Below are 127,239 nucleotides of genomic sequence, written 5' to 3'. Positions count from 1 at the left end.
CTGGAGGTAGGCCTGTGTGTGGTGGGGTCGCCAGGCGCAGAGCTGGGGGAGGCGGCCTACAGCAGACAGCTAGGTCCACCACCCCGTCCCGGCCCCATTCCTTCCCAAGTCCTCCAGACACAGCTCTAGATCTGGGTCCCCATCTCAGGCATTGGCTCACCGAGGGAAGGCAGACACCATGGGCTCCGAGGGGGCTTGACTCCTGTTCCTGCTGAACTGAGCCAGTCTGCACAAATCAACTGTGTTTCAGCTCAGTAGGCACGGGAGGCAGAGCCCAGGGAGGCCCTGGCAATAGGACAGGCAGGAGAGGGCAAGGCGGTGGGGAGAAGCTGCAGAGCTGGAGGAGGTGAGGGCCCGGGGGGCGGAACTTAGCCACTGTGAACATGACTTGGAGCAGACCCTGCTCACAAGCAGCTAAGCCCTGCTCCCCAGGCCAGATGCCGGTGGTGGTGGGCCTCTCTGCCATCCCATCCCCGAGCAGCATCCTTGGTGGCAGTGGCGATGGCCCCAGAGGCAGGGCTCAGGGTCGGTTGGAAATCCCTGGCAATGTGATTTGTGACAGGCAGCAAATCCCATCCCCAGGAACCCCAGCCGGCCATGGCACAGGGTTGGGGGGGGCACTGGGCGGAGCCAGTGGCTGGCACCTGGTGGGGAGAGAGCAAAGGAGGTAATGAGATTTGAGGACATGTGCCCTCCAGGTCCTGACTGGGGCTGTCCTCTGAAGCCTTCCAGGGACACCCTCTTCCCATGTGAACCAGCAGCTAAAGGGAGAGCTGGACCACCAAGCTGGATACTCCCTACCCAGTCATGCCTTCTGTCTCAGGCCTGGAAAGGAAGAGATGCCAAAAGGGTCCCTTTGGGCCAGGGAGGCTACAGGGACTCCTAGAACCAAGTCTCCATGCCCTCCCACTGCCCTGTTCCCACCCCCACCCCCCATCACCACCACTGAGCCCTGGGCAGGCTAAATGGGGCCATGGAGAGAGGAAGCCGAGGGGGTGGCGGGAAGGCGGTTGAGGAAGTGATCTCACCCCAGCTGGCGCCACTTCCTAGAAGACTGAAGGGCAGGAGGAAACCACCAGGGCCTCCCCCCGTGGTCCCGTCTCCTCGGTAGCCAGGCCTCAGCCCGCACCCCACCGGAGTGGATGCTGACAGTGGGTGCCCAGCTCTCCATGCTGGGCACATACACCCCCAGAGCACCAGACCGGCTCAAGGTGTAAGCGGTTTCCCAAATGCTCACCAAGCCTGTTTCATCATCTGTACGATGGAGCCAAGGACCTCTATCTCATTGCACAGTGAGGTTTCACCAACATTGTATATGTCCTTCAGTAAGTGCCCTACACCAGGACCACCGACACAATTTGTGGGGCTCAGTGCAAAATGAAGACAGGGGTCCTCATTCAGAAATTAAGAATTTCAAGACAGCGACAACAGAGCATCAAAACCAAGCTCCAGGTCCTTTGCCAGGCAGGGGTGGGGCATGAAACCAGCCCTGTGTTCAGCAAACGGGGCTCTGTAACTAACAGACCCCAACGTTGGAGCCAGGCCAGCCAGATTTGAACCCCAGCTCTGCAGCTTCCTAGCTGGGTGACTGGGCGAGTCACTCAACCTCTCTGGGCTTCCGTTTCTACATCTGCAAAGCAGGGAAACTATGGTTGTAAGGATCCCATGAGTGTTGCACGTAATTAGGACAGGGCTACAAGGTCATCATGAACCAGGCAGAAACAGGAAGGATGATGGAAATGAGGACACTGCACACAGGTAGGACCCCAGCACCCACATCTGGTGGCACCCACCACTGGGAGAAAGGTGGAGAGGACGTCCTGGTCTGCCCCCAGCCCCCCCATACAGACACACAGACACTGGCCACCCACTTTCCCATCAGGCCCTAGCCCAGCCCTGTCTCCTCAGGGTCTGGGGGGCACCAACCAGGAGCAGACTAGGCCCTGAAGGGCGGCCGGCCTCCCTGGGCCTCCTCCGGAAGTGAGACAGCACAATCGTGTCCCAGGGACGAGAACGGGAAGGGCGGCCATTTGGCCAGGCCCGTTTCCTGTGGGGTTTCCCCTGCACAGTGCCCCGGGCCAGGGCCAAGGCCACTCCCCATCCTCGCAGTCACAAAAGGCCTGGATCTTGCGTGGAGGGGGCACTATCACACAGGTGCCCAGGAGCCAGGGCTCCTGTTCCCAGTGGCTTGCCTCCCAGGTTCACAGGAGATGGTGTCCAGGGAGGGCTAAGCTCCTGGCAGATGAAGGTGTGGGGGGAGGGTGGGCCCTGGGTGGGGGGAGCAGAGCAGGCCCCAGGCTGCAGATGGATGCACGTGTGCCTGAGAATGCGCTGCAGACAGGGCGTGCAGGCATGAGACACACAGGCACGCATCTTGTCACCCCCCCACCCCATGTTCCAAGAATGAATATGGGCCGCTTCCGCCGGGGGCGCCACCACCACCACCGCCCCCAAGCCTGGTCCCCAAATACTTTCCACCCTCTCAGAGCAGCTGGGATCGGAAAATACCAAAGGCTACAGGCCCCGCCCTGCCCGCCGCCACCGCCCGCCCTCCTAGCCTGTCACTAACGCTTTGCCTAATGGGCCCAGACTCTCCGCAGAGGCTCCCTGGCTGGGGCCCCTGAGCCAGCCGCCAACCTGGGCCGCCCAGCCAAGGGCCGCCTGACCACCAGCCCCCCTTACCCCAATCCCAATGCCGTGACCATAACAACCCTCCCGACGGACAGCCTTCAGAGGCTGGCACCAGGGTGGAAGAAGGCAGGGCACTGGCAAGTGGGTGGGCCCTGCTGCCCACCCGGGGCTGGGGGAAGGGGGCGGGCTCAGGAAGGGGTGAGTAAGTGAGGACTGAATCACTTGTTATAAATAGGGGAACCATGCAAGTCACATCCCAGCCCCCATTGCGTCCAGCCACACCACACCACATTGCAACCCCTGCCTTAAAACTTCACAGCTCCTTAGACTAGTCACAGAATTCCTAGGGGCCCCTAACATCCATGCTGTGAGCCCTTAACTGAGGGGTACACCCTGCCACCATGTCCAACTCTGCCTTATCCTCAGATAGGTCCATCTCCCAGCCCTGGCATGCCTTTTTGGGGCTGCTGGCCTTGAGGGCAGTCACTGGCTTCTAGGCCCTGTGCTCTTCCCTAGGCACCCTGATAATTGCCAGGCCCAAGACTCAGGGTCCCTGGGCTCCGCAAGGCATTCTTATGGTGGGGGTGATCACAGTCGTAGATTGTGACACCAAACCCAGGCCAGAGGTAGGCCGAGGGGCTTAGCATCTCAGAAGTCAGGTCCCTGGCTTCTCACCACCCAGGCCCCCATACCAGACCACCCAGGCCTGCTCTGCCCAGGGCCACAGCTCAGTGACCACACCCAGGGTGGCGCCAGCTCCAGCACCCTGGGGCAAGGCGCCGCTGGAGCATGACTCAGCCGTGCCCAGCATGGCGGCGTCCTTGTCTGCCCAAGGATTCTCACACACCCACTGCCCTCTGCGTACGTCCTTCCCGGATGACCAGTCTTCCCCAGACACACCTCTGTATCCAGCCAGGACACCCAATGGCAGGATGGACGGTGGCCAAAGTGACCCCAAAGAGATCTGACGGCGAGCGCCTAGACAGAGAGGGGACACATACTTCTCCCCAATTGCTTCTCCAATGCTCCCCATATACAGATGGAGAAACTAAGGCCCAGAGGGACTCAGAGCCAGGACCAAAGTTGCGCAGTAGGTCTAAGGAAAAGCCAGGCCTGATCCTGGCATAGAGTGCATCCAAAATAGGAAAGGGCCAGAGGGAGAGGCACAGGAAGGAGTTTCCTTAAGATGTCCCAGGGTTCCTGGCAGCATATTCTTCTGGAATAGATTCGCCCACCCAGCTTCCAAAGTAAAGGGCAAACTCCAAAAAATGCTTGGAGGTATATCAAAGTTCCACCTGGGTCCATGGCGAGCTAGTCATCCCACTGCACCCATGAGACCAAGTTACCCTGGGACCTCGGATGGGACGGGGGTCTGCCCCATAACTGTGGCCTGCAACTAATCTGGCCTCCACTTGCAACAGGAGGGGGTTGGTACAGGGGTCCCTGAAAGGACCCTAGAGCATCTGCCTCTGTGGGTTCTTTTGGTGAGCAAGGGTCTTCAGAGTCTTGGAAGCCAGGCCTGCACAGACAGGCCTGACCCCCCTGGACACGCCCTATCACGCATGTGCTCCGCGTGCCAGCCCCAGGCCAAGCCAGCAGCTATGTTGGGGGTCCCACTAGGTCCATGGACAAGGTCTGCCAGTTAGGGTCTTAAGGAAGCTCCCAGAGGACATCCTGCAAGGGTGGAGGGCAGTGGGTGCCCCCCTGGGCATTCAGACAGAGCTGGCACCAGGCCCCAGGACGGCAGCATGTGAACACATGCACACGGGCTGGCCCGGGCAGGGTGCGTGGGCGAGCGGACAGGGTGTGTCTCACATCACCTCGCCTTTAAGCCCCGGCACCTGTCGGGTACTGCCCTCCAGCTCAGGCTGGCATGGGCATGGCTGCCAGAGGACACCCCTCAGGCCAGGGGTCCCACACCTTCCCCTCAGCCACCTTCATATACCACTCATCATGGAGTTGATTGGGACTGGAGCAGAGATGGGGCAGGTGACAGAGAGTCAACTGCTCCTCCAAGGCATTCAGGAAGCTACTAGGTCTGGGCCTGTCTGGGCTTCATAGGAAAGTCAGTGTAGGCTTTGGTGGCAGTCAAGTCCAGTGCTGGGGTCAGAGATCATCCTGGGGCTAGGATGGACAGGGTCTGGGTTTAGTCTGGGCCTTTCACCCTCCTCTTGTAGCCCAAGGGCACAGGGACCCCTAAATGCACAGGGCTGGGAGTCAGCCCTGTAGGAATCTCCTATACCTGGCCCCTTCCTATGCAACCTTGAAGGAGCTCTTCTCTTCCGGGCCAGGAGGAGCCAAGAGGTAGGAGAAGGGTCCCCAAGTCCTCCCAAACCCAGATGGCACTGCTGAGCCCCTACCCCTCCTCCTCACCCACCGCCGCCACTCACTGACATGTCAAGAACTTGAACCACTGTCCCCCACCTCCATCCACAGAACTCTAGGAGACCCCCACCCACTCTTCCAGCCCCATTCCCACCAATCCCAGGCAGACACCCACAGACACCCGGACACCCACAGATCCATCTCCCCACACCCCAAGCAGGGCACATGCCCTCCCACCCCGCCGCCAACCCCTTGCCCACCTTGACCTGCCCCAGTAGCCTTGGGACCCGCCCTCCCCATAAGCTCGTGGGTCTCCAGGAGCCGAGGGAGTGGCGAGGGGCCCCCAGGAGAGGGTTGAGGCTGGGCCGCCCTTCTCCCGCTCCGTAGGGGGCGCCCCAGGACTCCGCCGCTGCCGCCGCTGCCAGATGCACGGTCTTGGCTGTCCCCTCAGCCCCTGGCGGCGGGGAGTCCTCCCGCTAGTAAAGGGCCGGCGGACCTGCCGGGCGCACCCCCACTCCGCCCACGAGTCCGGCGCGGAAAAGTTGCGGCCGCCAGCGCCACGGCGTCGCCACCTCCCTCTCGGGTCCCTCCCGACTCACCGCGGGGGAGGAGAGCGGCGCTCCCGGCTCGGCCGCCGCCCGGGCCCGGCGGGCGGGCGGAGGGGACGCAGGCGGGCGGCGGGCCCGGGCCCGGCCGGGGGCGATAGCCGACCGCGCTCCATCCCACTCACTGGCCGGCCTGCCGCTGGGCCGAATCGCTTTTAATACCTCCCGGTCTCCTCCCCGGGGCCGGGCAGGGGGCGGGCGCGGGGCGGGGCGGGGCGGGCGCACCGTCATGTGCCCCCAGAGCCGGTCCGCCCCCACTTTCTCTCTCCGGTCCCCCAACTTGGTCCCGTCCCCAACTCAAGCCCCAACTTTTCCCCTCCTTGTCGGGACTCGGCCTTTGCCTCAAACACAATCCAACTTCCCCGTTTGGGTCCGGGACTCCGGGTCCAGCCAGTTTTTTCAGCTAAGGTTCTCCCTGGGGAGAGCAGGCATCCTAATCCCCATCACACCCCCGAACAGCTCGTGGCCTAAGTCCTGCCCTTGCGCAGGAATAGAAACCCAGGAGGCCCGAGGAAGGGAGATGGGGGGTCGGGCACGGTGCCAGACCCAGGACACACTGCTACTGTGGACCCCTCCCTAGGAGAGCAGGGCCTAGGTATTTTGGGAACCTGCCAAACACGAATCCTCACTTCCTCCAATCTCACAGTGCTTTCTTCAGCCTCGGGAAGTCCCACCTTTTATCCCACCCAACTCTCTCCTGCCATGGAAGACTTTCTGACCCCAGTCTAGGTGGTCCCTGCGCCTGGGTGCCTTCCTCTCCCAGGCTTCCCAGCATCCCCACCCCCCACCCACTCAGGGCCTCTGGGAAACTCCCGGCTCCTGCTTTATTACTGGGTGAGAAGCCTTCCCTGGATCTCTCTCTCCTGCCCGGTTTGCGTGTCTGTCCCACCTCATCCTCCCAACCTCCCCTCCACCAAGAGGAACACGGAGGCATTGTTCCCCAGGACGGGGCCCTGCCTTGGGGTCTGGCCCCATGCCCAGGTGGGGGACCGGGAACAAAACGCAGTAAAGGAGGGGCGGGGTGCCCTCTGCTGCCAAGCCAGCCTCCTTGGGCATGCCTCGCCACCACTTTGCCCTCTCCAAGATGGGACCCGGGCAGGTGAGCCCCAGATCACCACCATCATGCTGTGGCAGTGTTCTGGAGCCAGAGGACCCTTCCCAGACTTTTGTGGTTATTGCTTTAGGGGACAGTTTTCCTCCACCCACCCCCAACATTCCCAAAATCATATAATTGTGTCTGGGGCTCATATTTTTCATCACCCACTTCTTGGGCAATAAGAGGCATTCTAGGGGGTGAGGACACAGCAGCAGGACCAGGCAGGGGACTGATGAGGTTGACTGGATGCCTCTGGGTCACCTTGTATTCCAGAATTCCTCCACTACCCCTTATTTCCTCAGTGCGTCTCAGCTAGCTCCCACCTGGATCTTGGTGGGACTGGGGGTAGGATCGGAAGCCACACCTAGCTACTATCCCATGGGGCCCAGCCGTTGGGGGCTCCTGGGTCCTTCTTCTCTGTGGGGCTCAAGGGGCAGGCTAGCCCAGGCTGCAGGATCTGGCAGGTTGGGGCAGGAGGGGGCAGAGCCGCCCGTGGGGCCCCAGGGGAAGATTTGGGGTGGCACAGAATTCCCCAACTCAGGGTGGGGCCCAGAGGGGTGTGGGGCATTCACCACATGGCTTCCTGAGCAGCTACAAACGGGAATGAAGTTCCCAGGGTCTGGTGTCTCCCTGTGGAGACACACACACACACACACACACACACACACACACACGTGCATGCACGTCCGCACATCATTCTATTGTAGAAGTAGAAAGTGATACAGTTACATCGGGGCATCCTCTCCACACTGCCCATCCAGAACACTCCCTTCACACCCCAGAACAAGCCTCCCACTCATAACCCACTCACATTGTTAGCCCAATCAGGCTCAAACTTAGGGGAAACACCTCCTCCATGCTGGCCTCCCAGGATACTTGTGCTAAGGCCCCTGACCTCATATAAGCTGTACTCCTGCACGTAGCTTGGACCACCCTAGCTCATTTTACCGTCCCTCAGCCCAAGCTTGGAGGGTCCTCCTGCTGGCCCCAGCCCTGCCTCCTGGTCCCTCAACATTTGACCCCACACCCTGGCCCTGAGCTGGCCAATTTACCCAGGACAGCAGCCATCAAGGTTGGGAGCTCTCCAAACTGCCAACCAATCGTTTGTCATGACAAGGAGGATGGGGGGACAGGGCCAGGGTAAGGCCAGGTCAAGTCGCACAGGGCACACACACACACACACACACACACACGCCCATTTATTCATTCTTCAAACATTCATTGAGTGTCTGCTGTGTACCAGGCACTGTTCTGGGTACTGGGGACACAGCAGAGAACAGGCCAGAAAAAAGCCCCTTCCCTCATGGGGCTGTCATCTACGGGGGGGGGGGGAAGCACACACAATAAACAGACAGGTATGATGATATACATATATGCATTTGACCCTTGAACAACAACACAGGTTTGAACTGCGAAGGTCCACTTATACATGGATTTTTTTCAATAAATACTGTGAATGTATTTTCTCTTCCTTATGATTTTCTTTTTGTCTAGCTTATTTTATTGTAGGAATACAGTATACAATACATATTACATACAAACTATGTGTTCATAGACTGTTTATGTTATCAGTAAGGTTTCCAGTTAACAATAGGCTGTTAGTTAAGTTTTGGGGGAGTCAAAGTTAAACATGGATTTTTGACTGTGTGGAGGATCAGTGGCCCTGACCCCTACGTTGTTCAAGTATCAGCTGTCGGGTGTTGGGTGGTATGTGCTGGCGGGGAAAAGAAGAGGGCAAAAGAGATGAAGCAAGAGGGGGTAGGGGCCAGATCAGGAAAGGCCACCCTGAAGAGGAGTGACATTTGAACAAAGACTTGTAGGAGGTGAGGGAGGAGATATGCAGACATCTGGAGGAAAAGCTCCAGGTGGAGGGAACAGCCAGTTCATAGGTCCTGAGGCAGGCACTCAACCCCGGTATTTGAGAAACAGCAAGGAGACCAGTGTGATAAGAGTGGGGAGAGGAGCTGAGTAGAAGAACAGAGTTTCAAATCTTTGCTCCCCAACTTTCTAGCTGAATGTCTTTGGCCAATGATCACACCTTTCTGATCCTGTTTCTTTTATCTGTAAAATGGGCCTGAAAATGTGTAGTTTGCCATTGTTCCTAGGCTCTGAGATGAGATGTGCTATGTCTTGGCGCAAGGCCTGGGGTTGGATGTGACTATAGGTACACCAGATGCACAACCCATTAGGCCTGAAATGGGGTGGGGGAGCTAGGTCAAAGGACTCTGATAGACCCAGCCTGGTAGGTCACCCTGGCTCACACGCGCAGGGCCGCCTGCCGGGTCCCATGGCAACACTGCACACAGAGACATCAAACAGGCCCTGCCGAGGAAGTCCCACGTCACTGTGGTTAGGGTGGCTCCTCCCAGCCCGATCCCTGGCTGGATGGCTGGCTGGCTGGCTGGCTGGCAGCTGTGCTCCTCCTTGCCTGTCAGGGCCCCTGGCTCCTGTCGTCCTGGCGACAGGCTGTTATGGACTGAGCAAGAACCCGACCACCTGCCCTCTTACTAGGGCACCAGCCACTCCCCACATCCGGAGAAGGACCTTTCAGGGTGGCCTTAATTCACTGCCACTAACTCTCCCATTCAACATCCCAGACTGGTACAGAGCACCAGGAAAGCACTTGCCTACCCATCTACAGAGGGGCAGAGAAGCCCCAGGGATCTGGGGAGACCCCAGCAAGGTGCCTAAAATCCCAGGGTAGAGTCAGGGTGTTGCTCAGGGGCACAGAGGGGTGAGTCAGACAGGAATAGCCCCCAGGTCTGGCCCAGCCCCCACTGGGGGGCTGACTCACCACCCACCCTGCGCCGGATGACATCAAGGCTTGGTCTGCCACCCCGATTTGGCACCGAGCCAGATGAGGGAGCCCAAGAGGTGTCACATCTGGAGGCCCTCTCCCCAGATGTGAGAGCAGGCAGGATTCCTCCTGGGGGTCTTCCTCCTAATCACATTCCCCCTTTCCAGGGGATTTCGGGCCCCAGCCCCTCTGACGTCACTGGGGTTGCTATAGCAACTGGCCGAAGTTCCCAAATAAAATTACCGCGGGCGGGTTAAGTTTCCTAGGAGGCAGCCGACGGGTAAACAATGGCGGTGGCAGGCGGGGCGGCGAGCGGCAGTCTCCCCCTCCCACCCTCACTCCGCTGGGACCCAGGGGTTCCCAGGGCAAGCAGCAGGGTCCCCCTTCCCGCCCGGGACCGGAGAGCCCCACGAGCATCGTGGGGACTTGAGTACAGCTGGGGGACAGCAAGGCCACCAACGAGATGAGCCGGGGGTGGGGGGAGGGGTACCTGGAAGGGTAGGCTTGGGCGGCGGGAAACAAAGGGGGCACCCGAGGCCTGGGATCCACCCTCCGCACACTCTGCCTCCCCCCGCCCGGGGCTGGCTTCCAGTCCAGCTGTGGCTGCTCCCAGCTGCCTGGCTCCCCACATCTGGCGGGCCGCGCGCTCACTTCCTGTCGCCCAGGCCGCCTGGAGAGAGGTAAAAATAACCCTCCTCCTCCCCCTCCCGGCGGGCGCCTTCGGCGGAGCCTCCCGGCCTGGAGGAGGGCGAGGCCGAGCCGCCGCTGGGGGACCGGAGCCCCCCTGAGGCCGCCTCCCGTTCCTCCCACTGCCTCAATGTCCTGGGAAGAGGGGCGCAAGGGGGTGGCACAAGTCCTAGGCTGTGCTAAGGGGCTGTGGAGTCTATTGCATTAGGAAGGCTCTTTCCTGGGCCTACAGAAACCTATTGAATCAGAGTACCCAAGCCCCATTCCCCACCCTGTGGAGGACGGGTGTGACTGCTCTAACTCGCTGGTGGACAGCAACCAACATGACTTGGGTCCAGTCGGGGGTCACTCACTAACTGTACAGACAAATTGCCAAAACAAAAACAAAAACAAACAAACAACAAAAAAAAAAAACACTCTGGGCCTCAGTTTACCTATCTGTAAAACTCCCAAGTACATTTGCTCAATCCTTGTGAGCTATTTATCTTTTACCCATCCCCTGGAGCCCTGAGACCCTCAGGTACTCTTGCTAGAATACAGGACACCCAGATAAATGTGATTTTTAGATAAGCAACGAATCATTTTTAGTTTGTGTCCCAAGCAGTATTTGGGACATACTTGTACCAAAAAATTTTTACTTGTTCTGTCTGAAAATCAAATTTAACTGAGCCTCTTGTGTTTTTATTTGCTAAATCTTAGCAACTGCATCCCTGAACCACCATCGTCTCTGTCCTGGAAATGCTCTAACAGACAGCTCTCTGGTCCCCTTGCTTCTGGCCTTACCCTTTTCATCCATTCTCCAGACAGAGCCAATTAAATTCACTCACATCCCCTTTCCAACATCCACTAGAGAAAGTTCCTACATGGTCCCCACCTCATTGGCCACAAGGCCCTTTTCGTCAGGGCTCCGTTTTCTCTCCAACCTGTCTTTTCACACCCACCTTAGCGTCCTTCAGACCCTGGGGCACCATCTCCAGGATGCTTTTCTGACCTGCCACTATGACCCATTGTATTTAGACTCTCCAGGAACTGTCCTCTTCTGCCACTCCACTCAACCATTTGAATGATTTATTCAACATTTGAGTAAAATGAACATTTCTTAAATAATGCAGAGATGGTCACTTCCCAGACAGTTGGTCACTTCCCTGATGGAGGCCAGGCTGGGGGGGCACATCTGCCTGCCAGCCCTGCCCTAGTGCTGGTACCTGCTCTTTTCCCTATCTCATAGGGACTGGGGCCCTGGGCTACCGCTCCTGCAGCCCCCTTAGGCGTCCTGTGGGCAGCTGGGTGGTGACTATTAAAGGGTCCTGGGGAGCCCAGAGTGAATAGATGCAGATACTTATAGTCTGGCAGGGGGCATGTCACAGCCTCTGGAGGGCACAGTCTTCAGCTCCTTGTGTCAACAGCCCCCAAGGAGACCACCGGGGCCCCTGCCATACCCTTACATGTCCCATCCAAGCTCCCACGGGGACTTGTTACTTATACCCATGCTGCACACTCCCGCAGATATGACCATCGCCAAGAGGGGGCATGTATCTGACCCAGAGAGGTAAGGGATCCCAAGTCAACCTGTTTGTGTTCAAGTTTGGTGCTCTGCGTCAGCTAGCAAAGAAGTTTGCCTCTCTGTTACTCAGTTTCTCCATCTGTAAACTGGGAATAATACCTATGAAAGGTCAGAGGGCGATTGTGAACATTAAATTAGTTAATATACATAGGTATGACGTGTAGAACAGTTTGGAACAGAATGTACTCATTGCTAGCTCCTTTTAGGGTTAAAAGCAAAAATCCTCCATCACAACTCTTCTGATCCCCCCACCCCAGGTCGGTCCCCTAAATCCCTCTAGTAAAGTGATTTCCACCACGTGGCCACAGCTCTGGCCCAGCTTCTAGGGGTTCCTCTCACCCCATAACGAGGACCCTATGCTATCCCCTGACTTTGGCACCGGCTACCGGAGAACAAGGGGTGGATGTGGTTTGGAGAGAGACACCTCTGTCCTCCTAACTGAACCACAGCTGTCTCCTTCACCCTCATTTCTGTGCCCACCAGGAGGGCAGGCCTTGATCTTGACCTGAGTCCCTAACCTGGGTAAGGCCACCGGGTCACAGAGCCCCTCATCACTCCCACCCAGCTGGAGGCTTGAACCCGGGTCTTCGCTCACAGCCTGGGCACCCCCGACCCCGCTGGCGGCGGTTGCCGGGCAACACGCTATTTGTTGGCGCGGGGGGCGGGGCCGGCTCCCGGTGACTCATAGCTGCGTGATGCCGGTGGGCGCGGCGCCCGGCAGCCTGGCGGGCTGCCCTGCTCCAGCCGCCCCGGCGGCTGGAAGGGCCCGGCGTCGGGGGCGCCCGAGGCCCGTGGGGAAGCGGCAGAACAAGGCCCGGGCTCCCAGGCTCCTTTCGAATCCTGGCCCAACCTCTCCCTCTAGGTCTGTGACTTGTCTTCCCTGCCTCAGTGTGCTCATCAGTGAAATGGGCGCACATTGCAGGATGCAATAATCTTCCATTGGTGCACCAGGCAGCTGACCTTATTACCCAGTAACATTCTCGGCAGCAGCTTCCGCATGCCTGAACTCTGGGTTTGATCTCCTGTGTCTTTGGGCAAATTCCACAATTTCACCGAGCCTCAGTTTCCCCATCTGTTAAGAGGAAATAGCAACAACACCCTGCCTTTCTATGAATCAACAGTGAGACAATGCCTGTCACTGCTTACTACCAAGGGTCTGCCCCCCACGAAGGAGGGGAGGGAGTGTGGGATGTTTTCTCCTAGGTCCCATTCCTATAGGGCAAGGAGGTCAAGGCTGGGCTGGTGCCCCTAGAAATGGGTGCGGGTCACAGGCCCAGGGAAGAGAGACATGAACATGGCAGCAGAGGCCCCGTCCCAAAGCCGGAGCTGGCAGCACCTGCTGCTGGCGAGCTGGTGTGTGGGGGGGTGCTGGGTGTGAGTCATCACCCAGCAATGAAGCCTGAGTCACACAGGGTGGGGTCCCCCGGCAGCCCCCCCAGCTGCTCCCACAAAGGCCCTTTGAAAAGAGTTCCCCAACCCCCACCCCAGTCCTTAGGCCCTCTGCGGGTGGGCTGTGGGGCCAAGGCCCTACTGGGCTGCTCCCAGGAGTCCAGCCTGGGTCCCAGAGGCGCCAGCCTGTTTCCACCATGTCTGTGAAAAGTCACCGTGGGCAGCCAGGCGTCCCCAGAGAGGGGGGCTTCCAGGCAGCCTGAGTCACTTGGGGGACAGCAGAGGGTCACATGCACACAGCGGGCAAATTGAGTCAGGATGTCTAGGAGGGTAGGCAGGCCAGGGCTTTGGAATCAGGCTTCCGAGGCATCTGAGAAAGAGCCATCATTCTTCCCATTCGGGAGCCTGCCACTCCTACAGCGACTGCTGACAGGGAAAAAGGTGCCGGGGGCACAACTGGTCACGTCTCCGCTCCCCAGGCTTCACCACTCCTCCTTGCCTACCCTGGGGCCTTTCCCGAACCTTAACTGTCCGTCTTAAGTTTGGTGTGGGAGGAACAACAGGGTGGGGACTAGGGTGAGGAGAGTAAGGCTGGGCAGAAAAATTTAAGTGGGCACCGAACCACTCATTAATCAAGATTAATGTTTTTTCATAGCAGCTTTATTGAGATAAAATTCACATGTCATACAATTGGCTTATTTAAAGTATACAATGTTTTTAGTATATTCACAGAGTTGTGCAACCATCACCACAATCAATTTTAGAATATTTTCATCACCCCAAAAAGAAACCCTGTACCCACTGGCGGTCGCTCCCCGTAACCCCCCCATTGTCCTCCAGCCCCTGGCACTCCTAATCTACTCTCCGTCTTTATGTATGAATGAACTCATACAATGTGCCTTGTGACTGGTTTCATTCACTTTTCAAGGTTCATTCATGTAGTAGCATGTCTTGCTATTTCATTCCTTTTTATTGCTGAATAATATGTGGCATAGATACACCACATTTTAAAAAATGCATTCATCAGTCAATGGACATTTGAGTTGTTTCCACTTTTGGGCTAATATAAATAATGCTGCTGTGAACATTCATGTACAAGTTTTTGTAGGGAAGACTGAATAATATTTGAATGTGATGTTTTTGAAAATCAAAATTAATGCAAAAGATCCATAATGAATAAAATATCCAAATTTTAGGGCGAGGTGAGTCATATAAAAGCAAAATCAGGTTCTGTCTAGACCTGCACTTTCCAGTGACTTTGTCACTTATCATGTGGCTACTGTGTACCTGAAATGTGGCTAGTCCAAATGGACAGATGTTGTAAGTATAAATGTTTTTTTAAAAATATGTGAAATATCTCGTCGATAATTTTTATCTTGATAACATGTGGAAATAATACTATTTTGGATGTAGTGGGGTAAATCAAATATTAACATTAATTTTACTGGTTGGTTTTTACTTTTTTTAACATGGCTACTAAAAAAATGTAAACATGACACACATGGCGGCTGACATTTCTGGTTCATGATGAACTTTTGGAGAGTGCTGTTGTCCCCTTCCCTCGCATGTACTGTGCAAATGGCTGCCTGATCCCACCACTGACACCAAACTTTTGAGTCAGGCCACCTTTCTCAGTCACCCCTGTCTTCAACTTCTATGTAGTATCTGTCATCTTTGCCCACTTCCTCCTTGGCCTGGGACACTATGTGCTCCTGGTGTCACCCCTCCTCCTCAGTCTTCTTTGTGAACTGGCCTCCCAAATGCTATCCTCCCCACGCATAGCTTTGGCCATCACATATGATGACCCCCTCTCTGAACCTCTACTCCTGGGTGTCCCACAGGTGCCTCTGACTCAGCCTGCCCTAGGGGACACCCAGCTTTTCTCCTTGGTTCCTCAGTCCCCATACATGGTCCTTCTCTAAGACCTGTCAGCGCCACTTCCTGAAGCTGTTCATTCCCCCCTGTCTTCCAGGCTCCTCCCCGCCCTTCTTACCTGGACAGCCACTCATGTCTCCCCACTGGCCCTCTGTTTCCAACTTTGTCCTCTTTGCCGTGTGCATTGCCCAGCGCATGTGACCTCAGACTCATGCTTATAGCCTCTGAATGACTCTGCTGTATCACAATTCAAGCAGTGGCTACACAACTGTATGCATTTGTCAACACTCACAGAACGGTATAAAGGCTGAGTTTTACTCTATGTAAATTATACCTCAATAACAACTAAAAGCAAAAACTTTCCAGATCTTGCCATCTTATTTATATCTAAACCCCTCACTGACCGTCAAGGATTTGCTTGACCTCACCTCCTCCAAAAGCCTCCCCTGATTGTACCCCATCCTCAATGCTGGCCCCCACGCTTCCCCTGTACTCTCTTGTGCTTCTGGCAATTCTGAAAATTCTTCACTGCAATTGGAGAGCTAGCTACATGACTGTACCCCCATCAGACAGTAGCAGGCAGGTCCATGCCTATTTCGTTTCCCAGCATGCCAGGAACATGGTAGTTACCAATACATAGATGCCACAGATATTGTCTGAGGCTCTGCTCACGGTGCTATAATAGTGATCAGGACAAAACTTCCTGCTTAGGAGGAGCTGACATGTGAGTACAGGAGACAGATAAGAAACAAGATACTGTATGCAGTCAAACATATAGTGTGGTCAAAGGCGATAGGGCAATGGAGAAAAATAGAGCAGGATAAAGTAACGGGGTATGACTTTAAATTAAATATGTGGTGGGGGTCTTCACTGAGGAAGTAATATTTGAGCAGAGACCTGAAGGAAATGAGGGAGGCAGCCATGTGAGTATTTGGGGGAAGAGTCCCTGGTGGAGGGAACAGGCAGTGCAAAGGCCCTGGGACTGGACCGTGTGTGCCTGGTGTGTTTGAGGAACAGTGAGAAGAACCATGTGGCGGGAGCAGAGTGAGGGAGGGAGGGAATAGGGGAGGTGAAGGCCAAGAGTAGATGGGCTAGAGGGTGCAAGGCTGTGGGGAGTACTTGAGCTTTTGGTGTGAGTGGGAGCCATGGAAGGTTCTGAGCAGAGGAGGGGCATGAGCCGACTGGTGTGTTCACAGGCACCCTCCGCTGTGTAGGAACAGACTGTGTGAGGTGGAGGCCTGGAGAAAAAGGAGGTGGCAACTGCACTGGTCCAGGAGAGAATCCATGGGGGTTGGACCAGGGTGGGGACACCACAGAAGGTAGGATTCTAGATTCATTTAGGAAGGACAGTAACTGAATTTGTTAATGGATCGCATTTGTTAAGAAAGGTTTTGGCCCCAGCAGCTGAAAGGCTGGAGCTGCCATTTCCGGAGACGGGAAGATGGCTGGAGAAGCAAGGTTTGTGGTTGAAGGAATGAACTTGCAGCCCAGGGCCCCGTATGGCCCTGGAGTGTCCCTGCCCAGACTCCAGTGGAGTGCAGAGGAAGGCGCACTCTGAGCCTTGCCTTCTCAAGGTTTCTCTAGGCTAACTCCTGAGTGTGAAAGCTACACGCTGCTGGACATACACAGGCCCCATGACCAGGCACACCCGCCCATGGTCACAGCCTTGGGGTTGCCTCTGGGGACTGAGGCTCTGGGTTGACAGAGCTGAAAGGGTCTTTTGGTTCACACACAGGCCCAGCCCCCATCTGGGTCCCTGAGGAGAACTCTGACAGGACAGGAGGTAAATGGGGTGGGAACTCTCGTGGAGAGTTTCAAGAAGAGCCGCTGCTGAGTCACAGCCGTGGGTCCCCTATGAGTCAGCATTGGCAAGGGCCCCAGGAACTGGGGGCTGGGGCGAGCAGTTCCCACATGCCGGCCCAAAGGAATCAAGCAGTCGGGGCACTGGGGCTTCCCCCATTGCCCTCCCATCCTGTGCTGGGCTGCGGGGCATATTCAGAGGATTCTGGGGTTGGGGAGACTAACCACTGGGCTGGGCTCCCGAAATGCTCTCTCCTGATCTGACCTAGTTCAGGAATGCTGAGGCTGCCCATCCAGCCAAAGTGTTGCAGCAAGAAGGAGTAGAGCTAGACGTTAAGAGGTACCACGTGCGAGTGTGGTATTTGTGGGGAAGCTCTATTTAAGGAGCTCTCTATTTAAAAAGAGAGCCTTCCTTTTGGGGCTTCTGCATTTAGCAGAGGAGGTTCCAGCTTGGGGAGTCCAGGCAGCGTCCTCAGCTTCTGTGTTGGGACAGTAGTGGGGGGGGACTGAGAGGGAGCTGAGAGACAGCCTGCCCCGACAGCGGGGAGGGCTCTGGAGTCTGCTGCCCCCTGCTGGTGGCCGCGGGAGGCTCAGCGGGCAGGAGAACGGGCTGGAGTGCTTTTTCAGGCCCATCCTAAAGCCAAGGAAACCGGGAAAGGCCTCGCATAGAATCCCAGCTCTGCCGCTTCCAGGCTGTGCCACCTGAACAAGGGCAACCTCTCTCTGAGCCTCGGTTGCCCATCTGTGAAAAGGACAATATTCACTTCGTTGGCGAGCTGGGAAGAGTCCGAGATGATTGGGAGTGAATGAATGAAGTATATTCCAGAGCACTCCCATGCCGCTTTTCAGTTTGAAGAGGAGAGCACAGGAGGGACAACAAAGCTGACCCCACGCAGGAGGCCCCGTTACTATTTTCGTCTGTCTTGCAGCTTCTCCCCAGGGGATTATCCCCCATTTGGCAGGGTGTTAGGTAAGAATAGGGCTGGACCCCAAACTGGGGTCCTGGGGACATCACCCTCCTGGGCCAGCTGGCTAATTCTGGGCTGAGACCTGGAAGCGGGCCGGCTATAGGGAAAGGGGCAACTGAGGCAGGACAATGGTGAGGGGGCCAAAGGAGAGGGTATATGGCCAGGTGGAGCATGACCATGTCCCCACAAAGGTTAAAGCCTGAACTTGGGGCACTTACGGTTTCTCCAACCCCCTCTCAGACGGGCAGGAGATAAGTAAATACACAGAATGAGAAATCTGTCTGCTTAGCCCTGGCCAACGGGAGGACGCCTGGCGCCAGGGTTTGCCTTGAGGTGACCTCCCTTCACCAGCCGGTGGTGCAGGCAGGGGCTGGTGTGTGTGTGTGTGTGTGTGTGTGTGTGTGTGTGTGTGTGTGTGTGTGTGTGTGTGTTGGGGAGCTACAGGGGACTCTGTGTGTGGATCTCTGAAGGGAGCGTCTGCCAGTGTAAGATCCCTGCTGTATGTGTTTCTGTGTACCTGGATTGTGTGTGTGTGTGTGTGTGTGTGTGTGTGTGTGTGTGAGTATGGGAACTCCGTGTAAGTATCTGACTGCTCAGAAGAGTCCCAACTTGGGGTAGCCGGATGGCTCAGTTGGTTAGAGTGTGAACTCTCAAAACACTGTTGCCGATTCAATTCCCACATGGGATGGTGGGCTGTGCCCCCTGCAACTAAGATTGAAAACGGCGACTGGACTTGGAGCTGAGCTGCGCTCTCCACAACTAGACTGAAGGAAGACTTGGAACTGATGGGCCCTGGAGAAACACACTGTCCCCCAATATTCCCCAATTAAAAACAAAAAGAGTCCCAACCTGCGTACAACTTCCTAGTCCACCTGCGTACAGCCTGTGCACCTAGCCCATGTGTGCCTAAGCCAGGTGGTCCCAGGAGGACATGTCTGCTTGAAAGTGTCCCTGTATTTTGTGTGTTCATAAAGACCCCTGTGGCCCTGGGGTTTTGTGGTGTGGGTATGGGTTTATGAATTCCAGGTGCCTCTGCCCTTTGTACAGGAGTGATTGTGTACATATTTGTGTCTGTGAACTTCGTATGTCTGTGTGTGCCCCTAAGCCTGTGGGCCTGGTATGTCTCCAAGGGTGTGTTCCTCTTCTATCTATATATCCATGTGTTGTGTCTATGTGTTATGTGTCCAGGTGTTCCCACAACTGTGTACCTCCTGGGTGGGGAGGGATGGAAGTTCTGTGCGTACCCCTGTGTGTGCTGTGTGTGGCCCTGGGCTTACGTGTGTGTTCTGTGGCCATCCCTGAGAGTCTGTGTGTGTGTGTCAGTATGATCCACATCTGCCCCTGGCCTCCTCTCTCTATATTTCAGTTCTGAGGGCCTTCCTCTTTCCGGGTGTATCCCTGGGTGTTCCTATGTGTGTAGCTTGCTTTTATGGACAACCTCGTGTAACCGGTGCCTCAGTGCCCTTACATGTCCCGCCACGCCCTCCCGTGGGTGTGTGACAGCCCCTTGTTTGTGGTCCGCGTGTCTTTGTACGCGCCTATGCTCCCCCTGCGCTTTTGAGCTTTGCGTGCATCTAGGTCCCTGCGTGTTCCCGCTCATGCCCCCCGGGTCCCCCGCGCGAGACCCAGGAGCTGCGTCTTGGCGCCCGGTGGGCATCCCCGCGTGCGTCCTGGTGCGCCTGGCGGGAGGCCTCGGGGCACACACGGCCGCGGCTGGACCCACCACCCGGCGCGGCGCGGGGAGGAGGGAGGGGGCGGCGGCGGCGGGGAGCGCGGGCACGTCACCGAGACAGACAGGCGGGCGGGCGGGAGGCGGTGGCCGCGGGTTCGAGCCGGCGCCGGAGCCCCGCGGCCCCCTCCCCCTGCCCGCGGCCTGGGGAGCCCTCGCCCAGCCCCGGAGCCGCCGAAATGCAATTTCCCGTGCCAGCGCCTTGGCTCAGGGGGCTTTTCCGGGCGGGTTTTGGAAACAAGAGGGGACACGCGGCGGCGGCCCAAAACGAGGTGAGCGCGGGCGCCGGCGGGCCGGGGACCGCCCGCGGGGAGGGGGAGCGGAGGGGCGGGACGGCGGCGACACCCGGCCGCAGCCCCCTCGCGCACCTGCTGGCGGCTGGGGGGGCGGACGCCCCGGCCTCTGCGGCCCGGCCCTCCATTGTTGCGGCGGCTGGGAAGGGGGGCGGGGAGGCCCCGGCGGCATCTCTGCGTCTCGCCTTCCCGGAGCAGGGGCGCGGGAAGGGCCAGACTCCCCAAAAGAGAGGCCCTCAAGTCCGAGAGCACGGGTCGCGGGGGGGGGGGGGGAGGGCGGACAGAGATGCCCCCGAGGGGTGGGGATGCTTGATGGGGGCGTAGGGACAGCAGCGCCCGGGCCGACTGACACCTGACCGCGGGGAGGCCCCGGGACAGGGCGGCGGCGAGCTTTGTTCTTAGGGCGGCAGAGCAGTGGGGACCTCGGAAATGCAGGGCTGGGAGGGTCTCCGGCCCGGCACGCGCCTTCAGGTGGGCGCCCCCGGCCAAGTTCACGGGCGCGCGGACTTGCGCGGGCCCCGCGGAGACCTATCCCCGCTGGGGCTCCCGCTCCGGTTTGGCTACGGCCGCAGGCCCAGGGCTGCAGCGGCCCTCGCCGGCTCCCCGCCGGCCTGTCATTACGGCCGGCTGCAGGGTATTTACTGGGGCCAAGGTTTGCTAACAGGAACACGCCCTCCAAAACTGGCCATAAAAAGGGAAAACGGCCCTGAATCCCATTCCTGGGGAGCCCTTTAAAAGCGACAGGGAGCCTTTCCCAGGGACCTGCCCTAGAAGGCATGCTGGGGGTGGGGTGGGGGAATGGGGAAGAACCCTCACTGGCTGATGGGAGCTGAGAAGCATTCCCTCACCCCACTACACTTCAGTCCCCCCCATTTCCTTTCCCATCCATTCCCCACCGCCCTGGGCTGCTTACAGATGTATTTACAGAGCCGTAGTTAGATATTCCCAAATTGCTGATGAAGAACCCGAAATACACACACTATACTTGGACATACAGCCTCCCCATTACTCACAATACCTGGAGGAATGCTGATACACACACGCACACACCCATCACCCACAATAACACCGCCACGTGGGCATACACATCACCCACAATGACGTGGGCAACCAGGGCTGACACCCGTGAAAACAGTGCCACACAAAAATGCAGCCACCACTAACAGTGGCCACAGCATAGACACAGCCTTGCATATAACACTGACAGACACATCATTCTCTACTGCACACACAGACAGTCAGACCAGACGTGCACTGTCGGGCACCCACAGGCTGTCACCCAGGGTAACCGTGACAATCACAGATATGTTAAAGTCCATGACACAAGCACAGATAGACACCATTATCCACAAGAACTGGGACATACACATATGGACGTACAAGTGCCTGCCCAGGCAAGGACACCCCCATAGTCACCCAGGCAACCGGACACACACACAGATGGTACAAGACCTATACAGATGCTGCCATCAGGTCCTATTAATCTTGACAGATACACACGTGACACAGCTGCACATGCTGACTCATGGTTGCCCATGGTAAAGCTGACCCTCCTAGACACCCATTCGGACACTGTCACCAACAAACACATGTGAACCCCTCCAATAGTACCTATACCCATAGTCACCTACCCTAACACTTGATAATACACCTGGAATCTACAATAATACCAACACAGAGACAGATACAATAACACGCACAACGACACACAGAAATCCACAGTCACCCTGATGGCCATAAACCTGACACTTGTTTATTGAGCATCTGTTATGTACAGGCACCATTCTATTACTGGGGATAAAAGATACCAAAATCCCTGCCCTCCTAGAGCTGCCATTTTAGTGAACGGGGTTAGGGGGCACCATCATCGGATGGCACAGACTACAGTCACCCACAGTGACACTGATAAATGCGAGACACCCACATACACTGGCTCACACGTTGTCCTGCCATTACCCACAATTAGTCTGACACACACCCAGTCACACTGACATCCACACACAAACAAGCCCATAGGAGTGCCGACACATGAACTGACACACACACACACAGCTGGCATAGAGACAGACTCCCACTATTGCACATACCCACCTCGATTTACAGACACCCACAGACCCCCCCCCCCACCCCGATAGCCTACCTGAGTAGCTTGGACCTCAAGCCCACAACAGCCCACCAGTAACAGGCTCATAGGCAGCTGCTGCCGGCATTTTGCAGACAGAGTCCACCCTGACCCAGACCCAGGGTCACCCTGCACCATGAGCCTCAGCAGAAGTGTCTAAATGTCCCATTAACTGGCACCAGGCTTCTCCACAGCCCCCAACCCTAACCCTGAAGCTGGAGCCTTCTTGCCTCCCCTAGCCCTGGCCCCACATAATTGGTGGGCTGGGGAAGGAAGTCGGGCTCCCAGCCCTCTGACCACCTCCAGGTCTGGGTGGGACAGATGAGCCCCTTGTCTACCCCACATGAAAGTCCTGAGGAGACAGGAAGCCAGGCACTGGCATGAGGAGGGCAGAGCAGGAACCTGGGAAGTCACGCATGTATGGGGGAAATGAGGAGCCCCCTGTGCATCATTCTGGACAGCTTGGGCCATCAGCAGGACCCCACGTAGGGAACCCCATGTGTGCTGTCACCGTATCCCCACAACAGGATCTTTGTCTGCCAGGCCCTGACCACCTCCTCCCCTAGGTCCCCTCTAGGTCCATGCACCGGCATCCACAGACATGTGCACACTGGGATACACGGGGCACTGGTGCAGGAACATGCGCATGGACATGCAGAGACACACAGAGACACATACAGGCTGCCAGACACCCTTGGAAGCTCTGAACCTCTGACCTTGTGCCTTCCCCCACCCCCACCCCTGCGCTGCCCCCCCTTCAACTTGACGGCAGAGCTGCCTCCATCCATCACCCTCTCATCTCTGACCCCCAGACCAGCACCAGCTGCCCTGCCTTCCTAGAGCTCAGGGTGGGGGTAGGCCCTATGTCAGTGTGGCTTCTGGAAGGCTCCCCTCACCTCACTCATTCCCAGCCCCCTGCCCAGACAGACCCTTCCAGCTGGGGCGTGGTGGGAGTGGGGTCCCAGGGATTACCGGTGAGGAAGAGGAATGAGGGCCAAAATAGCCTTGAAGGGCACCTCTGCTTTGCACTGAGGTGGGGGTTTGGGGTGGAAGGAGACAGCTCCACATACCCTGCTGGGCTTCAAAGTCAGATGGAAGCCAAATCGGCCCCCCATTAGGCTTCAGAACATTTGGCGGGAGGAACGGTCAGCTCCCCCCCCCCCCCCCCCCGCAAGAGCCCCGAGTCCAGACAGTGAGACACAGACAGACATGAGGCTGCCCCTCGCCAAGGGCCAGCCCCATATGCCGAGGGGCCTGGCCGACAGACACAGATCAGGTGTAACGGGCCAGCCACCCACAGGCGGACCCAGACAGCCACGGACTGGAGCGCACGCAGGGTGGGAGGCCCACACAAACACATGCCTGAGAGGGGCACAGTCAGACCCAGACAGACACCGAGGGCAAGGGCGGGAAGCCAGCGTAGACCACTGCAGACAAAGGGAGACAGACACCCCCCAGGCAGCCCCGCCCCTCGGCTCGAAGCCCCGCCCGTTCCCCAGCTCCGCCTTCCTGTCTGCCGGGACCAGACACCCCCTGCCCGTTCTTCCAGTTTTGGGGACAACACTTGCAGGGACCTCCCTCCTTGATAGGTCAAAGTCAAAGCCCGCAGGCAAGCAAGCAGAGAGGAGGCACAGAAGGGAAAGAGGTGTCTTTTGGGTCCCTCGATATGGCCAGAATGCCTCGGACCTGATGACCCCCACATTTTAGCCTTATAGTCACCAAGAACAAAGCTTTTGAGAAACCTCCGAGAGTGGTATACCAAACTCTGAGCCTCACCTTCCTCATGGCTAAAACATCATCCTAATAAGGTGATGTATGTGAAGCGTTATTGTTATATTTCCTATTATTACTCTCTCTGCCCTCCCAACCCACCCTCCTTCCGCCAGAGTTTTAGGCATTCTCTTCGTTAGAACCACCATCCCCAAGACAGGAGACCCCACATTCTCCCTCGGGAGGGCTCGGATACCTGTCAGGGGTAGAGGGGAGGAGCCCTGGTCGCCGCCCACCTACCCACCCACCCCAGGGCCCGACTGGGGCCCTTCTGCCCCACGCTGAGTGGGCCGTGGGGGAGGGTGCTTCTCCCACCGCCCCCGGAGCTCCTGACAGGCTGGAGACGTGACTGGACCCCGGCCTGGGGACCAGAGGCCGGGCTTTGGGGAAGAGCTTTATGGGGAAATTTCACGGGGGCGTCTTGCGGGGTTCGGGCAGCGGTTTGGGGACTCCGTAAGGACGCGGTCCGTGGGGGTCTAGGTAGGCGGGCTTTAGAGGAGGACCGTAGGGGGTGGGGCTCTGTGGCTTGGAGCGCTCCTGGGGCTGGCAAAATGTGTGCCAGAAGGGGCAGGCTCAGAGGGCGGGCCCGGGGGCAGGCCTTAGGGGAGCTGGGCTCTTTCAGGACCCAATTAGGGGGCGGGCTTTGTGGGGGTTGAGTTTGTGGGTGGGCTCCATGGGAGTCTATAAGGGTGGGTTTTAGAGAGTGGGTCCTAGGGACGATTTGTGGGTGGGTTTTAAGAGTGCGGGTCTTGGGGAGGGGCGGGTCTCCCGGGGCAGACTTGGGTGGTGTCTCAGAGGCAGGGCTTGGAGGGCTTTGCTGGCTCAAACCCCCTCTGCCAGGGGAGTTCTGGGGTTCATTCAATTTTAGCACACACTTGGGGTCCTTGATCCGCCTTAGGGTTATGCCGAGGGGTTCTTTAGGGCTCCATATTCCCCTGAGTGAAATGGGAGGGGACTGGAAATTGTGTGTGTGTGTGTGACACCATTTTTTAAATTAATTTCAGGTGGGACTGAAAATTTGAAAGACTCTCCCCAGGCCGTCCTCGTGGTCCCTAGACCCAGGTGGAGGCCTCCCCTAAGACTGCGCATGGGGACACCCAAGGGTCCTGGCGCCCAACTCTTCGTGGCCCCTGGAGGGCGGGACGGGGGGGGGGGTTGGGGGGGGTTGGGCTTGTTTTACCGGGAGGAAATGGGGGGCGGGCAGCATCTTGCCAAGGTCGGATCAGCAGCGATTTGACTGCTGCCTGTTTTGAGGTCTGAGGGGAGCGACCTTGCACCTTCACATCACCAAGAGCCTGAGTTCAGATGCCTTGATAACTTGCAGGAGGGTGGCGGGTCACCCCTCTTGTCCTTTTGTTTCTCCCTTGACCAGTGGGCAAGTGGGCCTGCAGGTGGCTGGTGGGCCTGGTGGGGGGGGCACTGCAGGCCCTGCTTTTGCACAATGGAGACACTGATGACTCCCAGGGGTTGTTGTGATTCATAAACCATCCTGGGGCCAGGGAACTTGGTGAAGCTCACAGAAGGTATACATTGTATTTAAATGACTTGTTTATCTCTGTTGCATGGAGCCAGTGGCCTAAGAGCTGTGCCCCCTGGCCTTAGTCTCTTAAACTGACAAATGGGTGTCACCTGCACTTTCCAGGGCCATTTGAAGGTGATTTGAGTAAATGCATGAAGGGACCCCAATATCCAGTACAAGATCAATGTAGCAAAGGCTACATAAATATCTACTGTTACTATTATTTATATTAATCTAGTGCTTTTCCAGGTCCTGGAGCAGACAGTTGCCACCTACTAACTGTTTGCTGACTTAATGACTCCATAGGTCCCTCCCTCCCCTCTCCAGTTCCCTGCCTCCCACCCTCCACTTTGGGACCCACCCCCACCCCCAAGAAGTTGCCAAGGGCTTGGGGGAACATTCAACCTGTCGGTGAGTTTGGGCAGCTCAGGCAAACCATCGACCGTTGAGTGGACCCTGAGGCCTGGAACTGCCATCCACCCAGCGCAACCCCCACCTTCCAAATCTTGGTGGGTGGGGCCAGTCCGACCTGTAGGCCACAGCGAAGGTCACAATCAACATTCATTGTTGTCGGTGGGTTGTGAGGACGGAGGCCAGACCCACCGAGGGATGAATGTCACTGTGGCTGGGCCGCACACAGCCTGAGGGGATTGGGCTGAGGAACAAGACCCATCACGGATTTCCCCCCCAAATTGCTCAGCTTGTACTTTGCCCTGACCCTGGCCTCTCACCCCTTGGGGAGGGCTGGTGTCTGGGATCCTGATGGAAGCTGGATTTGAGGAAGACACCCTGGGGAGGGGGGACTGGGCAGCTGCAAAACCTTTCTGAAAGGGAGTGGTGAGCCCTGCTGGCAGAGGGCTCAATGAGTCTTTCTTTCTTGCAGTAACGAATGGGGTGGGTAGGCAGCGTAGCCACTCTTCTCTGTGTCTAAGCCTTGGGACCAACTTTTTCACTCTCCTTGCCCCGTGCCTGCATACCCCTGCTTTACCTTCAATTTCCCTCCCTCGGTGCCAGCTGATCCCTTCACCTGCATGTCTGTGCCCCACGTGTGATTTCTGGGCACGCTTTACCTTTCTGAGACTAAACTGAGGTTTCATTTGAGGGAGGGGGGATCCCCACTAGATCAACTGGTACCTCTGCTCTCCCCCACCTCCCATCTCACACCCTCTCCACCCAGGAGCCAAGACAGGCTACCTTGCTAGCACCTAGCCGCGGGGGCTCCTAGACTTGGGTCACTGGATGGGAGAGGCAGGCTTTTTTGTTAAGTCTTTGTGAATAAACCTATGGGCAGGTGGCTTCACACCTCATTTTGTTCATCCATTAAGTGGGTTCCACTGAGACAATGGGTGTGAAAAAGCTCTGGAGGCCAGAGCTGAGGGCCTTGGTCCTTGTCCCTCCATCCCGTGAGCCAAGCACCATCCCCTTTCTAGAGACAGCTTTTTTCAGCAGGAAAAAATCAGCAGCTTTTTTCCCTCCCCAAAAGGCCCAGGGGCACTGGCCCCTCCCCCAGCCCAGGGAAAGGAAGAAAGCAGTTACTAGTTACCAGTTACAGCAATGTTTGTCTTGGGGGCAGGCTTCCAACACCCCACACCCCCAAAACCCTGTGGGGCAAGGTGGCAGGCCTTCTCTAAGGAGGAGTGGGGGTAGCCCTTCCAGTGCCCTCTGGGTGGGGTGTGTAGCTCCAAAATGTGGGTACCCCCTGCAGACTATGTTCTGTCACACACACACCCTTGCCCCCACTCAGAGATGCATCTCCTTGGCAGGTGCATTTACAGGGAGCGGCAGCAAGCCCTCCTGTGACAATAAGGAATCTCCCACAGCCTGTTCCTCCCCTTTCACACCCCCTTGGAGGTATAAGGAGGGAACTGACAGCCCAGACTCCTAGGCTCCAGAGAGGGGCAGGGAGGGGCAGGGAGGAAGGAGAGAAGGACTAACTGGGAGCAGGCAAGGTTTCTTCTCTCTGCCCTTGGCACATGTTGCCCAACCATGGGGACCTTTGACCCGTGGACGGATTACCTGGGTTTGGCACGTCTGGTGGGGGCTTTGCGTGGGGAAGAAGAGCCTGAGACCAGGCTGGATCCCCAGCCAGAACCAGCACCAGGACCAGAGGATCAGAGGTCCAGCCAAGAATCCTCACCAGCTCCTGAACGCCTGTGCTCTTTCTGCAAACACAACGGCGAGTCCCGAGCCATCTACCAGTCTCATGTGCTCAAGGACGAGGAAGGCCGGGTGTTGTGCCCCATCCTTCGAGACTACGTGTGCCCTCAGTGTGGTGCCACTCGTGATCGCGCCCACACCCGCCGCTTCTGCCCGCTCACTGGCCAAGGCTACACCTCTGTCTACAGCTATACCACCCGCAACTCCGCTGGCAAGAGGCTGGCCCGGCCTGACAAGGCAAGGACACAGGACTCCAGTCACCACCGAGGAGCAGGAGGAACCAGTGCAGGTGGCTGGGGAAATTGGCTGTGGAGGGAGGGGTTCTGCTTCTATGAAGTGGGATTAGCCCAGTACCCACCTCAGAGGGCTGGGGGGAGAAAATCTGTGTAGAAACCTTAGGACAGTATTCTAGAAGTGTTGCCCAATGTGGGTAAACTGGGGCTTGAGTTTGGTGTGTGGCCTTGGGCAAGGGACTCTCCCTCTCTGAAATGCCGTCCTTTTCCAGGCACAGGTTATGTGGCAGGGAGGCCATGGGGACTAGCAGTAGGATCTGCAGACAGGTACAGCGATGACTTGGACTGTTTGGCACTGAGGAGCTGTGTGGCCTGAGAAAAGTTGCTCAGACTCTCCGAACTCTAGCTTCCTCATTTCTTCACTTGTTTGCCCAATAGTTTGTGTGCCCATTCTGTGCCAAGTACTGGACTGGGCCGGCAGTGGTTAAGTTATATGGGAGAGCAGCAGTTAAAATAAAGGGTGATAGGTGCTGAATGGGGGAATCTAGAGGAAGCACCTGATCCAGATGAGGGGGTCCAGGAGGGCTTCCTGGAGGAAGTTACTTTTGGAAGCCTAAGTCAGTTTGGTGGAGCACTAGAAGTGTGGCCCAGGCATTGGGGCTTATTCAAGAACTTAGGGACAGAGTTTGTATGCTTGTATGGTGGAGGGGGAGGTGTCAGAGATTTGGGGACAGGCCAAGGCTCTATAGGTCCTTGCTGGTCACATTAAAGAGTTTGAACTTGGGCACTAGGGAGCCATGGAAGGGATAAGACCAGGTTTGTGTGCAAAGAGTGTTGGACCACGCCTAAGCAGCTGGCTGTGGGGACGGATTTGAGGGTGTTGGAAGAGCCTGATTTTCCAGGTAGAGGTGTCCAAGGCAGGCAGGAAGGAATGTCAGGTTAGGGGGGGAGCCCAACAAGTTTGTTGTGTGAGGGGCAGCCCAGGATGGCATTTAGGGCTGCAGCTTAGGAGAGAGCTGCAACTGGAGCCTCCCTGAGGTCTTAAATTTGCTCTCTCCTGCACAGCCCACCATGTGGGGTTACCCTGATCTGGCTCATAAAAATGTGGATTTCAATTCTGCAGGTCTGGGTGGGTCCTGAACACCTGCATTTCTAACTGGCTCCCTATGAGGCCGCCATGCTGCCAGGCCACAAACCATGCAGTCTTTGAGTAGCTTGGGCTTAAATAGGAGCAGTTACCATTATAGATGCAAAAGATCTCAGCTCCTCTGGGGTTTTAAAGGACAAATCTCTTTTAGTGACTTTACAGGAAGTCAGCCAACGGAGGAGGTGGGTATGATGGGGAGGTGTCGCTGCCCATTTGGGTGCCAAGGGTAGGTACTGTTTCCCCCATTAGATTGTGAGCTCCTTGAGGGAGGTGACCCTGTAGGAGGGCTCCGACCCTCCCCGGCAGTTGCAAAGTGAACATTTGTTAAAAGAGTGAAAGACTGCCTGCAGGAGGAGATACTAGTATCCCTGGGAGGTTCTGGGAGGTCCAACTTGGAGATGCGGGAAGCTGAGGGGACATAGAGACGACGGTTACAGAATCCTCATTTTTAATTCTGAAGGAGCGGGAAATCTCACCTCCCAGGGTGTGGAGTGAAGGGTGAGGGAACCCTCCCTTGGTACTGAAGGGCTGCACCGTGCAGGTCTCCCTAAGTCTGGGTGTCACAAATCCCGGCTCCCGAGAGCTCTGCAGCCACGAGGGGGCAGCACGGGCAGTCCCCAGTGGGTTTCTGCGTTGTGCGGGGCTCCGGGTCCCTCCTGGAGCCGCCCTCGTGTAGGAATGAGATTGGGGTGCTATTCCACAAGCAGCCTCTAGATGGAGGCAGAGCTCGGCAGCTCTGCAGGTTGAGCTGGTACTTCGGGAAACTGGACTCATCACCTAATACTGTTTTTTTCCTCCCTCCTCTGCTTTCAAAATCCAGGTTCCAAAGGTGCGGGGAAGTCGTCTGGACCTTCGCCCTCTTCCTGCTGTCCCTCCACTTCTGCTTAGGAGGCAGTTGCAGGGAGGATGGGGATGCTGCCTTCTCCTGGGCCTGGGGGCCCTGACTCAATGAAGGCTGGATTTTGGGGAAGACGCCCCTGGCAAGGACCTGCCCTCGGACACTTCCCCAAGCCTGGGGCTGGAGTGAGGGAGCAGGACCTGGGAGCACAGCCGAAAGAGCCCTGTGGTGGTCCTTGGACACCCCTGCCCACCCTCCCCAGCTCTGGGCACCTAGTCAGCGCTCAATAAATCTACGAATGGATCAGCGTCAGACGAGGCTGGTCTTGGGTCATGGTAGCAGAAACATCTCCGGAGGGGCTGGGCACCTCTTTTCTCTCCTGTGTCAGCCACACTTGTTACTCTGACCCCTACTTTCTTGACTGTTGTTCACCCAGTGGCACTGGGGTGAACTGAGATAAGGGAGTGGGTACCACAGGGCAACTGTGGGACTCTGCGGGGTCATTGCCCCTTTCCTGGTACTTCTGGGCTGGACACTCTGCTGCCGGGTTAGCGCAGTAGGCCCTTTCTTTGACGCTTGGTGTCCTCAAATTCCCAGCCGCCCCACATGGAGTAACATGCCAAACGGTTGGGATCCCCCATGCTGGGGGAGGAGCCCTGATTTGAGGGGGAAAGTGGAGAGACAATTACACCACAATGTCCCAGCAACCTGGGGCCTTAGAGTCACATGCCAGGAACTTCAGAGCAAGGGAAGGACTACTGGGGGTGGGGGCAAGGAATGGGGCTGTGTCCTGTGGGGTCCCGTGAAAGCAATTGGGTCTGCTTGGGCAGGAGTGGGAAGGAGATGGAGATCCCTCCCCACCTAGGGATCGGGATCCAGTTCTCCTGCGCGGCTGCGCTCAGAGGAGCCCCCACCCATCTGTCCCCTTTACTGCCAGAGCTTGTTTCCTTGGCCTCCAGAGGGCAGTAGGTATCTATCCCCATTCCTCCCCTAAACCCAGAGCCGCCCTCTGCCTCCAGCCCACACAGGCTCTCAGTGTTGGGTAGCGGCAGGATTTGGACTTTGCAGGTCCCCTTTGCCCTTGAACTGGGACCTGAGGTCACCAAGGAGGGGAGCCTGGGATGGGAGCCTGTCCTTGAAGACAGCCTGCTGCCTAGGCTTGGAGGGGAGACGGGAGCAGAAAGACACAGAGGAGGGCTTCTTAGCAGCCCCCCACGGGTCTTCAAACTGAGTTGGGGACATGACATCCCAGCAACCATCAGCTGTTTCAAACTGCTAATGGCATAAGCGAGAGCTGCCAGGACTCAGCCGAGGGAGCCGGACTAAGTGGCTTGCCCTGATAGTGTCAAGGAAGGAAAGGCAGTGGGGGACCCTGACCCGACTCGCTCTTCTCCTGCATGGGGTCTCTCTGGGTGTAAGAAGGCAGTAGGAGGGGTGCTCTGCCATGGCCCTAGGAGTCTGGGTGCTGGGGGGGGCACAGAACAAGTAATAAAGGGGCAGGTCCAGTCCACATGGTGGTGACCAGTTTGACAGAAGTGTTGTTTTCTGGGCAATGGATTTGACGGCAGTGGCTGGGGCTGCTAGTGGTGCTGCCATGGGGGCGATGGTCAGGCTTGGGGATGAGCTGTGCAGCGCCCACCCTCATACCATGTCTGCATCGTAACAACCCACCAGGACTGCCTCCTCCCAGGCGGAAACCTTGAAGCAGCTTGTCTCAGAGGACAAGCGAGGCCACTGAGCACTGAAAGCAAACTCTCCAGGTGGACATCTTGTGGTCTCACAGACCCAGAGATGGTGTGTGCAGCTCCACGGGCGCACACAGCCATCTGCTCCGCGGGAATCTGACCCACTTGGGAACTTGCAGGGACCCCCTGATTTGTGTCCCAGCAGTAGCTCCTGGCCTTCCCAGGGAGGATTCGAAGTAAAAGGGGAAAGAGGCGATTAGAGAGGTTTGTGGGCAGAACGTCAAGGGATATGAACACTCCAAACACTACAACAGCAGGTCCTGGGGCCTCGCTAGAGAATCATTTAATGGTCTTCCCAGAAGAGATAAAATGGAAATCTGGAGAAAGACAAACATACAAGCAACAAAGGGAGCCCTTTTCTCCTCCAGGAAAGAAATTCTGAACCTGCCATAACCACATTTAAAGGAGCCAAAATTTGCAAACCCAGATAAATATCTGAGCGGTTCTGGGCCCTGCTTTTGGGGCTCCAGCCCGCCTTGTCCAGGTTCCCTCCCCATATAGACTCCAGAGGGAGGCTGTAGACTCAGAGGGGCTGCCAGGGTTTCCCAGGGGAAGCTGACTTCCAGGTTGGCTGAAGGGCAGTTTCCAGGGCCCACTAGGACCCACTGGAGCATCTTGGGGGTAACGAAATACCAGGGGAAGCCTCAGGGATTGCAGGCTTTTCAGGGTCTACTGAGGGACTGTGGCCAGCTGTTTGGCAGGAACATCGGGCACCTCTGGGGGCCAGGGCTCCAAGGAAATACGCACATCCACGGGAGGGGTAGGTCCCCAGCTCCCTGTTTAGAAGCATCTACAAGCCCTTCCAGGATGTCTCCCCATGAGGGACAGTCCCGGCCCCCTTGGATGTGTAGGGCAGGGGGGCTTTCACCACAGGCTTGGCCTTCCAGTAGTTGAGGCGCCTGAAGGCTTCCAGGTCCCGGTGGGTGGTCATGACCAGCCGGCTGCGCAGAAGCAGCACTGAGTGAGCCGGAGCAGGATGCACGTCACACTACTGGTCACACACTCATGCACACTCGTCACACACACTCACAGGTATATGCAGACACGAGCACAGTCAGAAGCAGCCTGTCACAGAGGCGGCTGTGACCGTCCCACCCCTCTTCAGGACCTAACCATTGTGCAAAGGATGGGGAAGCCCTTTGCTGGGTGGCCTGGGCCCCTGGGGGGGCGTACTTTTTGCTGCCCCGTTGGTCCCCCCCCACCCCCGGTGCCCTGTGCCTGCTGTGTGTCCGTGTTCCCTGTGGACCCACACCCAGCCCTTACTTCAGGTTGGAGAGCTCGATGACGAGACCGCGAACAGTGTCCGTTGCGTCCTCCATCCTGGCAGCCTCGCAGGGCGTGAGCCCTTCGGACGTGCTGGCGGGACAGGAAGCCGAGAGACTGACCTCAGCACACAGCCGTGCCAGACACCATCCTGGGGGCTTTCGCGCGGCCTTGAGCTGCCTGCTTTTTCAGATACTCAACCACCACGGGCAGAGGCGCTGAGGCTCTCCTGCCAAAAGCACAGCCAGAATCCAGCCACCTCTCCCCGCTGCAGCTGCCCTCAGGTGCACTGTTGCCACAGGCGCCCTGGCTCCCCAGCTGCTGCCCCTCAGCTTGTCTCCCATGTAGTCTGGGGGGGGGGGTGAAAATGGAAAACTGGCCCACTGCACCCTCTGCCAGGTGCCCAGACGCCATCCCCTCCCTCTTGTCCCTCTCCCCTCCTCCAGACAGACTTAATTCCTTGCGTTCCCCTAAGCACCTCTTAGGGCTCAGGAATGCTCTTTCCCAAACGTCTCCTCCTTGGGGGGGGGAGGAGGAATGGGATTTCCCTGATCAGAGTTAAAATTTAACCCCCCCGCCCAGCCTTTCTTCCCCTGACACTGGGCCGTCTACTTACTTGCTTGTCTTTGTGTCAGTCCACCTGCCCCACCCGACACACACTAGATCAAAGCTCCGCGTTTTGCCCCGTCCCAATGCCCAGGGCAGCGCCTGGAAGAGCTGGCACTGGATGGTGTGCACGTGTTGCAGGACCCACTGTTGTCTAACGTGGGCCTCCCACCAACAGCTCTCCCCAAAGCCTCCCACAGCCCAGGCCTGGCAGCACCTCCTGGGCTGTCACTACAGAATCTGCTGCTGCTCCACCTGCCTCAGTGCCCCCGAGGTGGCTGGCTGGCTCAGGCCTTAGCCTTTCTAGTGTCGCTCACTCAACCACGGGTCACCAACCCCAGGACCTGCCCTGGGCGCTTCCAGATTCCATGTGGGGTTGCATCGGCCCAGTGAGGCCATCAGAGATTGAGACACGAATCTCCCTTCTCTTTGCTTAAACCATAGTGGGACCCCTTTGACTAAACTGCCTCTGGTTCCCGTGCAGGGTGTACAAGCATGTGCGTGTGTGTGTGTACAAGTGGTACATCGGGTACTAGGGACAGAGTACAAGGGCGGGAGGCAAAAGCGCTCCACCTTCTACCTCCGGGCGGGGGATGAAGACGAGGAAGAGAGAAACTCGGCTAAGGGCTGCACCCCTAGCCCCTCCTCCACACGTGTCAGACAGAAACAGAAACTTGGCCATAAATAATTGACAAGCTGCTGCCTCTGCAGAAGCCGGTTCAAGTACGAGGTAACAGGAGAAGACGGTGCGCACCCCCAGCGGGGCTGGGAGAAAGGACAGGAGGTGAAGGAGTGTGACAGGGTCTGGGGCGAGGGGATAGGAACCCCCCCCCCCCACACACACACACACGGGGTGGGTGGAGGGGCAGTGCACTGGTGGCCTGCCCAGGAGCACACGGCCATCAGGAAGTGAGGAGACAGGACGCATCAGAGAGCCTGGAGGGCCCACTGTGTGTCAGAACCGGGACCGCCCAAGATGGTCTTGGCCGATGTACTTAGCCCTGTCAGGGCTGCCTCCCCCGCTGAGGAGATTCAGGGAAAGCTCTGAACACCCTCTCCAGAAAAACGCACATACCACATTCAAACAAACCACAGAACTGGGTGGGGGGCCCCACCCCAGGGCTCTTGGGGAGATAGGCTGGTTTGGGTGCAAATGGCGGGTCACCAATTCTCCACTTGTGTGGAGCCAGGGACACATGCAGTTGGAAAGACGGGACTCAGCTCCCTTACTGGACTGGAGAGCTGGGGCTCCCTCATCACCCTCAATAGCAAACCGGGAGCTGATAGGACTGGGGGGAGGGAGAGCATGGGGGCGCCAGTGCCAGAACAGCCATGCTACCCCCCCCCAGGAACGAAGAGAGCACTTGCACTGACGCAAGGGTCCCTGGGGAGCCTCCCACCCAGCCTACCTGGGCTGGGCCTTGGTAAGGTGGCTTCCATCAGCGAGTGGACTGGTGCCAGCCCAGCAAGGACCCAGGCTGCTCCCTGCAGGAAACTGGAAAGAGAGCACAGACATAAACAGTCTAGCTGGGCGAGCCCTGCACAGGGAATGAAAAGTCATGCAGGGGACGTCTCACTTCCTCTTGGCCACACTGGCAACACCAAAGCGGGCACTCCTGCAGAGGAAAAGTGACACCCAGACCTGCGTTACCAGCCGGGGCTGCTTGTGCCTTCTCCCCTCAGAAACAGTGCTGACAGGCAACCCTGGGCCTGACCCTGGGGTCCTCCCCTGGGCCTGCACCTTCTGACAGACTGATGTGTGTCTGGAGGTGGCTCTGTCCATACTTCTCTGTCCCTGACAACTGTGCTAAGTACTGTCTCTTGCTTGTCTTATAGCGTCCAGAAGGGTAGAGAAGACCCCTAGTGGTGGCCACTGCAGCAAGGTGGGCATCTGGTGTCAAGGAGAAGAGGTTGGCCAGAGAAGCCATGCATTTTATGTCAGAAAATGATTTTGAAAATATATCACAAGGGGAAAATTCACAATTAATAGGGGAGCGAGCCAGATAACCCGGAGGAGCTTAAGTTTCTAAATGTCAACGGTGGTTTAATTTTTGTGGAAAATGTCAAGCTCAATCATGGAGGTGATACACTCGTACATCTCTGAAAGAGGCAAAAAGGCTGAGATGGGGCAGCCTGCCCACGGCCTCTTCTAAGGAGACCGAAGTCCTGGGGTGGGGAGCCTGTTCTAGGTACGTCCTTTCCAAACGGAGCCCCTCTGCCCTGATGGGCATGGGGGGAAGGAGGAGGGTTGAGCTGCACTTGCAAAGGGGTCTCTGAATCCAAAGGAACAGACATGAAGCGATGCCTATAGCCCAGCGGCTCTCACCTGGGGATGACTCTGCCCCCAGGAGACACTTCACAATGTCTTGGTTGTCACACTGGGGGAGGGGGTGCTACTGGCGTCCGACGGGTGGAGCCCAGGCATGCTACAGCACGCCCTACGTGTGCAGGACCACCCCACCACAGAGAACAAACGACCTGGCCCTAGATGCCAGCAGTGCCAGTGGGACACCTGCTGTAGACAACACAGCGTCTCCCAGCATCCGGCTATTTCATGGAGGCGACTCTGACTTAAAACACAGTTCGCTGTCATATATTCACCCAACTCACCCCACTGTTCCTGGCCATGAAGACTGCCCTCCCTCCCACCAGGGTTGCGTAAATGTCACGCCCGATGTGGTCCTCACACTGAATATGCCAGGGCCACTGCTGTAGGCCTGAGGGACCCGCACTCAGCTTTTGAAATGATGCTCCTTCAGCACAGTACAGAGGCTCTGCTGGCTCAGGGTGAGTGTCACACCCCAAGGGAGCTGTTACGAGAGAACACCGCACTTTCCCGGGAGGGGACCTGGGTTTGAAACCTGTCTGCCACTGCTGTGGAACCTGAGTCTCCGAGGGGCCGCCTCCGAAGTGGTGCTCACGGCTGCGGCTGGTGAGGCGGAGGGCCCGTTGGTGGCAGGTAGTACTGCTGCTCTCCATCCATCTGCGCTGTTCCCAAGGGTCCCTGACCACATGGCCTTCCTGCCAAGTACCATCCAGAACCTGCCCATGGGAACCTGCTTGAGCCTGGTTGCCCTGACTTGTTCGGGAACGCCCAGTGTCGAAATCAAACATGCCTGGGCATCGGCTGCCTGGTCAAGGCAGTGCCTACTCCTCTGGGGGCCTGTCAGGTCTGACCACTGGCTCTCTGTCCAGGGACCCCACACTGCGGACTTCTTCATGTTTTCCAAGCACACAGTCACTGGCAGCCTGTCTGGCAACCTGTCCGGAAACGGCTCGCTCCTTTGCCTGCTGGATGCCACCAAATGTCTCAGCTGCTTCACCAGCCTTCTCCCTTAGCCACTGTCCCAAAGACCAGAGACTGGGGGTAACACAGACGGCATTTCTTTCCAAGTGAAGGGTTTGCATTTTTCAAGAAACAAGGCTCCAATGCTCCAATGTCAGCTGTTGCCAGCACCTGAACGCCTACCTATCCAGGTGACGGTGTTCAAACTCCAGGCCTAAACTGCACTGTGACCTACTTCCCATGATCTTGCTTGTCTGGTGAACATGAAACTGGTGGCATGAGGAGCCACAGCCCACACGTGGCAGGGAGGGCCAGGTCTGCAATCACCTCCTGGATGAACACTGTGGAGGGCCAAAAATGGGAAGGCGGTGCAGAGGACACCAGCGTTCGCTCAACCCAGCCACATTCCCCTCCACGCTCAGAACAGATGGCTTTCTTCAACTGGGCACCAGATGAACTCCTGTGCTTGTGTTTTGGGGCTGTGTCACATGAAGACTCTGAAGTGCCCAAATGGTAGTGTATAAGTGCTGCCTAAATGCCTCCTCTGGGAGAGGCAGGCAGGAACAGCGGCATGGAAAACCCCGCGGGGGCAGGGGCCACACCTGATGTGCTCACGCCTGGCACACAGCAGGCTCTCCATAAGCATGCATTGAATGAACTTTTAAAAAGTCATCTCAACAGGGATGGCGGAAGAAATGGGAGCCAACACTGGTAAAGGGAATTGGGCACCACATTCCGGGACAGGACGCCTGAGGCGCAGTCGTAGAATCGGGCCAACCTGGACGCAGACCCAGCCTCCTCCCCTCCAGCTGTGTCACTTCAGGCAGGTGCCCAACCTTCTTCAGCCTCTGCCGAACGCGGTGTGTGGAAAGAGAACCGCCTACCTCCCAGGGCACCCCTGCCAGCACTTAGCCCAGGCTCAGGTGTGCCACCAGCCAGGGATGTGGCGCCTCCCCAGGGAGCAGGGCCGATGCAAGGCGGCCACCGGCCCTGACAGGTCAGTGCCGCAGCCGGCAGCGGCTCATTAGGCAGCTTTCCCACCACCTGTCAGGCAGGCAGGTCCCGGAAGTAAGCAAAGTCCCTACAAATTCCAGCAGAAAAACAAAATTCCATGTATATGTCTGGGACACGCCCCTCATGGAAAGGCAGGTCTTTCCTTTCCGGAAAATCACAGCCTCCACACCCACGGAAGCTGCAAGACTTGGACACCTAGACTCACGTGCTGTATAAGACTGCACACACTCCATCTTCCCCCCACTACTGGACTGTCTGGGAGAGGGCTGGTGGCCACTGGTGCCGGCCCTGGCATGGTCTGGCTGTAACTTGGAGAAGCTCTTACCTGCTCAAGCGGGGTTTCAAAGTCGGGAGCTTCCAGGGCATCCTGTATTTGGCTGTCTGGCAGGAAGTCGAGCTCCATGGCTGGGGACACTCCCCCTGCGGCCTGATCTTCAGAGTCAGGCCTGTTAGGCTGGCCTACCGGGCCTTCAAGAGCGTCTGGGCTGCCCTGGGAGGCCTTGCCGTCCAGGGGAGGGCCAGCCACTGCTTCTCTGTGCACTGGCAGAGCAGACGCTCCAAGGGATAGACTGAGCCCCGCAAGGTCTTGTTCCTGGCTCTGGCTACCTAACTCAGCTGCCTTTTCACCTGAGGGCTGCGACGGCAAAGGCAGTGCACACCAACCTCCCAGCCCTTCTTGATCCGGGCCTGGCACCTGTGTCTCAGCAACACTTGGGCCCATTTCGGAGGCTGCAGGGCTGACACCTCCAGCACCTGCTGTGGGCTCTCGAATTCCATGAGCCAGAGCAGGGCCCCCTGGGACATCATCAGGGGGCTTAGCTTCCCCCGCTGCCTCCCCTCTGTCTCTTACAGTCTCCCCAGCGAGAGGCACGCCTCTGAACAGTGCCCCGCGATGGCCTCCAGCAGGGGCCTCCCCACTGAGAGAGGCAGGCATCGTGGTGTTCGCCTGCCCCCGGGGCCCAGCCATCCCCAGAGCCCTCTGTTTTGGCTTGGTGGTGTCTATGCTCATGTCTGTGAGGACAATGGTCATAAGGGAGGAGCGTTCTGGGCTGCTACAGCTCCCTTCTGCTGCGCAGCCAGCTCTGCTGAGTGTCTGCATGAGGTGACGGGGGCCCTGGGCCACAGATCGGGGCTCTGGGTCCCAAGTGGCCAGGATGCTGTCTCCTTCCTCCTGGTCAGCACCTGCTCCTCCTTGGGCACCTTCCTCCTGTGGGGCTCCTCGGGCTGGCTCCTTCTCTTCAGCATCACTGCTCGGTTGAGGCCCTTTCTGGCCACGAGCACCGGGAACCCCACTCCTCTCTGTGCTTCCATTGTCTGGCAAGTTGGTTCCTTGCTCCAACAGGCGGTGCTGACTGGCCCTCTCTGAGGCCAAGGCCACTGTCCCCCGTGCTGGAGAGGCGTCACTGGAGATCTCAGGCTGAGACTCCGCACTGCTGGACACAAGTGTTACAGGGTTGTGGACGTCGTGCTCAGAGCAGGTGCCACCTGCCTGGGTCTGGTCTCCCGGCTCCCTGGTCTCCCAGACAGTGAGACCTGGGGACTCCTCCCAAGACTGGCTTCCTGCCGGCTGCACACTGGGCTCTGGCAGTGTTTCCTGTGGAGAGAGGAAGACTCAGCCTTGGGCCTTCAACAATCAACTGCTCTAAAGATTTTTCTAGTTGTTACTGCCCCCATACAAAGTCTCAGATGCTGTGCAGAAGACCGAAGGGATCAGTCCACCCTTACCCACGGGGGATACATTCCCAGACCCCCAGGAAATGCCAGAAACTGTAGATAGTGCCAAACCCTGTATATACAGTGGTACCTCAGTTTTCAAATGTAATCCGTTCCGGAAGACTGTTGGAGTTCTGAAACGTTCAAAGACCGAGGCAAGGTTTCCCCATTGAAAATAAATGCAAAATGGATTAATCCGTTCCAGACCTTTAAAATCAACCCCTAAAACTGAAAATTTAGCATGAATTTTACTATCTAATGATACCATAGATCCATACAATTTACAGCATTCGTAAACCGAAATGTTCGTCAACAGAGACGTTCGAAAACCGAGGTATCACTGTACTAAGTTTCATTCCCCTACACATAGGGGAATGCCTTAAATTAGGCATAGTAAGAGATTAACAATCAAAATAGAATTATAATATACTGTGATCAAGTGATATGCATGGCTTTGAGGCTATTATTAAGTAAAATAAAGGTGACCTGAACACACGCATTACTATGCTGCGACGGTCAATCTGACAATGAAGATGGCTACTAAGTGACTCCCGGGCAGCGAGCACGTACAGCGTGGAGACACTGGACAAGGGGAGGATTCACATTCCAGGCAGGACAGTGTGAAATTTCATCACGCTATTTAGAATGGTGTGCAATTTACAATTTATGAATTGTTTATTTCTGGAATTTTCCGTTTAATATTTTCAGACTACAGTTGACCACAGTAACGGAAACCTTGGAAAGCAAAACCGTGGGTAAGGGAGAACTACTGTACCAGTATGGGACAGAGCTTTGTGCCAGGGCTGAAGGGAGAACTGGAAGTGCAGGAATCCTTCCTTCCACCAGTTCCTCCTCCCAGCAGGACCAGGCACGTGGAGGTCAGGGATATAAAACTCAAGGGGGCCTGTGGACCATAGCAGTGTCAACGGCCTGGTGCTGGCGATGGACTATCGTTACGAAAGATGTTACCACAAGGGGAAGCCAGAAGAGGGAACCCAGGGACCTCCCTATGCTGTTTTGTTTTTAAACTGTAGTATAATACACACAACGTAAGATTCACCATTTGAACCATTTTTGAGCGGACAACTCAGTGGCATTAAGCATGTTCACACTGTTGTGCAACCATCACCACCATCCATCTCCAGAGCTCTTTCGTCTTGTACAACGGAAGTTCTGTTCCCATTAAGCACTAACTCCCTGTTCTGCCCCTCCCAGCCCCGGCAACCATTATTCTCCATTGTCTCTATCATTCTGACTACTCTAAGTTCCTCATATATTTGGAATAATAAAATATGTGGTCTTTTGTGACTGGCTTCTTTCACTCAGAATAATGTTTTTAAGGTTCATCCATGTTGTAGCATGAATCAGTATTTCCTTCCTTTTTGAGGCTGAATAATATTCCATTTTGTTTATTCATTCATCCATCAGTGGACACCTGGGTCTATACTGTTTTTGAAACTTCTTATAGGTCTCTAATTATTTCATGATAAAAGGTTAAAAGAGAGGAAGAGAGAAATGAAAATCCCCTAAAGGAGGTGGAAGAAGACCAGAGCAGGCTCAGGGAGAGAGGATGGTTACATCTGGAACACAGAGTATCATCCTGGGCTAGATGGCAGCTTGATCCTACAAGTGCTCAGGCCCAAACCTGCGGAGTCACTGTAGCCCAGCTCTCCCACCTCTAGAGGCACGTATCTGACATTTCCACCAGGCATTTTCTGGTCACCCCCAATGTGACACAACCACACGAGCTCCTGAGCAACCCCTGAAAATCTCCCTGTCTCAACTAATAGCAACTCCATTCTTCAAACTATTCAGGCCCCAAACAACAGAATCAACTCAACATCCCCCTTCTTCTCACACCCGTGCCATCAGCTCTCCCTTCAAACTGGACTGCAGATAAATTCAATACCTAGGTACTAAGGTTTGCAACTCTAGGTACCTACCGACAGCAGCTGCTCCCCTCTTGCTTTTGTAGTTTCAGTGCTGGGGGACCCTCCCCCACAGTCACCTCCCTGCACCGATCAGGGCCGCTTTTCTAGGAGAGCGTCAGGGTCTGCAGTGCAAATGTCAGACCACTGAAGGTCACAGAGTGTCCATACGGCTTCAGTAAAGCCACTGGCAACCTGTCTGCCAAGTGACACGCTGCTTTTCCTGACTGACAGTAAAATGATCACTCCCTTTTTTTAAAATTAAACTTTTTGTGAAATCATTGTACATTCATGTGCAGTTGTGAAAAATAATGTGAAAAGATCCCTTTTGCTCCTTACCTCGTCTGCCCCAGTGGTAACACCTTACATAACAAAAGTACCATATCACAAGCATGCTGACATCCCTAAGGTCTCCGACTTTATTCGGCTCTCCCATTCCTATGTGTATTAAATTCTGTATGGTTCTCACACTCGTGGAGGCGGTGCCTCCACCAACACAGTTAAGATACTGAAAAGATGCCAACACAAAGATTCCTGGCATTGCCATTTGTACCCACACTCGCCTCTATCCCATGTCGGCCATCCCGTCTCCAACCCCAGCCACCATTAGTCTACCCAACATGTCTGATTTTGTCATTTCAATAATGTTCTGTAAATGAAATCCTACAGCATATAACCCTCTGGGATTAGCCTTTCCTACTCCCTCTAACGTCCTGGAGATCCATCCAGGTAGTTGTGTGTGTCACTAGTTTGTTCCTTTTTTATTACTGGATTGTGTTCATGGTTTGGATACATCGTGATTTTTTCAACCATTCTTCACCGTTGAAAGATATTGAAGGTGTTCCCAGTTGGGGGCAATTATAAACACAGTTGCTGGGCACACCCCCACTTCCGTTTTAAGGGGTGCGTTTTGCCAGATATTGTCACCCCCAGAGCTGACGGTGGCAAGGACAAGAAAGGACACTGTAAGATTCCCCCCAAACCCAACTCACAAAAAAGCCTCTGAGTAGCCAAAGGGGTTCAAGGACAGAACACGGGCTTCCTGTCTGAGTTTTACTAACTCTCACGCCATGTGGGCAGAGGGTGCTGAACTTGAGTGCTTCGGTGCAGGCACAGCTGTCCCGAGCAGCTCTCGCAGGCCCGTGAGCTGCCTGCACAGCACCTGCAGTACAGAGACATCTGTCGTGCGAGGCACTCAAAATGGGGGTGTGGAGAGGTGCAGATCTGGCCATTGCCAAAGTTAAACTCCGCTGCCAAGGCTGGGCCAAGAGGCTGCACATTTATGGGGCTCAGCCTGCCGCTTTTAGGGTCTTACCAAACTAAAGGCCCCACTTCCAAGGTCCTCTTCTCTCGTAGCTGCTTGTCTTGTCACTGTCTTCCTGGGTTTTGCAAATTGGGGGACAAACCTCCCAACTGAGTTCTGTGAACCAGATACAAGAACAAAGCAGCAATAAAAATAAGGAGGAATGAAGTCTTGAAAGAAATCAAACACCAAAACCGGTTTCTGTCCCACAGCCGCAAACATGGCCTTTGCCCTCCATCTCCAGGGCACACTCTCACCAGCCCTTGTTGGCTCCGAGGATGCATGGAGGCAGAAACTGCAGCTCAAGGGGGCAGTGTCGTGTGCACAACCGCAAGGCTACAAAACAGGCTCACCTGGGAAGAAGGAAAGGAAATTGACTCCTTTTCTGGTTGTCCAAGGTGCATGGAGGAAGCGCCTGTTTCCTTATCCAGGGAACTGGATGGAGAAAAACAAAACAGGAAGTTCTGTAGTTCTCCAACGTTGTCAATGTGCATAGTGAGACAGAGAAGGAAGTCCAAAGGCAAAGTAGTGCTCAGAATCTCCTGGAAAGAAGGCCCTGGAGCATCTGATGAGAAAGGGTGGGATGGGGGATGGAAGCAGTGCCCTGGGGAACATCTGACTCCAAGAAGGGTGTGGAGTCCCAAATCTAGAACCCAAGCTTCCTGCGCTGGCAGCACTTTACCCTTATAATCCCATTGGCTCCTGAAGTAAGAACAAGAATTCTCATTTGGACTGGCACTGCAGCCCCAACTCTGCAAATTCTAAGGAAGGGAAGTTGCATATATGCGAAACAGTGTCTTGAAAAACGGGTGTGTTTGTAATTGCCAAAAGGTGGAAGCAACTGAGATGGCCTTTAGAGTGGTCAGTAGATAAATAAACCATGGTATATCCAGACAATGGAATATTATTCAATGCTAAAAAGAAATGAGCTATCAAGCCATGAAAAGACATGGAGGAAACTTACACGTGTATTCCTAAAAGAAGTCATTCTGAAAAGGCCACGTACTATATGATTCCAACTATATGACATTCTGGAAAAGGCAAACTATGGAGACAGTAAAAAGATCAGTGGTGGCCAGGGGCAGGGGGAGAGATGAATAGGCTACAATTTCCAGGCCAGTGAAAATACTCTTCAAGAGACAATAGTGATGGATACGTACCATTATACATTTGTCCAAACCCACAGGATATACAAAACCAAGTGTGACTGCTAAGGTGAACTATGGAATTTGGGCGATTACGACGTGTCTATATAGGTTGATCTTTGGTTAAAAAAAAAAAAAAAAAAAAAAAAAACAAACGGGGCCGGCCCGGTGGCTCAGGCGGTTAGAGCTCCGTGCTCCTAACTCCGAAGGCTGCCGGTTCAATTCCCACATGGGCCAGCGGGCTCTCAAACACAAGGTTGCCAGTTCATCTCCCGCAAGGGATGGTGGGCTGTGTCCCCTGTAACTAGAAAACGGCAACTGGACCTGGAGCTGAGCTGCGCCCACGCTGTTCCCCAATAAAGTCCTGTTCCCCTTCCCCAATAAAAACCTTTTTTAAAAAAAAAACGTACCTGGTGAGTGATAATGGGGAGGCTATGTATGTGTGAGGACAAAAAAGTATGTGGGAAATTTCTGTATGTTCTACTTTATTGTAAGCCTAAAACTGCTCTTACAATTTAAATCTTTAAAAAAAAAACACTGGTGAGGTTATGATTATATTTAAATAAATGTGGATGTGTATATTGTAAAAAAAAAATAAAGACAAAAATCTGAAACCAAAATTTTATGATTTCAACTCTGGAAGTAGAACAGGATAAAACATGAAGATATGCTAATGCGTAGGCTTGAATTGTGCCAGGGGAGGTTACGGAGACAGAATAAGTCTATATACTGCTAGCAAGAGTCTGTTAGAAAATTTTATTTGGGATGGGTTGTTCGAGTGGCTTCTGGGTGCTGGCAAGATTTCATTTCTCAACATAAATGTGTTAAGCTTCTCTACTTTATGATTTTTTTCTATTATAGTCTATGCACAGGGTATTTCTTTTCTTTTCTTTTTTTAAAAGATTTTATTGGGGAAGGGGAGCAGGACTTTATTGGGGAACAGTGTGTACTTCCAGGACTTTTTTTCCAAGTCAAGTTGTTTTCCTTTCAGTCTTAGTTGTGGAGGGCGCAGCTCAGCTCCCGGTCCAGTTGCCATTGCTAGTTGCAGGGGGCGCAGCCCACCATCCCTTGCAGGAGTCGAACAGGCAACCTTGTGGTTGAGAGGATGCGCTCCAACCGAGCCATCCGCCGAGGGAGCTCAGCTTAAGGTGCTGCGTTCAATCTTACTTGCAGGGGGCGGAGCCCACCATCCCTTGCGGAACTCGAGTTGAACCGGCAACCTTGTGGTTGAGAGCCCACTGGCCCATGTGGGAATCGAACCGGCTGCCTTCGGAGTTAGGAGCATGGAACTCCAACTGCCTGAGCCACCAGGCCGGCCCCACACAGTATTTCTTAATAAAACATTTTAAAAAAACAAAAACAAAATGGTAGGAACCTACTTCTGTGGCTTCTGACTATTCCTAAGGACACAGATGGCAGGTTGGATAGTGGCTGTAACCCCATCAGTCCTGCTGGCCTGTCCAGGAGTGAGGAGCAGAGTGGCATTATCATGTCTGGGAAAATGGCTTAGGTGTGACACGTGACCCCTCTCTTCACATCACACACAGAACAGGGCTGCCTTAAGTGCTAAGACTTCCAGGACCTGAGATCAGACACATCCCCGCACCCCCTGAAAACGGTTGTCAGACCATATTTTTCACTCAAAAACTTTGGCAGTCCAATCCACGACATCGTCTCTGAAGGCTTCGGGGAACAGGAACCCCCCCCTTCTCCTAACTCACAATATCCCTTTCTCCTCTGCTGTAGTTACAGGTGGTTTAACCCTGTGGACAGACTAAACTATTCTCCAGTTCCTTCTTTTTCCCCACCTGCTTAATTACATTCATTCCTGAAAAAAAAAGGGGGGAACTGGGAAACCATAGTGGTTAAGAGCACAGGAGCAAGACATAGCTAGAACCGCAGCCTGCCTTGCACCAGCTCAGTGACCTTGGGCAAGCCATTTGCTCTCTCAAAGCCTCAGAGTCCTCATCTTTCAAATGGGGATAAAAACTTATTTCACAGTGGTGAGACTGAATGAGCTGGTCTGTGTGAGGTGTTTGTTATTAGCACTCTGCTTACCACATAATGATTCTCTTTTTTGGGTTTTTATTTCACAGACCTACTCCTTCAGTACCTTCTTCGTCAAGAAGGAATGCAAGATAAATATGGATTTGACCAACAGACAGGACAAGCTGCATTCTGTAACTAAGTGACCTTGACAAACTCAAGGTTTTCCTTGCCTGTGACTAAAATATTGACCTTTCTTGATAGAGAGTCCCAGGAGGAAAGCTTTCAGAAGCACAATCCAAAGACTCCGAGTCCCTGGGGGAGAGGCATGGCATTGGATGGGTCATGTTGGTCCCCTCCCTTTTGCATCGTGTTCACTGGGCTGCTGTGCTGTGCCCACTGTCAATGGGGAAGCTTGCTAGAATGTTCTGAGCCACCTACCTGGAGGTCGCCTGTCCTGGTTCCTCCCCACGCTGCTCTACAGAGGGAGCAGGTCCTGACCTGCCTTCTGTCTCTTCAGGGTGACGCAAAAGGCCCAACTCAGAACTCTGGGGGACCCCATGAGAGTCTCTGAGCCTTGGGTTCTTTGGGGGCTTCAGAGGATGGATTCCTTCTCCTGGTTTAGAGACAAAGGCAGAAACAGGGGTAGGGGATGCCAAGAGCATGCAGACAACCAAAGCCGCAGGGCCACTGCTGCAATGCGAGCAGGTTTATTCCAAGGACAGCAAACCCCTGCTCTGACGCTTGCCTGGAGAGCGAGAGATGGGATGGAGTCTCATCGGGGTTCTATCATTTACGTGCCTATGGAATTCAAAGGCTTTTTATCTATGGACTGGTCAATACTGAGTCCGAATCCTGAGATGGCCTGGCCTGGCGTCAAACCACGAGACCACCTGGCCCAACCTACTATCTCTCTGGGGAAGTGGTGAGAGGTGTGTACTGACTTTTTCAGGTCTTAGCTCAAACATCCCCGCAGAGGGGCCATTCCCTGACTTCTCTATAGAGCATCCCCTTTCAAGCCCATGATATTTTATTCACTTCATGGCTTTTCCGCAATTGTCAATGTACTGGGTCATTTGTCTCCCCCACTACAGCCTGTTGCACGCAAGGAAGGGCCTCATCCATCTATCTCACTCTCTGCTGGGGCTCAAGTGCCTACAAGAGCATCTAGTACACTGTCAGAGCTCAATAAATACTTGATAGATGGCTGAATAAACACGTGTAGATCACTTCCCGGGAAACACAGATACAACTTAATTATGTACCAACCACTCTAGTTTTCCATAACGCCTGAAGAATATACATCCTGGGAAAACTGGGACCCAGTGTCATTAAATGCTAAGGAAGTGAAGTCTCAGCTGCCACTTGGTCCCTTGTATTGTGCAATACCTTCCCCGTCACTAAGAGCAATTTAGAGCCTAAAGGTGCTTATTAACATCCATTTGTTGGATGAAGGAAACTCCCTTACGTAGAAATTGCCAATAGTGGCTGGCTTGTGAGACCTCCCCAAATCTGGCCCCAACAGAATCAATGATTCAATGAACAAATAATAAGGGTTGAGTCATGATTTCCATGCCAGACACTGTCCTAAGAACTTGAGTGTGTTATGATAAAACTTCGAGGTAGGGTCCTTCTGTTATACCCATTTTACAGATGATAAAGCTGAGGCATATGCAGCCCCAGGAATCCAGAATGGATTCAGATATCCACCTCCACAGTCCGAGCACTTAAGTGCACTTCAGCATTTGTTGAGCAGCTATTGTGTACCATGCTGCTGACCAGGCAGTGAGGACAAAAGACAAGCCAGATCCAAGTCTGATCTTCCTGGAGTTCCTTATACACCTTGAAAGAAACCCATTGTATAAGCACCCTCCCTTTCCTCCCAACACCACCAATGCTGAGGGTCCTCCCCAGCATTTATTCAGCTGTTTGTGTTCCACTAGACCACAGCGACTTTCCTGTAATTTCTTCTAATTCTGTCAGTTATGGTTCATGTGTGCCCATTCAGAACTTTAACTCACTGCTGTGTATTTAATTAGCTCTCTCCGTGAGAAGCATTTTTCTTTCTCCCTTCACTAGACCTTGAGGGTGTCAAGGGCAGGAACTAAGTCCGCTGCACCCTTTGCTCTTATCCTCAACCTCCCTCCCAGCACCCTCAGGTGCCCACCCCAGCACTGCACCCAGAGTAAGGCTCCAATGAGTTTCTTACACAAACATATTCCCACCTTGTGGTCTGCCAGAAAAGATAAAATATAGCAGCTTCGTTTATTTGGTTTCTTAAGATGCCCAAACACTAGCTTGCTTTGCTAATGGACATTTGTACCAAATAAACAGCAAAAACATCAACAGAGGCAAAGAGCCTCCCATTTCCTTCCTGTGATCTGTCCCCACAGGACTAATTTAAGAAAAACTAAGGCAGAACCTTGTGTTCAACACCAAAGGCCAAAGACATCGGGAGGGAAAGGGCTTCTTTCACCACCTGCCAGAATCGTCTTCCTCTCTCTCCACCCCATCCAGGACACACAGAAACAGCTGTTCTGGGCCAGCCCAGGGGTCTACTGAGCTGGGGAGTCCATTGCCAAGAGAGGCCCCAAATGACTTGCTGTGGGTGGGCCTGGCTGCCCCCAGCTTCCCCCTCCAAGGTCAGATAAATTCCTGTGTCTCCCAGCAGCCTGTTGCTCATCTCTGCACAAAATATTTTCAATCTGTTGATAATTTCTTTTCAGTCCCACGTTTTGGGGAAAAAATGAGGGCTACTCCTTAAGTTCCTTAAGCACTAAGTAAATAAATCATTTATAAACTTTTAAGATGTTTGAGTGACCTTAGACAATAGACACAGTAATGGAGCTATACTATGTAATACTGGGTGTTTTTCTTCTCGAACGAGGAAACTCTGTGTGTATATGGACAAGTAGAGATGGTCACAATACACCATGAAGTGAAAGATGGAAGCGCGTGTCATGTGATGATTCTATTTTCCAACAAAAAACACTACATTTGTGTATACACAGAAAAAGTTCGGAAGAAAGAGTGTACTTAAGTTCATCCTGTTTTTTCATACTGTACTGTATGATTGATCCTCATCCTGTGGCTGTGATGGACGTTACCATTGGGGGAAGCTGGGCGAAGGGGACACGGGACTCTGAACTAGTTTTGCAACTTTCTGTAAGCCCAAAATTACTTCAAAATGAAAAGTTGGTGGCATTTTTTTGTTTTTTTTTTTTAAAGTCTGGAAGGATGATCCTAACAGCAGCATATATTTGTGTACTACTACGTAGAGTCTCTTCTCAGTGCTTTACAAATACTGATCCACATGTGAGCTCTAGGATGCGGTTCTCAACCTTGGCATTACCGATATCTGGGACACTACTGACATTTGGGGTTGGATCATTCTGGGTTGTGGGGGCTGTCCTGTGCATTCTATGATTTTGAGCAGATTCCTGGCCTAGACCCACTAAATGCCAATACCACTGCCCCTACACACACACTCACTATGAAAACCAAAAAGTCTCTAGACATTGCCAAATATCCTCTGGAGGGTAAAATCCTCCCCCCACCAGGTGGAGACCACTGGGAGGTACTCTTATTATCCCCTATTGACAGAAGAGGGAAAGCAGGCACAGAGGAAGTCATCTGCCGTCACACAGTGAGCAGCAGAGCTGGGAGGAACCAGGTCTTTGGTTCCAGAATGAAGCACTTAGCCACACACCAGATGGCCTTGCAGCATGTCAAGCTCCGTTCAGGGGGGGCCACTGAGAGTGGGCCTGCATGGGGGCTACACCCCGCCACGAAGCCTGAGGGCATTCCCTCGGCTGTGGGACGCCACCAGAGGCTGGAGAAAGCTCCACAAAGCTTTCACTTTTTACTCTATACACTTCTCCATAATTTATAGTTCTCTTACCAGCGGGTATTAAATCACGTTTTAAAGGAGCCTGGTGCGATCGTGTTAGCATTTCTGCAATAAATAAGCCCAAATTCCTCCTAAGAGCAGAAGCAACAATAATGAGGTCAACTTGAACATCCAAATACCTGAGGTCCGAAGCTTCTTCCTCTTACTCATTGTATCCCTCCCTTGAGAAATCTGAAAACGAGCGAAATACCATCATTACAAGAAGTCCCTTTCTCTGGGTACAGACCCTAGTGAAATTGGCTGAGGGCAGAAGACCCCAACCCCACTTCAACCCATCTGGCTGCCCGAGGGTCAGTTGGGCCCCAAGAGGATACAGGGTGGGAATCATGGCGACCTTGGGCCATGGCTGGGTAAGAACTCAAACCCCCTCCATGCTGCAGACAGTAAAAAGGGACTTGCGCATCTTCTGCCCAGGATCTGAGAGTGCAGAGGCAGGGCTGGAGCAGGAGTGTCTTCCGTGGGAAGCGTGGGAGACCCTGGCTCTAGCCCGGAAGTTGGGGCAGCCTGTGTGACGCTCCTCCCTCCGGGCTGGGGTTTTTGGGACCCTCCCGGGGACATCCGAGGACTTTTGAGGGAACAACGGGGGCCGTTCAGGGTCATCTGGGGACTTGAGAGGAGCCACCTGGAGTGCTTCAAAAAGTCAGGGGGTCTTTCGGGGGATGCCGCAGGGCCTTGAAAGGAAAGGAGCCACCTCAGAGCAATTCCTTCCAGCCTTGGTGGTGGGAAAAGCCCAAACCGACCTGGGCCACAGAAGTTATTGAAGTCCGTTAGTCCTTATCAGGCACTAGGCAGCTCTGCCTGGAGCTGTTAGGGGATAATGCGGTTAAATTAGCTGCGTGAAATATTTTGGAGAAAATAAAAAACAAGTTGGCCCCTCACGGAGGCTGGGCCGCCCCAGGGTCTGGAGCTGAGGGGCTGGGAAGGCCAGAGGTCCCCGCGCTGCGGTCTGGCTTCCGGTGACCAGGTCCACACTAACCCGACCACCGAAACGTGAGGACTGCCCAGACTCGGACCACTAGGTGAGGCTGCAGCTCGTAGGAGGCCGCAGAACGCAATAAACCCGACACCGCCGCCGCAGCCCTCACACCTGCGCGAGCCCTGCCTCTTTCCCGCTCACTGCGACACCCAACAGCGCGCATGCGCAATGCCAGGATTGCGCTCACACCTGCGCACGCTCCGCCTCTTTCCCGTACCCGAGGTACCTTCCAGCGCCCTGCAGCGCGCATGCGCGCTTGCGTACTGCCTGCCGGGAGTTGTAGTTTCAATGCGGCGGGCCCGGCAAGTCCAGTGGCCTCGCTCCGGTGCCGCCGCCCGCGAGCTACGAGGCGGAAGTAGGGCGGCCTCCCCAGGGACCGAGGACACGGGGTTGGCGGTCGCCGGGCGCCGGCGAGGGGTGCAGGGCTCCGGAAGGGCGCGTGCGCGGCGATAGGGCTCCGGGGAGGAGAAAGGGCAAGGCCCAGTGAGGGGCCGGTGGTCCAGGCATCTTGTCTGGAAAATGCACAAGAAGAAGGGAATCCCAGGACCCCCGGGCCGAGGCGCGGCCGCCGCCCGCCAGGTGAGTCTGTATCCTCCCACTCAACCCCACCCCCGGCCCCGCCGAGGGAACCCCACCCACTCCTGTCACACATTCAAGGGAGGGCTCCACCCCCTAGGGGAACCAGATCTCCACCCCCACGTAAGCCCCGGCCCCCACCCCACCCCCAAGGTAAGGTTCGACCCCCAAAGTGCGGCCTACTGGCCGTGACTCCCCAGCCCTTAGCGCCCGGCCCCAGGTTCAGGGCCACCTGTTGCCGCAGCAACTCCAGTCGGGAAGGAGAAGGCCTCAAGCTGGGCTAGGAAGGACAGTTATTGCTTCCCTGACTTAAGCACACTTTGAACCCTCGGATCAGCCAGGCCAAGTCTTTTTTTATCCCCATTGTACAGATGAAGACACTGAGGCCCAGAGAGGTGATGACACCTGCTCAAGGTCATAGAAATTAACAGCTTGATCAGAGCTAAGTGCAAATCCAGAGTTGCTGCCGTGAGCCCATAGGACAGTGGCGGGACCTCTTCTATGTCCCCCATTTCCTCTGCCCCAGGCACTGTAACAGTTTGATTTTTCACAGCTTTGATGGAAGGAGCTTAGTGCCCAGGTGTTAGAGTCTGGCCAGCCTGAGGTGCTCTCCTGTCCTCTGCACATTGGATACTTGGCCTCACAGCTCTCAGCCTCAGTTTCTTCATCTGTGAAGCAGAGGCCCTAAGAGTCCCTATGTCACAAGACAGTTGTGAAAATTCATTGGGATAGTTTATGGAAAGTGCTAGAACATAGCACTTGATATGTTACTATCATCATCATTACTATTATAAGGAGCCATACATAATTGCCAATATTTTGGCCATTTTTGACCCAAAGAAAGGGCAATTTTGTGTAGTTCAACCTAATATTATCACATCATGATGGGTCATTAATCAGGATAGGATAGGAAGACAGGTCTGTTACATGGCAAAAATTCCACTTTCAAGGTCTCTGTTACTATCAGGGCTTTTATTTGCTCTTGATGCCCCCAACCTTCTTGCATGGCCCCCTCTGCTAAGGATGCTGGGAAGAAAAGCCCAGGTGTGCATAGTGGCTGTGCTTTGAGCAGGGTGTGTGGCCTGCTTTCCCCTGTACTTGGCTAGCCGTGCATCACGGGTGCGGGCTCAGAGCAGGGAGCTGGGTCTCCCTACCTGCCCTTTGTCCCATGTTGATCTATGTCAGAGGGCCTGGCCCATCTTGGGACACCTGTTGCATTTTGGGCCTGTTCCAGCCTTCTGGCACTCCCAGGGAAATGGCTTTCCCCAGGAAGCCTGGGTTCTCTTCATCCTGAGGGGACTCTGGGTCCATCGTGGCTGCCTTAGGCAAGGTGGGGCGCATCCTTTGGTCTGACTGGACCCTTACTGTTCTCGCAGCTGGGCCTGCTGGTTGATCTCTCCTCGGATGGCCTGGTGATTCCCGAGGATGGAGTTAACAATGAGGAACTGGAGGCCGAGTTCTTGGCTTTGGTGGGGGGCCAGCCCCAAGCCCTGGAGAAGCTCAAAGGCAAAGGTAAGACTCAAACCACCCTTAGAACATTTCCTCAGCTCCCGCTATGGGCAGGATTCAGAGCTAGGCGCTGGGGAGATGGGGAAGGAGACAGAAAAGGTCCCAGCCCTCCTGGAATCCACAGTCTGGGTTAAGGTTAAGCGATCAACTCTGGACCCAGAGTGAGGGCTCGAATTCCCACTCCACCTTTTACTGGCTGTGATTTACTGTCCCGGCACCTGTGAGGGCCTCAGTTTCCCCATCTGTAAAATGGGAATAAACCACCCTTACATCCCAGGAGTTAATCTTCTAGTGTTTGTAAAATGCTTCAAACAGGACCTGATTAGTTGTCCAACCTGCTCTCCTATGATCAGGGCTGGGATAGGTAAGCACAGAAGTGACGGGAGACACCTGTGAGCTGGGGCAGGATTTCTGGAGGAGGCACCCATGATGGGTAGTCCCATGTGAAGAATTGGGGAGCACTTATGGGAGGGGTCACAACATATGCAAAGGCCCTGGGAGAAATGGCAGGAGACAGAGGACTCCGCAGTAGTCAAGTGGGGCTGGGGCCCAGAGGGCAAACGGAACCTTTACACTTTTTAGCTAATACAGTTGATCCTCATTATTCACAGATTCTGTATTTGTGAATTCACTTACTGGCTAAAATTTATTTGTAACTCCAAATACATGCAACTCAATACATGCAACTCTTTCGCAGTCCATCTTGGACATGCACAGAGCCATAAAAAGTTTGAGTCACCCAACTTGCCCGGCATCCACGGTGAGAAACGTCCAGGGCCAGAGTTTGAACCCGGACTTGATAAGGAAGGGATGAGGCTGGCAAGGTCGTCTGGTAGCAGGATCACTGCCTGAGAGCAGTGGGGTACCATGGAAGGGCCGGGAGGGGCACCTACTGCCCCACTCCCTGTTACACTATTCTTTGGGGCTGTGGGTGACTGGGACAGGAGGCTGGGGACTCTTGAAGGATCTTGGTCCATGAGGTGCCTCCCCCTGCCACCAGGTCCACTGCCCATGGAGGCCATTGAAAAGATGGCCAGTTTGTGCATGAAAGACCTGGATGAGGATGAGGGGACAGATGAAGAGGATGTGGAGGCTGATGATGGCCTGCTGGTGAGCATCTGGGGGGGCAGGGGGCATTCCAGTGGATGTTGCCCCATCCATTGGGCCCTTACACAGGCCCCCGGCCTTGTGTCCCTGCAGGCCGAATTAAATGAGGTCCTTGGGGAGGAGCAGAAGGCTTTGGAGTCCCACCCTCCTGTGGCCCAGGTATAACTCTCACAGCCCTGCTCCCTACAGCCCAGGGTTCAAGGCCCTCCCTTGCCCTTCTCAGTCTTGTGACCTCAGGCAGGTGACTGGACACCTCAGAGCCCCAGTTCCCTGGTAGGGAAAGGGGACGATAAATTCTACGCCACCAGAGTGGAGGCAACTGGCCCAGGTTTGACATGCCTGGTGTGCAGTAGACTGTCAGGGTGGGCCAAGTTGGGTCACCACCCACCCACACCATTCCCCTGGCCCCTCCTGCAGTCAAAGGCCACAGCCCTCAACCCAGGGGTGGAGGCCACCTTGCAAGAGAGGCTGGCTCTTTACCAGACAGCGATCGAAAGTGCTAAGCAAGCCGGAGACGGCGCCAAGATACGGCGCTATGACCGGGGACTTAAGGTGAGCAGTCAGACGGGAGGGTGCCAGGACCCAATAACCGCACTCAGCTCTGGGCTTTTCCGAAACCCACATTTACACTTTCTCCCAGACACTTGAAAACCTGCTGGCCTCCGTCCGGAAGGGCAATGCCATCGATGAAGAGGACATCCCACCACCTGTTGCCATAGGGAAGGGCCCAGCGGCCACACCCAGCCATACCCCTGTACTTACCCCGCCAGCCTCTGTGAACCTGCTGGCTCCAGAACCCAGGGTCACAGTGGAGGGTCCTCCTCCTACTGTCCCAGCCTCATCCCTGGGCTTGGCTAAGCCCCAGCTGCCGCCAGGTAGGCGAAAGGCAGGGCTGGGCTGACATAGGATGTTGGGAGATGTATTCAGCAGTTGGCCTCTCTGTGGGGGTGCAGGTCCTGTACTGATTGACACCCCTCCCCTTCCCAAGTCAGCACGCCCCTGGACTTCATTATTAATATCTTCTTTTTTGTGGTGGTAAAATATATATATATATAACATAACATTTGCCATTGTAACCATTTTCAGTGTGCATTTGAGTGGCATTTAGTATATTCAATGTTGTGCAACTGTGACCTCCATTTCCCAGACTTTACCCCAAACAGAAACTCTGTCCTCATTAAATACCAATTCCCCATTCCCCTCCCTCAGCCCATAGTAATGTATTTTACTTACAAATATATTTGTCCTTTTGTGTCTTGTGTCTGGCTTTCTACACTTAGCATAACATTGCAACCTGTGTCAGAATTCCATTACTTTTTTTTTTTTTTTAAGATTTTATTGGAGAAGGGGAACAGTGTGTTTTTCCCAGGACCCATCAGCTCTAAGTCAAGTTGTTGTCCTTCAGTCTTAGTTGTGGAGGGCGCAGCTCAGCTCCAAATCCAGTCTCCATTTTCAATCTTTAGTTGCAGAGGGCACAGCCCACCATCCCATGCGGGAATTGAACTGGCAACCTTGTTGTTAGGAGCACTGGCTCTAAACAACTGAGCCTTCCAGCCGCCCACTGGGAGCTCAGCGGCAGCTCAGCTCAAATTGTTGTCTTCAAACTAGTTGCGGAGAGCACAGCTCACTGGCCCACGTGTGAATCGAAGTGGTAACCCCGCTGCTTAGAGCTGGCACTCTAACCAACTGAGCCACCTGGCCGCCCCTCCATTCCTTTTTAGGGCTGAGTAACGTTCCCAGATACAGAGTTTTAAATGAATAATTTTCAAGCTGTCAGCTTGCCTGTCTTTTCTCCTAAAACTCACCTGGCTGGAGGACACATCTACCCAGAGGTTTACCTTCCTAAACTCCCCCTCTTTGGTCACCCTCCTCCCACTGTAGAGTAAGGAGTACCCACCCCTCTCCCTTCTAGAATCTGAACTCTGGGCTCTGCTCCAGGGGCAAACACTACCAGGTGGGAACCAATGAGATGACATAAAAGGCTGGTCTGGGGTTGAGAACGTGGACAAACGGATCTCTAAATCCTTCTGCAGCCAGCCTGGTCTGGAAGCCGTTGTTTTTGGCAAAGTTCAAGAAGGACTGTTGGAAATCGTCACATGAAATTCTTGGCCAAAATCACCCCAAATTTTTCATGCTGGTATTTTTGGCATATAACTTGTCAGGGATACAGAGAATTGTGTGACATCGTAATAATAAGACTCTGTCTCTTCCTATCTGTTAGTGTGAAGCAGGTTTCTCTAGACTATAAAAAAGGAAAAAAGAAAATAGGAAAGAAATAAACAGGGAAATAGCTACATGTTAGGACCCAGCCTCCACCACGCAGTCTTGAGGGGCTGCCCACCCACCCACTTGGCCCCCGCGCTCATGCATGGGAGCCTTCTACTGTTCCCCTTTGGTCTTAGCGTGGGCTGTGGCCATGCAGTTTTGCTCCATCCGCTCTTCCAGAAAGAGGTGCCTTGCTGATAAAATTTTACTTTTGGTATGTAAAAGTTATTTATCAGAAAGCTTGAGATATTTAGGCTTTGCTCAATTATGTACTAAATGTAATTGTTATAATAATTCAACTCGAGAAGAACACTTTTTAACAATGAGGCTTGCAATGACGGGAGATACCATGTTTCCCCCAAAATAAGACCTAGCCAGACCATCAGCTCTAATGCGTCTTTGGAGCAAAAATTAATATAAGACCCGGTCTTATTTTAACATAATATAAGACCGGGTAGAATAGAATAGAATAGAATACTGGGTCTTATATTAATTTTTGCTCCAAAAGATGCATTAGAGCTGATGGTTCAGCTAGATCTTATTTTCAGGGAAACATGGTAAAACCAATCAAATGTCAAGGTGTTTTATGTCCACCTACATACACCTTCTCAGGCAAATTCCCCTAAACATACAGCAGTGGGTCCAGTAGTCAATCTGAAAAAGTACGACGCAGGCCGTTTCCCAGGTGTTTCTAGGATTTGTGGACAGTGGGTAGTGTATTCATTTTGCTTTTTTTTTTCATACCAACAATGGTACTTATTACTTTCAATTTAGAGATACTCCTTCTGAAAATGTATTACGTATATTATTTGAAACTAACTAACATACTGTTTAAAAAGCAGTTTAATCCTCTGTTTCCCAATTTTGCTTATAGACCACATAAATGTATTTTGGTTACAAATGTATGATAGGGTGGTCAAAAAAAGGCTTTCAAGTGCCCACATAGATCATGTTAGGATAAAATTCTGTGGGGGATGTGGATAGAAATAAGAAGAGAAGATGATGTGAAATTCCCAACTGCTAAAAGTGAACCCTGGGAAATATTTTACAAGGAAATGGTATATACTCAAAAGAATTGAAAGCAGGGACACGAAGAGATATTTGTACACCCATGTCCATAGCAGCATTATTCACAGTAACCAAAATGTAGATGCGACCCAGGTGAATGAATGGATAAACAAAATAGTATATTTATGCAATGGAATATTATTCAGCCTTAAAAAGGAAGGACATTCTGACACCTGTCACAGTGTGGATGAGCCTTGAGGATGCTATACGAGATGAAATAAGCCGGTCACAAAAGAACAAATACTGTATGATTTCACTTAACTTGCGGTCCCTAGAGAGTCACATTCATAGACAGAAAGTAGAACGGTGGTGCCAGGGGCTGGGGGCGAGGGGGTAGGTAGTCAGTGTTTAATGGGGACAGAGTTTCAATTTGGGAAGATGAAAAATGTTCTATTTATGGATGATGGTGATGGCTGCACAACAATGTGAATACTACCTAACACCACTAAACTGAACATTAAAAATGGTTAATATGGTGAATTTACTTTATGTATTTTGCCATATTTAAAAAAAATTAAAAGTGAGTATTGGTAGTGAGTATTTCCAATTACCATGGTAGTTAAAATGCATTAGATTTAAAAGAGTGATGTGATGGTTTTCTTTTTCGAATGTTAATATTTGCAAGACACTAGAATGACCACCGTGGCCACTTTTGAAACTTAAGATGAGAAATTTTAGATGTCAATTTAAAAATGCATAAGGGTACATAAAATTTTCCAAAAATTTTTTGGGGGGCAAAACAGCAGAGGCTCCGGAGCTTCCCAAGCCTGAGTTGAGTCCCCACCACACGGTCTTCAGGCTGTGTGACCTTGGGGAGACAGCATCCCCTCTCTGAGCCTTAATTGTTGCATCTATAAAATGGGATTAAGAGCAGTCTCTTTTGTGAGAATAGAAATGGTTTATACACTGTTTCCCCTCCCAGGTCCCTGCAGCACTGGCCCCCTGGCACAGTTGCAGAGCCGCCAACGCGAGTACAAGCTGGCTGCCCTCCATGCCAAGCAGCAGGGAGATACCTCTGCCGCCACCAGATACTTCCGTGTGGCCAAGGTGTGTCTAGACTGATGGACAGCGTTAGACGGAGAGGAAAGGATGCTTCCAGTATTGCATGGTGACAGTGAATATGGGCTGTGGAGTCAGACCTAAATTTGAATCCTGGCATGGTCACTCCCTAGGTCTCATTTGCTGCACCTCTTGAAGCCTCAGTTTATCTATTCTGTGAAATGGACCTAAGTGTTAGAAGAGGCTTGAGCAAGATGGTGCAAAGGAAAGGGCAGAGCTGGGAGTCGTCTGTCACATGGCAGGGCATGGAGGCTCCTCACAGGGTCCTGGCTCCAGCTGCAGCCTCCTCCCCTGATCTCCTTCCTTCCCACAGAGCTTTGATGCTGTCCTGGAGGCCCTGAGCCGGGGGGAGCCTGTGGACCTGTCCCGCTTGCCCCCTCCACCTGGTGAGAACTCCACCTACCCATCCTCCAGGACTTTTGGAGGCTTCCACTGACTTCTTCCTGATGCTGACACCCACTTTGGTCAGGCCTGAGGACTTGCTCAGGCCATACCAGCCTGGGAATGGGGGTGGCCATAAGCATGGCCCTCAATGCACTGGACTTCTCTGTCCCCAGATCAGCTGCCCCCAGACTCACCATCACCACTACCACAGCCTATGACTCCTGCCACGGTGCCCTCCATGCCAGGTAGGCTCCTGGGGCTCTTAATGGGCAGGCTGGGGCAAGACAGTCTCTCTTTCCAAGATTCTTAACCCTGTCCCCCACCCTTGCCTGGCCCAGAGGTTCCCCCACCCCCACGGACTCTCCTGGAGGCCCTGGAGCAGCGAATGGAGCGATACCACGTGGCCGCAGCCCAGGCTAAGACCAAAGGAGACCAGCGGAAGGCTCGTATGCATGAGCGCATTGTCAAGGTGTGTAGGGACCAAGTGGGTGTGTGGGGGCCAAGTGGGTGGGTGGGTGGGCAGCCCCTGAAGACTATGCCCAGGGAGCTCGAACACCTGTGCCCCACAGCAATACCAAGACGCCATACGAGCCCACAAGGCTGGCCGAGCTGTGGATGTGACTGAGCTGCCAGTGCCCCCAGGTAGGCCCTGCCCCTGCCCCACCCCTCCAGCCTCTGGGCCTTTGCAGGTGCTGTTCCTTCTAACTGTACAGGGCCAGGGAGCTGATTGCTACATGTTTAGGAATTCTGTAAGCTACAATAGGTAGCTTTAAATCAGTCACAATGGGAATGTTTCCGCCATGGAAATTGGCAAACACTGAAAATCAGGGGGTTTTATTTGAAGAGGCTGTTGACCAGCCCACTGCTATCTAATCCCTCCATTTCCTCTTTGTTTGACTTCTCCTTCCTACTCATCAGCTCTCAGCTTTACAGATACCTACTCAGTCTCCCATCAGCCCCTGCAGTGGGTGGGAGGTCTCATCTGGGTTGTCAGAGTTTCCTGTGCATCCCCACTGGAAGCAATGATTTCTCTGTACTTTGGTCTCCCGAATGTCCTCCCAGGCCCAGGACCACCCCTTATGCCCAGCAGATCATATTAGAGTTTGGTCAAGGCCTGGGGTTAGGTGAGAGGAGCCAAGAGACAGGAGGGAGATTTGGTCTGGTGTGTCTGCTTTTTCCTGCATTTAAAGTGGGTTCAAAGGCCCAAGGCTCTTTTAGATGGAGAGGAAACCACGTCTCCACCATAATGATGTGGGTCTCTCCCTTCTGACTGGGCCCCAACTGGCCGCACAGGCTTTCCCCCCATCCAGGGCCTGGAGGCCTCAGAGCTCACCCAGCCGAGCCTGGTGGGGGTCCTGGAAACTGCCATGAAGCTGGCCAACCAGGATGAAGGCCCAGAGGATGAAGAGGATGAAGAGCCTAAGAAGGTGTGAGGGGCTGGGGGCAGGGCCTTGGGGTAAGGCAGGAAGTAGCCGTGAAGAAAAGCCTGACAGTTCAGGTCTTGAGCCAGAAAGAACCAGCCTCATGTCCCGGCCCTACCACTTCCTGGCTGTGTGGCCACAGGCAAGTTGTTTTGTTCTCTGAGCCTTAGTCTCCTCATCTGTAAAGTAGGCATACTCATAGTCCCTACCTCCCAGGGCTGTTGCAGAGATTTAATGAGAACACAACTGTATGGGGTGCTCGGTGCTGAGAAAACAGAAACTAAGACGGTCACTGTTGTCAGTGTCAGGCCCTGGCCATTTGAGGAGTGGCCTCATCACAGGTGCTGAGAATGCTCTGACTTCCTTTTCGTCCCTCAGCAGCCCAACAGCCCTGTGGCCCCCATGGCTCAGCCCAAGGCTCCACCGTCAAGGGCACCCCAGCCAGGATCCACCCCAGCAGCCAAAACAGCCCCCAAAGGCACATCCACCAGAGGTAGGTGCCCCCTCCCTGCCCTGGCTGCCGATCGCCTGGCCATAGACTGGGCAGCACCTGCTGATGCCCCTGTGCCCACAGCCCAGCAGCAACTGGCCTTCCTGGAGGGCCGAAAGAAGCAGCTCTTGCAGGCTGCATTGCGAGCCAAGCAGAAGAACGACATGGAGGGTGCCAAGATGCACCTGCGCCAGGCCAAGGGGCTGGAGCCCATGCTGGAGGCCTCACGGAACGGGCTGCCTGTGGACATCACCAAGGTGAACCCCCGAGGCCTGCTGGACCTTCCCAGGCGCTTGCCCATTGGGCTCTGGCCACTTAGCAGCCATGTGACTTGGAGTATATTAGTCAGGGTGCAGGTTGAGCTGCTGTAACAAATAGGCCCCTCCCAAGACTTGATAAACACGACAGATTTTTATGTTTCTTGCATGTAACACTCAGGGCACTCTGGGCTTTGAAACATAAAGCCCTCCAGAGCCCAGGTTCTTTAAGTGGATCACTGATCTGTCTGCATCCTGCCTGTGGGAAGCCGTGAGGGAAAAAGAGAGTGGGCTAAGCAGTTTCCTGTAAAGGAAGTAACATGGAGTAGCCATCACTTCTGCTCGCCTCCCATTGGCCAGAACTGAATAACGTGGCTGCACTGATCTGCAAGGGAGGCTGGAACATGTACTCTCTTGCGGGGCTGCTGTGTGCCCAGCCAGACTTCCACTACTAGGGAAGAGGGTATGGATCAGATTTGCGGGAAACAGTTAACAAGTTCTGCCATTTTGAGCAGGACTACCCACTTCTCTCTGCGTATCACTTTTCCCCTTGGGAAAGAAGAAAGAGCAGGGGCAGAGGACAGAGTGGTGGTCAGGGAAGGCCTCTCCAAGAAGGGGTGGCACTTCTGCAAAGCCCTGGTGGATCTGCTCATTGCTGACAAGCAGACCCCTCCCCATAAGGCTGGTCCTCCTCAGGTGCCACCGGCCCCTGTCAACAAAGATGACTTCGCTCTGGTCCAGCGGCCTGGCCCTGGTCTATCTCAGGAGTCTGCCCGGCGCTATGGTGAACTCACCAAGCTCATAAGGCAGCAGCATGAGGTGAGGGGGTCCCCAGCCCAGGTCAGTAGGCCTCCCCCAGGGTCATGGCCCCCCAAGCCTCCCCTCACTGTCTTCTACCTCCCTAGATGTGCTTGAACCACTCTAACCAGTTCACTCACCTGGGCAACATTGCGGAAACCAGCAAGTAAGTGCCCCATGCCCACCTCTGCCAGATGTGTGCACCCCCAGCCCACCTCTGGGACCAGGGACCTGAGTAGGGCTCTCTTGCTGGCAGATTTGAGAAACTGGCAGAGGACTGTAAGCGGAGCATGGAGACTCTGAAGCAGGCTTTCGCCCGAGGTCTCCCCACGCCCACTGCCCGCTTTGAGCAAAGAACTTTCAGTATCATCAAGTAAGGCCCCAGTGGTCCCTAGCCCAGACACCCCGTTGAGGAGGGATTTGCCCTCCCCAGAAGCTGGCAAAGGACTTGCCTCTGGAGGAGAGTTTGGATGGGTAGGGGGAGTACAGCATGTGTAAGGGTCCTGAGGCAGGCATGCGGTGTGGGTGAAGGATGGTGAGGGAAGGGGCGTTGACAGTGACACGTTTGGAAATGGGGAAGGTCTAGTAAGTGCATCCCGGCCTGCAGGATGGTGGTTGTTGGTCCTGCTCCCCCCTTAAGTCTTCCCACACACTGGGGAGTTGGGATCATTTTTCCCACGTACAGATGAGGTTAGGTACAGTCCCTGGGGTAACCTAGGATAGCCACCTAGGAAAACCCATGCCTGGCTCCCCCACGTCTGCATGGCCTGGCTCTCCATGACTTTCTCTCCACTCGTTGTCCCCACTTTGCTCGCCTCCTGCCACACAGGCCTCTTTCTGGTCCCTTGGATGCACCACGCATGTTCCCACCTAGGGCCTTTGCCCCAGTGGTTTCCCCTCCCCAGGTCTCCACATAGCAGCCCCTTCTTGACATCCACAATCACCTGTGATGTCATCTCCACTGAGACGCCCTCCCTGACCACCCTATCTAAAGCAACCCCTCCTGAGTACACTTCAATATCCCCCTTATTTTAATTCTCTGCAGAGTTGCTTTGTTTTTTTCTGTTTATATGTTTACTGGTCATCTGTCTACTCAGCCAGCTCAGCCTCCATGAGCACAGAGACAGGGTCTCTCTCATTTACTTCTGTTATCCCCAGCCAGGAGGCCACTGGATGGCATACAGTAGGTGCTTAAGTAATGTCAAATGAATAGAAGGCCCCATAGCAGCTAGGGCCCTGGCTGGCACATAGTAGGGGCTCCAGAAACACTGTTAAATGAAGGGAAGGTCCCACAGCAACAAGGCCACTGGCTGGTGCAAAGTAGATACTCAATAAGTATGTGCAGACTGAAGAAAGGGCCCAAAAGTCAGCCAGTGGCAGAGCTGGACAGAGAACTCTAGTTTGTGGAGCCAAGACACCCCCAAAGGCCAGCATGGGGTTTGTTCCCTGCCGCCACCGAGGAAAAAGAAGGTGGGCAGGCAGTGGGGCTGAGGTGCCTCTGTCTCCCCACCTGCCCTCCGGAAGGATCTTCCCCGACCTCAGCAGCAATGACATGCTCCTGTTCATCGTGAAGGGCATCAACTTACCCACGCCCCCAGGTGAGGGGGCACCAGGCAGGGCTCAGGGCTGTGGGGACCACCTCTCTGCCCAGCCCTGACCCTGGTTTGCCCACAGGGCTGTCCCCTGGTGACCTGGATGTCTTCGTTCGCTTCGACTTCCCCTATCCCAATGTGGTATGTGAAGAGCTGGAGGGAGATGGGCTCAAGCCCCGTCAGGCTGGGGATTGGGTCGGGTAGGCGTCCCAGGCCAGGCCCCAGCCCCCGAGCTTTCATGTCTCCTATCTGGTCCCAGGAAGAAGCTCAGAAAGACAAGACCAGCGTGATCAAGAACACAGACTCCCCTGGTGAGACATGGGCAGCAGGTACCCCCATGTCTGCCCCCTACAGAAAGAACAAGAGACCAGAGCCTGACCCCCTCCTTCCTTCCCCGGGCAGAATTCAAGGAGCAGTTCAAACTGTGCATCAACCGTAGCCACCGAGGCTTCCGAAGGGCTATCCAGACCAAAGGCATCAAGTTCGAAGTGGTCCACAAGGGGTGAGCTGGGCAGGGGGTAGGCATTATATGGGCTCAGGGAGAGGGAGCTGCCCTGGGCCGACCATCCTGTCCCCCCTCACACACAGGGGGCTGTTCAAAACTGACCGGGTCCTGGGCACAGCCCAGCTGAAGCTGGATGCCCTGGAGACAGCATGCGAGGTCCGGGAGATCCTTGAGGTGAGAGATGGACATTCATCTGAATGCTCCCATATGGCTATGTCCCTCATTAACATTATTTAAATGCCTCCTGCCCTGAGCCTCTCAAAGGTTGCCTCTGCTGAGCCAGCCCCTTCCCTGGGAGTCTGAGACCTCCCCACTCCCAGCCCTAAATACTCCCAGCATCCTGCTCTATCATGACCACTTGGTGTCTCAGTCACACTCACGGACTTTTGGAAATCATGCTGGTTCTCCCGGAGCCCAGCCCTGGGCCTCCAGCCACTGCCCGCTTTTCAATAGCCTCCCTTCATGCCCCACCAGGTACTGGATGGTCGCCGGCCAACTGGGGGGAGGCTGGAGGTGATGGTCCGGATTCGAGAGCCACTGACAGCCCAGCAATTGGAGACAACGACTGAGAGGTGGCTGGTCATTGACCCTGTGCCAGCAGCTATGCCCACAGTGAGACCCCACCCACCCAGCAGCAACCCCAGGGAGGGAGGCTTGGTTCAAGGGGGCCAAGATTCATAAGGCTGGTTCTGTCCTTTGAAGCAGGTTGCTGGGCCTAAAGGGAAGGCTCCTCCTGTGCCTGCCCCTACGAGGGAGCCAGGAAACAGGTGAGTGGCTGGGTGAGGAAACCTCTCTTCACATCCCAGCCCTTCCTAGACATTTTCCCATCAGGCACAAATTGGAACATGTCCTTTCCCTGCTTCCAGATCTTCTGTGGCTCCCCTTCTCCTGAAGGATCCAGTTTAAACTCCTCAACTTGACTTTTAAGACCTTTTTTGATCTGACCATTGTCAATATACTCAGCCTTCTCTCTCTCCACTTGCTCCTGTTAGTTCATGGCTACATCTAGTTTTCACTGTCCTCTGAGCTTCTCTGCTACAATTCCCTGAGTACCTCTACCTTCACACTTGCTCTCTGCTCCTCTGCCCAACTCTCACTCCTGTGGGTCCCAAATTGGCTGTCGCCTCCTCCAGGAAGTCCTCCTGGACTGCCTGGCATTGCAGTTGCCTGGGTGTACAGCCATCATCACCAGTAGATTGTGGGCATAACAACATGGTGGTGGGCCTGGCTTGTCTCTGGCTCTACCCCAGTGCCAGCGTGTCGAATTAATGGGGTCAAAGATGGGGGATGCTTGCAGTCCCTCATCCCTATCCCCACCCTGTAGATCCACGCGGCCCCTGCATAGCCTCAGTGTGCTGGCCTTCGACCAAGAGCGTCTAGAGCGGAAGGTGGGTACCCACCCACTGGGCTAGTGGGGCAGAATTGGGGGAGCTGCAGGCTCAGGCAGGGCCCTCACAGCCTCCTCTGCACCCCCCAGATCCTGTCCCTCAGGCAGGCACGGCGACCAGTGCCCCCGGAGGTAGCCCAGCAGTACCAAGACATCATGCAACGCAGCCAGTGGCAGAGGACACAGCTGGAGCAGGGGGGCCCAGGCATCCGGAGGGGTAGGGACTCTGGGACAGGCACATGGGGGAGGGGTGGTGGCAGTGGCCCCATCCTGATCGCCGTCTCTCCCTCAGAATACATGGCCCAGCTGGAACGTCAGCTGCAGTTCTACACAGAGGCTGCCCGGCGCCTGGGCAATGATGGCAGCAGGGTGAGCCGGGCAAGGTCCGGGTGGGCACTGGGGGGCCAGGGCCGTCAGGGGCTGCTCACTGACCACCCATTGGACCCCCAGGAAGCTGCAAAGGAGGCACTCTATAGGCGGAACCTGGTTGAGAATGAGGTGAGCAGCTCAGGTGTTGGGGGTGGAGGGTAGGCAGTTGTGGTCGTGGCCCCCCCTGATCCCAGTGGCCTCTTCTACAGCTGCAGCGGCTCCGTAGGTGAGGGGTCGATGGGGTTTGTGGCCCCTGGAGATCGGGGAGCAGGCCCGAGGCCCTGGTGCTGGGAGGAGCTGACACAGCTGCAGTCTCAGACCAGACAAGCAGACAATCAGCAGACAATCAGCTCTGGATGGATGCGTCCCCTGTTGGGCCCACCCAGCCGACCTGGAGCCTCCCTGGCAGTGGGCGTCAGGGAAGGTGCCTGCTCCTTGCCCAGGCCTGGCTTGGTGGGCCTGGGAGAGTCCCGTTTGCACAGCCCAGGGGTATCCAGCCCCTGGCCTGCCCCAGAGGTGGGAGGGTGGCTAGGACCAAGCCCCAAGGGCCCCTGCAAGCACTTTACTTCCTGTCCCTCCCTAGCCTTAACCCTGAAGCCCATCCATACCCCAAAGAAGCCTCTGAGGCCAGCCAGAGCCTGGCTGACTCCCCAGGGGGGTGCTCTGACCCCGCTGGGTCCGAGGGTTGACACATGGAATAAACAGCCAGGGCCACACCCGGCTCACTGGGTCCTGCTCACTCCGTCCTGCCTTTGTTTCTTGCTCTCGGTGGCTGGGCTGGGTCTCCCCTCACACACACCCTCCCTAGGGTTAGTAGAAGGGGAGGTGCCTATAAGAGGAGCGGGCTGTGAAAGACATGTTAGACGCACATGTGAAGTCCCGTACATCTGTCATGGGGTCTGTGACCTGCCTCGGGGCGCCTGCCGCTCTATGCAGCTCTTTAGCTGGTGGCCTTGGGCGTCTCTGGGTTTATATGCGCCCATACGTGGTGGTGTTTGGTGACTCAAATGTGTCTCAGGGCCTAGAAATCCAGTCCTGCTTCTCACTGGCTGCAGGACCTGGGCCAAACTGCCTGACCCACTTAGCATCCTAGAGCCTCAGTTTCCTCTGCTGGACACAGGGATAGTGAGAGCCCCTCCCGCCCCACAAGGTGAAAGGCACCTGGTCAGTGATGAAAGCACTTGAAAGGGTTAGCTTTATTGTTGCTGTCTCCATCTGTGGGCAGTGGTGACATGGCTGGCAGGGCTGGCATAGGCGGTGCACCCTGTGTGTGAGCTGCATGCCTCAGTCCCTCCCTGTGTGTGGAGGCGGTGCCCCAGCTTCCCAGCCATCACGGCTCCGGCGGCCTTGCCCTCAAGGCTTCGGAGAGTCAGCTTGAGGCCCCAGGTGGGTGCTATCTCCTTAGTCCAGGGCCCAGCAGAGCCCCAGGTGTCTGGACTGCTCTGCCGGGCCTCTCAGGCTCAGGGGCCCCATGCCCGGGGCCGACGTGGGGCCATGGGTGGCAGCTGGACCAGGACCTGCTCTGGGTTACCCGTCGTGTCCACCACATGCAGGTGCGGGAGGCCCAGGAAGGCCTCGGGCGCAATGCTGGTCATGTGAAGCCTGTTGGCCCTGGATCAAGAGGTGGGCATGAGGGCAGGGGGTCACAACCATCCTGACCCCCTGGGCCTGCCGGGGTCCCTCACAGTCCACCAGGACCCTCCCCTGCCCACCTGGACCTCCACCCCCCAGCTGTCTTCAGGGCACCTGAGGAAGAGGGCCCGCAGGCCAGGTGTGCTGAGGAAGGCTTCGGGGCCCACATGGCTGATACGGTTGCTCTGCAGGTGCAGCTCCTCCAGGGCCTCGGGCAGGTCGGGGGGCACGAAGGACAGCTCGTTGTGGCTGAGGTCCAGCACCTGGCAGGTGGGCAGAGACAGGCCCTGGGCTGGCTGCTCGGCCAAGCCCCAAACCACTCTCCTCCTGGGCCCTCCTCCCCGCCATGCCCAGCCCAGCCCTTCTGCCCCCTCCCATCGTCCCTCTTCATGGCTGCCAAATTCCTCCCTCAGCAGAGGTAAACTGAGTCCTGTTTGGGTCAGGCCCTGCTGTAGGTGCTGGGGGCACAGATAGGTCCCCGCCTGCTGTGGGAGACGTTGATTCAATTAGTCATTCAAAGGTGGCATTTCGTCTGAGTCCTCATACCCTTCTAACGCTCTTCATCATTTACTTACGATTTGTATCGATTACTTTCTCCCTACGCAGGGTGTTTGTGCCTGGGGCCAGGGCGTCCCCAATGCCTAGAACAGCTCCTGGCACCCACAGGTGCTCTAACCTCTGGAATCATCAGTGGTCAGAAGTAGCTAGAGGCCACGGAGTTCACTGAGGAGGTGGAGGGGTGTCTCAAAGGAGCAGGGGGCGGGGACACATAGCCAAAGGCCTGGAGGCTGATGTGTCTCATCCGTCCCAGGGTCCCCCCACCCCCCAGGGCCTCTGTGATGTCATCTAAGGGCCTCGTGGAAGAGGAGCTGGGCAGGCAGGGGGACGGAGGGGCCGTGGGGGCCTCCTATGGACAGTCACGGTGGCTAACCAGCCCACCCCTGACCTGGAGGGCCTGTAGCTCATGCCAGGTGCCAGGCCCAATGTCGCCCACACGAAGCCGGTTGTGCGCAAGGCTGAGCTCCCGCAGCTGGTCCAGGCCGGCCAGCGGCTCGGGCTCGAGAGCTCGCAGCTGGTTGCGCTGCAGTCGTAGGGTGTGCAGGCCGAGGGGCAGGCCGCTGGGTAGCCGGGTCAGCTGGTTGCCAGTCAGGTCTAGGCTGCGTAGGGCACGCAGTGCGCGGAAGGCCCGGCGGTGCACGCGGGCACTGGCCAGGCGGTTGTAGGCCAGGTTGAGCTCGGCCAGGCCCGGTGTGGAGGTCAGGTCTCGGGCGCCCAGCACGGCCACCCGGTTGTGAGGCAGCACCAGAGAGCGCAGGCGGCGCGGCAGCGCCAGGGGCACACGCTCCAACCCGTTGCCGTAGACGTGCAGCGTGTGCAGGCCCCGCAGAGGCCTAAGCACCCCGGCAGGCAGCCCTGCCGCCCCCAGCGAGTTGTGTTGAAGCAGCAGGTAGCGCAGGCCCCGTGCCCCACGCAGCCGGTCTGCTTCCACCTGACGGATGCGGTTCCGGCCCAGGTGCAGCACAGCCAGGGTGCGGGGCAGGCCGGCGGGCACCGCGGCCAGCTGATTGTGTGACAGGTCCAGGTACTCCAAGCGGTGCAGCTTGCTGGTGAGACAGAAGGTCAGCGTGGGTCTGGGCATTCAGCATAGGGGACCAAGCGGGTCTTGGGGGTGCAGGAGGGCCAAGGGGTGGTCCTGAGAGATGTTAGCTGGAAATTCCAACTTTGGGGTGGTGAGCTGAGAGATCTAGGTGGGAGGTAAACTTGGGATGATCAGGGCAGGTTCCAGCCTGAGGGTTAGATGTGAGGGTGACCAGGACAGAGTTCTGGGCGCAGATCTGCATGTGATAGCTGTGACATTGTATAACAAGATGGCGGTACAGGGTAGTCGGGAGCGAGGAAGGCTGCCAGGTGCTCAGGCAAGCCTGGCACACAGTAGGCACTCACCAAATGAGACTGTGGGCTAGGAGTCACACAGAGGAGAGGGACAGAGAGTGGAGCCCCAGACTCAGAATTCTCATCTCGGACTGCCAACACGAAGCTGTACTTGTCCCATCCCGCCCCAGGCCCCACCTGAAGGTGGTGGCATCCAGGCCACTGTCCGTCAGCTGATTGTGCTGGAGGTAGAGCTCACGGAGGTGGGTTTGGCGGCTCAGGGCTCCTCGGGGCACCTTGGAGATGAGGTTGTTCTGGGAAAGGAGGAGTGAATGACATCAAGGGTCTAGGACAGAGGGCAGCAGGGAGCCACAGAAGGCTCTTGAGGGAGTGACAGGGAGCTGGCTTTAGCAAGGCTGCTCACAGCACTTGTGACCAACTTGTGCAGTGGAAGAGACTTGGAGAAAGATATTTCTAAGATATTTCTGACTGCTGGAATTCTGAGGAGGTGGAGGGGTCCCCCAGGAGAAAGGTTGAAAGGGGTCTGAGGAGGCAACGCCAGGGGGGCCATGAGGCAAAGAAGGGGCACCTGTAGGTGGAGCCGTTCCAGAGAGGGTGGCAGGCTGGGCGGCAGGTAGCTGAGCTGGTTGTTGGAGAGACTGAGGGTGGTGATGGCCTCGGAGCCGTGGAAGGCATCAGGGGGCAGGCCGGCATTGCTCAGCTGGTTGTTGTGGAGGTACACGGACCTAAGGGGAGCCAGGCTCCGGCCACCAGCCTGCCCCCAGGCTCCCCAGCGCCCTCCACTCCCACCCTGCACCCCAGCTCAGGGCTGCCTTCAGTGTGTGTGTGTGTTTCTCCAGACAGAGCATCCAGGACCCTGCCTCCCCCAGACCCCAGGGCAGGCTCATGAGCCCCTCAGACTCCCATGGTGGGCAACGACAGGCCTGGGGGGCCTGGGCTGGGTCAGGGGTTACCTGAGCGCCGGCTTCTCCCCAAAGGTGAGAGGGAAGATCTCTGTCACTTGGTTTGCAGCCAGATCTGCGACTCGCAGGGAACGGGGCAGAAACTGGGGGGCCACTGAGAGCTGTGGGAGCACAACGTACTGGTCCTGGTGGCCCCCTTCCAGCCCTGTGCTGTCCCCTCTGCACTCTGTGCTGTGTGATGCTGGCCAGGCCAGGTCTGGTCTGGGGTGGGGTTCGGGGGGTACCTCACCTTGTTGTGGGCCACGTAGATGTGCTGCAGCTGGGGGAGGGACTCGAAGGCCTCGTCAGGCAGGCCTAGGAGTGGGGCAGGCGGTGAGGGGACCCCAGGCCTGGCCGAGGGTTCGGGACAGGGGCTCTGTGCTCCCAGCTGCCCAGGGCTCCTGGCCAGGGACTGGCAGAGGCTCCTCCAGGCGTCCCCCTCCCTGTCCGCAAAAGCCACAGCGCCCCCCCCATCCCTAGTTTCCATCCTGCTCAGCAAAGGGCAATTCTGGGAACTGCCACAGAGCTGCCCACAGACCCAGCAGGGGGGAGGAAGAGGGCTGCGGGGACCATGCCGGGAGGGGCGGCCTCCTGTTGTCCCCCTCACCCTCAGAGGAGATGAGATTGTTGTGCAGGTTGAGGGTCCGTAGGTCGCTGAGACGTGACAGCTCATTGTAGGGGAGCTCCTGGAGCTGGTTGTTCTGGAGGTTGGAGGGCATTCACACCCCTGACCCTAATGACCCTGACCCTGATTTTCAGCTCCCCATTACCCTAAACAAGAGAGCCCCAACATCCTTATCACCCCCACAGTTGGTCCCAAATGCCCCATTATCCCATAACCAAAAAGACATCAATCCCAACACCCCATCCGCCCCTACCGTTAACGCTTGACACCCATCACCCTCACCCCAAACAACCCCGTAACTGCCAAGACATTGACGCCCACCACCCCATCACGCCCACAATCGACCCCAAGTGTTCTATCACTTAAACTGCAAACAACCCCATAACCACTAAGATGTTGACTCCTGACACCCCCAAATCCTCAGCCTCTCCCACATCCAATATCTATACCCCTACTTCCTCTCACCTCTGATATGCAGACCCAACACTCACCAAACCCAAAACCTGCACACCCAACACCTTACCCATGTGGACTCCACACCCTATCACCCTCCACCCCAGCGCTTTCCACACTCGTGCCCCCTGCATGCACCCTGCACCCCCCCACCCCCCCACCTGCAGGGAGAGGTGCTGAGCGGCCCTGGTAATGTTGTTGGGGAACACCCGCAGGTCCAGGCCATCGCAGTCCACCATGTCGGCCCTGGGGCAGGAGCAGCGCGGGGGGCAGGCCCAGGGCAGGGGCTGTGAGCTCTCCCCCAGGTGGGGGAAGGCGGCGTCCTCCATGCCGGGGGCAGTTGGGGAGCCAGGAAGCAGTAGAAGCAGCAGCAGCAGGCTTAGCTGCTGGGAGTGGAGGGACTGGGTCAGGGTGTCGCCAGGTTGGGCACAGGGTCGCCATGGTCGCCATGGGCACGGAAGCATCCCCTAATGGGGTGTGGGGGTAGGCAGGCCCCACCCTCAGACCCTCCCCCGCCCCACCTCACCATAGCCAGCCCCAATTCTGCCGTCTTGCCTGAATTGCCGACCAGGGCTTCCTAATGGAAACCAGGCGGTCACCTCCTGGAGCCTCTGCCGTGGCTGCCACCGCCCCCCATCTCAGCACAGGCCACCCTCCCTGCAGCCTGCTCCCCCAGGAGCTCAAGAGAGCTGGCCTACCCCCTTCCCCGCCTTTGGGAGGGTGGGTGGGCTTCCGGATGGGGTGGTGAGGACAGTCCAACCCAGCCCGTCCCCTTGATCCCCCACCCCCAGCTCTGCTTGCGTAACCTCAGCCAGCCTGGGCCAGGCCACGGGAGCAAGGAATGTTTGGGGGAAAGCTGAAATTCACCCTGTCTGGTATTTGGGCCAACCGCAGGAGTAGGGGTGGGGGCAGAGGAGTGGGGGATGCTTCAGCCGCAGGAGGGTCCCCAAGGAACTGGGGCTGGTGACGAGGGGTCAGGGCAGGCCTGGGCTTAGCCTGCCAGCCCAGACACTGTCTTGAGGGCTCTCAGCCAGGTCTGCCATCTGGGCCCCTCCCCTTCTCCCCCTACCAGCTGGCCTCACTAGCAGCCAGACTCCCCCCACCCCAAATGGCCACAGCCGCCGCCCAAAAGGAAATTACACGTATGGAGGCACCAGCCTGGCGGTTAAGGATGTGCACTCAGGGCCAGCCTGCTTGGGCTTGAACCTAGGCTCAGCCACCTCCCTGGGCCTCAGTTTCCCATTCTGCAAAGTTAGGGAAAGGTTGTCTCACTTCCAGGGAGGGGTGTGAGGATTAAATGGGATAATGCCTATGAAGTGGGGAGACAGCATCCAACGCATCCCAGCCCTTGATACCAGGGGTGTGCCACCAGGTGAGGAAACCAGCCTCTGCCCCCAGTCTGATCCCTAAGACATGCCACTTACTGGTGAGGTGACTTCAGCTAAGTCATTTTCCTTCCTGAACCTCAGCTTTCCCACACATAAAATGGAGATGACAGAAGACCCTTCCTCAAAGGGCTGTCACGGGGAAAACCCAGGTACCAGATAGAACATTCTAAGAACGGCATCTGCCTCTCACAAGCACTCAGTGGCTGAGGCGGTGGGCTGCTCACAGGTGTGAAGGAGGTTGGGATCTCCCGGAAGCAAAGCTTGAGACAAGGATTGTGTCCGGTTATCTCAGAGAAAGCAGCTGTTAGGGGAGCAGGGAGGTGACGGAAGGAAGGGAGCAGTCCATAATCGATACGTTATTGCTGGGGTTATCCACTTGCCAGTCTCAGGGCTCCAAATTCTGTGTCCCAGAGAACCCTTAGTCCTGGGCAAATTGGGGTGGTTGGTCACTCTTGTTATCAAACAAGTTCCTGCCATAGGCAACAGGGGCTCAGTCCCGCAGGGGAACACCAGGAGATTACGTAACACACACGGTCAGCGTCATCCACCTAAGGGGCAATGGAGCTGTGGTATTGAGCCTGCACCTCCCTCCTTTAGTCACTTGTCGAGGGTTGCCCTTAAGGGGCCTGAATTCCCCAGCACTTGGGTAGAACATGCTCTGGCCCTAAAGAAAGATAGGTACCTGATGGTGACGCCTGAGGGGGCATGTCAGGCCCCAGACAACACCTGCTACAGGACGCTATGGGGTCCAGCCATGGGGGGATGACAATGAGGTACACCAGATGGGTGGGAAGAAGGGAGCAAGATATGGCAGGATGATGGAGAGAAAGGGTATCTGTATTACTATTTCCTCCTCCTTCCACAGAGGAGGAAACTTAGACCTAAAGGTGGTCATTTGTCCATGTTTCCCAGCACTGTGTGGCTTCATGGGGGGTGTCCCTTAGGGTCCCTCAGGGCTGCAACAGGAGACAGGTCTTAGCTTTGGCCAGAAGAGAACTACAGGCCCCACCCCAAGTTCTCCAGGTGAAACTGATGGCTATTAGTTTGAATATTGAGTAGCACAGTAATGGGGCCAGCCCCAGGGAGCTGCTGTACTACTGCACCCATCCTAGCCCCAGGAAAATAGCAATGAGAACCAAGCTGTTTGAGTTTCTGGCAACCCTCCTTCAATTGCAAAGAATGGAGAACCCAAACCAAACTAACTAATGCAAGCAAGAGCATTTATCGACTCATGAATGAAATGTGAGTGAAGGTGTCCTGCAGGCATAGGATCCAGGGGCCCAAATGACATCCTAAGATGGATTCTATCTCTACCTCTCTGTTCTACGGCAGGCCTCTCTGTGTAGTGCCAAGATATCCCTAGCTTTAGTCTAACTGAAAGCCCTAAGCTTGAATCTCATTGGCTTAGCTTTGGTCACATGTCCATCCGGAACCAGTCGTTGTGGCTAGAGGGATGAAATATGCTGATTGGCTAGAAATCTATCCATCACTCCTGTAAATGACCTGCTGGCCTCATCTCCTTTCAACAAAGTCCCCTCCCTCCACCTAGCCCAGCCCAGCATAGCCCTTCTCAGTCCAGCCCTGCCCAACCCAGCCCTGCCCAGCCCAACCCAGCCCAGCCCAGGCCAGCCCAGCCCAGCCCAGGCAAGTCCAGCCCAGCTTAGACCAGCACAGTCCTGTCCTGCCCTGCCTAGCCCTTCCTAGCCCAGTCCAATCTTGCCCTGCCGAGTGCTGCTCTGCCCAGCCCAGAAGGGAGTTCTATAGGGACAGACATGGAGTGTGGTCCACCAATATCAATCCTGGAACAATCAGCACTTAGTACACCTTTTTGGAATGCATGCAGAATTGTGTCTGTACATGTGGGAAGGTTTGCATGGGGAGGGGGTGTTGGTGTTTGTCAGTTTCCCTGAGGCTCTGGTCTCACAGTAGGGAGGACTGTAGAGTCAGAGGAACAAGGGACAGTTGCAGTAACACTGTGTAGCTCGTGCAGCAATCTGGTTCCATTTTGGTGGTGGTGGGATAGAACTGTGGGGCGGATGTGGGAGGGAGCAAGAGGCTGATGGAAAATGTAGTCTTCTAATTAGAACAGTAAAGGCCCTCCTTAATTCAGTAGCAATTAATGACCCCAAGGCCCACCTTGGGCCCGCTCCTCCTCATCCTTTGATGGCATCCAACCTCAAGACACAGTTTAAGGCCCAAGTCCTTAGTCAGCCTTCATCTCGATGATAAACCCCTCAGAATCTGGACCTAATCCATAAAATTATTGATATTTAGTTGGGCATAGGCTTTCTGAAATAAAGAACTACATTTCCCAGTCTTTCTTGCAGCTAGGTGTGGCCATATGACTGTAAGCAGAAGTGGTATGTACAAATTTGAGGAAAAGGGAGTGCCTTTATCCTTCCTACTGTTGGAATGTAGATGTGATGGCTGGAACTCCATCAGCCATCTTGGGCCATGACATCAACTTTGGAATGAAAGACTTGAATAGTAGAGCAACAAGATAGAACCAACTTAGGTCTCTCATACAGTGGAAAGCTGTACCTATATACTGACCAGTGTTTTGATCACCACCCATTTACTCTATTGATGAAGGAGGGATCACATGCCTTAAAAATAGTACAAGATAGGGCCAGCCTGGTGGCTCAGGCTGTTGGAGCTCTGTGCTCCTAACTCCGAAGGCTGCTGGTTTGATTTCCACATGGGCCAGTGTACGCTCAACCACAAGGTTGCCAGTTCAACTTGAGTCCCACAAGGGATGGTGGGCTCTGGCCCCTGCAACTAAGATTGAACATGGCACCTTGAGCTGAGCTACCACTGAGCTCCCAGATGGCTCAGTTTGTTGCAGCGTGTCCTCTTAACCACAAGGTTACCGGTTCGACTCCCGCAAGGGATGGTGGGCTGCGCCCCCTGCAACTAGCAATGGCAACTGGACCTGGAGCTGAGCTGCGCCCTCCACAACTAAGACTGAAAGGACAACAACTTGACTCGGGAAAAAGTCCTGGAAGAACACAATGTTCCCCAATAAAGTCCTGTTCCCCTTCCCCAATAAAATCTTAAAAAAAAATAGTACAAGATGACCAAACACATGAGATCTAACACTAATAGGTGAGATCGACGTCAGTTTATTAGTCACATGTACTCACAACTAAGAGGAGAAGGAGTCCCATATACCACGCAGAGCCACATGGTGACAGTGCATTCAGAGTCAAGAAGCAGGGACTGTGGGAGGCAAGCTTTGTAGTAACAAAAGGATGGGGTGACTTCTGGTTCCCATGGGAGGATGTGATTTGTTTGTTTGAATAATTTCTCAGGCTGGCAGAGAGGTGAAATCCATTAGGTTGAAGACCAGATTGGGTGCAGCTTATAGAGGAGCTAGCCATGTGGAGACATTTTCCTATTGGGTGTGTGCGTGGGGCAGGGAATATCTGACAAAAGTAGGGAAATTCATGGTTGGGGCTTTGGGGCCCTGTAAGGCTCAAAGATGGCAAAACAGCACATGGAATTTTAGGCGTTTCAACACAACCCACTCTAGTCATCTTGAACATGAGAGAAATCTGATCTGCCATCTCTCCTGTTTAAGCCACTGTTTCTCTTTTATTTCTTTTCCCCCCTATTATTTTAAACTGAATTTAATCCTAATGGATACAGGGTATAGCCACAGAAGTGAGAGTGGGGCCACATAATGGATGACGTTAGCAAAGAAGAAAGGACAGAATGACAAGAGAAGGGAAACAAAGAGAGACCCTTGAAGAACGCTGAGGTTTAAGGGGTGGGCAGAAGAGAACAGGTGATGACCATGGAGATAGAGGGTCAGAAAGAGATGAAGAACCTGAGAGTATCTGGTGAAAATGAAAACGCAGGTCCTTGGAATGGTTACTTCTTTATGTCAAATATAAAATTATATTATAAAATTATATGCGGTCAGGGAGGCCGGATGGCTCAGTTGGTTAGAGCGCGAGCTCTGAACAACAGGGTTGCTGGTTCGATTACCACATGGGCCAGTGAGCTGCGCCCTCCGCAACTAGATTGGAGACAATGAGCTGTCGCTAAGCTTCCGGAGGTGCGGCCAGATGGCTCAGTTGGTTAGAGTGCGAGCTCTCAACAAGGTTGCCAGTTCAAGATTGAAAACGGCAACTGGACTTGGGGCTGAGCTGCACCCTCCACAATTAGATTGAAGGACAACTACTTGGAGCTAATGGGCCCTAGAGGAACACACTGTCCCCCAATATTCCCCAATAACATTAAACAAACTTATATGGGGTTATGGGTGCCCAGATTAAACATTATTTCTGGGTGTGTCTGTGAGGGTTTCTAGATGGGATTAGCATTTGGATCAGTGGACTCATGACTCCCCAATGTAGATGGCCATTGTCTAATCCATTAAGGGTCCGAATAAAACAAAAGGTGGAAGAAGGAGGAATTCACTACTTTTTTCTTCTTGCCTACCTGCTTGAGCTGGGACACTGGTCTTCTGCCATTAAACTCGGATATACGCCATCAGCTCTCCTCATTCTCAGTCCTTCGGGCTCAAACTGGAACTACACCACCAGCTTTCCTGGGTCTCCAGCTTGCAGATGGCAGGTTGTGGGACTTCTCATCCTTCATGATCACATGAGCCAATTTGTCATAATAAATCTTTTAAAAATATATACATGTATATATATATATATATATGTGTATATATGTATATATATGTATATATATATATACACACACACAAAGAGGGTGCCAAAAAATGTATACACATTTTAAAAAAGGAAAAAAACTGTATTAAAATTGTAATACTGAATATATACCAATAATAAAAGATGGATACAAGTCACGTGTATACATTTTTTTTGGAACCCCTGGTATAAAAGGATATATATATATATATATATATATATATATATATATATATATATAAAAGGATATATATATATATATTTATATATTTATATATATATATGCTTTTCTGTTGTGATCATGAAATATGGTGAAGGCTGCTGCTGAGTGCCATCCAACAGAAAGTCAGGGATCTTCAATATAGGCAGTGGTGCGTTGAACCTTAGTAACAAGTTTCAACTTGTTCGGTGTCAGGTATGAGCTACGGTTGAGAGAAAGTGTGTTTCAAAGTGTGCCATAAATCATGAATCACGAACAGTGCATTAACAGGAAATGGACAGTTTCATCCTCCATCACGACAACGCTCCATGTCACATATCGCTTCTGGTATGGCAATTTCTGTCAAATAAAAACATTATGGTGTGTCCTGATCCACCATATTCACCAGATCTGGCACCGTACGACTTCTGGCTCTTCCCCAAAGTCAAAACGACCATGAAAAGTAAACATTTTTAATCAATTCAGGACGTCGAGGTAGCCATGACAGCACAATTAAAGATACTCACAAACGAGGACTTCCAGAACTGCTTCAGAAAGTGGCAAGAACGATGAGATAAGTGTGTTTGAAGCGAGGGGGAATATTTTGAGGGGGATTAATGGCAATGTGTCTTTCACTGTAATAAATTTTTTTATTTAAACATTCACCATATTTTTTTATCACACCTCGTATACATACAGATGCTCCTTGACTTATGATGGAATTACATCCCAATAAACCCATTGTAAGTTGAAAATATCGTAAGTTGAAAATGCATTTAATACACCTAACCTACTGAACATCATAGCTTAGCCTAGCCTACCTTAAACATACTCAGCATACTTATATTAGTCTACAGCTGGGCAAAATTATCTCGCTGCTTCTGCCCAGCATCACGAGAGAGTATCATATGGCCTATTACCAGCCAGGAAAAGATCAAAATTCAACACTTGAAGTACAGTTTTTACTGAATGCATATTGCTTTCGCACCATCATGAAGTTGAAAAATCTTATGTTGCACCATTGTAAGACAGAGACCATCTGTATATATCTTATTGGTTCTGTTTCACGTGTATTAATTAGGCAGGCAAGATCATTCTGCATAACAAATAACCCCAAAGGTCAGTGACTAACACCAGAATTGCTCATCTGCAACATACGAATAGGGTCTCTGAGACACATAGTCACTCTGGCACCCAGTCTGACAGAGTCTGCACCATCTTGAACAGCAGCCTGCATGGTCACTGGTGCAGTGGAAGAGACAGAGACTCCCAAGTCAGCTTTTCAATGTTTCCAACAGGAAGTACCACACAACCCTTCTGCTGCCATTTCATTGGCCAGGATTAGTCACATGGTCCTGCCTTAGCACAAAGGATGGAGAAGTGGGGGGATGGGGTTTGGGAGGAGCAAATGGAAGATTTAGAGTATTACTCTCTGTGACACCCAAGGACCAGCAACCTATTCTTGGGAAAAACTCTTACACAGCGTTCAAGAGATATGCACAAGGACATTTTCTGCAGCCTCGTTTATTAGAGTGAAAATTCTCTCTCGCCCTGCATCGCACATTGCTTGCAACTTCGCTTCATGGTCAATGAACATCTGTTGAGTAAGTGAATGAAAAAAATCCCATAAGAGGGGAATAGAATAAAGAACCAGACCTATGGTGCACAAAGGACTCGATCTACACATAGTATTAATTTCCTGGGGCTGTCATAACAATTGACCACAAACTGGGTGGCTTAAAATAGCACAAATATATTCATTTCAGAAGTCCAAATTATTTATTTGGATTTGTGGAGGCTAGAGGTCCAAACTCAAGGTGTTGGCAGAGTTGATGGAGGCGACTTCCTTGACTCTCTTCCAGCTTCTGGTGGCTGCTGGCAATCAGTGCCATTCCTGGGCTTGTGGCTGTGTCACTCCAAACTCTGCCTTGATTTCCACGTGACCTTTTTCTGTGTGTGTGTGTGTGTGTGTGTGTGTGCGCGCATGTGGTCTGTTTCTCCTCTTCTGTCTCTTATAAGGACACTGGCCATTGGATTTAGGGCCCACCTGGCTAATCCAAAATAATCTCACCTCAAGATCTTTAACTTAATTACATTTCCCCCCCAAATAAGGTCATATTCAAATGTTCTGGGGGTTAGGACATCAGCATATCTTTTTGTGGATCACCATTCAAACCACAACATGGATTAATGTGAGTACAGCTAATCTTGTGAGGAAGAAAAAGTTACAGAGAGAGGCTACCAGTTTTGATCATTTTCATAAATTAAAAAAGATATTGGCTGTTTCTGGGGCAAGAACTGGGTAGCTGGGGCTGAGTGTACAGGACAGTGGGGCTTACCACCATATATCCTTGTGTATCTATTGAATAAAACAAAAACTTGATTGAGGTATACATTACATACAACAAAATGAAAATATTTAAAGCATACATGTGTCAAAACTCATCTTTCCCAAACTCCACATGTATGTACCTGCAAAACTATCACCACAGTTATGATAGTAAACATTTCCATCCATCCCCAAAGTGTCCTCGTGCCCCTTTGTCAGTCCTCCTACCATTTCACCCTCAAACCTTAGGCAACCAGCCAGAACAGAACATAGTGGCGTGTCCAAGTGTCTTTATTAGTTGGACATCTATAAAGAAGATTGGTTCCTTTCCCCCCCATTTATTTATTCAATCATTTATTTATACCATATGGTATTTATTTATTTAGGTATTTATTTAATTCTTTGGATCACAATGATCTTTGAAATCTCATATCAGATTCCATCATCTTTTGCTAAAAACCTTCCAGAGGCTTCTCTTTATACTTAAGTGTCTTGCTTACCTACGAGTCCCATACACTCCCTCTTTATCTGTTTCCCAGTCCTTGTCTGTTTTCCTTGCTCATTCCTGCTCTGGCCGAACTGGCTTTTTTGCAGTCTCTCAATCATGCCACCTTCACTCCCCTGAAACCTTTGTTTTTGCTGGAATATTCTTCCTCCTCACCTTCACAGAGCCCCTCTTTGACTGGCCTAAGTAACCTTCTTCGTTCCCCTCGATTGCTAATCCTACCTGGGATTAGATAACAGAAATTTGTTTCCTTGTTTATAGTCTTTCTCGTTCATTGCTATATCTGCTGCACTTAAAACATAGTAGGTGCTCAATAAATGTTTGTTAAATAAATGAAAATGTGAGGAAGAATATGGAGAGCAAGATCCATTCACTTCCTCTCTGATTATAGTCACAACAGCTTGTATCTGAGGTATATATGTGTCAGGTAGTCAGGAGCACTACATCGTAAGCCTCAATTTCATCACGTATAAAATGAAGATACTGTGTTTCCCTGAAAATAAGACCAGGTCTTATATCAATTCTTGCTCCAAAAGACGCATTAGGATTTATGTTCAGGGGATGTCATCCTGAAAAATCATGCTAGGGCTTATTTTCCGGTTAGGTCTTATTTTGGGGGAAACACGGTATAAAAGGATCTAGTTCCAAAACTGTTATGAAGATTTAATGAGCTAACACACGCAGATATGATACTCACAGCAGACAGATTATGATTACTATCATCTGTAAAAATGGGCATAACGGCGACCTACTGCATAGAATTGTAAGCTCAGAACCGTGTCTGGCATGTGTAAAGTGCCATATAAATGATTGACGGCTATCATTACCATCATCCCACCAGGCTGCCCCCCAGCTCATCTGAAAGACGTTTTAATGGAATCTTATCTTTTTTTTTTTTTCCCAAATCCCTTTCCTTGGCCCGGTCCGGTGTCCCTGGGGTGCTCACTACACCTCCGCACCGACATCCCTGGGCTTGGGGATTCAGGCCCTTCTGGAGCTCCTATTGCTCCACCCACGGGCCTGGACCGCCCGCGGTCTCCATGGAAACCCACCAGCCACGGCGGGGCGTGACGCCGTCGGGAAGGACAGGGGCCTCCGCCTATCGGGTCAAAGTCATCTCGGCGTGAGGCTACTGGTGCGTCCTTGAGGGAAGGCGGGAATACGGCCACAGACCGCGTAGGCTGTACCGTCTCTACCAATCAAGGGCCGACATGGCTGTGATGGACAGGCATAGAGGGACGAGGCCCTGAGTGCGGGCTTTCATCCAACCCGCGGGCCGCAGTCCCTGGGAAGGGCCAATGAGGAGGCAGCGGAGGTGGGGCGAAGAGGCCGGTTGCTCCGGAAGTGGAGGGAGGGGGTGAAAATGGCGCCCAGCTCGAAATCGGAGCGGAACAGCGGGGCCGGGAGCGGCGGGGGCGGCCCCGGGGGCGCCGGGGGAAAGCGGGCAGCGGGGCGGCGGCGGGAGCATGTCCTCAAGCAGCTGGAGCGGGTCAAGGTGAGGCCCGGAGTCCGGGAGGAGCGCGCAGCAGGGTGCGGAGAAGGGACGAAGGAGGCGAAGGGAGGGAGGGTGTTCGCGGGGTGAGGGGTTGGGGGCGGAGCCCCGGGGGAGGGGGCGCGGAGGGAGGGGGTTGGGCGGGGCCCCGGGAGAGGTCTTGGGTGGAGGGGTGTTGGGGCGAGGGCTTGGATGCAGGGGCTGGGGGCGGGGCACCGGCGACGGGGCTGGGATGGAGGGGGCCTTAGAGGCCGCTGGAGGAGTAAGGAGAAAGGAGGCGATCCAGGGTCAGACTCATTTTTAAAAACCTTGCTCCTGTGGCCCCTGTGTTACGGAGCCTTCTCGCCCCCGTGGCACAGCTCCTGCTACCGGCTTTGTGCTTCCTCCGCTGGCGTTCTCGCTGTTGGGCTCTAACCACACGGGAGCTGGGAGTTCCTGTACCTGCGTCTGCCTCCCCCATTAAATGGCAGGGAGCTTCCCGGACAGGCCTTGGTCTTCCCCCTTAGACTGGGAGCCACCTGAGCAGGTTTCTTTCTCCCCCATCAGACTAAACTCCCAGTGTGCGGGATCTCTCCCCCGTCAGTTTGGGAGCTCTGGGAGGGCAGAGATGTGGACTGTGGTCAGGTCAGCAGCAGTGGGTCAGGACTGTGTCGCTGTGGTGGGGGAGTGCGCCTTCTCCCTTAGGCTGGGAGCTGCGTGAGGACAGGGCTGTGTCTCCTCCTTTTGACTGAGGCTCCTTGGGCAGGGACAGTCTCCGCCCTCAGCCTGGGAGCTCCTGGGCTGGGCTGTGGCTCCGCCCTTAGCTTGGAAGCTCCCAGGGCAGGGATTGTGTCTCCCTTGTCAGCCTGGGCCTTGCTGACAGGGCTGTTCCATCAGACTGGAGTCTCCTTGAGGTCAGGACTGTGTATCACCCATCAGACTGGGTAGCAGGATCCAGGGTGCCCTGATCACCTACCACTCAGCTTGTGCCTGCCTGTGCCCCCAAATTTCCTTGGTGAAGTTTTTGTGATGAGGGAGTTGGTTGGAAAGCGGCTAAGTTAATTGAGAAGAAGAGGGAATTGGCAGGAGTAGGAAGGTCACTCACTGGTCAGTCCCACCCTTCTGTCTGCCCCACCTTTAATTGGCCTCCAGCTGAGGCCCCGAAGGGCCTGAGCACCCTGAGTGTAGGTTAGTGGGTCAAGGACAGGTGAGTACAGTTGGTCATGCCCACATCCCAGCCTCCTTAGTGATCGAGGACACTCACTGCTCATTGTGCCATCGGACAGACTTCAGGAAGGCAGCCAGGTGGCCCAATGTGGCCAGTGGTGACTGGGGAACCTTCTTGGGGGAGATAATGCCAGTGCTGGTCTTCAGAGCCTGGGGGTGCTTGGGCAAGAGGGACGCTGAGGCTGAAGAAGTAGGGGGCTGTGAGGGTGGCATCGGTCCCTGGTGGAGAGGGAGGCTCAAGGGAGATCCGGCCAATCCTCTCCCCCAGCCGATCCCATCTTCCAGAGCTTGGACCACCCGTGACTGTTACGGTTGGCAGGGAGTGGGCCTGCGTAGGGTGCTGCTCTACCTTGGGTGAGGGGACTGGGGGGCTGCAGGTAGCCTCCGCTTAATGGTGCCTCAAGAGACCTGGCTTCCCCTTCCCCAGATCAGTGGGCAGCTCTCCCCTCGCCTCTTCCGGAAGCTGCCGCCCAGGGTCTGCGTCTCCCTAAAGAACATTGTGGATGAGGACTTCCTCTATGCAGGGTGAGGCTAGGGCCTGGCAAGGGGGCGGCTGGGTGGGGGGCGGGCTGGCCCTAACCTGGCCACTCTGTCCTCCACGCCCCCAGACACATCTTCCTGGGCTTTTCCAAGTGCGGCCGGTACGTTCTCTCCTACACCAGCAGCAGTGGGGACGACGACTTCTCTTTCTACATTTATCACCTGTACTGGTGGGAGTTCAACGTCCACAGCAAGCTCAAGCTGGTAGGGCCAGGCCCAGTGCCCAGGAGCGTGACCCAGCAGGTCGCGCCACCCCTCTGAGCCCCTGTTTCTTTGTCCATAAAATAGATAGTGTGTTTGTGAGGTCATGGTTAAGACTCCATGTTGGGTCGAACGACATAAAATTGCTGTTTTTAAAGTTGAAAATAGGTAAATAGCAGCAATTTCATGTGGTTCAACTCAGTATACACAGCCCATAAAACCTCACAGGCTCAGACCAGGTGGCACCCGTTAGCTTTGTTATGACCAAGTGGGTTGCCACCCTGGCTTATCCCTGACCTTGAGTATTTGACCCCCACCTCCTTCCCGACCCCAGGAGGTGAGTGCTCTTACCCCAGTTTACACAGGAGCTCAGAGAGGTGAACGGTTTTGGGGTGGATGGGCCTTGGAACCCATACGTCTGGCTGAGTCCCTGCTTGGGCAGGGCTCCCGGGGGCTGCGTATAGTCCTGGGACGGGCCTTCCTGTTTCCCCCACTTGTGAGGGGCACCTCCCCAGGCTGTCCTCAGGAAGGGTGCAGACAGGGGGCTGCGTGGGGCCCCCTGGCCTGGGACACCACCAGGGGGGTGCTCCTGTCAGCTCAGCCCAGCCCCAGCCCCAGCCCCGCATTGTGTGTGTCGCCTCGGGTGGGCGTCTGTGGGCCCTGGCCCGCGCTGACCCTGCACCGACCCGAACGCGTGGCTCAGGTCCGGCAGGTGCGGCTCTTCCAGGACGAGGAGATCTATAGCGACCTGTACCTGACTGTGTGCGAGTGGCCCAGCGATGCCTCCAAGGTCATCGTCTTTGGCTTCAAGTGAGACTCAGGGCTGGGGAGGCCGCAGGTGGGCAGGGGAGGGTGCACGGGCCCCGCAGCTGAGACTGTGCTGGCCCCCAGCACCCGATCGGCCAATGGCATGCTCATGAACATGATGATGATGAGCGACGAGAATCACCGCGACATATACATCAGCACAGTGGCTGTGCCACCACCGGGCCACTGTGCCGCCTGCCGGGAAGCCAGTCGGGCCCACCCAGGTGAGGGGCCGGGCGGCCTTGGGACATGGGCTGCGTGGCTCCCTACGCCGTGCTGGTGGCTGAGCCTATGGGCGTGTGTTGCTGTAGGTGACCCTAGTGCGCAGTGCCTGCGACACGGCTTCATGCTACACACCAAGTACCAGGTGGTCTACCCCTTCCCCACCTTCCAGCCCGCCTTCCAGCTCAAGAAGGACCAGGTGGTACTGCTCAACACCAGCTACTCGCTGGTGGCCTGCGCTGTCTCGGTCCACTCAGCAGGTAGGTCCCCGGCTCTGATGACAGTCAGAGCATTTGCTGTAAACCCTGTGAGATTGATCCCGTCACTACCTCATGTGACAGAGGAGGAGACTGAGGCGCAGAGAGGCGCCTCCTCCAAGGGCATACAGCCAGGAAGTAGGACTGCTGGGATCCCGATCGGCCACGCCCCACGCCAGCACTGTCCAGTAGAACTGTCCTCAGGCTGGGATGTTCCGTATCTGTGTCTACTACAGCTGCCAGCAGTAGCCACGTGAAAGTGGCTCATGTGACCAAAGAACTGAGTGTTTGACTGTCATTTTAGTTGTGTTTAAACAGCCCTATGTGGACAGCACAGCGCTGTTTCTCTTCAAAAAGAAAAATGTTAATGAAAAATTTTAGGGAGTGGTGAGTGGATAGATGGCCTTCTTACATCTTTGGTAATTAGAGAAATGTCAGTGAAAGTCACAAGGTGATGTCCTTTAACAGAGTGGCAAACATGAGGAAGCTGGACGATGCCACAGACTGGTGGCAACATGCAGCCCCGGGGGCTTTCCCACGCTCCTAGGGCCAACAGTTGACCAAAGCCCAGCCGCCGTGCGCTTGTGCATGTCCGAGGCTGTAGTGGGCGGCGCTGGGGGCCACCTGGTGTCCATCCCTGGGGATCCGGGAGGCAGAGCGGGGTGGGTACATCCCCTGGATCAGCAGACTCCGGGAGCATGTCTCAGTCATGCGCCAAGGCAAAAGAAACACAAGATCTATAGCGAGATAACACGTATACATTACAAATGTTTCGATTTTGTAAGAATGCAGTCAAATAAAAAGATGCCCTATAACTATGTTAAAATATAAAATGGTTGCTCCTGGGGTGGAAGGGCAATGGGCATGAAGAGAGGACCAGTTGTTTATAACAGAGCCCACAAACCAGCCAGGACCAGGGTGCCTTGTCCGTGGGTCCATCCGCAGCCGCCCACCGCTGCCCTGGCCACCTGTGCCCACTTGGGGGAGGCCCTACCCTTGCCAGCTGCAAGCCCAGCCTAGATGGAGTCGATGCCCCCCTGCCATCATGGCTGTGGGTCCTGTTAGGAAGGTCCAGGCAGGATTCAGCCCTGTGCATACAGCCCAGGGCAGGGGCACTGTCATTGATGTCTGACTCTCACCAGAGGAGGGTGTTTACATGGGGAATTTTGACATTTCCATTTTCATCCCCTCACCCCTGGAAGTGCCACCACTCTGGTGGACAGGAGTGCGTTGGCAGACTCAAATGACCTCACAGTGTGACTTTGGACAAGTTTTTCTCTGAACTGGGAGGACACGCTCTCACCCCCACCCCCATTTCCTTGTTGGGGGCCCAAAGGAAGCTGCATAGGCAGGGCCCAGGTGGTGCTCAGTTCAGGGAGCGTGGTGGGGCTCTCCACGCTGAGCCCACATTCCCCAGACTGGGGTGTGGTCCTAGTTAGACAGAGACATAGGTGCAGGCCCACTGTCATTGGGGAGGACTCAGGCTGTGTACTAAACTCTCAAAGTTCAGTGCCTTTTATTTGCTAGTGGGCGGTGCTGGGGGCCACCGTAGACTGTCAGCTCCCCAAAGGCAGGATTATTACCTGTCTTCTTCACGCCTGTCCTCAGTGTATGGCATACAGTAGATGCTCAAGGGCAAGGTTTGAATGAATGTGTATTTATGTGCGTGAGTGCATATGGGTATGTGTGTAAGGAAAAGGCCCTTTCTCTTCTGGGTGTTTCATACTGTTCACTTAGCATAGGATTCTTAGCGTAAGAACCCCCCAGGGTGGGAGAGCAGCCTGGACTTCAGCTCGTTTGTTGACATCCCCCCACACCCACACCTCCATCTCTTTTTATGTTCCAGGCGATAGCAACTTCTGCCAAATCCTGTATGACCACACCACCTACCCCCCAGCCCCTCCTAGCCCCCCTGGGCCCCAGAGCCCAGAGGTGCCCCCTGCCCGGCCCAGCCTCTGCCCCGAGACAGCCCCAGCCCGGCCCTCTGGGGCCCCTGAGCCCTCGCCCGCCATCGCCAAAGCCAAGGAGTTTGTGGCTGACATCTTCCGCAGGGCCAAAGAGGCCAAGGGTGGGACCTTGGAGGAAGCCCGGCCACCCCCCTACCCGGGGCCCTCGGGCAGCTGTTGCCGCCCGTCCTCTGAGCCCCTACCCCCAGGTGGGGAGGTGGTGACCCGTGACAGCCCCCCTGCAGTGGAGGTGCCGGCCCCCGAGCCTGGCTATGTCAACTACACCAAGCTGTATTACGTGCTGGGGTCCGGTGAAGGGACGGAGCCAGAGGATGGTGAGCAGGGAGCCCACCCAGCAGGCAGGGCCCTGGGCATGGGAGGCAGGCCTGGAGGGGGCCTCAGGCCTCCTGCTGCCCCTACCCCCACTTCCTGCCCCCTCAGAGTTCGAGGATGACAAGATCTCCCTGTCCTTTGTGGTGACTGATCTCCGTGGCCGCAGTCTGCGGCCCATGAGGGAGCGGGCCGCTGTCCAGGTTGGTGCCGGTGGCAGCAGGCAGGCCAGGGGACAGCCCCAGGGAGCCTGCTGGGGTGGCGGTTGGCACAGTCCTTCCCCTGCCCCTCCGCCTCCTGCCCACAGGGCCAATACCTGACGGTGGAGCAGCTCACACTGGACTTCGAGTATGTCATCAATGAGGTCATCCGCCACGATGCCACCTGGGGCCACCAGTTCTGTTCCTTCAGCGACTATGACATTGTCATCCTGGAGGTGGGCCCAGGGGTGGGACAAGGCAGGCCCAGGGCCTACCTGTACTGGGGGGAGGTCACCTCAAAGCTGTCCCCATCTACCCCTCAACCCCCAGGTATGTCCGGAGACCAACCAGGTCCTCATCAACATTGGCCTGCTGCTGCTGGCGTTCCCATCCCCAACCGAGGAGGGCCAGCTCCGGTGAGTGGCCAGGGATCCTGCCCTCACTCCACACCGTTCAGAGAGGCAGAGGGGATGTGTGAAGACTCCTCCTGCCCCCAAAACCTGGAGCAGGCACTTGTTAACTGCTCTCAAGACAGAAGGCCCTCGGGGCAATCTGGGTCCCAGCTCAGGGATGTAGTGGTCCTATCCTGTTTCTCCTCCGCAGACCAAAGACCTACCACACCAGCCTCAAGGTGGCATGGGACCTCAACACAGGCGTCTTTGTGACAGTCAGTGTGGGTGATCTCACTGAGGTCAAAGGGCAGACCAGGTGAGGCTGGGCTGGGGCTGGGACGGGCTGGGAGCCAGGGTGAGTGGCCAGAGCGATGAGAGCCTGCACTCTTTTGCCCTCAGCGGCAGTGTCTGGAGCTCGTACCGCAAGAGCTGTGTGGACATGGTCATGAAGTGGCTGGTACCCGAGAGTAGCGGCCGCTACGTCAACAGGATGACTAACGAAGCACTGCACAAAGGTGGGCCCCGTGACCCAGTGACAGAAGGACAGAAGTCCTTATCCTCGTGCCAGGCCAGGCTCTGGGGCAGGCGCTGACTCCTGTGTTACTGCATAGAGGGGCACTCTGGCCATTGGGGTTGGCGGAGGGCAGCCCAGCCAGGCCCACCCCAGGAGCCAGCTCTGAAAGGGCCTGGCAGGTGTGGGACTTGGGGATCCCCAGCCAGTCGCTCATTCATTCAGCAGACATTGGCTGGCTGCACGTGGGAGGCAGAGAGTCCAGCAGGGTCCCTGCCTTCCGGAACCTTCTGGGCCCAAATCAGGTCTGGGAGACAGGCCCCTCCCACAGCCTGGGCCTGCAGAGACTCCATGTTCTGTCACGACCCTTCCCTGCAGGATGCTCACTGAAAGTTCTGGCAGACAGCGAGCGATACACATGGATTGTGCTGTGAGGGCCCGGCCGGCCTGGACACTGACTCCAACTACCTCTGTGGCCTGGGAGTTGGCCACCTTCCTAGCAGCCTCTTCCTGGCTGGCCGGCCGCCCAACGACCGACCGCCACTAGTGTTAGGCTGTGGGAAGGAGGCGGGCGGGGCAGGCCCTGGTGACCTGAGAGTCTGGACGCTTCTTATTTATGCCTATTTAAGTTGGGAAGGGGCAGAGGGAGGGAACCCCCGTTCCACCTGCCTTCACCCTGTGCTAGGCACAGGGCATGGGCCCTTGCTCTTTGCATATGTGCTCCTTTCCCAGGCTACAGGTGTGGACATTGCCCCCCTGGGGGACCGAATGGACCCCGATTCCCCCCAGCCTCCCCATCTGAGGTGGCAAACATCATGGCCATTCTCCTGCTCCCATATTCCTTTTCATGTAATAAATGTTTTATTTCTGAGCCTCACGGAGTTCCCTTTACTGCACTTGGGGCAGTTGGAGCCCCAAGGCCCTTGAGTCAGCAGTAGCCAAATATCACAGCAGAATTTATTGTTTTAAGAAAGACTACAAAAAGGTAGAAAACGGCTCGGCACACTAGACTACCACACGCGGGGACACTTTCACCGCTGGGAGGGGAGGCCCGAGGACGTGGAGGGGAGTGGGAGGGCCACCCCAAAAGCCTGCAGCACGCGGAGCACACAAAATAGTGATTTTTATACAATAGGTCAGGTTTTTTTTCTTTTTTTTCCTTTTTGCCATAAACATCTATCTCACAGGTTGAAACACTGAGAAAACCAGAACAGATAAGGCCATGATGGTTGGAAAAAAACCCAACAAGTTACCGACTCCGCTCAGGCGGCGCTCACGAATCACACAATAGTCATGGGGGTGGGGGGCGCACAGCACAGAGAAGCACGGAGGTTCCATTACAAACCAGTGGCGGGAGGGGGGCTCAGGGGTCTTGGATCTGAGTGATTGGAGACCCACTGCCGGCAGGAGGCCCCTGTGGGCTCCAGCACCCGGCCCAGCCCGCTGCTCTTTGGAAGCTGGAGGCAGTGCCCCCTGCCACCCTCCCTTCAAAGCCAAGCAGCTCCAGGAAGTACCCCCTCTAGGGCTGCGGGGCAAGGGAGGGCCTAGCTCTGGAGAAGATGCGACACCCACAACTTTAATTGCACTTATACCAGGGGGGGGGCGGTGGGGTTGTTGGGGGAAGGGTCCCAGGGCTACTGCTGACAGTGGGGGACCCCTAGGTGATGCCCACCTGGGCCCACCCGGGGCTCAGGGCTGGGCCCAGGACAGGCTGTGCAAAGCCAGCGAGCTGAATAAGTTAACAGTTCCGCAGGGAGGGGGGCCTGCCTGCCTGCCCCCTAGGGGTGGCGGGACGGCGGGTTGGGGGAGGGAGAGGCTGCGGCCTTCGGGGCCAAGGGGCCGGCTGGCTGCCCCAAGGGGCACCTGGGCACAGCGGCGGGTTCCTTAAGGCACGTCTTTTGTGTCAGAGTTTGCAGCTGCGGCTTCGCCCGGCCCTGTGATTGTGCCGGCCCCATTAGGGGCAGGGACCCCCCCCTTGCATTCTCTGTCTCAGAGGGCCCCTCCTGGACCTGGCCGAGTCTGGAGGGCGGACAGCGAAGCCACAGAAGCTGTGAAGGACCCTGGCGTGGACGGGGGCGGGGGGGGGCACGGGGGGGGGCTGGCGGGAAGGGGCAGGTCGCTGGCTTAGCTGGAGGGCAGCGCCTGTACGAAGAGGCCGCGCGCGTCCGTCCGCGCCAGCTTGGCCGGCGGCTCCAGGGCTTCGGGGCCAAGAGCAGGCGACTCGCTGCCAGCAGCCAGCGAGATGTCCTGCGGCAGCTCGTCCTCGCTCTCCTCCTCTTCTTCCTCCTCCTCGTCTGAGGCACACGGACCAGGCCCGGCTCAGAGCGGGGCATGGTACCACCAGCCCCCTGCCAGCGCCCCCACCCTGGCCCGCCGCCTCCCGGACTCAGACCCTGGACAGGGACACGCCTCGCCTACCTTTGTCTGGGTCCAGGGGGTTCAGCGAGGTGGTCAGGTTGGCGAACTGAAGATGGGGAAAGAAGGGGTGAGGGTCTCGCCAAGGGGCGCCCCGCCCGCACCCTCAGCGCCCCGCTGCGCGCACCTCGCCCATAACAGCGATGGGGGTCTCGCCCTTGGCCTGGGCCACGCGGTGCTCGATCAGGTAGTACATGTACTCATCGTAGAGCAGCCGGATGAGGTGGAAGGAGCCGAAACTGGCCGCGCTGCGCAGGGTCAGGTCCCTTATCACCATGGAGCTGGGGACCGTGGTAGAGAGAAGTCCTTTAGGCCTGACACCGCCCCCGCGCCCCACCTTTAATACCCCCAGGATCCGGCAAGCCTAGCTACTTTCCCCTAACACCCCCGGCCCGGAACTGGCTTCCCTGGGGCGTGCACCGGTGAGAGCGGAGGACCCTCACCCCACCCACCGCCAATAGGACCTCTGCCTTCATAAAAGGGCATCAGAGCCCCCCCATAGAGGCGGGGCCTCCTCTGGGTCCCGCCTCTCCAGGGAGGCCGGGCCTTCTCCCGTCCCACCCTCTCCGAGGAGGCGGCGCCTTCTCTGGTCTCTGACCAGAACCTTCTCTGCGTCCCGCCCCGCGAGGAGGGGCCTGCAGCCCCGCCCCTTCCTGGTCGGATCCCACCCAGCCGGTGCGCACCTGTAGAAGGACCACTTGAGGAGGAAGAGCTTGGCGGCTTTGGGGAAGCCGGCGCTGCCCTGGTAGGGCTTGAGCACCTGGCTCACGACGCCGTCCAGCCAGGCTGCCCACTGCTCCAGTGAGTTCTGCTGCTGCAGCGTCACCTTGAAGTCCTGCTCCAGCCGCTGCACCACGCGGTCCTCGCAGCGGCACACCCACGAGGCCTGCTCCTGGGGCACAGCGGGCGCAACCCCTTGGCTCAGCAGCCGCCCAGGGCCCGCCCTGACCTGCACTCACCTGCCCCACCCCACCCCCGCGCTCACCTGAACGTTGGCGAAGTCCACGCGGTTGAGGTCACTCAGCATCTGGTTGATTTGTGCCGTGTTCTGCAGCACAGCGCGCGCAGCCTGCGCCAAGTGATTGAGCGACGTGTAGCGCCGCAGCGTCTGCGCGAAGGCGCCGGCGGCTGCCACCTGCGGGGAGGGGGGGGTCTTGTGGCTTCCGCGGAATCCACACCGGCTGTCCCCTGCCCCACCCACTACAACCTCTTTGAGCCCATTTCTTTCTTCTAAAAAGGAAGAAGGGTGTACCACGTTGCTTCTGTTGGAAGATCAAGGGGTCTGGATTTTCAAACATGTCTAAGTAGCATTATTATTATTTTTATGAAAGGACACAACAGAAAATCTCGGGTGGGCACTGCCCAGAAAGGGCACTGCTTCAATAAATATTTGTTCCATTTTGTTTCCATTATTATTCCCGTTAATGTCACCTGCACGAGGGTGGGGTTTTGTTCATCTTGGTCATTGCTGTGCTGCCAGCCCTCAGATCCATGCTGGGCACACAGTAGGTGCTCAATAAATACATATTAAATAAATGAATATATAAGTCTTGTCAGTTCTGAAGGGCTTCCCCCCTGAATACAACTTATACTCGTGTCCAGCACACTCAGGGGTGATTCTTCAGACATTTAGTTCTGTTTAGCTGTCATATTAGTATTTTAAGGACTACAAAAACCCTCTTTTTTCTTTTTCCCCCCCGAAGTAAGCACATCCCTTCTAATTCCTCACATTAAAGTAGTTAGTGAATGTGCAGCACTGATGAAGAGCTATTGATTCCTTATAAGCATTGCTAGTTTTTTTGAGATTTTATCCATTTCTGAACACCTAAAGCACTTTCTCTGGAGGTTGTCTGAAGAGAACTACTTCAAATTTGCAGTTGGTTTTTATTTTTTTAATATGCTGTATTGTGTACAAAAAAACTACAAAGGGATTGTGTTTCGGAAGTGGGCAACTGAGGAGGCTGGTTTGTCAAGAAAACGCCCAAAGCTCACTCCCAGGAGACAGGCATTGGGACAAATCTTACTGCCTCTATTGAGCAGAGGTACTGAGGCCTGCAGCCATCAGCCCCACAGCCCAGAGGGAGGAGCCGAGCTGAGCCCAGGCTGGCCCCTCACACCCTCACCTTCACCCTCAGCATCTCCTCTGGGATGTTCACCATGGCATGGGTAAGCCAGCTCTCCAGGCTCTTGGCAAAGTTCCGGATTGCTTGGGTCAAGGCACCTGTGGGTGGCAGTGGGGGCTGAGAAGGACTGAGGGTTGGGGGGCGGGACACGGGGTTGAGGGGGCAGCGGCAGTGCACTCACTGGGGATGGGCCGCAGCACGTCGGGGATAAGGATCTCCACCAGGCCCTGGTACAGCACGTTGTCACAGTGCTTGGTCCACTGCAGCACAGGCTCAAATTTGGACAGCAGCACCAGGCTGGCCTTGGGCAGGCGCTTCTCAGCCTCATCGTGCCTGTGGGCACCCCCCACCCAGGGATCAGGCAGGGGCTCCCAGCCTCCCACCGACCCTTGAGGTCAGGCTGACCTAGGCACCAGTGCCCCCATGTTGGTGGGGTCTTATACTCTGCAATACTGGGGCACAGGCACCCACCCTCCCCACCGTGCGGAGAAAACGACTCGGTACAGCACACCATCCCATGCACGCAGCATCAGACCCATACACATGCACACTCCGGAGTATGGGTCCGAAAGCCATGTGCACCCCACCAACTGCAGGGGCCAGGCAGGTGCCCCCTAGTCCTGCATGATGCCCAAGGTCCGGCCACCCCAGCCCTATGTGCTGACTCAACGTGCCCCCCTTCCGCCCCTCCAGGGACTCACACGGCCAGTGGTGGCGCCTCACTGGGCTGGCTGAGGTTGTACCTCCAGAACGTTTTCCATAGCGTCTCCACCAGTGTGAACTGCAGGTTCACCATGACATCAACGATGGCCTATTGGGGAGGCAGATGCTCAGGGAAGCTGGGCGGTAGGTAGTATGGCCCTTCTCCTCCCTTGCCCGCTTGCCCAGCTGCCCTACCTCACAGTGTTCCCGGTACAGGACCTGGAAAGCCTTGATGTCCCCGGGCTCAATACCCTCAGGCAGCACTTTGCCCTGGAGGTCAAGCTCTGAGAAGTCAGGGAGGCTCCTTGAGGCATCTGGGGACAGGAGGGGACACCATAAGGCCCTACGTCCCCATCTGGCTATCCCCTTAGAGTTTCACCCTAGGATCCTACTAAGTTGTCACCAATTTCCTACTAAGCAAGCGTCCCCCGTGTGTAGCAGGGGATGAAAAGGCTCAGGGAGGGCAAGTGAACCATCTGGGGAAAACAGACCCTGCCCCGGGCCCCAGCCCATAGGCCAGGGGGCTCTCACCCAGGAACTGCTGGTACTGCTGGACCTGGGCGCTGATGTCTGACAGTCCGGTGGCCTGTTGCGGCCCCACGGCCACACCGTTGGTCATGCCCTCCATCTTCTGGATGGGCTTGAGCCTGGGGGAGAAGGGGCGGGTGGGGAGATTCGGTGGGGGTCGGCCGGCATGCCCTTCCCCACCTGCCAGCGCAGGGTCCAGCCCTCTTACCTCTGCTTTTGTGAGAAGGGCTGGCCCCGCATGGCCATGTGCTGCTGGTCCTCCATCAGCCGCAGCAGGGGAGAGCTGGCCTTGATGCGTAGGCCATAGTAGTGGTACTTGGAGTTGCCCCTGGGAGGGAGGCAGAGGGTGAGGGCTGGGCTAGGGCGCCACTGGTCATTCATTGGGAGCGTCACATCACACCCGCCTCCTTGCTACTTAGGGGCCAAACAGAGCCCTCTGGGGGGAAACCCACATTCCACAGAGCACGGGGTGCTGTGCTGGGAAAACACAGGGGCTATGGGTGCCAGGAGAGGCCCCCACATGCCAACTGAGCTCTGTGACAACAGGGCCAGCATCTTTGCGGCACGCCTGCACCATGCCAAGGTCAACCCCCAATCCTGGCACGGGGAAGGCTTGCAGCAAACAGTTGTTGACTGCTAGTCATAAGAACGTGCCAGGCGCTGTGCTGAGCTCTGAGCACATGATTCCACATGCTCCTCATCTCTACCCTTCGAAGGGTCCTCCCACCATCCTTGATGGACAGATGAGGAAATGGGGCACAGAGAGATGTGGTATTTTGCTCAAGGTGATTCCTAAACTAGGAACTGGAACGAGACGCTCAGGGAGGTGTAGGGATTGCAAAGGAGAGGCAGGGAAGGGTGGGTTTGTAGGATGGCTCCCTGTTCCTTCCTGCATGAATTCACTGACTCAAGGGCCTTGGTTAAGCACTAACTACGTGCAGCCTCTGTATTTGCAAGGTATGTACCTTTCAGCATGGGAAGGCAGATGAGAAACAAGGGAATGAGGTAACATTAGAGGCACGTTGGATGACAGGAAGTGCTGAGGAGAAAAAGTAAGCGGGAGGTGGAAAAGGGCAGGGTGGAGAGCGTCAAAGAGGCAGTTTTAGTTAAGCAGGCCAGGGGCCATTTGAGTAAGGAGGTGGGGAAAATCACACAAGGCAGAAGGTACAGTGCTGAATGCTTAAAAGGCCCTGAGGTGGGAAGTTGTGAAGAGTCCAGTAGGGCTGGAGGGGAGTGAGCGAGGGCCTGAGAATCTGGATAACTTGGGGTGGGGTGGGCCTTGCATCTGTTGGGGGTGGGTAGCCCCACCTGGTGCCCAGACGGCGGGTGCGCAAGCCCATGAAGACTGAGCGGATGAGTTTGCCAAAGGAGGCGGCGTTGACGGGCTCCAGCTTCTGCTCCTGGCAGTGTAGCAGGTAGTGGCAATAGAGGGTGCTCCGCGGCAGGCTCACCCCCTCGGCCGTCTCGTAGTTGTCCAGGAGCCACTGGACCTGGGGCGGGAGCGGAGATGGAAAAGGGCTAAGAATCACAATAGTTTCTCGAGTGCAGCTGTCCCGCCTTATCTGCGGTTTTGCTTTCTGCCTTCTGTTACCCGAGGTCGCAAAGATACCAGATTTCCCCAACCATCCACACTGTCTGCTCCTGACATCCAATCATCAACATTGTCGGGGCTCAAGGATCCGGAATCACCCAAGGCAGACACTGTGTCACAGTGTACGTCATGCGCCTCACTTCATCGCATCACCGAGCCACTGCGTCATCTCATCATCACAAGGGTGAATGCAGTACAACCAGGTATTTGGAGTGAAAGACCATTCATATACCATTTACTACAGTATGTTATAATTTTTTATTTTATGATGTTGTCACTCTCTTACTGTGCCTAGTATATAAATTAAACGTTATCACAGATATGTATGTACAGGAAACAACACAGTCTGTATGGTTCGGCACCATCTGCAGTTTCAGGCATCCCCTGGGGGTCTGCAGGGGGAAGTATCCCCTGCAGATAAGGGGAGGCTGCTGTACTCATTGCTAAGTGCTCTCTCTACCTGTTTCCAATTGTGATCCTGACAACCACGCTGTCGGGCATATCATATCACAATGACCCATGGGAGCTAAATCCCATGGAACTCTCTAGAACTGCACTGTCCAATAGAGTCGCTGCCGGCCACATACAGCTATTGAAATACAAATTTAAATTAATTTACGCTGAGTACAAAAGCCATTGTCAAAAGGTCACAGGGAGTATGACTCCATTCATAGAACATTCTTGAAATAACTGTATTATAAAAATGGGGAACAGATTTGTGGTTGCAGGGGGTTGGGATGTGGGAGGGAGAAGGTAGGGTAACTCTAAGGGGCTAGCGGGAAGGACACCTTTGTGTACTGGAATGGTTCTGCATCTTGACTGGTCAGAAGCAGCCCCCCACACTACAACAGTGCTCGCTGCCTGGTTGGATACTGTACGACAGTTACAGCAAATGTAACTAGCCGGGTAACCTGCGGAAAGGGCCCACAGGGATCTCTCTCTCTACTATTTTTGCAGCTTCCTGTAAATCTACAGTTATATCAAAATAGTTTTAAAAAAGCAACTCAACTCAGTTCCTAAGTGACCCCCACATTTCAAGTGCTTGATAGCCACATATGGCCAGAGGCCTCCGTATGGAACATCACAGGGAGAACATATCTATCACCCAAGAACATTCTATTGGACAGCACTGTTCTAGTGAAGTATGTTTGCAAACTGCGGGTGAGGACTCATTAGTGGGTCATGAAATCAGTTAGGTGGGTCACAGCAGCATTAAAAAAAAAACTAGGCTAGAAGCCTTGCTGCCTGGGTTCATAAGGGAGGTCCTGCCCTCTGAAAAGCGTCCGCCTTGGTTATGTGGTCCACCATGGGTCATCACGAGAGAGGGAAGTAGTTAAAAATGTGGGGAAGCCATCACTCCAGACCCCAAGCTCTGAGAGGACCGGGATTACCCTGGGACTACCAGGCCCTGCCCCACCCACAGTCACAGAGCTGGTGAGGGGCCCAGGTGAGGGTGGGATCCAGGACTGCCCTGGGGGACTGTTCCCAGTGACCTCTAGGCAGAGGGGCGGAACTCACTGCCTTCCAGATGAACCAAGAACCTTGCTCAGGGCAGTTTCCCCAACAGTGGTGCCTCCCCTCACTCTCTCTCTGCTATCATCAATTATAATCATAGTAGGTGACATTTCTTGGAGTACCACTCTAAGAGCTTCATGCATATTAGCTGAGGCCCAGAGAGACTGAATAACTTATCTGAGGCCACACAGTGAGGAGTCGATCCCAGGCCATCTTCATTCGAGCACTCTGGTGCCAGGCTACCTAGGCTCCTGCTGAAAGTAGACTGCAACCACTGCCCACCGCCCCCCACCTCTGTCCAGGGCCCCCCACCCCCTGCCTCCTCTGGGGCCAGGGTTGGTACTTACCGTGGCTGGTGAGGCACGGGTGGTGTGGGAGTAAGACTGGTTGGCACTGCCCAGCATGTAGCCACCTTGGATCACGTAGGTGCCTGCTCCACTGCCGCTGCCGCTGCTGCCACCACCACCGCCCCCACCGCCATTGCCACTGCCACCACTGCCGCCGCTGCTGCTGTTGCTGGCCCCTCCCCCACTGCTGGTGGGGCTGGCGACAACCTGGCTGCCAGACACGTACATGGACACAGAGCCGCTGCTAGCCACTGCCTGGGAGGTGGCAGGCGTGCTGACCTGGGCAGCCGTGCCCGCCGCCTCGTAGTAGCTGGTGCCCGCGGTCTGCGTGTACAGCGGTGTCTCAGGATAGGAGTAGGTGCTGGAGCGGCTGAGAAAGAAGCAGAGGGAGGGAGTCAGGGGCAGGAGCTGGGTAACGAGGGGCATGACGGAGGGGGTCCTGTAGGGAGTGCGCCCAGAATGGGAGCAGGAAGCCATAGCCCCGTATATTGGACCAGGTACCACCCCCAGTGCTTGAGGGGCAATTTTTCATTGAATCCTCAAAGCAGTTTGACATGAGAGTCCCTACCTCATATGTGAGGGAGCTGAGACAGAAAGATTAGGTGACTTGAAACAGGCCACACACTTCAAGCAATCAAAAAAAAAAAAAAAAATCGAGTGCTTACTGTATGCTGGGCACTGTTCTAGGTACTGCAGGCCCAACATGGGTAAAACACAAAAGGCCCCACCTCAGAAGTTAATGTTCTAGTGGGGGGAGCTGGACGAGAAGCCAAGAGCAAAGGTAAATGGAGGGCACAGTGGAACGTGGTACATGCCCTGGAGGGAAACAGGGTGGGAAGGGGGTTGCTAGACAAAGAGGAGCTCTACTTCTAAATGCCATGGCCACTCTGAGGGGGCCGATCCAGGATGGCTATCAGGTACAGATGCATTTCCTTTGCCTCCAGCAACCTATCCCGCCCTGGAGAGTTCTCTAGCTATCCCAGGACCTGCCTCAGGTGACACCAGCTCAAAGCTGCAAATTGTAGCAAGAGAGTAAAAATGACTGGGGGTCCATCTTTAGGGGGCTATTAAGTAAAAGATGATGGAATTCTACACAGGAGTGAGAAGAGGAGGGAGGAAAAGGAAGGTCTCATGGTCTTGTCAAAGAACAAGTTTCAGAACATTCCATTAGGTGAACAGAAGAGGAGGGAAGGGTGCAGATAGTGTGTTGGGAAGAGAGGGGAGCCTAAGTCGAATTTCACATCTATGTCTAACATCTGTCTGCTGTCGCGGGGGTGAGAAGGGTGGAGGCACCTCTCTTGCTGCCTTACTAGACATCATTGGACATAGTTTTGATTTTTGAGGCCTCTCAACATATTAGTAATTAAAAATAACATTAATTTTACAAATCCAGAAAGGTAGCAAGGCTGGTCCAGGTCAGCCTGGCTCAGAAGGTGCTACTGGAGCTATCATCTGAAGGAAAAGGAAGCAGGGGAGGAAGCCTTGCAGGCCTTTGGGGCAGCAAGGAGAGGGAGTGGTGGTGGGGATAGTGGTGAGAAGTGTGGTCACTTGAGGTGAATGGCCCTGCCCTCAGACACCTGCATGCAGATCTGATCACTGTACCCCAATCCACATCTGCCACACGTGACAGATAACGTATGACCTGAGCTGGCACCAGCAAGTACCCACCCCCTCCAGTGGCAGCCTAGTCCACTTCCCCACACATAACACTTGCTCAAAAACATGTTGTTCCAGCAGCTATTTACTGAATGACTCACTGAATGAACGAATGTGTGTGTCTCTGGAGGTGGCCTGGACAGGGCCAGGGAGGGAGGCGAAGGGGCTGGGGCTTTGGCCAGGGCAGGGATCAAAGCCAGCCAAGGGCTAGGAATCCAGTAACAATCCACTGCGAGGCAAAGACAGAATATGGAGTGCCCCAAGAACGTCACATAGCAGAAAAACCTGATGGTAATGATGGACCACATGGGATCACACATACTATAACCACGGAGGGAGAAATTCAAACAGAAGCAAGGGACAGATACTACCAGGAGAGACAGAGGGAGCCACCCCGGGACCCCAAAGCCTGGGCTCATGGCTCAGCTCTGATGCTAACAGCTCAGAAGTCCTCCGGGACCAGTCTCCTCTGCAATGCTCTCTGTGGTCCCTGCCAGCTCGGGTTAAATGCATGGCTAACAGACTGGCAGCACTGGAAATAAATCGACAGAATTGTGAGGTAGCTGGACGCCATGGGCCATGACTCAGGTGCCAGAGCCACATCCCCCACCATCATGACCCAGAGGCTGAGTTGAGCACGGTCCATGAGCTAATCTGCTCCAGTATCACAGCCACAGGGACAAGTGACAGGGATGTAAGAAAAAAGAAAAATCAGACAAATGCAAAGAAAACCAAATGAAACTTCTAAAAACGGAAACAACAATAACTACAGTCCTAGAATTATTACTATGGGGGCTAGGGGAGGGAAGGTGGCATGTGGAGGAGCCAGAGCTGGGGCTAGGGCAGGCCTGGGGCATGGCATATGCCTGATGTGACATGTGTTAATGCGGTGCCATGCACAGTCCCCGGAGTGGAAGTCGCCTATGTGTCACCCAGGTAAAGTCCAGCTCCATCATTCATGCTGCGTCTGCATGGTGGATATTACGCAGCAGACAAACAGGGTGAGCAGGACTCACACACGCACAAATAGGCGACGAGTGTCGATGAACACAATCGGGGGAAGAAATAAGGGGCAGAACGCACTGTCTATTTCTGAACAAAGAAAGGGGGTAGTTTCTGTCCCCTCTGGGGCAGGGTGGAGAGTCAGAAGTGAAGGCCATTTCCTTTTCACTGTTTAACATTCCCTGTTACTTAGAAATTTTTAACTTACAAAATTTTTAATGAATTAATTAAATTTTCGCTAAAATCCAGGCCTGTCTAACTCCAAAGTCCTAGGCTTCGCTGGGATCTCCTTCCCAACCTACAAGGTCCTCCCTGCTTCACCTCTGCCTGGCTGGCTGCCTTTGGGGAGCACCTACCACCTGTCACCTGGTCCGCTGGGATGGGGCCTCTAGTCCTAAGGGCTCCTAAGCAGACCTGTGACCCTCCTCCCATGCCCTCCCCAGCCGTTTCCCCCAGCCCTACTCACATGGCGCTGGCCGTGTAGCTGGCATCCCCGCCCTCCACATACTGCACTTGGCTGGAGTACACATGTGGGACAGGCACCTGCTGGAGCTGCTGCACCTAGCGTGGGAGGAAGGGCACGCAGAGGGTCAGAGGTGGGCCAGCTCCTCCGTCTCTGCGTCTAAAGGGCTGGCGGACACCCAGCCTCGCCAAGACAGCTGGCTCTGGGCTGGAAGGCTGCACTTCTGGGCTCTCTGAACACACCGTGAACTGGGCCCGGGGTCAGAGGCCCAGGGCCCGTGGCCTTGGCCAGGGCTGGGAATCAAGCAGAACTATGTCAGAAGCCAGGACTGTTTGGGCTGGGGGCAGGGTGTGGAATTCCAGCCAGTGAGGCGGGAAGAGAGTCCCCAGGGAGGGTCCTACTGTGGGTGTGAAAGTTGGACCCCAGCGGCAGAGCCAAACACTGGGACAAGGCTGTCACTGAAGCCGGAGCCTGGAACTAGACAGGGATTCGAGTGGAGTCTGCATCAGGGGCAGAACCCGTCTGCAGGAGCTGGGCCTGGTAACCCTGCACAGGATTTAGGGGCGGAGCCAGGGGTCTGGGATGGAGCTCAGTTTATGGGACAGAACCTGGAACTACCACAGGGGGTTAGGGGCGGGGCCTACATTCCCCATCCCCACCCCCACCCAGGTCTGTAGGGGCGGACCCTGGGACCTGGAACCCACTTGTGGGGTGTGGGGGGGTCAGAGACGGGTCCCCAGATGGGCCAGGCGGAGGGTTTCCAGGGCCTGTGGGGCCGGGCGCGGGCCGGGGCCAGCGAATCCCGCCCCCGCCCGCCCCTTGCCCCCCGCCCGTGTATCCGCCACCTACTTTGAGGGCCGTGGCGGCCGTGCCGAACACTAGCACCTGGGGAACTCTCTGGATCCTGACCCTCTGGTCGGGGCTGGCTCGGGCCGGGAGCCCGGGCAGTGGCTCGAGGACCACTTTCTGCTGTGGCAGGAGCAGGTGCGGGGGCAGCACGCCCACCAGCTCCACCCACTGCTCCGTGCCGGGTTCGTAATGGGGCGGCTGCGGCTCGGGGCTGCCTAGCTGCGGGGCCTCGCCCCTGCATGCGGACGGGAGCGGCGGCAGCTCCGGGGCCAGCGCGCCTGGCCTGGGCCCGGGCGTGGGCGGCCGGGGAGGCGGCGGCTCCGGCGGCGGCGTGGGCCGGGGCTCTTGCTGCTCTGCCTTCCTAGCGGGAAACTGACTGCCTGAGCTCTGGAGGACAAACAGAGACACTGGGGGGTCACCGGGGGCGGCCACGGGCGGGGCTCCAGGCCTCCGCCGCCCACCAGGCTGCTGGGCTCACACAGCAACCCGACCAGAAGATCCCCGCCCCGTGTCTCCGGGAGAGGAGACTCCAGATCTCTCTTAGCAAAACGTGGGCCCTGAACTGCCAGGTGCTGGAGAAGGGGAGGCCCACAGCCAAAGGTGGAGCCCGCTGCAGGGCTGGGCCCTTGAGGACCCCCGGGGGTGGCTTCATTCCCTCCCTGTGGCCTGAGGGGCCTGCTTCCCTCCCCAACCCAGCCTGGACTCAGTCCCAATTTGCCCAGAGGTAGGTGGGCCCAGAGGTAGGTAGGGGAGACACACACCTCTTGAGCCACGTGGACTGGCTGGAGCCCCTGCACCGTGAGCTGCTGCACAGGGCTGGCTTTGGGTGCCGGTGGAGTGGCCTGGACCACAGACCTCTGGGAAGGGAAAAGGGAGTCAGACCATGGTAATCGTGGCAGCAAATACGTCCCTAAGCACCCACCCCCTATCCACATGCATTCATGTAAGCCTGGGAGTAGCCTGATAAGAGAGGCCACCTCCAGCTTTTTGCTGCAGGCCCTGCACCAGGCGCTTTCCAGGTTCATCACCAGGTTAACTCTGGGCGCCCAGTTACTGGTGTGGAACCCAAGCTCAGCAAAGCAAAGCTGAGGGGAAGAGGAAGAACTGAGAGTTGAATTGGGGACTGACTGAGGGGGACCCTGCTCTCTACCCCTACTCCCTATAGGCTTATCCCGCACCCCCATGTCCACAGTTCCAACTGTCCTCACTTCAATGCTATGGTGGGGATTTGGGTATCACCCCCAGGACACAGTGAGGGACAGAAGATGGGGGCGCAGTACTGAGTGGTGGAATATAGACTCCAACCCAGGTCTAGAGGTTTAGAGGGGCAGTGGTACCAGGCAGGAGACTGTCTGCGAATTCTTCAGGATGCGGTATCTGCTTTCCTCCAGGAAGAGGATCTATGGCTTTCATCCGGTTTTCTGAAGGGTTGGGAACCCCCCAACTTCAGTGGTAACAACCAGAGGGCAGACAACTCTCGCCTCTTAACCTGCTCTGGCTGCCATGGCTGGTGGCTCAGAGTGCTGCCTCCTCCAGAAGGCTGGGGCCTCTCCCTGAGCCCCTTAGGGGTGAGTCAGGACTTGGCCTTGGGCTTCCTCCAGGCAAATGGGCCCAAAGGGCCAAGGCTGTTTCTTGAAGCTGTTCCGTGGAACCTCCCACAGGACCACATTTCATCCTCACAGCAGCCTCAGCCACCCTGCCCCCAGGCCCCAGGGCAGAAGCCATATTTAGAGGAGGACACTGGGTCTGGAGAGACGCAGAAGTGCTTGCCAAAGGCCCAGGTGACAAGATCCCCATCTGCCCGCTCTTACAGGCCTTCCCCACTGTAGCTCCCATGGACAGCCTAGCAGGCTGCAGAGGCTGCCTGGCCAGGACCCTTCACCCCAGCTGCTGCCCGCCTTGGCTTGGCACCTCTTGGGTAACGGGGACACTCTGCTGTACGCCGTGGACCTGCAGCTGCTGCGGCACTGTGGGGGCCCCAGCTGTCTTGTTGGAGCTGCTGTTGGCCTGCACCGGCGACCGCTACAAGGAAAGACAGGGAGTGTTGTCTGAGGTACCTAGAACCTGACAAAATCCTTCTCAGGAGGAGGGCTGTCCCCAAGAGCTGTTGGGGAAGGCAGCAACCCATGGGGGCAGGTACCAACCACCTAAGCTAGTAACCAGCTACATCTCGTGCACCCAAATGCCTAGTCCTGGCCACAAGCCCTGGTCAACCCCGGGCAAGACTAGGGGTTCAGCCCAGAGCTGCTAATGAGGAACCCATCTTCCGCAGTGAGGATGGCCAGACTCCAGTGTTAGTTCAGGGGCTACCTACTATCTCCATAAGTGGAGGGGCTGTAGCCCTGAGGTGAGAAAAGGTAGGTAAGGGGTTCCCTAATTTCCAGATGTGCTGAGGCACAGACAGCAACGGACATGCCCACAGCCACACAACTATGAGTAGTGTCACTAGGCATTGTCCCCAGGCAGGATGGCTACAGAGCCCCTATCAGCTCTGGGGGGATATGCTGGTATTATTAGCTATTTTATGCATAGAAAACTCTAGGTGCAGAAGGCTCCAAGCGCCTGCCCACAGTCCCTCAGGAGTAAATGACTGAGCTGGGGGATCTCACCCCAAGTTCCTAATGCCAACTTCCATGCTTCCAGCCACCCATGGCCTCCCTGCCCCCAACACTCTTGAAGATGTTTGGGGGGGGTCCCTAGATTCCACCCTGTGGAGGAACCTCCACCCACCCTGCAGAGGGAAGAAGGATCCACTTTGTGTCCTGGGAGACACACCTGAGCTTTAGCTGTAAGACCCATCTCAACACAGAGGGGTCAGGTGGGGGGTGGAGGGGAGCTGCTCCTCCTCCCAGAAACAGCAGTCAGGAATCAGGCAGCTAAGCCACCCTGTCCGGGATCAATAAGGGCGTCAAGGCTGAGAGTGGAGAGGGCTGGAGGATTCTGGAAGATCAAGTGGGCTTGGGGCTGTGGCAGGGAGCCCCAAGTATACCATGGGAGTACATGGCCAACCTGGGGAGAGAGGAGCATGGAGGGGGCTGACAGGGCCACCACCTACCTCAGGGGGTGAGTGCACCTGCTGGGTGCCATGCACGGTCAGGGAGACCTGGCTGCCCTTGCCACCTGGGGCTGTGCTCTGCACCACTAGCCGCTGCGTAGGGAGAGCCTGGAGTCAGAAGGGAGAAGGACCACAGTTCACTGATGACAGGTGGTATGGGGTTAATGAGCATTAACGAGCATCTGTGCTGGGCCAGGAGACAGCCTAGTGTTGCACCCTATAAGCTCACGGATTCGCCTCAGAAGCCCCAATGCAGTACTGTGTTACCCCCGCTTAACAGAAGGTGACAGCGAGGCTCAGGCAGCCAACAAGCTTGCCTGAGGTCCTGGAGTCCATAAACAGCAGAGCCAGGGTTTGTGTCCAGGGAGCCTCACCCTTGAATCTGATGGGACTTAGTCCTGATCTGTGCTGAGCCTGGCACCCCACCCGCAACCTCCTGGGGGATGGAGTACTCGCAGTCCCTGTGTCGGCTCTGGGCTCTCAGCGCCTAATCAGCCTGGGGTTCTCTGCTTAGGGACACCAGACTGGACCTGCAAGCCACCTTCCTTACTGCCAATCCTTAATTCTGTTAAGTCTCCTCCTTCCCCGATGGGCCCACACAGTCTCACCTGCTGGAGGCAGTGGGTGGGGCAGCCCCTGGATGGGGCCTGTGTCCCGCAGCTGGTGAGGGCAGACCCCCTGAAGGCTATAGGGGGTTGGTTCTGCCCCCTAGGATGGCTGTGAGGGCCGAGGCCAGGTATGGCCTTACCTGCTGGGGCACGGGAATGTTGGTGAGCTGGAGGGGTGACACATGGCCCGGTTTTGCCTGCACGCTCGTCTGGACCAGCAGTCGCTGTGGGGGCAAGGAAGAAGGCTCTGAGCCGGGCTGGCTTCCCCCAGAAGGCCTGGGTAGAGGGCAGCTGAAGTGAACAGCTCAATAAGGACAGGTGAGCAGATGGCTCTGGCAGTGGGGTGAGGAGGGGAGGCCAGGTACCCACAGCCACAGCCCTCACTGCCCCCTCATATGCCCTACCCACTGCCCTGGGGAAGGGGTGTGTCCTACCTGCTGGGTGCCTTGCACCTGCTGAACCACCTGAGTGGGGACTCCGGTCTGGCTGGCTGTGGAGCCCGGACTGGCCTCCGACACAGTCTCACTGGCCCGCATGGCACCTTCTGGGAGAAGGGGTCACGGGGTCAACCCTTCCTCTGCCCCCACCCCCACCCTGAGCCTGAGCCCATCAGGAGGGGATGATGAAGCCTGAAGCCAACCCAACCCCTGAGGGGGCCAGGCCTGCCACTGCCCATCGGGGTGGGGTGAGGGCCAGGAGGACCCTTAACATCCAGAAGCAGCCCCACCCCCACCCCCACCCTTCTCATCCCAAAGCCAGACCAAAAGGGGTGATTGGGGAGCCATGACGCAGTGAAGGCTCAGAGTGCTGGATGCTCTTTTTCCAACAGACAGCACTTGTGGACAGGCAGTGACTGGCCCCTACCCTGGGGTCCCAGCAGCCCAGGACCAAGACACTGGGGCGATCTTCCCCAAGATGACCCCTGGCTTCCCAGGAATAGAAGCTGGTCAGAGGAGTGGCCTCAGAAGGCCTTGCTGGCTGGTGGCTAAGCAGCGCCACCCTCTCCACTGTCCTAGCCCCTCTGTCCTCAGTGGGGTGGGGTAGATGGATACTCACGCCGAAGGGCAGCTGAGAAGAGGCAATCATAGAACATGGTGCCCACCTCACCTGGCCCCCACCCCCCAGCATCCAGGGGAGCCTGTGTGGCGCTTCTGGCCCACCTCTTCGGGAACTGCAGGGTGCGAGGGCGGCTTTATACCCACAACCTTGAGGAGCTAATCCCCCAGGGTGGATGCAGAGCTCCCAGCTGCCCTCTGGGAATAAACATTCCCCTCCCAGCAGGAGCAGCCTGAATGGGGCCTTCCAGGGGCTGGGGCTGTAATATGGGGTCAGGAGGGAGGCTGGTACCCAGAGATGCTATCTGGCGGGTGAAGGTTGAGTTTCATGCACATCTCACTGAGTGATAAACAAACAGGAGCTGGGCCGTGGGGGTGCAGGAGGTCGTGTCCCTGAGAGACGCTGGCCGGGAGACCCTCACCCCAGCCAGGACCATGTCCATCCCACCCACTCAGGTGGCCTGGTGTGCTCCCAGCAGTCCCAGAGGCTGGGGTGGGGTTGGAGGCACACGTGTGCCTGCCCTGTCTCCAACATGTTGCCACAAGGAGTCTGGGTTCCAGCCCCACTTTCTGGGGCTCCTGGCAAGAATGGGGGGGGGACGAGGAGGGCTAGGATTAACTATAGTGCTTCCAGGCCCCAGGAGCTGCGGTAGGGTCTTCTTGGGCGCTTGGAGATGGATAAAACTTTAACTGCCTGCCACCCTGATTTCAGATAAGACAGCAGAGACAAGAAGAAAGGAAGTGACTTGCCCAAGGTCACTCGGTTGGGAACAGGCAGGCCAAGACACAGGCCAACGTCTGTGCCCACATGAACCTCACACCATGCATGGAACCCAGAGTCGCAGGGTATGCCTGGGCTAAGGCCCCAAGGGCAGTGGTGTGCAGATTCAGGTATGTGGGTAGAGGACAGGCTCTGATACACACTCAGACATGGATACGGGGCCTATTGGGACACCACAAGGTCCAGAACATCCCAGGGTGGGCTCAGCCTCCAAGGGAAGCCTCCCGTGGACCACATATGGGGCAGGCATTAGAACAACACCATGCCTGCTGGGCCAGCTGCCTCTGCAGCCAGCTCCAGGAGGCAGGGACTCTTGTTTTGCTAGAATCTTCCCTTGCATCCACTTAGGCTTCCGTGAGCCGTGAGGGAGGAGGCCCTCACTGAGCCGGCCTCCTGGAAGAAACCTGAGAAAACCCTGAGTCACGTGAGGAACCCGGCACACCTGGGTGTCTGTGGAGCACAGGGAGCCAGACCCAGCCCAAGGGATGGTGCCCAACCAAGGAGGCCCGTGGGAAGTTTGGCCTGATGCAGGATGGGCAGGGAGTAGGGGGGCTGGCCCCAGACATGTCCTGAGGCCCTGAGGGCTCTGATGAAAACACCAAGGCTGATTCTTGAGAGGGATCCTCAGCAGTTGGAGGCCTGGGGACCTGCTGAGATCAGACACCTGCCTAGCACGGGAAAGCCTGGGAAGCAGTCTTGCCTGTCTCCTGCCTCTGGGGTGGCCCCCAAGGCGGGGACCCCCATGTTTGCCAGGTCAGGAGGGCAGGCCAGGCCGCACATGAGGATGAGCAGGTGAGATTCCAGAGTCTACTCCTTGGACAAAGGGCTTCCTGTGAGCCCCGTCTGTGTCTTGCCCGAGCTGTGTGTGTGGGGGGGGGTAGACATGGAGTCTGAGAGTGCCTGCATCTGTCTGTCTGCCATCTCCATTCTGGGCATGTGCATGAGATCAGGGAGGGCCCCACCGTCTCAAGTCTCTAGTCAGGAAGTGGCAGCTGATTTCCTGTCCCTCAATCTAATGAGCCTCTCTTCCTCCCTGCGCCCCATACTTCCCCTTCAAGACCTACTCATGCCTCAAACGCCACAAGCTACTTGTGGAGGCTGAGGGAGGCCTGTTCCCCAGAGACAACAGATGGGGCAGTCTGGCCTTCTACCTCCTGGTCCTTTGCTCCCAGGGATGATCTCAGTCAGGGGCTCTTAGGGGGGCTCTGGGTCCCTGCTTCCCCCCGGGTCCTGGGTCCCTTGTCTGCCCTGACCTTGGTTTCCCCATCTGTGGGGAAACCCTAGCCCCCCACACCTTTCACGTCACTTTCCTGGGCACATGTCCTTTGCACTCCCAGTGGCTCCCAGAGAGAAGCAGGGAAGAGGCTGGACGCAGGCCCACCTGAAGCCCAGCCCCATCCCTGGGGGGCAGGCTTGCTTTCACTGTCCTGGGGACGCTGCCAGGGTCCACAGCACCCTCCTTCTGCCTCAAGTTTCCGGTGAAAAGTCTGGTGGCCTCTGAATATGGGATTCCTGGAGCTAGAGGATTGTTTTTGAGCAGGGAAACTTGAACTGCCTTTCCATCACATCCAAAGGCACCTTAGGGCAGAGCCTGCAAGAACCGAGCTGGATGACGTGCCTTCTGTTGCCACTCCCAGCTGGCTGCCAGCCTGGACTCCAGTTCTGGGTCCTGGCCCCTCCCCGTTCCCTCGCTTCCACTCCCTGGGTCCCTGGTCAGCTCAGATTGCTTCTGGCCCTGGAGGAGCCCCAGGCGCGTTGCTGCAGCCTTCACTGGTGTCACTTACACCCCCCCAACCCCTCCTACCCCGGGACTGGCTCACATGGCCCAATGGCTACCCTTAGACGCAAAGGGACAATAGCCTGAGATAGGGTCATGGAGGAACCCTGGGAAATCACTGCAAGGGATGGGGGAGGGGTCAACAGAGCAGCAACAGGGCATCAGCCAACCTCCCCTTCCTCGGAACAGATCAAGGAATCATCGTCTAGTCACCCTTCCAGGGACAGGCTCACTGCCACCAGAGCCAGGAGAAGCAGGAAAATGAAATCCCCCAGGACAGGATCACTGTGAAAGATGATTAAGCCGCTGCCCAACCAAAGAAGGGATTCCGAGAGTCATCTCAATAGCCCAGAGTGCCTCGTAGCATGGTGGGAAGACTAGGGGTGGGGAGTGGGGGATGAAAGCCACCTCCCTGGGCCCCACAGCTAGTGAGAGTCCTGCCCAGGTCTCTGACCCAAAGACCTCTCCTAGGCTTGACCTCTAAGCATGGGGCCTCCCTGGGGGAGCTGAGGGGAAGAGAGGAGAGGGGCCTCCTCCCGGAACTTGAGGAGTTCTGGGGCCTAGAGCTGTGTGCCCATTCCAGACCCTTGCTCTAGGGATCCTGAACCAGAAGGCAGCGAAAGCCGGCAGCCAGGAGATCCAGGGCCAATCAGTGTCCTAGAGGCTGAGCAAAGCCCTCCAGGCAGAGCCAAGCAAGGCTTCCCACGTGCTCTTGGCCACCCAGAGGCTGACGGGTTGTGAGGGCTGCACTGGGTCAGACCAGCACTCAGGTGGATGGTCACTAGTCATTCCACAAAGACTCAGGGGACAGAACGCTACCCTCACGGATATGGAGGTGGACAATCAGGTGGTGATGAATGTTAAGAAGAAAATTAAAGCAAAGTAAGGAGATGGAGTGAGAGTGGGGGTGAGGAGGTCTGGGCATCGGGGAAGTGGCATCTGAGCAGAGACTAGAAGAACATAAGGGATGAGCCTCCACAAAGTCTAGGATGGGCGCACTCTAGGCAGAGGACACTGCAAAAGCCTAGAGGCTGGACTGAGCCTGGGGGTTGGCAGAGCCGCAGGAAGGCCAGTGGAGCTGGAGCCGGGGTGCGGGGGGCAGTGGGACCAGGTAGGGCCAGGCAGCCCACAGGCCTCGCAGGCCAGAGTTGGAAGGCTGGGTGTCCAATAGCAGGCGTACAGCAAGTGTGGAGCTTTTAAAGCCCTTTCCTGTGGGAGGGGACACAGGGGGCAAGATCTCCTAGCGCCCAGAAAGCCCAGACCAGGGTTTCTCAGAGTGACTCAGGGACACCTGCCTCAGAATCATCTGGGTTGAGCTGGAAAGTGACAGGACCTAATCGACGGTTGTCAACAGGATTTGAATTGGGAGAAGTTCAGAGGTCCATTTGGCCATGGTGGCTTGAGAGACCTGTTTGACCAAGGGGATGGTCACAGGAGGCTGGACACAGGATCCTGGGGTCCAGGGCCGCAGCTCAGGGCACAGACTTTACTGTGGGTATTGTCAGTATAGAGGTGGCATCGAAAGCAGAGACACTGGACACGGCCACCATGAAAGGTGAGTCACTGGAGTAGAGAGGAGGCGGAAGGCCTGACGAGGGCACTGCTGGTGAGGCCAGGAGAAGAGCAGGAAGCATCAAAGGGGGCGGAGAAGGGGTGGTAGGGATGTGGGTGGAGACTAGGACAGGAGGGCGTCTCTGAGAGGACGGTGACTCCATCTGGGACATGGGAGAAAAGGTATAGGTAGCTGAGAAGAGAACTTGGGGTGAGGAAGGCAGGATGAATCCTTTGAGGAATTCGGACTTAAAGGGAAGAGAAGACACTGGTGGTAGCTAGAGTGGGTGCAGGACCTTCTGGGTCCTGGTTAAAATGGAACGGTTTCATCTTTGTGAGCAGGTGGCAAAGCATTTACGGCAGGGATCAAGCGACAAGGCCAGGACGGCAGGGGGTGACCTGGGACACGCAGAGCTGGTGGACACAGGTGGACACCAGGGGCTGGGAGGCTGGCTAGGGGGGGTGAGGTCCTTCTCATCACGTGATGGCGCCTTGTCCCCAGTGAGGCTGGCAGCAAGGTCAGGAGTCAAGAGCACAGATGGAAAGAGAGGTGATGGAGGTAAGAGGGGAAGTGGGTTACTCGGAGAGTGAGGGGCACACTGGGGAGGAAATGCAGCAGGACCACTGGGCAGTGCTGGGAACCCACAGGAGCTCTATGGCCACAACCCTGGCCATGCGCACAGCCCGGCCTCAAGCTGCTGTGCCTCAGCACGGCTCTCATGTGCCACCCCTCCGTACCATCTGTGTGGTGGAGTCACTGCTCTGAGCCCCTGCGTGCTCCCACCCCCTGGCCCTTTCTGGGAACCCCAAAACCACCAGGAGCCTCCAGGATGCTGCCCAGAGCCCTGGCTACGTCTGTCCCGGTCCCACAGGCCACGTACATTGCCACAGATATGAGTCTCTGTCATCTGTCGTCCTAAACTCAGTCTTGACCTGCTCCTCCCACAGCCCCCCACGATGCCCTGTGACCCCATCCCTTTTTTTCCCCACTCCGGAAGGACCAGGTCAGCCTCAACTTGGGGTTTTGCTGTATCTTCCCCCGCCCTCATACTACAGTGAAAACCACTGTCAATGCCCTGTCCCGGTCTGAGCTGCACCTTCTCCTCAGGGGAGTGACCAATGTCCCAACCCTCTGCTCCTGGTTCCCTCTGCCCAGCCTGTCCCCGTCCTGGGAGGAACTGGGCCGTGGGTTAGGTGATGTAGGCAGGAACCACGGGTGTCATAATCCAAGCTTCCTGGTCATTTGCTCCATGGCTGTCAGGGGCGGCCATAGTGAGAAACAGGAGACTTTGGCCACATGCTCTTGAACTTGTCCAGCCAAGAGCCCTGCATGGCCCCTAAGTCCTGCCAAAACTGAAATGGGAGGGGAGGCGAGACGATGCCTCAGGTTCTCCAGCTGATCTCCCTGAAGCGCCTCCCTGAGCACCTCACACGCACCCCAAGCTGTGAAGCCATTACGATACTTTTCTGGATGAGGAAACGGAGACAGGGTAGACACGGGGCTGGTGAGCGGTGAGACCAGGACTAGAGCACAGCAGCCAGGAGCACAGCAGCTCACCCTCCTCTCCAACAGGCGTGTGAACTTGGACTCCACTGCCCAATCCTTTCTTTAAGTGACATCTTACTTGGGGACAGAGAGAAACAGCTCTAAGAGCTGCCTTGATAGGGAGAAGTAGAGGGCACAGAGGCCTCCCTGCCTGGCCTGACAAGTCCGTCCCCACACATTTACCCCCCAAATCCTGTCCTGGGAATCCTGGAGAGTTTGAAAGTTGCCGTCCTGCTGACAGGCCCAGTAAGTGACAGTGGGAGGGCATCACCACGCTGCCCTCATAGCCACGCTCCCAAAAGCTCCTCTCAGAGCTGTTCACAGAGCACACTGGCTCTGCACATATGTTCACTTACCTGACACGGTGACCACGATGTACTGCTGGGACACTGGGGACGGGGCAGGTGTGCCAGCCGGCTGTGAGGGCGTGGGGGCAGCTGGGAGCTCCGTCACGAACTGCTTCTGGCTTCCCGGGGGCTGTGCCTGGGGCTGGGGGCTCTGCAGCTCGGTGACATACTGGGGCTGGGGAGTGGTGGCGGTGGCGGGGGGTTGGGGGGGCTGGGGTGCCACTGATGGTGGTGGCGGTGGCTGGGGCTGAGCCTGTGGCGGGGCCTGTGGTGGCTGGGAGGGTTGTGGGGCTGCCTGTAGCTCCGTAACGTATGCCTGTGTTGCCATGCCAACAGTGGGGGAAATGGTAATAATAAGGCTTTTTTTTTTTTATTCCTTGGGATGAAGAAGGGGAGGAGGAAAGAGGAGAGAAGAAAAAAAAAAGAAGGAAAAACAAGAATTAATCTACAGGCAGAGGAAACCAGGGACAGCTCCTGGCTCCCTAGAGACATGTTTGGGTTCATCACTAACTTAATTAAATCCCGAGGCTGGTGGCCAGATAAAACCCACCCATCTCAGCAGGGGCACTGAGTATGGACCGAGGCTGCTCTGTGCCTCTTCCACTTACTCTGCCCAGGACTCCTGCCTTCTTCTGTCCCAGCCCCTGGTGCCTGGGGGAATGCCTGTGCTGGGGGGAACTTGGGCCCTTACCCAGAGACAAATGATAATACAGTTCTGAGGGCTCCTGCAGGCTGGGCCCTGTAACTGAGTGCTTTCTTTACATGATTTTGTTTTAAACTTTGCAACAATCACATCTGAGTTTGGGTTCAGTCTGCCAGATGAGGAGCTGAGCCTCAGAGAGGTTAAGGAGCTTGCCCCAGGCCACATAGCAGGGAAGCACCAAAACTGAGTCTGAACCCTGGGTGCTCTGAGCACCTGACTAGCCAGCTAATCGCTGGAAAGGAAAGTCGTGGGGAAAGCTGTCGGCCAGCTAGCCTGTGCGAGCTCCCTACCTGCCCGCCATCTGGTCTTGGATTCTTGGCTGAGTGTCATTCCCAGTGGGGTGCCAGACACCAGGAAGATGTCTGAGCTCAAAAAGCCCCCTGAACTGCTTGTGGCCACAGAAGCTTTCAGGCCTTTGCCTAAGGGAAGTTATAGGTGGACACACCAGATGTGAACCCATCGCAGGGAGGGTGCCCTTCTAGGGCTACAGGGCAGACCCTGCAGCTGCTGCTGCCCTCAGAATGGGGTCCATCTAACCAGGCTGAGGCAGCTTTTCCGGTGGCTAAAGGATCACAGTCCCTCTCCCAGGTGCTGGGCAAGCAAGGCTGCACCCCCTTCGCCCTAAGCCCTGCCTCTGCAGGGGATGGGCAGCCGAGTTCGCCCCCCACCCCCACCCCGTGCACTAATGTGCCCCATTCCCAGCTCCTGAGCATCTAAGGACAGTGGAACAAATGTTTGCGTGGTTCAGAGGTGAACCCCAGCCCCACACTTTCCTGGCCCTGCCTTGCCCCTGAAGTTATTTGAATTTGAGAGCCCTGCCTGAGGTCCGACTAAGAGTGGGATTTTCAAGGGGAAGGAGGAGAAAAACAACTAGTGCACCTTGATGAGAAGCCCCAGAAGGCTTTGCTGTGATTACCACCTCAGAGCAGCCCAGTGAGGGATGAGCCACTATGCCCATTTTACAGATGAGCAAAGCTAGGCTCCAGGGTGAGCTGCCAAAAGGGTACACAGCAACGGGGATAGACGCGTTGGAACTCATGTCTCTCTGACCCTGACCCCTAGACATGCTCTTAGTCCCCAGCCCTCCTCAGAGAGCCAGGCTCATTTATCTCTCACAATCAGTAGATTTTCAGGTAGGGAGACCTAAAGGTCACCCTTACCCCAGAGGTTAGCCACCTGCCAAGGGTCCCATTAGAGTAGAAGAATGGGGAGCAGGGAGCCCACCGGAGCAGCCTGAGGGATGCTGGGCAGCACAGTGGTTCCCGGGTACCTCCCTTCCTGAGATTCCCACTCTACCCTTTGATGCCAAATGCAAGAGATGTCCAAGTCAGCAGGGGGCAAAGCAGATGAGAAGCAAACCCTGGATGGGGCTGATGCACAACTTGAACTTGGCTATCTCCTGTGTGGCGTGGGGAAGGACCTCCCCTCCCTGGGCCTCCACTGCCCAGCCTGTGAAATGGGAAGCCAGTAGGCCTACAATGTAGGGTTGCTGAAGAGTTCAGTCTGGTCATGTGGGCAAGCTTGGCCAAGCACCTGGCGCAGGATCAGCACTTAGGAAATGGCTCTGGGTCACATCATTGGCCAGGGCCCTTTAACAAAGCTCCAAGAAAGAGGACATAGCCACCAGGCCCTGCCTCCCTGCTTTGAGCTATGGACTACACAGGAAATGGGGACTTCTGTCTGTACTTGGGTGTGCCCACGCACAGGGCTCCAATGGCTGCCACGGACAGAGCTGGCGGAGATCTGGGGCCACCTTCCCTGCCAGGCCAAGTCATTAGGGACAGAGGGGCAGAGGCAGATGGGATAGGCCCTGGTCCAAGTTATGGGGAGCCATCCACCAAGCAGAGCAGATGGGTAGCTGGTCTCAGTGTTTCCCTGTCGGGGTCTCAGGCAGCAGGAGGAGTTTGCCCACCTGGAGAGGAAAGACGGCTGCCTGCCACGCACAGGGAGATGACATCCGCCTCAAGCCCCTGTCCTCCCCAAACTCCTTCCTGCATTAGAGGGGCCACCTCCCAAGGGCTCCTCACACCATCACACAACTCTGGCTCAGCTCATGAACACGACTGACCTTCCTCTGGGCCTCAGTTTCCCTATCTGTGATCTGGGTGTGATGAGAACAGCGGATTCACAGGGCTGTTATAAAAATCCAATGAGATCAGCTCAGCACTCAACAAATACTGAGAAGTGGAAGCTGCTGCTGCTATTATTCACTTCACAAATATCTGTGCCCGGTGGGGATGGAGAGGGTAAGAGGCAGACATGATCCTCGAGCTCTTGGAAGGAGGCACCCAGGTGTCATCGGCACACCTGAAGCTAGTCAAATGCAGGTTCCTGGGCCCCAGTGCCCAGAGTCTGTGATGACCCTGGAGTCTGCTGTTTGAGCTACTCCCACCCCTAGATGAGTCTGAGGCAGGTGGCCCTGGGGCACTTTCTGAGAAACCCTGGCCTGGGCTTTCTTGGCCTGAGGTGACCTGGCCCCTTGGGACCCCATCTACCAGGAGAGGGCTTTAAAAGCTCCACACTCACTGGTGCTTTCTCCTCCTCAAGATGCAAAGCCCACAGGCCTCATCCCTTCCACTCAGGGGCAGAATGAGAGCTGAAAGGCTGAGCTCAAAAAGGGGAGGGGGAGATGGATAAAAGAGTAAAACCAATTTCTCCGTTAGAGGGAGGCCTTTTTAGCACTGCTATTGTCAGTCTCCAGAAGGAACAATATAAGGTGCCAAGATTCCCATAGTTATTTGACCAAGGAGTACTTTTTTTTCCCATTTGTGGATGACCAGGTTAAGCAGAGTTCCGCAGGGTATTCCCTAGAAAGCAATAAGTCACAAATCGCTATAGAGCATGAGGCTTTCCCCATCTTTTAATATATGAGATCCCTTTCTTTATGGAGCAGGGCACATGAAACAAGGGAATCACTAAGCAAATCTGTTCCTTGGTAATGAAACTGCCAAGAAAAGCACTAATGGCTGTCCTATCTTCAAAGCCAACAGCTATGTTCCTTGGAGAATGAATCAATTACTCTAGATCAGGGGCCGGCACACTATATAAGGGCCAGTCAAGGTTTTTGGCTTTGTGGGCAGACAATCTCTGTTGCAATTACTCAGCTCTGCCATGGCAGTGGGAAAGCAGCCATAGATACATGTAAACAAGTAAGTGTGGCCATGTGCCAATAAAACTTTATGTCATAAAATATCCCCAACACACACACACACACACACTCATTTAAGAATGTAAAAATCATTCTTAGCTCATGGGCCACAAAAACAGGTGGTAGCCAGAGTTGGCGACATGTTCTGTATGCCAGACCCTATAACCACATGGTTTATGTCTTAGATGAGGCCCTCCTGAGGAAAGGGAAAGAAAACTCATCCTCCTCATCTATAGAATGGCTTCACTAAAGGACTTATGGAGAAATGGGGAAATTAACTGCAATGAGGTGGGTTTCCCTCATTTTCTGTATCCCGTTAGTTTCTAAGACTTGTCAAAAACTCCTTCAAAACAGATCCTGAGACGAGGCACTGTTCTCCATCTTCATCAGCACCACGCTAGCCTGAGCAGCCATCACCTCCTGCCTGGACCCTGCCACTGCGTTGTCACTAGCTCCTGGCTTCACTCTTGCCTCTACAGTCTATAAGATCCTTCTAAAACACAAATACTATCTTGTCACTCATTTATTCAGAAGGCTCCAAGGCTCCCCATCACAGAGCATAAATAACATCCAGAGTCCCTCCCAGGACCTCTAGGGCCCTTGGGATGTGGCTCCTCCAGTCCCTGCCTGTCTCACTCGGGATGTTCTAGCCACAATGTCTCTCATTCCTAAAATGCTCCAGGCCTCCTCCTGCACCGGCTCGTCCTCCTATCCATATGCTCTCCTTACCTCCACCCCCATCCTCCACCACAGGCTCCTTCTTATCATTCAGGTCTCAGCTCATTTGTCACCTTCTTGAATTTCAAGTGCCCCTCCCCCCAGCACTCTGGAGCACATACTCCCGTTTTATTTTCTTCCTGGCCCTGTATTTCCTTGTTTATTTTCTTAGTCATAGTTACTCTTCCCTCCATTACCAGACAGGAAGCGCCCCAAGGGCAGAGACCTGGCCCATCACTCCATCCCCAGCTCCTAGAACACAGTGGGGCTCAATTTTTACTGTCAAATGAGGGTCCATGGGCCAGGAACACACTGCTATGAGTGTCGAATCTACTGATTGGTGAGACCTTGTGAAAAAGTTACTGCTTCCTGCCAGCAGCAGGCTTGTGTTACAGGGGTGGGTGATGCCTCCTGGTCCAAAAAGAACCTCCTAGGCCAGGAAGACTATGCACTGTGCAGTTGCTATGTGCAGGCGATGTCTCTGGGGGGTCTGCCTGGCCCATCCCTTGTCCTCAGCCCCAAAATGCTGAGGCACATGTGGGAGGGGAGACCGAGGACCTCAGCCCCAGAGACACCTTTCCTGTGACATCCACACCCCTGGCTCACCCAGCTGCCTCCTGGGAGGCTTGGGGTTGAGTCGGGGCCTGGGGCCCAGAAAGAATTTTTCTTTCTGGCTACTCTCCTAAGGGATTTAGGAGAGTGACACTTTCCCACTAGACACTGGAGTCCTGGCATCCAGCTCCTGGGATCCCTATCACCAGCCACACAGCCCAGCAAGTGAGTCAACCTTTCTAGCAACTAAGCTTTCACCAGATTTAAAATGATAAAAATAAACACCAACGGTGTAATTCTGAGGGCTGAGCAGGAAGCAACAATCATTATAATAACAGTAGCAGCTAACATAGTTTGAGCAATTACTATGTATTTGATGCTCAACATGTATTCTTTTATGGGATCCACAGAACAGTAACATGAAATTAAAACAATTGCCAATGCTCACTGCCCCCAACTTAGACTGAAGGAAACTGAGGCCCAGAGAAGTTAAGTAACTCACCTGGGAGCACAAGCTAGAAAGCAGTTGATGGTTTTGAGGACAAGCAAACCAAGCCAGTGTTCCCTATCCTAGTCAAATGACCCCTCTGGGCTTGAGCCCATCAAAAGTAAGTTATGGGGGGGGGGGCAGTCAGCAAGAGTAAATAATCGGAATCATCTCCTTCTGCTCAAAATTCGCCTTTCTAACAGGTTGTGATGATCTTTCTGACAACTTGGTTATTTCTAGACTTGTACTAAAAATTAATCTCCACCTTCCGTAACTTTCCCACCTCTCAGAAGGGTGGAAAATTCCCTGGAGAAGTGAAGCACCCCACCCTACCCCCACCCCGCCCCACAGCCTTATCTCAAATTCTTGTGGGAAAGCTTTGGGAGAAACTGAAGCAAGATCCTTTTTCTCGAAGTTTATTGATTAGTTTTAAAAATGGCAGTTTGCACACAGCCACTCAGCTCTGCTGATGCCAAGCTCCAAAGAAAGATGGAGAAAAAGGAAAGTAGCCTTGGCCTGGCTGACTGAAAAAAAAAAAAAAAAAATTATTCCCCAAACCTGGCAGATTTTGCCATCTGCCAAAGTAGTCACTCAGATTCTCCTCTAATAAACTTGGAGCACTTACTTCCCTTTCCCTCTGATCTTGGTGTGATGGCTCTGAAGGCTGGTACCTCCTCAGAGACATGTGACCCAGTTGACACCAACTTCACTGACACAAAAACATGTGTGTGGCCAACAGAAGCAGCTTAAGAAATCTAAGAAACTTCCTCAGGCTCCATTTGCTCCCCATTCCCAGAAAAGGAGACCTGGATGGACAGAACAGCTAGGAATGGTCCTATCTCCAGGGACAAGCCCCTGCCCAGGGACACGCCAGGTCTAGGACAGCATCAGCCCACAGAGAAGCAATCAAGTTTCTGTTCCTCTAACTCAGTCATTCAAGATCACTCCTGGGTACTACCGGATTCACTTTCTGCAAACCAAGTCCCCCAGGCTAAAGCCATACTCCTAGCCCACAGCTTCTCCATGAAACTTGGTTTCTTTGCCTCTGCTCAGACAGAAAGCAGCTTTAGGAGCTGACAGCAGGATTGAAATAAAAACTAGTTAACAGTTAATCTATCAGACATTCAGAAACAGTAGATGGGGTAAAAGTTTAAAGATGAAGTGAAAGAGATTCCTGAAAGGAATTAGGAAAAGGGGCGACGACAATGATTCTCCCCATTTTACAGGATGGAAAACTGAGGCCTCAGCTGTGGCAGGCAGGCACTGAGCCCTGGGGAAGACTGGGGTTGGGGGTTGTTCTAAAGGGATGCGGTACAGGTGCCCTCCCACTGCTCTGGACACGGCGTTAGCTGTCCCACGGGTTCCAGGGGGGGTCACCAGCCGGCCCCGCCTATACCTTAAGGACTGGCCCCGCCCACCAGCCTCAGCCCCCGCCTCACACCCTCCCTAGCTCCTATTGGCCCAATCTCCCCAGGCCCGCCCCTCCGCACCTCCCCACATATAAAAGCCCCCCGCCCTGGCCGACCGACCTCCACTAGCCGACTGCTGCGAGTGCCCGCCCCTCTTGGGGGCCGGGCCGCAGGGCCGGGCGGGTGGTGTCACCCCAGCCGGGCCCCGGCCCCCGCCCCCACGGCCCCGACAGTCGCCGCCGCCATTTTGACCGCCCGCCCCTTCCCCCCGGACTATAACAGCGACACCCACCGCCCCGGTCCCGCCGTCCTCTTCGTCTCGGCCCGCCACCCCAGGGCCGCCCCTGTTACCTCGGCTTCTCCCCACTTCTGTCCACAGAAGGGCTTTCCAGAGGTCTTGGAGGAGATGTTGGGAGTGGGACGGGACGTGCCAGGGTCCCCGGGCCAGACCGGGGGGGTGGGGGTGGGGGTCGGCCGGGCAGTTGTTGTTGTTGACTCGCGTTGCCGGGTTGCTTGGTCGCCACGACTACCGTGGCTATGGCGCCTCCGTTTCCCTCACCGGGGCAACTGTTGCTACCCACCCTACTTACGTCACGGGCCGGGGGCGGGGTCCAGGGTGATTGGCGGTGCCGGGAGAAGTGATTGGACAGCTTTGGGCCCTAACATTAAGCTATTGGTCCCAAGGCACGCTTTTCAACACCCTCTCGACTTCCCGGCGCTCTGATTCGTCGGTAGGAATGTCCATCAAACCAAACTAAACCCTTAAAGGCAGCGGAGCCCGTCAGTCCCGCAAGGAAGCAGCGGCTAAGAATAAAGGGGTGGGGTCTGTGAGGTCCGGATTGGTTTGCGGCTGTAAAACCAGCCTTCTAGTTCAATCTACCCCGAAGCTTTGCCGCGCTAACTGGAGGCCATGCGCATGCGCAGCACGCAAGACCTGCTGGGAGTGGTAGTCCATTCCTGCGTACTATAAGCGCCTTACCAAATATAAAGGACGAGAAAGGAAAGATCTCTCCTTTCAGACTTCTCCCTTCCCTGGTCGGCCTGTTCTTAACCTCGCTTGCAGACGTCCCGGGAGGAATGAGATGACGCAGGCCTGCTCATCTGTGACGTCAGTGGCTGAGGCCAGGCTCGGGGTTCGATGACGTCACGGGTGCTTTTCCCCTTCCCCAATGGCCCTATGATAATGGGTTGGACGTGGGGAGCCGAGGCGGTGTTTGATCCCAGGTCCCAGCCCCCGAGCTACCCCCTACCTCGCCACCACCTTCCTACGCGCTGCCGCCGCTCCCTCTCCCGCCTCCCCACCCCTTGGGTTCCGTAAAGGTCACCGCGGCTATCTCGGCCCCGCTGGCAGGGAAAGGTCTCCTGCAGGCGGGGGGACTTAATTAGCTGTTTCCACTGCGGGCGATAAGCTAAGGTCAGTGCCTGGCCCCTCCCGGGGGAGCTCCGGCAGTTCAGCAGGGCTCTGCACTGCGCCTCCCTTTCCAGTCCTCCATGCCTCAGTTTCCCCAGGGGAGGAGTAGAAAGAGAAGGGTGAACGCCTCGGGCGCAATAACTCAGTCATCGAGATAAATAATATTGTAATGCAATATTTTTTAAATATCAAAATTAATGGAAAAAATAAATCCATGAGGAACAAGATATTAAAGTTTTTAATAAAGACAGGATCCGCCAGGACTGGGAATAGGATGAGGTGAGTCAAAGCAGGGTCAGATCTTGTCTTTTACTTTAAAAATATTTTGATCATATTTTTGCATTAATTTTGATTTTTGAAAACAATTATTATCTTGATGACTGAGTTTTTTGACACCCCGTTAAATTTTGTTACCTAGTCCCTACCAGAGTCAGAGAAGGGAGAAAAAAGAAAGTAAAGGCTTAGAGCCCAAGGTTCTAATTCCAGTTCTGCTGTGTGACAATGAAAGAGTGGCTCCACCTCTCTGAACATGTTTCCTAGTTCAACCAAAATTACACTTCCTCCACGCAAGGCCCAGGCTGTAAAAGTGAAGTAAGCACACAAGTCCTTAGACTTTGCATTCTACTAGGAGGAGACACAATTATCAGTGAAATTAATACATAAAATAGGTTTATAGGAGTTGTAGGAGCAACATTAGAGGGCGTTCAGGAAGAGTGTGAGAGTGGGAGGATGTTGTATGTAACCTATGTTACCTGAGGTGGGGTCATGAGAACTGAACCTGAGTTGTGAGAAGAAGCAGGCCCCTAAAAACTGAGATGGAGAGAACTGCAGAAACAAAACCCGAGGGCAAGAACAAACATCTGGCTCTGCAGAATAAGCAAAGAGGTAAGTGCCAAGAGGTGAGGTCAGAGAGATAATGTAGCCAGATGAAATCCTCCCAACACCCTGCAAAGTAGGATATTACCCCCACTTGACAGGTGAGCAAACAGAGGCTCAGAGGGGTAAGTAGCGCCCCCAGGGTCACAGAGCTGGTGGCAGCAGAGCCCAGACAACCTCTCTCCTTTTCTGGGACTTTCCAGTGTGCTTTGTTGCCCCTGATGTGCCCCTTGATGAAAGAGGAGAAGTAGCAGCAGCCCCAATCTGCATGGAAATGCCAGCTGAGCCCCAGTTTTGACAAGTTCCCCCCAAATTAATGAGTCTTCCAGGCAGGAGGTGCCCAGTTGGCAAGCAAGTCACTCAGTCCCTGCAGCTACTTCTGTGAGACAAGTTGGGTTCTAGGGCCAGCCATGTGGGAGCGGGACCTAGAAGCCCTATTTCTACCTCCCACCCATTTGCCCACTTCCTGAAGTCTATGAACCCCAAGATGGGCACTGCCACACCTACAGATCATTTCTTCAATCACAAATATTCATTATAAATGTTCATGGCAGGGAAGGCAGTGCAGTGTGGGGCTAGAAATGTTCTATGTTCTTATCTAATGGCAGTAGCACAGGTATATAGATATAACAATTTTCTGAGCTTTCCACTTAAGATCTGTGCACTGTATGTATGTTAAATCTCAATTTGAAAGTTAAAAACACGTCTATTATATCATTGGAAGTGAATCTCGACCAACTCTTTCCTCGAAACATTGGTAATTAGAAGTAAGGAATTAAGCATGGTCTTACCTTGGGAAGGTAATGTGTTTCACAGTCACCAAAGAGCCCAAGAAGAATGCCAGTTAAAAAAAAAAAAGGACTGAAAGAATTTTTTAAAGTATTATTTTGCAAAATCCAATGAAATAATAGAGGCACTTATCATCATGAGCATTATAAAACATCAGGTGAGAGAATGATGGGGAGCAAGATATGCACAGGGGACCAGAGGGCTCGCTGGGTATAGGGGAATGGACTTTGCTACAGAGGCCAGAACGTCACCAAGGTTAGCTTTGATGAAGCACAGTATCACAGTACTAGGACCTGAGGGCCTTGCGGGCCTCTTAATGTGATGCAAAAGGAAGTTCACAGCTTCCCCTGGGACACATCTTGCCAAAATGTTAAACCTGGCTCTGATCAAGTCTCTCGACCTAACATCCAGTTGGCAGGAAATGGAAGGGCTCAACAAACAAGTTAAATGACAACATCAGGAAGCAACAGACAAATCCAGAGGGTGGAGTGCTCTACGGGACAACTGTCCCAGTCTTTCCAACAAGTCAGTCAAAAAAAGAAGTGGGGGCTATTCTAGGTCAGGCAGCACCATTGACATCTGGGGTCAAATCGTTCTTTGTCATGGGGTGGGCTGCTGTCCTATGCATTGCAGGATATTGAGCAGCATCCCTGGTCACCATCCTCTAGATGCCAGTGGTACACCCCTCGCCACGTGTGACAACCAAAGGTATCTCCAGGCACAGCCAAATGTTCCTGGATATACTGCCCTAGAGGAGCAACTGACAGAATGACCTGGGGTCCCCAGGCTGTCCACCAGCAGAGACAAATAAATATTCTCTCTTGTTTAAGCCAGTTATTGGCTCCCTGGTAAATTGGGAAAACTATGACTTGGCAGTTCTGTTCAAAGTTTTATATTCATTGAAAGTTTTGCACCAGATAGGCATGTCCACTGAGGTGGGAAATTGGATGGAACATAGGTGTCCATTCCTAGTAACTAGAAAAATGTAATAAGAAAACTGCATAATACAGAATACTATGGCAGCTAATGGTGAAAGCTCTTAAATGTAGTGCTGATGGGGTGAATTGCAGACACTATAGCATTTTAAAATAAGGCACCCTTGTTCCTAACCCAAGTGGCAAGATCAAGAGGTCTCCACGGAGTTTTGCTAAAACGGAGGGGGGAAAAAAGAAATAAATTTTAAAAACTATCCCTTAATGTGCCAGCGAGTAACAAAATAAGAATCTGACACTTTGTGCATTGCAATGCAAACAAGACGTCCTTCTGGTATGCTGGCAATTCATCACAAAGCCGATGCATTTCTGCTTATTATACATGAGGTACAGTGAATGATTAGCAGGCTGGTTCTTTGAACAAACTTTTCAAATTATGTACACAGTAGGATAAAAGAAAAATATATATATATATATTTGCTTTATAAACACTGCAGACACAACCGTGGATAAAATGAAATGTAATGTCAGGGGACACTCACTCAAACAGGTTTTGGGAAATACATTGCAAGCAGGGGTTTAATGAGTTAAGATAACCATGGAAATCTATTCCTATAAGTACTGCATCATCATGCTGAAAGGAAGGGTTGGAAAAGAAAGGAATAAACTGAGATTTACAAATAAAAATAACAAAAATCTGAGAGACAGTTCTCTAAATACTTGGGCTTTTAGAGAAAATGCATGGGGAACACATACATTTGTTAACTTATCCTACCCCACACCCCCACTGTTGAAAAAAGCTGAAGGAAATAAATTAATAAATACTTTGACTCTCTTAAACAACACAATGTATCACAGAGCTAAAAGGATACAGATGTCATTGTGCCAATTGCAGCATACTCCCATAAGCATATAAAGTAAAAGTATAAACATACAAAATGATACATCCTGTTCTTCAAGAATATCTACCTGATCACACAGCAAATGCCTTAGAGATGCTGGCAATGGTTTGGGAAAGGCAAAGAACTGGGGATCTGGGATGACGGGGGTGGGGTGGGAATGAAATCAATGAGGGCTTTGCCTGGATTGATGAAGGTATGACAGAGTTTTGGGAGAGATGGGGTTGGGTGATACCTGGGTTCACTGCCAATTGAGGGACAGATATCACATTGCAAAAGGCTAAGGGCCAACTGGGAGGTGAGGAATGAAGACAGTGAGACAGGCGGGATGTATTTGGGTCAGGAAAGCAGATTCTAAATGTGCACTGTCCAATATGACAGCCACTACTCCTATGTGGCTATTTTGGGAGGAGAGGGATGCCTTTTATTTCTTTTTCTTGCCTAATTTCTCTGGCTAAGACTTCCAATACTATGTTAAATAAAAGGTGTGAACGCGGGCATTCTTGTCTTGTTACTGACTTTAGATGAAAAGCTTTTAGCATTTCACTGTTGAGTGTATATTAGCTGTGAGCTTGTCATTTATGGCCTTTATTATGTTGAGGTATGTTCCCTGTGAATACAGTTTGTTGAAAGATTTTTATCATGAAAGAATGTTGAATTTTATTAAGTGCTTTTCCTGCATGTATTGACCTGATCATATGATTTTTATCCTTCGTTTTATTAAGGTGGTGTATCACATCGATTTGTGGATGTTGAACAATCCTTGCCTCCCTGGGATAAGTCCCATTTGTGGTGTATGATCCTTTTAATGTTTGCTTTGGTAATATTTTGTTGAGGATTTTTTCATCTATGTTGATTAGGGATATTGACCTATAATTTTTCATGTGGCTATTAACACTAAAAGTAACTAAAGTAAAACACAATGAGCAATTCAATTCCTCATTTGCACTGGACACATTTATTAGGTTGGTGCATAAGTAATTGCGGTTTAAAAGGTTGGGGGGAAAAAATGCAAAAACTGCAATTACTTTTGCACCAACCTAATAAAACAACCTCATGTAGCAAGTGGCTGCCACATTGGAAAGCACAGATATAGAACATTCCTGTCATCAGAGACAGTTCTATTGGTCAGTGTTACTCTAAGCCAACACCAGAAAGACATTTCGGAGACTTGGGGAAATTTGAAGATGTCTTTGGTGTAAGACAATATTGAAGATTGATTGTTTTAGGTTTTGTTAGGTGTGAAAATAGTTTTATGATTATGTAGGAAAATGTCCTTATTTTTCAGAGATGCATGCTCTAGTCATTAGAGATGAACACTATGTTAATAAAGTTGAAATGAGATAGTGTGGTTACAATGCCCAGCACAAAAGCTGGCATGTATCAAATCCTCAATAAATGTTCATGGTCATTAATTCAAAAGTTTAGAGAAATTACAAATAATTTGGGGAAAATATTTACAACTCATTTCATAACCAGATGGCAAATCTGCTTAATATATAAAGAACTCCTAGAAATCAAGAAGACAAAGATCCACAACCCCAAAGAATAAGGAGCAAGAAAGGTGACCAGAGAGGAAAAAGAAAACCATAAATAGCTCTCAAGCACATGGAAATACGCTCCGCCTTGCTCATGGTGAAGGAAGTGCAAATTTTCTTTACTATGAAGTACCAATTTTTCACCTGTCATGCTGGCAAAAGTCCAAAGGTTGATACACACTGTGTTGGTGAGACTGTAGAGAAACAGGTCTCTTATCCATTGCTGAAAGAAGTGTGAATCTAGCCCCCTAAGCGGAGAATTTTGGCAATATCTGTAAAAATTACAAATGCACATAGTCTTCAAGCCAGAAGCCTCACTGCTGTGTTAGCCTAAGAACAAACAGATGAAAAATATCAGTCTCTGGGAGTGAAATTAACTATGGGGGGCATTCACCCAGCAGAACACTATGCAGCTGCAGAAAAATAACAACGTGCATAAAGGGAGTTTGGTGAGGGGAGATCTCTAGCATTTGTTTAGTGAAAAAAAATAGACAAGGTGAAGAAGATTGTTGTGTAAAACATGCTGTCTTGAACTGATATTCTAATTCGTGCTACAACATGGATGAACCATGGAGCAAGAAGCTAGACAAGAACAAACGCTGTACTATTCTACTTATATCAAGTACCTGGAACAGGCAAATCCATAGAGACAAAACGAAGAATGATGGTTACCAGGAGCTGGAAGCGGAGAGGATATGGGGACACAGTTTGTTTGTGAAGATAAAAAAGTTCTGGAGATGGATGGTGGGATGGTTGTACAACAACATGAATGCACTAATGCCTCTGAAATGGGCACTCAAAAATGGCTAAAATGGTATATTTCATGTCATGTCTAATTTACTACCACCACAACAAAAATTTTAATGCTACCTTTAATATAAAAGCAGGTGGGGGGGGCGGATAAGAACCTGTATTTATATTTGTTTGCAAATGTGTTTGGAAAGATACTCAGGAAATCAAGAGAAGTGGGCTACCCGAGGGGGAAAGGAGGACAACTGAGACTTGGGAGTGAGATTCTGCAGTGTAAACCTTCTTAGCCTTTTTGGTTTTTGACGCACCTGAATGTATTAACTATTCAAACAAAAAAAAATCAGTTAAAAAGATTGGAGAGAGGAGTTTTATTTGGGGTTGGTAAGATTTGGGTGCATTTTTATGTGGACCAAAACAACAATGATAATGAAATAATAATGATATGGGTAGCACATAACATTTCCTAACACTTCCTAGCTTTCTAGGGCTGCTGTAACAGATTGCCATAAACGAGGTGGCTTACAGAAATGGAAATTTATTCTTTCACCATTCTTGAGGCCAGAAGTTCAAAATAAAGATGTCAGCAGGGCCACGCTCCCTCCAAAAGCTCTAGGGGAGGATATTTTCTTGTCTCTTCCAGCTTCTGGCAGCTTCAGGCGTGACTTGGCTTTTTTGGCCACTCAACTCAAATTTCTGCCTGTTTTCATATGGCTTTGTCACTTCTTTCCTGCAATCTTCAACACTTGTAATTGAATTTAGGGTCGACCCAGATAATCTAGGATTATCTCATCTCAAAGTCCTTAACTATATGTGCAGAAACGCTTTTTCCAAATAAGATCACGTTCACAGATCCCAGGGGTTAGGACATGGACCTATCTTTCTGCAGGGCACCATTCAATCCACTGCATTTACTGTGTGCTGTGCAGGACACTAAACACTTTACATAATCTCACCGAAGTCCTCAGACAGCCTGGTGAAGTAGATCTACCCAGTTGGGCTCAAAACTTTGATTCTGTGTGAGGCACAAAAGGGGCTTCTGTTTCTGGGCTGGTCAGTTAAAGTTGGATAGTCAGGCAGCAAAAATTTCCTGGCATTCTTGTTCTTTGCCAGCCCCTGTGCCAGGCATTGGGGATACAGATGAAAGGGAAAAAGGTGCGTCCTTGGAGAGTTGCTGGGA

At 54.6% G+C, this 127,239-nt stretch overlaps 6 protein-coding genes across 20 annotated transcripts; 3 read left to right on the top strand and 3 right to left on the bottom strand.

The window, feature by feature from the left end:
• Positions 1 to 24,825: 24,825 nt before the first annotated feature.
• Positions 24,826 to 30,982, top strand: NANOS3 (nanos C2HC-type zinc finger 3). Its single transcript, XM_081076295.1, has 2 exons — positions 24,826 to 27,616; positions 29,528 to 30,982. The coding sequence occupies exons 1-2, from the start codon at positions 27,157 to 27,159 to the stop codon at positions 29,593 to 29,595; spliced, it is 528 nt and encodes a 175-aa protein (XP_080932421.1). The 5' UTR covers positions 24,826 to 27,156; the 3' UTR covers positions 29,596 to 30,982.
• Positions 30,983 to 31,543: 561 nt separating this feature from the next.
• BRME1 (break repair meiotic recombinase recruitment factor 1) lies at positions 31,544 to 50,314 on the bottom strand. Its single transcript, XM_081076384.1, has 9 exons — positions 50,185 to 50,314; positions 49,564 to 49,615; positions 45,976 to 46,150; positions 42,757 to 42,838; positions 42,416 to 42,520; positions 37,785 to 39,053; positions 34,569 to 34,654; positions 32,554 to 32,646; positions 31,544 to 32,231 (listed from the first exon to the last, which is right to left on the bottom strand). The coding sequence occupies exons 2-9, from the start codon at positions 49,592 to 49,594 to the stop codon at positions 32,081 to 32,083; spliced, it is 1,992 nt and encodes a 663-aa protein (XP_080932510.1). The 5' UTR covers positions 49,595 to 49,615; positions 50,185 to 50,314; the 3' UTR covers positions 31,544 to 32,080.
• Positions 50,315 to 50,692: 378 nt separating this feature from the next.
• Positions 50,693 to 65,950, top strand: CC2D1A (coiled-coil and C2 domain containing 1A). Of its 11 annotated transcripts, none has more exons than XM_081076374.1 (29): positions 50,693 to 50,999; positions 52,373 to 52,508; positions 53,506 to 53,615; positions 53,706 to 53,771; positions 54,096 to 54,164; positions 54,253 to 54,487; positions 57,868 to 57,992; positions 58,318 to 58,390; positions 58,562 to 58,633; positions 58,727 to 58,857; positions 58,958 to 59,030; positions 59,682 to 59,815; positions 60,188 to 60,302; positions 60,384 to 60,556; positions 61,253 to 61,375; positions 61,462 to 61,520; positions 61,611 to 61,727; positions 62,879 to 62,952; positions 63,029 to 63,087; positions 63,206 to 63,257; positions 63,349 to 63,448; positions 63,535 to 63,625; positions 63,926 to 64,063; positions 64,157 to 64,218; positions 64,776 to 64,839; positions 64,929 to 65,055; positions 65,131 to 65,207; positions 65,289 to 65,336; positions 65,417 to 65,950. In XM_081076374.1, exons 1-29 carry the CDS (start codon positions 50,940 to 50,942, stop codon positions 65,435 to 65,437), a joined length of 2,784 nt encoding a protein of 927 aa, XP_080932500.1. In that variant the 5' UTR covers positions 50,693 to 50,939; the 3' UTR covers positions 65,438 to 65,950. The 11 variants fall into 11 exon arrangements, with proteins under 11 accessions (XP_080932500.1, XP_080932506.1, XP_080932501.1 ...); XM_081076380.1 differs by having other exon boundaries at positions 54,030 to 54,164; XM_081076375.1 differs by having other exon boundaries at positions 60,191 to 60,302; positions 65,417 to 65,949.
• Positions 65,951 to 66,667: 717 nt separating this feature from the next.
• PODNL1 (podocan like 1) lies at positions 66,668 to 71,280 on the bottom strand (the record flags this gene model as incomplete). Its single annotated transcript, XM_081076823.1, is given in 11 exon segments — positions 66,668 to 66,818; positions 66,954 to 67,102; positions 67,786 to 68,443; positions 68,910 to 69,025; positions 69,301 to 69,457; positions 69,686 to 69,905; positions 69,908 to 69,988; positions 70,281 to 70,374; positions 70,913 to 71,155; positions 71,157 to 71,228; positions 71,230 to 71,280. Coding segments are annotated over 11 exon segments (1,992 nt in total).
• A 9,896-nt stretch (positions 71,281 to 81,176) lies between these two features.
• Positions 81,177 to 88,817, top strand: DCAF15 (DDB1 and CUL4 associated factor 15). 2 transcript variants are annotated; one of them, XM_081077249.1, is made up of 13 exons: positions 81,177 to 81,331; positions 82,962 to 83,059; positions 83,143 to 83,278; positions 83,979 to 84,085; positions 84,167 to 84,306; positions 84,394 to 84,564; positions 86,408 to 86,842; positions 86,949 to 87,040; positions 87,145 to 87,273; positions 87,368 to 87,453; positions 87,641 to 87,745; positions 87,829 to 87,944; positions 88,319 to 88,817. In XM_081077249.1, the coding sequence occupies exons 1-13, from the start codon at positions 81,200 to 81,202 to the stop codon at positions 88,372 to 88,374; spliced, it is 1,803 nt and encodes a 600-aa protein (XP_080933375.1). In that variant the 5' UTR covers positions 81,177 to 81,199; the 3' UTR covers positions 88,375 to 88,817. The 2 variants fall into 2 exon arrangements, with proteins under 2 accessions (XP_080933375.1, XP_080933374.1); XM_081077248.1 differs by lacking the exon at positions 81,177 to 81,331 and adding an exon at positions 81,746 to 81,854.
• A 342-nt stretch (positions 88,818 to 89,159) lies between these two features.
• On the bottom strand, positions 89,160 to 119,460 carry RFX1 (regulatory factor X1). Of its 4 annotated transcripts, none has more exons than XM_081076623.1 (22): positions 119,219 to 119,354; positions 111,861 to 112,227; positions 105,229 to 105,338; positions 104,935 to 105,018; positions 104,187 to 104,294; positions 103,043 to 103,153; positions 101,893 to 101,988; positions 101,132 to 101,518; positions 100,286 to 100,380; positions 97,162 to 97,531; positions 95,017 to 95,198; positions 93,917 to 94,036; positions 93,712 to 93,827; positions 93,376 to 93,494; positions 93,180 to 93,289; positions 92,660 to 92,811; positions 92,479 to 92,576; positions 91,341 to 91,490; positions 91,039 to 91,247; positions 90,483 to 90,636; positions 90,359 to 90,404; positions 89,160 to 90,234 (listed from the first exon to the last, which is right to left on the bottom strand). In XM_081076623.1, the coding sequence occupies exons 2-22, from the start codon at positions 112,177 to 112,179 to the stop codon at positions 90,065 to 90,067; spliced, it is 3,306 nt and encodes a 1,101-aa protein (XP_080932749.1). In that variant the 5' UTR covers positions 112,180 to 112,227; positions 119,219 to 119,354; the 3' UTR covers positions 89,160 to 90,064. The 4 variants fall into 4 exon arrangements, with proteins under 4 accessions (XP_080932749.1, XP_080932751.1, XP_080932750.1 ...); XM_081076625.1 differs by having other exon boundaries at positions 91,039 to 91,241; XM_081076624.1 differs by having other exon boundaries at positions 105,229 to 105,335.
• Positions 119,461 to 127,239: the final 7,779 nt, after the last annotated feature.

This window comes from Rhinolophus hipposideros (assembly GCF_964194185.1).
Source record: "Rhinolophus hipposideros genome assembly, chromosome: 16".
Lineage (NCBI taxonomy): Eukaryota > Metazoa > Chordata > Mammalia > Chiroptera > Rhinolophidae > Rhinolophus > Rhinolophus hipposideros.
Note: the sequence above shows the minus strand (reverse complement) of the source record. Positions and strands in the feature narration are given on the sequence as shown.

Excerpts from the sequence above, each read along its gene's own strand:
- DCAF15 (XM_081077249.1), top strand. The coding sequence starts at position 81,200 with ATGGCGCCCAGCTCGAAATCGGAGCGGAACAGCGGGGCCGGGAGCGGC. Across the intron at positions 84,086-84,166 it reads GTCATCGTCTTTGGCTTCAA|CACCCGATCGGCCAATGGCA; the intron begins GTGAGACTCAGG and ends GCTGGCCCCCAG. Across the intron at positions 84,565-86,407 it reads TGTCTCGGTCCACTCAGCAG|GCGATAGCAACTTCTGCCAA; the intron begins GTAGGTCCCCGG and ends TTTATGTTCCAG.
- BRME1 (XM_081076384.1), bottom strand. The coding sequence starts at position 49,594 with ATGAGTAAGAGGAAGAAGCTTCGGACCTCAG. Across the intron at positions 39,054-42,415 it reads GAAGTGGGGCCTTTAGTTTG|GAAACACTGCCAGAGCCCAG; the intron begins GTAAGACCCTAA and ends CTCTCTCCACAG. Across the intron at positions 32,232-32,553 it reads ATCGAGCTCTCCAACCTGAA|CCGGCTGGTCATGACCACCC; the intron begins GTAAGGGCTGGG and ends GCTTCTGCGCAG.
- NANOS3 (XM_081076295.1), top strand. The coding sequence starts at position 27,157 with ATGGGGACCTTTGACCCGTGGACGGATTACCTGGGTTTGGCACGTCTG. Across the intron at positions 27,617-29,527 it reads AGCAGGAGGAACCAGTGCAG|GTTCCAAAGGTGCGGGGAAG; the intron begins GTGGCTGGGGAA and ends TTCAAAATCCAG.
- RFX1 (XM_081076623.1), bottom strand. The coding sequence starts at position 112,179 with ATGGCAACACAGGCATACGTTACGGAGCTACAGGCAGCCCCACAACCC. Across the intron at positions 103,154-104,186 it reads AGGTGCACTCACCCCCTGAG|CGGTCGCCGGTGCAGGCCAA; the intron begins GTAGGTGGTGGC and ends CTTTCCTTGTAG. Across the intron at positions 93,495-93,711 it reads GCAGTACCAGCAGTTCCTGG|ATGCCTCAAGGAGCCTCCCT; the intron begins GTGAGAGCCCCC and ends TCCTGTCCCCAG.
- CC2D1A (XM_081076373.1), top strand. The coding sequence starts at position 50,940 with ATGCACAAGAAGAAGGGAATCCCAGGACCCCCGGGCCGAGGCGCGGCC. Across the intron at positions 54,165-54,252 it reads GCTATGACCGGGGACTTAAG|ACACTTGAAAACCTGCTGGC; the intron begins GTGAGCAGTCAG and ends ACTTTCTCCCAG. Across the intron at positions 60,303-60,383 it reads CAAAGGCACATCCACCAGAG|CCCAGCAGCAACTGGCCTTC; the intron begins GTAGGTGCCCCC and ends CTGTGCCCACAG.